General features: G+C 42.4%; 3 protein-coding genes across 6 annotated transcripts; all 3 read right to left on the bottom strand.

The window, feature by feature from the left end:
• Positions 1-28,934: 28,934 nt before the first annotated feature.
• Positions 28,935-70,670, bottom strand: NSG2 (neuronal vesicle trafficking associated 2). 3 transcript variants are annotated; one of them, XM_029998017.1, is made up of 5 exons: positions 70,390-70,670; positions 69,653-69,803; positions 52,336-52,455; positions 32,491-32,601; positions 28,935-30,910 (listed from the first exon to the last, which is right to left on the bottom strand). In XM_029998017.1, the coding sequence occupies exons 2-5, from the start codon at positions 69,779-69,781 to the stop codon at positions 30,719-30,721; spliced, it is 552 nt and encodes a 183-aa protein (XP_029853877.1). In that variant the 5' UTR covers positions 69,782-69,803; positions 70,390-70,670; the 3' UTR covers positions 28,935-30,718. The 3 variants fall into 3 exon arrangements, with proteins under 3 accessions (XP_029853877.1, XP_029853878.1, XP_029853880.1); XM_029998018.1 differs by lacking the exon at positions 70,390-70,670 and adding an exon at positions 69,897-70,124; XM_029998020.1 differs by lacking the exon at positions 70,390-70,670 and adding an exon at positions 70,010-70,120.
• An 11,510-nt stretch (positions 70,671-82,180) lies between these two features.
• On the bottom strand, positions 82,181-89,453 carry C22H5orf47 (chromosome 22 C5orf47 homolog). The gene is made up of 5 exons (XM_041119415.1): positions 89,408-89,453; positions 86,813-86,901; positions 85,240-85,342; positions 82,647-82,696; positions 82,181-82,260 (listed from the first exon to the last, which is right to left on the bottom strand). The coding sequence occupies exons 1-5, from the start codon at positions 89,451-89,453 to the stop codon at positions 82,234-82,236; spliced, it is 315 nt and encodes a 104-aa protein (XP_040975349.1). The 3' UTR covers positions 82,181-82,233.
• A 7,618-nt stretch (positions 89,454-97,071) lies between these two features.
• CPEB4 (cytoplasmic polyadenylation element binding protein 4) lies at positions 97,072-141,768 on the bottom strand. 2 transcript variants are annotated; one of them, XM_029997638.2, is made up of 9 exons: positions 139,379-141,768; positions 129,190-129,271; positions 111,664-111,687; positions 109,470-109,643; positions 107,088-107,177; positions 106,337-106,455; positions 105,300-105,414; positions 104,908-105,089; positions 97,072-101,512 (listed from the first exon to the last, which is right to left on the bottom strand). In XM_029997638.2, exons 1-9 carry the CDS (start codon positions 140,498-140,500, stop codon positions 101,285-101,287), a joined length of 2,136 nt encoding a protein of 711 aa, XP_029853498.1. In that variant the 5' UTR covers positions 140,501-141,768; the 3' UTR covers positions 97,072-101,284. The 2 variants fall into 2 exon arrangements, with proteins under 2 accessions (XP_029853498.1, XP_029853499.1); XM_029997639.2 differs by lacking the exon at positions 111,664-111,687 and having other exon boundaries at positions 139,379-141,764.
• Positions 141,769-144,179: the final 2,411 nt, after the last annotated feature.

The raw sequence follows: 144,179 nt of genomic DNA, 5'->3' as shown, positions 1-144,179 counted from the left end.
GAAAGTGTCATCTTTCTGTCAGACCTGGAATAACTCAATTTCTGTGGGATACACATCGAACTTCCCAGCCTGCCAACCACTGCCAGGAGGCTCAGCCATGCCGCAGGCAGGATACGGCCCCTCGTTACCGAAGTTCACCCCAGGCACATCGCAGTGGTCTGAGCCTGGACTCCCCAAGGGACCCTGCTGCAGGGGGCTCAGCTCAGCAAGGACACAGCCCGCAGGGACCTACAGTCAGCAGGCACCCACAGCACCCACAGCACCCACGTCGGCACTGCCCAACCCTAAACCTGAGCAACTATCGGAATAGAGCATATCAGCTCATCTCATCTTGATTTAAAGCCAGGATTTCTGGACTCTCTTGATCACTTGTTCCAATGGTAAAGTGCCCTTGCTGTTAAAAAAATACATTTTAATCATTTTATTTCTAATTTAATCTTTGCTGAATTCAACTTCCAGCAATTTAATGCCTTTGTCTGTTAGAATAAAGAACCCTCTTGTATCAAATGTTCTCCCTATGTAGGTACTCACAAACTGTGATTAAATTGTCTCTTAATCTTCTTTCAATAAGCTTAATTGAACATCATAATATCAGTTGAATCTCCCAAAAAGGGCCACCTCTTGATAACTGATTTTCCAAAGAATCTTAAAGCCACAGGAACAAACAAAGTGTCCCAGTTCCTCCCTCCTCTTTTTTATTCCTGGCCTCTATTAAATAAAAACAAAATCTGTGGCAAGGAATCTGTCTTCTGCCTGCTTATTTGAAGCTCATTTCCAAGGCAGGTTGATGATACAACAAATCAAAATATTAAAAGTCTTCCATGGTGCCAAGGTGCTCGTGGCACCGAATTCAAAATGAATCTGAATAGTGAAAGAAATGGAATAAATTCTGAGATATGTGGATAGGAGATATCCTCCAAGATATCTTGGTAGAGCTATTAAATGGTAACTGGTTATCTATTATCACTTTCACAAATTATAATTGCTTTTCCCTCTTTATGGCTGTTTTAAGAGATTGCTATTTCTCTTCCCTGGCGGCAGGCGAGCTCCCTGCCGGGCGCTCCCTCTCCTCGCTGCCAGCCGATGCTGCTCGTGGGCCAGCAGAGAGGAGGGAGCATCTTCCCTGGGGACTGGAGCTCCCCCAAAACCCAAAGGGGAATCCACTGGAGACGTTCCCACACTGCCCGTCTCCCCTGGCCACTTGCCCCGTCCCCCCCAGCACGTCCCCACCTCTGCCTGGGATTCCCCGCGCCAGGGACCGTTCACCCGCCTGCGTTGTCAGAGAGGGGTCGGCACTCTCCAGCAAATGCAGGGGCCAGGAGTGAGCTGGAATGACTGTGTAACTCTGAGCTTTGCGATGTGACGGGAGGTAATGACTTGGTATTTTATGTTCCGTTTCCTCATATGGAGTCAAGGACTAGGAGGTGCTTTTTCTTCTTTACCCCTGTGAGGTCTTTGCAAAACTCTCTTTTTTTTCTGTTCGCACTGCAAGCAACACCAAGCCATCAAACGTTTGGTGTTCCTGCCTCTGTGTAATCCTAGGTTAAATGCACGACAGGATCTAAGGGTATGTAAACAGCTGTCCCTCCCAGGGCAGCAAGAGAGCTTCTATTCCCAAGGCAGCTAACAAAGCTCAGCATACTACAGTTTCCAAAATCATCTAAAACTTGTCAGACGTTTTATTGACACCTTAGAAACAGGGGAGTCTACCCAGCAGCCTGCTGACCTGTTCCACTGACAATCAATCCCACATCGCGCTGCTTAAAACACTCGCAAGAATCAACACTACAGGAAAGTCCCCAGCCCAGCTGGAGGGCTGTGAGCTCGCTGTGCATGAATATGGCTGGTGCAGATGTCTTCCTCTCCCTTTAGAAGACTTTTTAATTTTTTTTCTTTAAATTTTAAATTTTAAAAACTATAATCTGAGCCCAGTGCAATACAATAGACGTTTCAATCAAGAAATTGGGGATGTCCCTCCACAGTTGCCTTAGGCAATTGTTGGCAATGGTGTGAAACAGTACCAGGGACAAACAAATGAGAAACATAGAAAACAAGCAATGGTGAGCTAAAGCTTGGATGTCAACTTTGCTTTGCCGTTTCTTCCGCTGCCTTTGTCAGTCATTTTGCCAAGGTGTCAAAAGCTACAGCGTTAGTGTATATGTGGAGTTGCACCCCCCCCTTATGCATGTGTGTCTGATTTGAACACGTTCACTGAGAATCTGCTTCCCTGCGAATCCCTGTACATACATCCTCCTGCTTCAGCCATGGGTAGGATTGGAAATAGTATCTGTATGACAGCTTTGAACAGATGGAAAATACTAGTGTCGATGTCTCAATTATTAAGCTTCGGTGTATTCCCAGTGATTGCTGCCATGCTCTAAAGAGCTAAATACATGCACTAAGCCTTTCGCCTAAACTTCCAGGTGTTGCTGGGTTTTGAGTTCTTAGTTCTGCAGAGCATTACTTATAGTAGTCGATCCATTGTAGTTATTGGTATTTTCTCTTTGACATCTTAACTCCTTCCTAAATCTCGAACATAAATACATCGCCAAACAAATGTCTCTTGCTCTTCCACTACCGTTTTTATGTACTGCCAGAGGGCATGCTGCGGGCCATCACCAAAATAAAACATTAACTGCAAGTAGATGTTTTCAATGCAAAAGCCTTGATGGGAAAAAAGGTACTTTGGTTGCCAGTGGGAGTCCATGGAACTGCAAGTCTCCAGGTTTTACATCCGTGTAGCCCCAGGTAGCTTTGAGGGGAGACTTCACAGTTGTGCACATACACACACAGAGCACAGAACATAATCCTATAATCTGGTTATATCTGGTGCTTAGTTGCCAAGGAATTGTCCACATTACAGCAGTTGCCAGGTCAGTGAAACTCTATAGTCTTTAGTGCATACACACTAGAAACCCAGAGGATGTCAGTGAAACTCCTCGAGTTTGATGTTAGGCATGTGCTTAACTGGGCCTTACATAGAAAAACATCTGTAAACATTCAAAAAGTCAAAGATGTATTGCTCTGAATAGCTTAAGATTATTTAGAATAAATTTCAGGAGCATATGGTCACTGCACATTGGTTTCTTTTTTCCTTGCTAATATGTTTCTGGTTGCCCATTCATCTTATAATTAACAAATCCAGTGGGATAAATCATTGTTTCAAGCAGCTTAGTGTATAGTCCTTGGGACAATGGCCTGGAAACTCAGTACAGTACTGTTTAGCAGCTATTTCTCATACGCTGGCAGCCAAATAAAGATCCCTGGAAAGTGTTGCTGTTGGTGTCCAATAAAATTGTTGCCTACATCTTGGGGTGCTATAAATTCTGAATTACTCAGGCTGTGCCTCACTAGGCTGTTGGACCTGGCAGGAGGCTGTTACGGCACGGCTACTCAGCCTCATCTATGGGGATATTGATTATTTATACCCCAGCTGCCTTAAAACTAAAGCAGTTGAGAAAGCGAGAGAGAAAAGCAGCATTCCCAAGAAAATGGCTGAAGTGGGTCCAGCTGTGGTTCCTTCACACTGTGAGTCTCTTTCAAGAAATGAGTATTTGAAACTGTTATTCTTAAGGGAAGCACTTAATCACAAGCTTAACTCTGAACAAGCTTAAATGGTTTGCTGGATTTTCTGACTGAGGGGAAAAAGAAGGTGGGAGGAAAGAAAACAGCATAGAGGAGTTCAAAAGAATAAAAGAGAAAGCAAAAAAAGTAAAGCAAGACACACAGAAGAAATACAGAGCTGCAAGGAGGAATAAAAAGTTAGGTATTAAATTGGGAGGGGGAAGGGAGAATTCAGATCTAGTTGAAGGAAAATAAGAGCAGCACAGCCCAAAAAAACCAACATCCCCCCCACCCTGCCAAGTTTAGAAATAAAAATCAAAGACAATATACCCCTGTCTTAAACTTGAGTTAATATTCTAGTGAGTCAGAATAAATTATTTGTACTCTATAGCCCACTTCATGTTCTCCTGATACGCAACTGGAATGCTTATTATTATGAGGAGTAGTTGGTTTCTGGGGGAGTACTAACAAACCAGATCTATTCTTTCCATTTCTCCTTCATGCTCTGCTTCTGCAAGATGAATGTGAATGAAACCAGAGCTCCGACCCCAGCAGTCACACCCACAGCATCACGAGGCTGCGAGATGTCGAGTACCCCAGGTATTTGCAGCTGTGGCAGGCGAGGTACCAATGCTTTGGTGCCTTTCCGATGCTGCAGTCAGCGAGAGCTGAGCAGCCTCTCTGCTGCTCCTGCCTGTGCCGCACTTGCTCAGCTAACTCAGGATGGATGTTAAAAATTCCGTCTGAGAGGAGGATGTGCTGCAATACGCTGCTATATTCTGTGCTAGAGCTTACGCCATGCTGCAGAGCAGCAGCGTACGTCATCATATGTGCAAACCCAAAGTGCATGAACAATAAATATAGTAACAGAGTTCTTATGCCTTATGTTCAAATACATTTCCAGGGTAGTACGTGCTGTGGGGTAGTGGAGGTTGCGCGGATGGGATATTCGGGGCTGTAGCAAGCAAGGAGCGGAGAAGCAGACACCCATCACTTGTGAGGGACAGTAGTCCTTGCTCTTAGTGGGACCCCAAATTGCCTTAGCAGCAGTGTCTTACCTCAGCAAGATGCACTTCTGGTAATACACTCAAGAGTATGGAGAGAAGAGCTGCTTTTGGCCCTGCTGACTGCAGAAGTGGGGGGCAGGAGGAGGAGGAGAAGTTTATCCTGGGACAACAAAGTGCCTTATTATGGTCTTAAATGCTCTTTCACACACCTTGCTGCTCAGCAATCCTTTACTACAGGAAACTGCTGAGCTTTAGGACTCAAATGCTCATCCACAGCAAGTGCACCTGCTATTGATGCTTATTACTGTGAGTCTGTGATGCCAGAAAGAGTTACTGAAGTTAGAAGGAAAGTAAGTTTTCAATTCTTTTGCAGTTCCCTGCCCTGCTGGTTCTCCTCAGTACATTTGGTCTTCCTAGGCTGGCTTCGCACTGGGGTTTGTCTCCTCAGGTCAACATGAAAACTCGAAAGGCAGCAGCTTTTGTTGCAAGGGGTTCAGCCCAGGCTGATTTAGCAGATCTCCCCCGTCACCCCAGAGGAGAAGGCAGTTTCTGCAAACTGCAGGTAGAAGCAAAACAGGCTGCGTGACCTGCTGAGAACAAACTGAACACGGCGAGGGGATGTGCAGACTCCAGGCGGTGGAAAGCAGAGCTTGTTTTGGGAGCTTAGAAACTGAGCAAGCCTCAAGCAAGCAGAGGCATGGGCATTGAGTAGAGGCAGTTCCCTGTAGTCAGAGGGTTATATATGATCCTCCAGTTGCTAGGCTGAAGGCTGGGGAATACAGGTGGTGAAACAGCGAGGGAGCTGAGTATATTCAGTTATTAGTCAAGGACCCCTGCAGCTCTGCAGGCTGCAGTGCCGCAGGCAGTGAGCTGCCCGCAGAAGGGAGGAAAAGGGGGAGCAGGGACATCACGAGGAGTCCAGGAACAGGCGGCGTGGTACAGAGCCAGGGACCTTCATTTCTGCATGAACCTTAACTTTCTGGTGCCGTGCGTGGTCTAAACACTGAAACACAACTGGGAAAGCAGCAAAGACATAGAATGAGGAGCTGTCCCCCAAAAGCCCTAGATCTGCCCAGAGCAGCCTCCACTCTCCTGTCTCAGAGCACCAGTCAAGGCAGACAAACTCCCATGCAGGCTCTTTGCCTGGGGGAAGGAGCAGAGAAGGACAAAGGAAAGTGTTGCTCTAAACTTTGCACATGCACGGCCAAGAATTTAATTACATGCCATCTTTTGAGTCTGTCCCATACCTTGCTCCCTCAGGGGCTTGCTGATTTCTTTCCTCACTGAAACTAATTCCAATCACCTCGTTTGGATGGTTTCACTCCTTGGCTGGCCCAGATGCCTTATTGCTGCTGCCAAGACAGTGTTTCATTCTAAAATTCATGTTTCATGACAGAAGAGTCCTGATGATACAGATGATTTTGCTCAATGAACAAGAGCAATTGGGAAATAAGGAGGACCTACCAACAGAAAAAAGAATTGTCAGATAGCTTGCAAAGCTAGAGGATTGCCTGTCACTGGATGTCTGTTTTCTCAGAGAACCTACACTGTGAAGATGAAGTTCTCTAGGTAAAACAGAAAGTCGTGTCCTGGGGCGCCTCCCTTCCATTCCTGGGGTTTTGGAGTCATCCTTCCACAGCTGCTAGGAAATAGCATATTGTGAGCATCGGCCAACAGTGACAATCTGCCCATCGCTGCACGAGGAGGTGGGTGTGTAATGTCAGGGATACAGGTAAAGATGCACAGCTAATCTTTGACATGAGAGCAGATCTGGGAGATCCCTGGCGGTATCTCATGGGCTAGCATTTGGAGCTGTCCCCAATGGAAGGAGGTTGGATTCCAGCTGCTTTGCTGCTGTTTGTTTGAACGCAGGTCATCCAGTGTGGCTCAGAGACACTCATTCCTCACAGGGGCATTGCTTTGGTTTTCATCATTGTGCAGTTTATGTCCAGCAATCCTCATCACAAACTCTGCATGACAGCAAATTTGTCCTTGTTTTGGGTTAAAAAGTAGAAACTTCAGATCTGACTAAAGAAAGGAGCTACTTGGAGAATTTTTCTTTGGGATCCATTAGTGAGCTCTTTCCAAGTGATGTTTAGTTCCAAGGGTTGTTTAGTTCTCAGCCTACACAGAGTCTAGTGTACCAGCTAGTGTACAGTGTGAAACTGGCTTTCTCTTGCACTCCCAGTTTGATCCTGGCTGTCTCTACATTCATCCTCTACTCAGCCAATGCAGAGTCTTCATTACCATTCTGACTAGGGCTTCAGGTTTTGCTGGAACATGGGCCAGGAAACATATATGACCTTTGCATTTGTCACAGCCACTTAGAGAAGAGGGTGCTGTTTGCTTCGTAACCGTTGCAATATCCTTCACAGGTGGTTAATGCTTTCTGCCAGCACATGAAACAATAATTGGATAGCCACTTTTTTAAGCTGTATGTAACCAACCATATCAAGTTTATCACTAAATGTCACAGTTTATCATAATCTAATCACCAGAGAGCAAGAAAAATGAGCATACTTGTCTCCATCAATAAATGAGTGATTATTCAGACAATAACTAGGTTTATTTTCTTTATTTCCATAAATGTTTAAAGTCTTATGAAGATGCTCCAGAGAAAGGATTATTTATGTTGGCATCCAGACAGTATAGTGACAGGAGGTTTAGAAAAGCTGAAGAAAGATGTTCATTTAGAAATGATACTAGAAGTCTTAATCATTTCCATTCTGCAGAAGGAATTTGGGACATCAGATTATTTATCAGATTAAAAATGCACTGCCTGTTCCACCTCGTAGCATGCAAGCCTGATGCACAATAGCATCGCTGGAAAACCAGTAACAAGGAAAGAGCCAAAATTTCTACTTTAGTTTTTATTTTTAAGGTAACATGGCTGTTCTCCTGTCAATTGGCCTTTCTTCCACATCCTATTTTTGGAAGTTGTGTAGTATCAGATGCTGACCTTACCGAAGAAAACCACTCCACTGACAACAGTAAAAAACAATTTTGATCAGCATCAGAAAAAAAAATAAATGCATAAAATATGGCCCCAAGTCTCCAGTATGTTCTAACATGAAGAAAGTTATAGCTCGTCCCCAGGGGGGTGACAAACTGCATCTCTGATGGCTGAGCAAATCTAACGCCATGTGACACCTGCGCTCCCACGCATGCCAGGAGACAGGTGTGTGCTGTAGTATTTCATACAAACAGATGTCCTCAGCCAATGCACCAAGTTGCCTGAGCCTCTTACGAGAAAATAGAGATGTCAGGAAAGGAAAACAATTTTCTCCATGATCCATTTGCCCTTGCAGCTATTCCTCACGCCTCCAGACTTAAGAGTGAACATCCGATGGGCATTCAGGCAGCAGCAGCGGCTCTGGGGTTGCGAGGAGGAAATGTATGAGGAAGAGCTGGAAAATATTTTTGTGACAAAAATAGCAATACAACAGCCTGAGTGAATGATAAGAGATAAGGACTCTTTTTCCTCGCTCAAGTGGAAATACTAGCGACGGCACTCTGGGGAAGCTTTGCCAAGTTTGGCCACCAGAGTCCGACGGGTGCTTGCAGGGCAGTCCTAGTTCGTGAATTCTTGCTTTAGCTGGAGAGAGCTACCAGTCTGAGAGCATTTCCCCTCAATTTCTTTGGAAACACAGGGGAGATCCCATGAGACAGGAACTTCTCTGTGAGTTCCTCACCCATCTCGAGTGCGTATACCGGGTGACAGACTGAAATTCATGAGCAGGGACCCAGGAGATCTGGCTTCAATTCTTCCTTCTCTCTTCACAGCTTCTCTCTCTCCTGCCCTAACCTTTGAAGCCACCACATCTCTCTAGACGCAAGTTCCCAGCCTTATTGATGGGGAATAGCCAAAATGCCTTTTCTTTGTCCCTGCTCTGTTTTATCATATTACACATGCATGAAGTACCTAGCAACAAAAAAATCTGGATCTTTTCAGTGCTGCTGTAACATAACAAGAAGACAGCTCCATGTATTTCCTCCTAAGGTTTTCTGTAACTTCCTGTGACTGGTTTTCCTGGAGGCACTGAGCAAGAACTTGTGCTGGAAAACAAGCAGAGCCATGAGTCCCTAAAAAAGGGTTAAATGAGAACTAAGGCAAATTGAAATCTGGATCTTCAGCAGGATTGCCACTTCATGACTTGGGTCTATAGCTGCTGGAGATCTCCTTTGAAAATGTCCTTTAACCCCTTGAAAACATTCATTGTAAAGCTTCTGTTAGCTGACATTTCTGTAACACGTCACTGCAAAATATCTTCTTAACAGCTGCTGGCAGTTCATGGCATCTTGGTGACCTAAATGCTGCTTTTGTGCAACAGTGGCCTGCAAACAGCAAATGCTCTGGATGATTTTGCATTTCCTACAGCCCCGCTGTTGGGAAGAGGGAAGGGGAAAATAGCAACAGCAGGAGGCACCAAACTGGGGGACGGGAGGTAGGGGATGGGAGGCAGGGGACAAGCAGGAGAAGATGGATGGGAGGCAGGAGGCACCGTTTCTGCAAAGGGAGAGTTCAGTCCCAGACTTAATTGGAACTGGGTGGCAAATGGACCCAAGCAGTCCTCTCGTGTCTGCTGTCAGAAACCGTGCCAGGGACAGATGAGTGCCCTTGCTGCCTATCGCTCCTGGCAGCACCTGGTGTTGCCCGTGCTGCAGAGGACATCACCCCCCCCGGCTGCTCAGGGCACCCCAACATCCCCCCAGTGCCAGGGGCAGACCACTACTTTCTGTTCTGCCATGGTTCTTCTCCAGGCTGAGATCTCAGCCAGATAGTTTTCTGTTTATTTGACTGAAATCATGCTGATTAGACCAAGAAGGCCAATGAGAGCTCCTTCTTGCTCAGCCCTCTCCGAACCGGTAACAAGAAGCAGAGCCTGCATCGCGGGCCATCTTACCTGGACAGGCAGGACAAAGATCAAGAAGATTTTTTTCCTCCTCCGAACTCCTTCATGCAAAATGAGCTGAATAGACATTTGCTCTTCCTAGTGAACAATGCTTTTTAAAAAGGCAGACAATGCTTTCTTCTTACCTTTTTTCAATTACTGTTTACAACTATTTTCTACCACAATTACTAACTGCTTCAAAACCTTTCTTGGAAGTCATACACCCCAGACTCGTTTGGATGTAGTACAAACCAAGCAATCAAAAAAGGGGGGGGGGTGAAAAAAATTAAAAAACCAAATCACTTGCAGGTTAATAAGATTTCAGATGGTAGAAAAAAGCAATAGCTTAGAGCTGCTGTGTGAGAAACTCTAAACCTATTTATTTCTGTTCTCTCACTACTTATTTTAATGCATCACAGTTGAATTAGCCTTGGCAGAATTCACAGCCCTTTTGGTCTGTCGGGTAAGCTGAGTCTTTAATGTCCCAAGTGGTCCTATGATCTGTTAATTACCTTATTGCATGCAAAGCTCTATAGGGCTATTTCTCTACAAGAATTCTTTGTCAGGATCAAATTAGTTCTGGGGACCCCTTTCCGTGTGATGTCGAGCGTCCTCAGCTCCGCACGGGGAGTGTAAGATCCTCAACTCGTCGCAGGATGCATTCAGTCCTTTGCAGGATGAGACAGTGTGTGAAGTAAATGATCAAAGTGGCCCATTAGATAAATCCATGCTCTCATCCTTAACCATCCTGAAACTTGCAGGAGAATGGTTTACATTTTTCATTTTGTATTCCAAGCACCGTGCTTAATTTTGACATTGCCTCTCTTTGTAAGGACAGTTCTGGTGCTTGGCTCTGGAGGGCTGAACAGCAGGTAACAGCTGAACTGAGGTGGTAGAACATCATCCTGTTTCTTCCTAACCCAGAGGAATTGTCATGAGCAAGGGGAGGTTTTGAATGAATGGTGTTTCTGTAATGGATGCCCCCATTCAAAGGCGATAGGTGAAAAGGCATTGCAACAAACAGTTCAGAGACATTTGAGTTTTCCCCATTTATACAATATCTTTCATCCCTGCCTGGCAGAAATACCAGCTGATTAGAGGCACACCCTTTCCCATCCCCTAAACCCCATGCTAGTGTTTGCTTTTCTTCAGCCAAAACTATTGCCCACCTACCTTCTAAAATGGCAAATTTCTACTTCCGCGAGTAGCAAGGATCCCCAGGTTAATGGTCCCCATGGCAGCAATGTCTACGGGGCGCTCCTTATGTCCTTACAAAGCTCAGTAACCGCAGGGTCTCCGTTAATAACATCACTGCAGTATTGTTTCAGCTTTCTTTTCTGGCTGTTCTCATCTGCACAGGGGAAATACATAAAGCTTCTCCTCCTGAGGACCACCCCTTAGGGGACGTTGTCACTGTATCCTCCACCCTGAGCATCTTTCTTCCCAGGCCCTGCCAAAGCAAAGCAAGCTGGACTCTTTCTGGTGCCTGTCAGAGGCAGAGGCAAGCAGCCGGCTCCCCTCCAGCCCCGGCAGCGGCCGTGCGGTTCTTCACTGCTGGTCCCGCTCGGCTCGCCGGACCGCAGGGCAGTGCCCTGACTTCATCTGCCGGGTGGCCCTCCACGAAGCACGGCGCAGGGCAGCGGCACGGGGCTTTGCTCTGGGTCTAAAGCTCCGTAAGCCTTTCGATAAGCTCCCCAGGGTAGCTGTTGTGGTGGCCTGTGCTTACCGCTGCTTCTCCACTCTCCTGCAGCTGGGAGACAGTCCCCACACCTCTCAGTCTTAACACTATTTTGTGCAACTACAATATCTCTCCTCTGAGGATCTCAGAGCTGTTTGTGGTCTGCAGGGACTGGGTCCCCACAGGATCCCTGCTGAGGGAGGAGAACATAGGAATCCATCCATCAGACACTGCCTGAGGGTGTATTTTCTAGAGCATGAGGAGAAACTTTGGTTTCTGCAGTCCAGCCCACCGTGCCGCATCCAGCTTCCCCCTCGATCCTCGGCTCCCTCCAGCCCAGCTAGCAGCTGCATCAGCCCCATCTCCTCCTCTGGATTAGGAATCTGATTCAGCACCAGATGAAATACATGTTCAGTTAAGGCACAGGGGTAAGAATGCACTGTAGGGTTTTGCTGAGCCTGAAAGAGGATGCTTTTAAAAAGTCACTGTATTTAGGCCACGGAGGAGGGGGGGAAGCCTACAATTCAGAGAAAAAAGGGGATTATAAATAGGAATCAAACTAAGCTATCATTTTGTCATATGTCTTATTCCTTCAGAAAGCCATCCCTGATATCTCCCTGGCTAACTGCTTGGGCTGGGCTGTTCATTTTGGCTGCATTTTTACATTTTCTTCTTTTTTGGGTTTCTGATACAACTTCTGGAAGTGGGAGGATAGGGACATTACAAAGACACGGAAGGAGCAGGGCCAGTTTTCTGCACCGCTAAGTGCACACCACTTTCAATACTACAGCAGTACCTAAAAGTGCCCTTGATAAGCAGAACTTGCCAATACTGTCCCCGGTGAGCAGCAGTCGTTACCAATCACAATTATTAGGCTAACTCGGTTTCCAGAGAGACATCCAACTAAAGAGATCAGCTTCTTAAAGCTGTGCAAATTTGTTATCACTACCTGCAGATGGGGAAATCCGATGCCCGCTTTGCTTCTTACTGCTTTTCCCAAGGTGGCTGCTGTCGGTCAGCGGTTGGGTCGAACCGACCTGCTCTGACGGGGCGGCTCTTTTCACACCTTCTCGGGCAGAAACAACCACGTTCGTGGGGCAAAGGGCTACGTTGCAGCTCCGGGGGAGAAAAGGGACGAGGACCTCAGCCTCCTGACACCCTGTCCCTTGTTAGAGCCGCTATGCTGGTGCCGTGACCATACATTTTCTTCTCTATGTTGGCTCCTTGCCGCAGCACATCATGCCTGGTGCCATTACCATAGTGATGGGCTTTTGCCAGATGGGAGTTAAATTATACCAGGAATAGAAATGGATAGGATTTTTCTTGACTTCCCTTGAGGGAAATAACAACTGCAGCAGCATTCATAATAACAATATTTGTACAAAGTTAAATACTGGATTCAGTGCCTGTATATACAAAGAAGGACTATTTAATTCCTAAAAAAGAGAGGCCAAAAGCATTTCTTTTAGTAGTGAATCCGGAATTACAGAGCTGATATGAGTTTTATGGCTAAAACTGCAGACATTTTCTTTTTTTTTTTTTTTCTTCTGAATATATAGGAAGAACATCGAGGTCAAACAGATGTAGGTACAAATAAGCCCTTCACAAATGTGGTGGCAGACCATTTAACAGGATATTAGGAGACACTGAGAGAGTGGACTTCTATAATCATTTAGAAGCTCCTCAGAAGGAAAAAACTGTTAAGTAAAACAAAATTAAGCCTTAATTAGCTAAACTCATAAGTTTAACATACACAGTCTAGAAGCATATATATGATATTCAGGTGCAAGAGTAAACTGGACAGGGTAAACAGAAGGATTAGGAAGAAATTGACAATCTATAACATCAATCACAGTTGTGAAGTTATATGAAGATAAGTTTTATGCTGACAGAAAGCTCAGAGGAAAAGATGTGTGGGTGCCGCAGAATCAGAGCATATAATGATAGTGAACTATCAGAGACAGACAATAGACTAACTGGTTCTCTAAGTACCAAAACTAAATGAAGACTACGTTGTAAATGAGACACAGTCATTAGACAGGCAATGGCAAGAAATACACAATTAAAGAACGGGAAAAAAAAAAAACCAAGGTGGAGATGGTTTTCTCTGAAAAGACCATGTTAAAAAATAACGTGGCAAATGAGAGTCTTGTCAAAGCTGGATTAAAAGAAGAAACTACAAGTATAGTCATGTCTGCAGCAATATGCAAAAGAAAAGATAAAAGGTGGAAAGATGTAATCCTGACTATGCAGACATGCTCCAGGGTGTATTAGTTGTATTATAGGAGGATGTGCAAAGATAGAGGTATGTATGAAGAACAACATGACAAATGTGGCAGGACTGAGTACTGGACACTCTGCCAGTACGAGCTATGTATTACACTATGAGCCTGACAAAATGATAGAGAAATAAGAAGATAAGAATAAGGGAATTTCTCATTCATTGCTTTTCTTAAAATAGTTCCTAAAGGCCCTGGCAAGGTTAGCATAAACATAAGGTACAATAGTGCTTTACTGTCGGCTTTGCCACTCAGTTAGTGTGTTTTGCTGGAAACAGGGGGGAAAAAAAAGTATATATGCAGCTATGAATGTAACTTGGTAAGGGTTGTAAAAAAAGATGAGAAGTGTAAAAATTGTATCACTTATTTGTACACATCTGGGATCTCATGAAAGAGGTATCACACCATACAACTGAGAAACTGGATCTACCAAGCCCTTCTGAGAGCTATATTGATGGCAGTGTCTGAAACTTGGAGGAATACTTTTGATAGGATTCCTTGGCTCACCTTGGCCTGTGTTTGTGCCCCCATAACAGTCAGTGACTGATGATGACTGTCTCCTTATGGTTATGTCATGGTAGTGACACAAACTGGAAACAGGGAAAGACAGGAATAGCATCACTGGAGGATCTTGCACTCCCAGCCATATTACCGCACTGCACATTTATAGCCATTCCCTTTTCTCCTAGCTTAGCAATCAGGCTCGCTGCTTCAGTATCTTGAAATGCCCTGCTCAGCAATTCATGTTTTGCTGGCTGGTACAATTTACTCCAGCCTTATTCTGAAAGCCACATTTAGTAGCCTATGCAAGGTGCACAAATGTCTGATTTGTAAACAAAAGCGCAGCGACTGTATATCCTTTGTTTGGATTATAAATATCAGCCAAGTGCTTTGAGGGTCAAGGCTTCCCACCGTGCGCTCCTTTTTGAAAGTGACTCTGTTAAATTATATATGTGCTTGTATAAAAATGGCAGGCTTTTGCTGCAAACTGGGTTAATAAATAGGTATATTGTACAGCTGCCTCGTTCACTGTAAAGGGTAAGTCACCTTGTTGTTCAGAGTCACCAAAAGCCAAAGCCAGGACCGTGGGGGTCAGCTTGGGCGTGATTCTTCCTGGGGATGGAGTTTCCCCGTGGACTTTCTGCTCAGCTTTGGGTACACGGTGTTTGCAGTGACATTCCTGGGACTGTGATTCAGGGGTGGGATTTTTATTCGCTCCCCCCTCTCCTATACAATGATGCTTTTCATAGCCATGTCCAGGCTATTTGCCTTTGCCAGACTTCCTTCACTCTTGTCTCTCAAGTGGGCAGAGGTCCTCCCACCCTCCACCCACTCTGCGTGCAGGTCCAGGAGCTGCAACGCAAAGAGTGATCGTGGCTATTGTTTGCTTTTTCTGCCTTCCTGATGTTTCCACAACTACACGTGACGGAGGCACTTGGTCCCCTTTAACAACCCTCTGCATTTGACTCACGCCGTTTGAAGGATTAAAGGCAAGTTATGGCACAGTTCCCTTTCCCTCCTCCCAGACCAAGCGCAGTATCACCACAGCCCAATATCCAACCCCCCCCCCCCCCACTATTGACTTTTTGACGGGTGATTCCATCACATATTGATGGGCTGCAATACAACCTCCACAGACAAGGCCACGTCCAGCCTCAAAGGGATAAGCAAAGTAAGGCAGGAACCTTCTCGCTGTCTTTGGCAAGCCATCAAGGTGCCCGAGGGGGTTCATACCACACAACTGCCTCCTCCAATTCTCCCTCGCGCCCTGGTCAGAGCCCAGGCTGTGCCGCGGCCGCCAGTCCCCGTCGACAGCCTGCACTGGGGCTGGCGCGCGCCTGGAGCCGCCGCTGAGTCTAATTGGGAGACACAGCAGTGTGAGGGTATTTGGAGCCTCCCCTGGTTAGGAGAAGCACAAGTGCTTTTTAATATCCTGTATCTCATTCTGAGTAACAGCTGGGGGACACTAAGGCTGACACAGTCTCTGCGTGGCAGAACACGCTGGAACAAAGGCAACAACAAAAAAAAACTTTCTCTTACTCCTAACCCCTCTGCCGGGGGTGGGTGGAAGTGCTAAACTTTCCGGTACTTGGAAAAAGGGAAATGATGCTATGAAAAGAGAGAGTGTCAAAGAAACATCCTCCATTTCCAACTCCTCCTCCGACATTGTACTCCCCTTCACCGCCTCCTCCCCGCACGCATGCTCTTCAGCATAATCTTTACGACCTTTCAGACTTAAAAAACAAGCTGTTCTTCAGAAAGAAGTAGTGGGGTTTTTCCCCCACTATTATGGCACCATGCGCAAAGGCTGGGTCTGCCCACTGGGGTTTGCCATGGTAGCAGGGTTGGGGAAGAGAAGGCTCCGCAGGCTGGGAATTCTCCTCCAGGGAACAAAACTGATGAAGCTCAGTTTGAGACTCCCATGGCTGCAGCAAACAGACCAAGGTCAGAGGAAATGTGTCATGCTCCAGGCTCATCAGCGATCCTTTGAATACACTTTCTCTCTGGAATGCCAGAGATTTAATCTTGAACATTAATGCAATTAATATGGGATAAAAGTGTTCACTCCGGTACCTTGTGTTGATATTTTGACAAAATGTAGGTTCTGAGAGCAGAGAATAAAATACTTTGATGAACAGGAGAAATAGTTGCTCTTTATTCTACACCTCCCTAAATTAAATAATTTCCTTTCAGTTTGCTTAGCTCCTGAGTAGGAAAATTGCTGAAAATGGACAAGACTATTAAAGAGAGTTATAGCTGGCATAAACAGACCTTCAAGGAGAGAAATGATAGGAGTGTATTAGAAAAATAGATCTTAGTGCAGCCCAACGAAGCAACAGTTTGGATTTACATTGTAATTTGCAAAACCTGCAGGTGATTGCAGGAATACAGACAGGGAAAAAAAATCAATAGTGTGAATTATTAAAACATAGAGGGCCAGAACCACGATTAATATGAACTGGCTTGGTCCTTAGCATCACTAGGATATATAGAGAACTACAAGCGAGTTTAGCAAAGCAATTTTGAAGGGCGATACAAGAATGAGACGAAAACCTGTCTCATTATAATTTGGGAGGAGTGTAGCATTTGTTAGTGGTGAAGCTGGGAGTAAATCATTCTGACTATTACAACAAGCTGAAAATTCCCCTCAGGCACTCTACTCTGTCATATATATTGTGTGTGGTAAATGTGTTACCAAAAACAGTTTGAAAAATGTTTTAGAAGGCTAAAAATACATCCTTGGTGCTATTTACTACTAAACCCTAAAGCAAGGTTTCTTGGCATCATACAGGATTCAGAGAAAACCATTTGAAACACCTGAAATTACCTTAAAATAGTCATTCTACATCTGAAAGTTACCTAAGAAGAAATCTAGGGGTTTTCAGTCAACGGAAGATTTTCTGCTGATCTCAACACATCCAAGAACCTGCCCTAAGGTAACATTCGCCACTGTGGGCACCTGACACGGTGGCAGGTGAACGGTAACTGCTCAGGAAGCTGAGACTTTCCGCTTCCCACTGGGATGGAGCTACAGGGATGTTCTTTCCAAAGAGTTCAGTTCCCCTGTGGCATCAGGCCTAAATGTGCTTGTTCAGGTTTTCTGAAAATCTGGACACCCACTTCAGAACCAAGGACGGCTGTGGAATGATTGCCTGGAAATAGAGCGGGGTTTCTTGGAGAAAATTCACTGTTTCCCTGGTGAAGGTCTGATTCTTCCCCACCTGAGTTATCATTGCAGAAAAACTACCCCAGATGATGCCATCTGCAGAAGCGGGCATGCACATCTCCCCCGGCCAGCCGCAGGAATGCAGAGGGTTGGGACTGATCGCTGTTTCCCCATAAAGCACACGGCAGCGAGCTGCTGCTGTCAGCGGGCTTCGCCTTCAAACATAGGAAAAGAAATTCCCCAGGAGCTGCCAGACTGAATTCAAATTAGAAAGCAGCACTGAGCCAGCTGATGGAGTGTGTAAGGACCGTCACCAAAAATCCCTGAGCACCAACACTCCTCTCCTTTCTACAAGCCTCAGCAGTCACCACCCACCCATTTGCTATCATAACAATTTGGAGGTAGAATTAGTTTGGGACACATTTGATAGCCTTGGCACGCTCTATATCCAGGGGGATCAGACAGTAACATCCTCTTATTTCTCCATAGAGCCATTTGTCAGCAGGTGCTCACAGTCATTCTGGGTTATATAGTACCTGGTCTTTTTTATAGTACAGACTCATTACATTGATAATTAATCCGATAATGCCTATATGTCTGCCGTTATCTCCGAGGAACATGCAGTCTGAGCGGTGAGCCATTAACACACCTCACCACTCATTGTCTTACAGCAACAAAGCAAGCTTCCCTAAACTTCACTCACTCTCCTTCCAGCCAGACTTTACAGTCAACATGAGCTAATACCCAGGTGGGGGTTTTTTAAATGTGATTTTTCAATTAGGGAGCCAAGCCTTGTTCTTGCAGCTGGTGGTGGCATTCCCAGTCCAAGTGGATGAGATCATGGGCTGAAAGACAAGTGAGAGATCCTGCTCTTTTGGCTTCTTGCTGTAAGCAGAGAGTGTTGCAGCTCCAGCCCTCGCCGACTCTCTGAACTAAAGCAACGCATCGGGCAGCCTGCCTGGGCAGGGGACATGTGGTTATAAATGGCAATCTACGTGGGTCTTAAACTGCAGCCTTGCAGACTTATTTCATGTCTTACAAATACTAAAAAATTAAGTCCTTAAAATTAAGAAAATCTAGCCTCAGGTGAGATCCTTCAGCAGAGCACCCCTGATCTTCACCAGGGAAAAAACGGTATGCCTGTACCTGGCTTTAGGAAAACCCCTGAGCAGGGTGTCCAGCCCCTCTCCAGGTCAGTTAACCCCGCAGGAAAGAGGTTTTGTATCAGCCACAGATTTTGAGTTTGTGTTTTCTCATTTCCACATGTCTGAAGGAATCGGTGACCAGGAGGCCTTCTGTTTTGGTCTGAAAGATGCTATTTGCCTTGTGTTCCTTGTGCCATTATAAAGTCCCGTTACAGGGAAAGGAAACAAAGAACAGGCTTTAGAAACAAGGGGAGGGCAGCACGGAAGTGATTTCTGCCGAAGGAAATGGAGCTATGCTGTAGCTAGGGAGGAAAATAAATTGAAAAAGGAAAGAAAGCAAAAAAAACCAGTAGGAGCATTTCATCTCAATTACAGTGCTCTTCTTTCCAGTGGAAGCTGAATAGAGTGGTCTTGAAACAGTCCAGAGAAATAGAAATCAAACTGGAATATTATATCCCCCGCTTGCACCCTGATGAGCCCACTGCTGTGGTGGGAGGGGGCTGAGACCGCCGTGCCGCTCACACCGATCGTTGCAAAGGGGTCTTACAGCCCCTGAGAGCGAGAAACAACAATCCCTCGTGGCATCATGAGCCTCTACCTTTCCCTTTAACCTCGAGGTGTTGTTTCTCAATCAGCCAAGAAAGAATGTGGCATCAGGCTGTTTTCCTAAAATGGCTGTGATGGTTTTTATTTCTCACAGCAGGCAGCTGCCCGACACAAAATGCATCGCAGGCGGAGGTAATCAGGGATCCCAGACCAGCAGCCTAACCACACCAACTAACTTTCTCTCATCTTTCTACCCAATTACATGCTGTAAAATGCTCTCTCTGAAAGTAATTAGATTGTCTTGTTTAGTCCCTGCACAAGTGATTACAGAGAGATTCTCGCTCCTGTGAGTGGTGGAATTACTCACAGCAGATACATCCCAGATAAAAGTACCCTTGCTACGGCCTTAGTGCGCTTCAAGAGCTTATTTGTGCTGTTTGATTTTAAATATGCACCAAAGCTTAAGCTCATGTTGCTTCAATGCATTGCAGTGCCCACGCTGCAGGAACACCTCTCTGCCTCAGCAGCTCTCAATAAGCAGAAGAGGACAACTGCCATTCGGTAATAAAAAAGGGAAAAAAATACCAAAAAATAACACACTATCATTTAAGTGTCTGTATTCTCACGGGAGCCAGCAAATCTGACTTAAAGAGCCATATAGCCAAAGGCTGTCGGATTACCAGCGTTCCTGGCGATGCTCAGGCATCTGCTCCCTGGCTCGCAGATGGCACAAACTGAGTTTTGGTTCCCATCTCTAATATGTATCTCAGGACTTAGGAACTCATGCCAGGTGAATGCAGAGGGAGAACCCCTTTCTAAAGGCAGAATCCAGGCAAGGGGGAGAGAGGGCTGAGTCCAGACCTGCCATTAAATGCAAACACGATGGATCCAAACGGGCAACTGGGTCCGTGCAGTGCCCTGAGCCTAAGGACGTGTCTTCTGCTGCTGGCCAGTTGGGCTGTGCCGCCGGGCACGTGTGCTCCTGGCCCCGCAGTGACTCAGGGCAGTGCGAGTCTCTTTGCTGGATAAAACTGCAGAGGGACTCGCATGGGCTGTGCTACAGGGTGCCTAGGCATTGCATCTCAGGTTCCCACCATGCAACTGGGTCTCCCAGTTTAAGTTCTCAGACATCACAGTTGAGCCTAGAGGACATGGAAAGCAGAGCCCAAACAGCACCCAAATAAAGGCAAGTGGTTGGGTAAGACACGATTTCTTGTCTGTTTTGTGACTTCTTTAATAATTGTTAGATTTCTTCCTGACTGGGGATGGCCTAATCCTCCTCCCCCTTCAAGAGCACTGGAGTTCTGGGCACGGGGGCTTTGCTGACAGCAACCGCTTCCAGACTTCATCTCAGTGCAGGGCTGTGCATGCTCTGCTCTGTAATCGTTGCTAAGACTGTACTGACCAACGTATATACTGCTGAAATGTAAAGCTTTAAATGTCGTCCTGGTTGTCCTCCAGTCACTCTCCTTCTCTTTCTATCCCATAAACTTCCCCCTTACCACCACTCTCCTGCATTTCGCTGTCTTATGTCAATTTTAAATGGTTCCCCAAGGAACAATTTTATTATCCGTGGCAGAATAGAAGCAGATTTAAATAGACTCAGTCGAAGCTGTCGCTCGCATTCTCAGAACAGCCTTTCTTCCGCCATGGGGCTGTGGGTGTTGTTTACGTGGCCCTCCCTGAGGGCCTGAATGCAGGGAGCCAGCGGTGGGATTTGAGATGGGATTAGATAACACAGGACTCTGCTGTTTGAGCATTATATGGTGCCTTTTTCATAGACATGCAGATTTTAAAGGGAGGGAGGGGAAACTCTATTTAATCAGCCAGATCATGTATGGCTGTGCAATACAGCACTGTGGTTCAGCCCTGGGTGCTGATGCAGGAGCGAGTGCCCAGTCCCACTCACATTTCCACGCAGGTCCTGGGATCCCGTGGGACTTGCAGCACGTCCAGACCCGCTCCGCACCGCGGCAGCGAAGCTTTGCAAATGCTGCGTGCGCTGCGCTGTAGCTGGTGGCAACCCATCTCATACAGACTTCTTTTTTTCACTTAGTCTTGGACAGAAAGGATGAAATAACCGGAGGAGCAAACGGGAAGGCAATAGGTACTGGAAGTGCAGAGGAGCTGCCGAGTACCTCCTGAGTTCCAGTCGGGAGATGAAAAGCTGCCGTTCTCCTCCAGAAGCGTCTGACATTATTTGAAGACCTGTTCTCTGCACAGGCAGAGTGTGACGGACGGGGCACGGCTCCTCCCGCTGCTGCTCTTTCGGGTAACACGCGTGGCCTCGCGGCGTGCCGGTTTGGCTGCCCACACCCTGCAATCCGTGCCGTCCCTGCGGAGGAGCTCCGGGTGCCCCAGGCTGCCCTGCAGGTTGTTGCCCCCTTGGTCTCGTCTCTGCCCGGCTGGTGCTCTGCTGAAAAGAGCCCACATGCTGGTGCGGGGATAAACCAATCTGGAGGTAGGTGAACCTACTTGAAAGTGAAAACGTCACGCTGAACACATTTACTATTCAAAAGAAGCCAGTTTTAGGGAAATATATTAGCTATTCTACCCTGTGTTTGTGCAAAGACTTAGGAAAAAAAGTGTTTGATCTTAGCCTTTGGAGGGCTTTGCTGTTTCTGTATCGGTTATGTGGAGCTTCCTATAAACCTGTGATTTCTTAATCCCCTGTTACTTCACACAGGCATTCACTGACATGTCACAAAGCCCACAACAGTGTCCGCTAGTGTTTCAGCCCTCTACATACGTACTGTTTACTAACATGAACTAATCCCCTTTCTGCAGCCCAATGTGGTTCATCAGTTTCCCTCACGTGGGGAAACTGAGGCAGCCATGTGCACCGTGCCGCGGTCTGGGACTGTCACCATCACAGCCAGGACTGCAAGGTGGGTGTGCGGCTGCTCACCTGGGTCAGAAACATGATCATATCGCTTTCCCTTCCCCCCCCCAAAAAAATGGTGAGGGATAAACAAATTCTTCATTCCTCCATTTAGCATCTCCCCCCCTCTCTCTCTCTTCAACCTGGCAGGAGGATGAAGAAATATTTTTTTTTTCAACCTATGTTTTTAATACGCAGTCCTTTTTTAACTTACATTGCACAGATGTCATCATATTGGGGATGGACTGTGGGCTGAATTACCTGTATTCTTGATGCTTAAAATGTGTTGTCAGGCTGTAACCTGCTACAAAAATTCACTGCAACTCCAAACAAATTAGCGGGTGGCTCTGTCTCATCTGGTGCCATTCATTTATTAATTTTAATAAACAAGAGAAAATTGTTACAGATGACTGTGTTCTCTGCATTTTAATCAGATGCAGTATTAGCCGTGCTGGCAGGGTGATGACCAAGGAAAATAGTCCTGGATATCCTTTGCTTTCTGAGCTGACATTTCCATTCAGTGCTTGCCCAGAGACACAACATGAGCTCGGGTACATGGGGCTTATTGTTCCTGCAGAGTTTATTTTCTCCTTATAGTATTTGACTACCACAGTGACTGCCATTTGCTGGAGAAAAGGACTGAAATAAAAAAACCCTTGCTGAGACTCCCTGGATAAACCGGGAAGCATGGGCACACGGTGCACTTGCTGCACACCTCCCCTGGGGCATCGAGCAGGGGTGTCCTTCGTACAGCTGCAAATCCTCTGGGTAATCACTTTAAAACCTGTTCACCTCCAACAGGACTTTTCACTGCCCACTGACCGGTTCAGGCTGTGGGTTTGTTTTCTCCCAGCCCCACCGTATTCAGGAATCGCTCAGCCCTTGGGCAAGTTATTTCACCTCCTTGCAGGTACCGCTCCTGCCTCCTTCGGCTGCCCGCTTGCTCTCTTCAGTCACATTTTTCTGAGGTGCTCTCTTTTTGCAGTGTGTTTGCAGAGGCTGCAGCACAGGGAAACCCTGAGTTCACTTAGGACCTTCATGTTTTCTTCTATGCAGCAATAAAGCATATATGAGGCCCACAAAAAGCAGTATAAGGCCCATTTCTTTAATAGCAGTAAATCCCCATTGAATCAGAATTAGTTCTAGCAGGTGGATTATGGCAGTATGTCCCTTAAAGTAATAATAACAGTAATGGGAGGAGGTGTTTTCTTGAAAACATAGAGTTTACCAGTTGCCTCTTCTTGTTTGTATGTGGTTTTTTTGTGGGGAGCACTTGAGAGCATACTGCTACCAGAGGCAGCTAGATGTATGCGTGCCACGCACACCCACGCGTGCACATCGGCAGCGGTGCCAGTTAACAGCCTGGCTGTGCCTTTCTGTGTTCTCTCTGACTCTGATGGTGCACCCAAACCCTTGCAGTCCTGCTGCGGTTTTAATGGGCCTCGTAATAACTTTCCACAGAAGCAACCACCAATACCTACAAAATATCAGCTGTTGTAGGGACCCGAGTGTTTTCTTTCTCGCGCTCCCTCCATCAGGCAGGTTGTTAATATGTGTCTGTGCAAAAATCAACAGCCTCTCTGTCATGTACATGCCAAAATATACTGGAAATGAAAGGGCCGAAGAGATGGCCAGGCATCCCTTTTTTATAGGCGGTCATCACTGTGCCGCACAGATTGAACGCAGCAGGGAAAAGAAACAAAACCCTGCTGCTGAATAGATTTTTCTCCCCTTCTTTGTTTATATAGTTTGAGGAGGTTAAAGTGGCGTGTCTTGGTTTTTTTTTTTTTTTTTTAAAAAAAGCTTCATTGTCATTTTTTAAAGCAAGCTCAGGACACAGAAGTAAAAAGATAATGGGGTACATTGCAAGGCAGGGTGACAGCATGAATGTGGAGCGTGCAGAGATTAATGTAATTTGTATGAGCCAAAGACTTTATCATCTTAATTACTCATCTTAAGGTCTCAGTGATTATGCCAATTGATCAAAAACATCAGAAAAATGCCTTCTCAAGGGATAATGCGGAGCAAGGAGGGAATGCTACATCTTTAAAGGTTAAGTGACTGCAACACCTCTGTGAACCAGAGCCTGAGTCAGCTCACGCTGAACAGCAACGCCGGAGCCCGCGGGAGCCCACTTCTGCTGACACTGCCTCTTCCTCAGCAAAAATCATAAACCCACATCTCTTCCTCTGTTATTCTCTTCTAGACCTTCAGCCTGAGGATCAGATTGAGAAAAATGGTTCCTCTGAAATACCCATTATTTGCAGCATCAAACCAAAACTCTACTCAAATGAGCTTGTGCAACCTGCAACCTACTCGTAGGCATTATCAACCGACAGCTAATGAGGTCGCATTTGAAATGCTGGTCCTGCTTAAATGCATGGAGCAGTCCATGTCTCCAAGCCATTGCCATGTGTGTTTGCCCGCATCCTCCTTACAGAGTTCCCAGGGATCCTCTCCTGTTGTAAGAATACAAAATGACCATGACTCCTCTACAATAACAGCTGAGACTCTGCAAAACAAAATGGCACCTCCAATAAGCTGTGTGTTGGGGGGGTGACGACCCATAAACTGGCGTGATGTGGACCCATCTACACCCCTGCGCGTGTGAGGTAGCTGGAGTTTGCTCAAGGTACTTGTATTGGAAAGGTTGGTGGGTCAAATGTTTTTGGGAAAAGACAGGTTCAGCTTCCCCTTCATTTATGAATTTAAGAAAACATATCTGAAAAAAAATGGTGGGTTTTTTCACTGTTTAGGTACTTTCATTCCTACCACTATCATTTCAAAATTCTCTTCACCTTTATTTTTGTTTTTTTCTTTAACATTTATACTTGTAAATTCCCAAAGATGCTCCAGCTGTACTACAAAAATTCTATTTTTTGCAGAAGAAATTGTCTTATTCCACCACCACCCCCAGCAATTCCTTTTTTTTCTTGATGGCAGGGGGAAGTTCTTTTTCCAGTGAGCCAAAACTCCATAATTCACACAGTAATTCTACTGGCTGCTATAAAAATAGCCACATCTTCCCAGTGGATTAAGCTGTCTTGCACACCAGACTAGCCAGTCCGGACCACTGCCAAATGCTATATTTACATTTCCAAACTAGAATCTGTTTCTAATACATTTTTATGGGGAGTTTTGACCCTTTATATTTATTGTTAATGAGCTTTCATCTCTATAATAGCCTTTCATCCCAAAGGATCCTGAAGAGTAATTGTAATAACCTGGCATTCAAAATATACACAGAAATCAATTTACCCACCATTGAAATGTAGCCACGACTGGAGGGGTTGAGAATAAGCGACTGTTTAACAGAAACCTGTGCAATGCTGCAGTGGTGTTTCCATTTGAGCGAGAGGGCGAGCTGGTTACCTGCGCTGGCTGTTGTCCAGACGAGCAGGGTTCACCCACAGGCCTGCAAAGCAACTTGCGGAGAAGATATTTAGTGACTGCGAGGGCTTGGGAGCTTGGGTTTTCGGGTTGTGCGAAGGCCGTGGGTAGCTGCGCACCTACCCAGCAGGGAGATGGTACCGGTGGAGCCCCCAGCACCAGCCCCTGCAGACACCTGGTGCCACCATCGTGTTCCAGCCGTGGCTGGAAAGCTGCTGGCACGAGCTGGCATTGCTGCTGGGCGTCGCTCCTCCTGCTGCAGCAGGCAGTATCTCCCTCGGATTTGCACTGTGTTGCTGCTTAATGCAACCCGCTGGCATGGACCTATGGACTCTAAAGGAGAGCTGGGCTTGCTGTGACTTTGCAGCCCCATGTAGCATGAGCTTGGCTCTTTTTAACCCCTGGGACTGTGAAGGGCTAGCCTCTCCTTGGCCATTTGCAGCTGGCAAACACTGGCCTTCAATCAGCCGTGCCGACGGAGGAGGGCAGGGGAGCAGTAAGTAATAATGTCACCATCAATCACCGATTGCCATGGGAAAGCCTCCGCATGCGATTCATCTAAAACACCGCTGCCCGAGTGGTGTAAATATTTTATTAATGGCTGCCTCAGTTTGCAGCGTTTTCATTATTGCTCACACCAGTAGTGCTCATGCTTTGTATCACCAAGGGAAGCCACGGGGCGTCTTGTTTCCGACCTCCTGCCCCTGCGCTAATGGGGACTGCCGGCAGCCGCAGCAGCCCCTCCGCGCAGGCGGGAGCCCTTGGCGGAGGGAGCGATGCACATCCCCAGCAGACGGGTCCTGCCATGGCAGTGGGCAAAGGCTCAGGCAATCCCATCAGGTCAGAGCAGGGCAGGGCACTGGCCATGCCAGGATGAACTCCGTAACCTGCCGTTAAGAGGCTTTTCCATTTCCTCTTGCTCTGCTTTTACCATTCACAGTCTGCCTACTGCAGGACAAAAGCCTCTTCAGCAGTAATCCTGCCGTTTTTCCCAGTGACGAGCGGTTCAGGCATAATGCCACTGTGTTTATCACCTTCCTGTACTTCAACTTGCCATGGATTATTTTCCATGACAGAGCAACCCACAACCCATCAAATGACTGGTCATCCACCCTCCCAAGTAAAGTTACATTCCCAATCAAACGGATTTTACCTTTTTTGCCCCTCAAAGGGCACCAGTCCAGCTGAGAAGGGGAGCTGAGTACCAGAGACCCCTGACTTTGCTGGGCAGTCATCCAGTGCTCTCAGTGGAATCCCTGTAACGCCCCTGCTACTTCTGGCATTTTAAAAAAGCAAAGGCCAAAGAGACAGAAGGAAAGAGCCTTCCCTTCCCCTGTCCCCTCCTGTAAGTAATTTTCTCTGGCCTATTTTACAGGAACTGAAAAATCTATTAGAGGAATAGCTTAATCCGGTTTGACTGTAATAATTAGGGTGCTTAAAAAAAACCCTGACTAATCGTATAAAATGTGATTGTAGACAGTTCAGTGCATGACCCTTACACTTATCACTTGAGGTATTATTACAAACCAGAAACAGCTGGCAAGCACGGAGGAGGACAAAGCTGGGGAAAAAATAATCACATGCAAAGGGACTGTTCCTTTTCTGATCTCATAACAGAGGCACTGGCAGCACCTCGAGCTGTCTTTCTAATGCAGATCCAAAGCATGAAGTCACCTCTAAGACCCTGGACAGACACCTGTGTTTTCGCCAACAGTGTGCCAGCGGGGTCCTGCCGTCGGCACCTTCTTTTCTCACACTGTTTTTGCAGGCAGTCCAAGAGGATTTGAATCAGCGGTGGAGCGATTCCCCTCAGGGCGCGCTGCAGTCAGCAGATGTTTGTAGCGACAATGGGCAGCTCTTCCAAAACAAGACAGTCTGTATTAGTCAAGCAGGATATAGTGCTTTAGGGTCATTGGGTTATGACAGAAAAGCAGTGCTTGCTTCCATGTCTTGGCTGGTAGCAATCTCTTTTTCTTTTGCTCTAGATCTTTCTCGGGCTCCAACAGCCACAATTTCTTCCTTCTCTTCCCAAGCCTAGGCTGGGGGCAGCTGACTTCCCATCATGGCATCACCATACCTTTAGTAAAGCTATTTTTTTTTTCCCACGTGTTCTGCCAGTCATTCCACAGAATTGCTGCCTGTTCAGAATGCCCTTGTCCTCGCAAGATGAGCTCATTCATGTGCTGACACTTCTTGTTCAGTCCCTTCCTACCACTCCAGCTAGGACAAACAAACACTCCAGGCACCCACCTCCTGCATGACTGTCTCAGAAGAGAAATCAGCTCTTCCAGTCTCAGTGATCCACAAGCATATTTTGGTGGAGAATTCAAAATCTGAGCCCACTGCAGCAATCTAGTGTAACGGAGATCACCCAAAGGCATTCATGCTTTAGCAGGATCAGTTAGAGATGAAGAGGTTGGAGCTGACTGGACTTGGCCATCACGTAAATGTTGGGAGAAGCAGAGGGAAGGCTCTTGTGCATCAGTACCATTCAGAGCAGAGACTGAGCCCTTGCCCAGGCACTAGCTCACAAAAACACTACTCTGTAGAGCCAGTCAGAAGCTTTAGACTTCACAGAGAGATGACAGCCAGGATGAGACTGTACTATCACCAATATGCTACTTTAATCAGCATTGAAAACATATGATCAACTTGGAAGAAGGTTTTTAAAGACTGAAATAAGAAGATGTACTACCATTTCAATTTACTCTCTCTGTTACTGTGATTAAAATACGTGCTTGATCTTGGAAGCTCTACTGCAGCTTGTACAAAAACGGTAATAACAACATTCACAGTAATGGAAATTGCAGCTGGATTTGGGTGGTTTGGTTTCTTTTGCTCTCCCATGAGTCTTCCTTGGGTCTTTTTTTCCATTCTGTTCCATACAGATTTTGATCTTTTATTAAATAGGAATGGTTATCCCCACTGACTCACTTATCTAATAATAGCTAGAACCTTTTAATTCAAATTATTTGATTCCTGGGTTTTTTAGATTACAGTAAACATACAGTTACAGTATTACTGGGAAAGTGGCAATAGAAATACCATGATCAAATTATCTTGTGACTCAATTCTGCAAAGCATGCTGAATCCTTTTTAATACATTTCACAAGTACTTGGTGGTGACCTCTAACACCAGAGTGGTTTCTCTCCTACGGTAGCTCCATTTCACAACTCTGAATACGCTTTTTTTGGAAGGAAAGCCATCCAAAGGTTTTTATAAAACATTCTTTAGCCTTTGGGAATGAGCCAATTTAATGCCAGGGTATCATTCCATTTCTAAGAGTTGAAGGATTTGAGGAAATACAATCTGCTTTCTGAACAATGTGAGATGAATATAGTTGTGGTTTTGTTAGAAACCAAGCTGCAGGGTTTGGATACACAGCTCAACTTTTTCAAAGTTCAGCTGTGGCTCTTGGTTTGTCAGCTGTATTTCTCTGCAGCGCTACTTTTTGTAACAGCCCTTCTTACGGAGCCTGCTCTAGCACACATGAATGCCTGCATCGGGAGTAGATGGCAAAAGAGACATTGCTGCCAGCTGATTTTTCTATTATTGGTTGGCCTTAAAATGGGAAGGGAGGGGAGGTCCCTCTGTAAAGTCAAGCATCACCAACAGAAGATCAGCTTGGTCTTAATTACTATTTTTCTATTTGCACTTGAAAAATGGGCAGGAACATAGGGAATAATCCCCCTGCCATTAAAGGGGAAAATTGCAAGCTCTGAAAATGCCTCCTGAAAGCCAGAGTCACTTTGAGTCCCGTGCAAAGGTGCAGTCTCTGCTGCAGCCACACTCGGCAGCACCTGGCACACACATATTGCCACCCACCACCTCCCAGCCCATGGCACGAGTCGCCAAAAAAAAAACCTGCCGGAGCCACACAGATGCTCAGTCACATCTAGCTTTATTTTAATCCCGTCAGAAAAGTTCAAGAATTACACCAAAAAATACTTCAGTCTCTGCTACCTACTGACAAAAAATACACCACAAAATTATAAACTGTTCAGTGGTTTGCTGGAGTTTTGATTGTTGGTGGAGGGGTTGGTTTGTACATTTTCAGTGAGAAATGAATTTACAGGTGGAAGGGGAACGAAGGGTAGGAAATCAGACAATGGCATTTGGCACTACATTTTTAGCTACACTATACAGTTATTTATCATGATGCCTGTTAGGACTGAGGAGTTCTGCCCTCATTTACACCCTCTAGTGTCTATGTATGCGAAATGGAGGACAAAACTGCCCAATGCAGGGGAAGAAGGGGCCAGTTCCTAATTTCCATCCCAGTCTAGCCACAAATCTGAAAAAGCAGCCTTAGTTAAATGTGAACCTTGCCCTCCCTGTGCACGCTGCTTCTCCTGCTCAGTCTCACCTTGCCTGCGCTACCAAGGAGCAGAGCTGCTTTGCAGCAACAGCTTGCAGCCCTGAAAAAAGAGAATTGTTGTTTTTTTTTTAAATCCCACCAATCTGCACTAATTGCACATGCCATTTGTGGGGAGAGGATGTTTTCCATTGGCCATGACTGGATTAAGCTTGGGGCCTGGTCTGTGTCTGCAAGCAGAGACTTGATGGGACCCTTGTACTCTGAGAACATCCTACAGCCATCCCTCTCTAATTACCTAGAATGACATTAAATACTGAAGTATCTGAAGCTGAAGAAGGGAAGTAGGATCATCCCATTTCATGGGCAAGGGAAAATTAGGGGCTGAAAAGTTAGAGGCTCAATACTGTTCTATACTATCACCACTCTCGAGAGGCACCTCAATTCATAATGGCATTTCTGTGTCTCTTGGTGACCCTCAGGAGAGGTCCCAAAGGATGAAGCCTCATGTAAATTGCCAAAGGTCATGCAGGAAATCCGTGCCAGAAGCAGAAATAAAGCCCTGATCTCCTGACTCCTAGTCCTGTGCTCAGAAGTATATTCATTATTTCACTATAGCAGCCTCTGTCTGCTTCCATCCTGCTCCATATCCAAATAGCAACCAGGGTTTCAGCCTCAGAGCCCAGCCAAGGTCACCAGCACAGTGGCGGCTCATTACGAATGCCTAGATCTTTCTGGATTTACCTAGGCCACTGCGCAGGGGTGTGTGTGCATGTGTGTTTGCACGTGTGTATGTTTGAGGGAGGAGGGAATGCTTGTATTTCTCTGTCAGCAAATGAACACTGATGCTAGATTCAATTTGACAGCAAAATATCCCCCCTTTGGCAAGCTAAACAGCAGCACAATGTCTTTGTACCAAGTTCTTTCTACCCTCTCTCTCGGAAGGATTTCAGCTGTTCCTTCACTGCATGTTAAGCTTCTGTCACAGCTTTCCAGCAATGGTAAAACTTTGCGGGATTCTCTTTGCTGCTTTTATTCTCTCTGGCTGTTTATCTAATTGCTTTTTTTGTTTTTTAATTTCTTTTTCTAACAAATAGTTAAGCAATGATTTAAAAATATTTTTACATTGTAAGGTACAGTCAACATCAAACATGCCTTTGTACAAGAGCTCGACTCGGTTACAAATCAACGAGAACAATGCACGAAAAGAAATATCCATTAAGATGACTCCTGCACTTGGGTTTTATTTATTCCTGTCGTGCTGTTAGCACAACACCCTCAGCTAGAGCAATGCAGTATAGACATGGTGTTGTCCCCCCACCCTCCAACTTCGCCTGTCACCACTCGTTAACTTTAATGACCTTCTGTCTTGGCAGCCTTGGCTTCGTGGTTTACCGATCCTGAAGACAGCCAGGGCGATACGGCCCGGGAGCTGGTCTGCTTGGCCATGCTGTAGTGGCTGATGACGGTGTAGAACCTGCCCCGGGAGTTGGAATCCTGTGCAGAGTAGTATGCGTCCAGCGAGGCCGGGATGCACCGCTTGTGCTGGAAGCGGGGAGAAAGCAAGAGAGGTAAACAGTGGTCCCATCAGCCTCAGGCTCTCACTTTAAAAATCTCATGGTTAGCTGTTCGCACGGATGACATTTGACTCAGACTTGCTGCAGCGAGAGCGTCTGCTGCGCAGCCCCGACTGCCTTTCAGCGCTGTGGGAATGCACAAAGTTTAGAGTCGGGCATCAGCCTTCAAAACCTGTTGCTATTGGCAACCCTGACTGCAGGCTGATTTCATCCGTGGATGGGAAATGGGGACTGTAAAATGAAGGTCTGACTGGTTTGGTACGGTGCTGGCATGCACAGAGACGGAGGCCCCTTGCTGGAGTCCTAGCAGGGCTGGCTGAGCAGCTCTTACCACGAGCTGGACTGAAAGCTCTGTAGAGCAAAGTCCAGAATCAATCCTCAGACAAGTAGAGGACAGGCAGAGGCAGAGTAAGCTGCTTAGGTGCTGCTCTGTTACAGTGTGTTATCTCTGACCTGTAGGATGACCACCTTGGTTGGGGATGGTAGGAAGCACAGCCCAACCGGCCAGCCCTTGTCAGAGCTTCTTGTCTGTGCAGACACTGCCCATGCATCTCCGCTGCGCTAGTGCCCACACTTGTGTGCTAAGAACTGCACAGATAAAACAATTCGCTTTGCAACAGCTGTAAAAGAGCAATCAAATGGTAACAAATGTCGGACTGGTTGGTATTCACCGGAGTCGAAGTAGCGCCAAGGACACAAAGAGCCCCAGGTACAATTGTTATTAAATTATGAGATACCCCAACTCCCAGTTCAGTGTGACTAACTGAAATCTGAGTCCAAAACCTTCAATCTTTTCAGAAGTTCTGGTTTGGATCTGATTCTGAAATTCATGACTCTGTCCGAACTTCATTTTTATATAACCTAAAAGAATAACTCACAATGACTAATACACCAACATCCTTACTCTATTTTCCAGCCCACAGACTATCCCCAGTGTGGTCAAGACTCCTGTGAGTTTACGACTTTATTCACAGTAAGGAGTCAGTGAACTATTTTGCAAACGTTTGTGGTTGGTTTTTTTAATTTCAACAGAAGAGGCAAATAGTTCTCTGTGAATATTCAACATAAAATCCCTGGGCAGCGGGGTTTTAGCAATTAAGTTACACGATTTTTTTCTTGCTAGAGGCTCAAAAGCACCTAAAAATGAACTACACAGGCAAATTCGGATTTCTTTTACAAAGGACACATGTGCCAGCACTCTGGGAGTTTTCTTTGCATTAAAATGTATGCCAATAAAATTCAGTCTCTTGAACGTGTGGGAAGCAAACGCGGGATTCCAGCTGCAATAAATCCATTCACGAATATGAGGAATTGTTCCTGAACATCTGTCTGTAGTGTTCACCAAATGCTAATCCCAACAATTACAGTGTAACAGTAGCTGATGGAGGCAGATGCAAGTCCACATTTCCCATAACACTTTTCCCATTTCAACACATTCTTGCCAAATGTTCTGTTTGGCCTGGTCAGAAAAGCAGACTAGACTGTAACCATGTAGTCAATTAGAGTCTATCGTTATCTCAGGCAATCCATCCGTCTGAAGTTTCTTACCTTATAAACAAATCCATCTGGGCAACTGTGGTCGTAAGTAAAGGCTTTGTATACCACAAGAAACACTATGCAGGCAAGGAATGCAAGAGCCAGACTTATGAGAATAGTGACCTACAAAAGAGGGATAACGTTACTCTACATATGTTAAAATGGCATATGAGCAACCTCATAATTAAATGACTTATAGTAGCAGCCATCCTAACAGACTGCAGTCTTCACTCCACTGTGCAGTACTTAACTAAGCATGGTAATTGAATGAATGCTAGATCCAATAGCCCTGAATTCTCACATAATTTCCATCCCCCCTGCAGACCTTCAGGAGTGCACATTCCTGTATTTAACCCCTTGCAAATGCATGGATTTTGCTGAGGCATTTGGTGTTCTCAGCTTTGTGTTCCCATGCTCTCAGCTGTTCAACCAGCAGCATCAGCTGCTGGCCCAGCAGGATCCACTGGCAGCCAGAGTCCACATTCGGGGTCTAAACTGTGCAGATAAGCTGCCTTATAACCATGGCAAGATCCTGCTTTTCTGATAGCAGAAGTAGGTGAGCAGGTAGGAAGAATGAAGCCTTTGTAGCACACATCCCTTTGTGCCTTCTGGGCGATGCAACAAGGATAAGTTTTGCCTCAAGTACCTTGCAGAAGGGAGGGCGGGAGAAAGGGAATCCTTCTCTGTTTATCAAAGCTGTAAAAGGACAATACCCCGACCACTGACAAAGCCCAGCATGTAAATCCCGCAGCATTTCCAAGAGCAGATGCTGGTGTTGGAGGTACCAGACACAATACCCTCTTTGGGGCTCAAACATTCCCCCTCTCCTCGTTCCCAGCAAGTTACTTTGCTGCACCATTCTGTTTCTTTGCTGTAGCTCCCTTCTCTCCAGCCCTTCCAGGTCCTAAATAATTCACTCAACAGCAGGTTTCCTGGCCCCATTCAGATATCTGGACTGAGGCCCCGATCCTTGATTTTAGCTGAGCTGTGTCCTCCCCAAGGACTGAGCAAGGGTCCCAAATGCACTCTCGTTCTCCCCTTCCCCAAAGCTTTCTTGGTCCCAGCTGGTAATTCCGCAACTGCAGCATAGCTGGCTCTGGCCTTCTACTGCCTAAGTTACAGCAACACATCCTGTCGAGACTGCTGTCTCACACTGATCTGGATTGGCATGAAAAAAATATCATAATCCCTGGGGCTCCAGTGTTACCATGCAAACTAGAGTTGCTAATCAAATGAACTCACTTACAGAGGTGATGGGGCTGGGAACAGCAATAGGGGAATCATTTAAAGCTGTTGCATGGCCAGCAGCATGGGGAGGGAGCTGCGGCAGCTCCCCAGCTTGGTCTGGCTCACTGGGACTGTGACCAGCAGCACGCATTTTGCAGGATATTTGCCTGCATGAGGAAGCGGCTGCAATGTTCCTGTGCTCGGTGAGCCTGTGAGAGCTCACGCTGAGGAATTTCTTACAGAAAAAGTTTGAGGTCAGGCATGGGCTTACAGAAGGGATAGCGATCAATGGGCTTTTTCCTACTCACAACCTCAATCTGTCAGCTTCAGAATCCCACCTTCTCGTCATGGCACTAGAAGCTGAGCCCAGGGTTGCAAATTTTCCCTGGTCACATCAAAAGCCATCCACTGAGACAACTGCAGTGGTCGGATGTGGCAGGGACTGTGTGCCTGACCCCGGCTAATGCCCCTGTCTGCAGGCATGCTACCACCATACCATGCATGTGCTTATCCTCAAAAACATGCCCCCATCCCAATATCAGGGCTGCACCTACCTGTACTAAAGGCAATCATTATAATTTACTGCCCTAGCAAGGAAAAGCCACAAATTTTTCAGGTCCATCTAGTCATTCAGGGTTCATCCACTCTTCTGTTGTTACAGTTATGTCACAATCCTCTTTATTTTCTTGTATGGGTGTTCAAGGAAATTGAACAGTAGGCATAGGCAGAGGTTGTTCCTTAAGTAATGTATAGGAGACTGCTGATAGCAGAAAGTGGGGAAATAGAGGGATAATTCCTACAGTATAGTGGACAGGTTTGTTAGGAACAGCAACTAATAAAGAGCAAGGTGGCCATATCTCAGAATTCATCACTATAATATTATTAATATAACAATAACATTATGTAATATTAGTAATACTTTATGAGTAAAGATATACTAATTGCTTAATACTGGTTCACACTGAATTTTGCTCTAATTCTCTCCTTCAGTCATCGCAGCAGCTGTAGTTCTGAGAACCTGTATGATATGCAATCCCTGCACGAACTTAAAGGGGCCACTGTAATTGCTTGCAGTGCAGGAAAAGACCTCCCACCTTCACCAATCCTGCAGAAAGATGCCCTGCCTGGTGAGGTGTATTCCTACTTTGCACACAGCACATTGGGACTATTACTCAGAGAAGCTGAAGCAGCCCTGGCAATGCCACCTGCAATGCTGGAAGATCCAGGGCTACAATTTTGGTGGCTGTTTTAAGACAAAAAGAAAGAGTGAAGGTAAATCTGCATGCCTGGCCTTAAATCTGACCCAACACATCCAGTTCAAAACTCAGGAAAGAGAGAGGTATGGAGACTATATCTAGAAGGAGAGATTCATAAGGTCATTGTTAAGTCAGAATATTTTAGAATAAAGTGTAAAAAGGTAAGAAGATTGGGGCTAACAGGCTTTTCCAATGATGAACAGGTCACTGAAGCCCCAACCCGCCTTTTAGAATAACTGCTCATATTAACCTCCTCTTTGGGGCCTAATCTGCTGCAAAATGGGTCAATTAAGGAAAAGGCAGCTGCAGAGGTAGAGGCACTTACTGCTGGATCTCATAAGAGAACAAGTGTTAAGAGAGTCCTGGTGTGCTGAAAAGGTAGCTGGTAGAAAAGGCGTACAGTTGTATGAATTGCACTAGTCTGACCATGAAAATATGGGCTCCCCCTCCTCCCCATCAAAGCACACTTGCCTGCAAGTTTGAATAGAAATATTTCAGACCAGCTTTATGGTAGGCCATGGGTTCCCAACCTGGGGGAGCCATATGCCTTTTCATAGTGCTGAAAAGGAAGAAGTCTCAGTTGGATTCAAGGGAGATGAAAATGGAATTTACCATCATTTCTGCCCCCAAAAGAAGTTATATTACACCTGAAAAAATGAAAAAAGTCACTTTGAAAAAGTATAGTCAAAAGGAGAGACTTCCTGGATTAAGTATGCCAACACTCTCTACTTTTTCCAACAGGAGTCCGAGGAAAAAAGTCCCTTCTCTATAAAGACCCATCACAATTCAGGTCTGGCAGGCCAGGTCTGCCTGGAAGAGCATTTCCCCCTGTAGAATACATGTTCATCAACTCTTCCCCATTTAAAAGGGAAGCATGTTAGGCCTGGTACTTCCTCCAATAACAATTTATGTAGTAATACAAAGATGACAATGACACAAGTCTCCTTTGAGGTCAGTTTGAAGGCACTAAAGCAATACATACATCTTGCTCTACGAAAGCCAATGCTTAGACAGCAGCCCTGGCTAGAAATTCAGAAAATAAGGAATTATCAGCTCTCCAGTTTGGTTGCTCTGCCCTAAATACAATGTACAATGAAAAAAGAAATCTTGCTTGGGTTAAGCTGAAGGAACAAACCTGTGCTGAGGGCAAAGGAAGAGACAAAGGGCAATGAAATTACACCAAATGCCACCTGGGAATGCATAGAGCGTAACTCAGTGAGAAAGTACCTCTTGTTCCTAAGAAATAAGCAGCTGCTCATCCTCTAGCTTTCTTTGGTAAATACAACCTTCACCATCAGGGCTAGCAAGAGCTGCATACCAGCAGGATGCATACACCCCGTGCTATGATTCCTCCTGCCCTAATGTTTACTTGGTTCCTTTCTCTCCCTCTGCATCACTGCTTCCTCCATCCCAGAGGGATCCACCAAGGCTGACTGCACCCAGAGAAGAGGCTGCGGAAAGGGAATATCCCTGAACTGTCAGAGGTCTCCCTCACCTGGAATGACTCTGTGTCTGCCTTCCCCAAGAGTTGCCACCAAAGTTGCTTTGAAGGCTTCTCACTCTGAGCCAGTTAAAATGGCCAAGTTCTTCCTTCAGCCTTCAGAAAAAGAAAGAACTGAGCTGTCTGGAGCGAGAATGAATGTCCCTTCTTTTGTTAAATCCCACATATATGCACAGCCTATGGAAATGACCATTAGTAATGCGATTTGACTGGTTCCTTTCCTCTTGTCTGCCCACTGAGCCCCTAAAAATAATAAATTCCCCTCTGCTCTGTCACTCTGCTCTGGCAGAGTGCTGACACCCAATTCATTACCTCCCAGGAGCAGGTCCCTCTGCTGAGCAATCCCCTCCCTCCAGGGTGTAATTGAGCCCATTTTCACCTCCCTCCTGCCGTTTCATGTACTGGCAAAATTACAGCATGACACAATATTACACATGATGATACATAGTGTAAAATTGTTCTGGGATTAAATGTCATGTAAAATGTTAAAACCCAGAGGAACGGTAACAAAAATCCACCCCTGGATATTTTGCCATGCCAGAGCTAAGATCCACCTCTCTAGCTATTCCAGAGCATACAAAGCTTCGTTAACATTCAAACACCAAAGAATCACAGAGCTGCAATACCTAATAAACCTCCACTTTTTTTTATGATTAACATGAACCTTGGCAGTCTCTAAGCAATATAAACACTCACAGAGGGGAAATAAAATTTAGTGAGTAGATAAAACCTAGAAGTGCTGCAGGCATGAATCTGTCATGTGTGACTGCTCGAGTGGGTAAAAGAAGGGGGCGATTGTCTACCCTTTCCCCAAAGTCTTATATGATTCCCAAAGGTTCCCTTAGGATGGGAGGGTCTGCTGGAATGGAGAAGAGAGAACATCGTTACCACACCAAAAAACTCCCCATCCTCCACAAAACATAGAAAGAGGCCCTTAAAATCCATGAAAGATGATGTCAACCTCCCATCAACAACAGCACACTTGGCTTGGTTCCTCCCGACCTTTCCCATAGATGAAGTACATCGTGCACTTTCACAACAGCACGGATAGAAAAAAAAAAAGATATATCCTCATCAGGCAACAGGACATAAATTGCCACTAGGTTTTGCTCCAGTGAGATGATATCTAATTGCAATTGTGTTCCAGTTAACCTGGCTTTCATGCTGTCCATTGAAGTATCCTTCCTACTCTGTTTGATTTCAACAGCTGCCCATGTTTTTTATTGTCATCAAAAATTCCCTTTTTCCCTCTCTAGCTACAATGAAAAGCCTTTTTTAAAAGCAAACCAGAGAACAATGCCACATCCAAACAGCAGGGCATTCTTTTAATAGCCTTTTCCATTGCAAGGTTTCTACATTTTTATTCCTTATTGTTTTCCTTGGAAAAAATTTTCTGGTTTATGCCCTTAGTTTTCAGAGAGGGTGCGCACGCTTCACTCCCCATGGAAGTCAACGAGAGCGGGGAGCTGCTGGTCCCTCCAAAAATCGAGCCTTAGGGGCTTTGACAGCAATACTGATAACCTGCAGAGCTGCAGAGCCTGCAGGTAGCTACACACCAGCATTGGGCTGGTACTGTCACACAAACCAGTGAGGTATTTCGGTGCCTTAGAGTCCTTGGAAACCTGAACTCTCTGGAAATACCTGGGGGGAAAAAGAAGCAGAGAAAGGCAGATCCTGAACAGAGGTTGATGAGAATACTATTGCACAGAGCAGATATTCATAAGGAATGATTTTCAGGCAGTGTAGGTGGGGGAAGGGTCTGTCAGCAGATGGCAGTTCCCTTAAATTTATGCACTGTTTGAACTGAGTTGACAAATATTTTTTTCCCAGTGGGGACTGGATGCAGACGGCTCCCTATTAGTATTCAGCATCCAACCCATGCTGGTGAGTTGTGGGGGGTGTGGTTTTGTTCCCACTTAAGCCACATATTACTTGTGTTAGCAGCTGGAGGAACATAACTTATAATCACGGCCCTGGCGTCAGGGCTTGTCATTCCACCTTTATGTTTTTTTCACAGGCTCCACTGATGCTGTCGCACCCTGTGAGGACTCAGCATAAAAATGGTTAAAAAAAAAAATTGGGTAGGGAGAGAAAACAACATGAGCATTCAAATGCAAGCCACCTCACAGTGAAACACAGAAGACAACGTCCTACAAAACTGTGAAGCAACACCTTTTGAAGAAGTAAAGGGTTGTTTTTTCTAACCCAAACCACAATTAATCTATGAAACTAAACACAATCTAACAGATTTACTCTATACAATATGGTCAGCAGAAGGAGGTCAGTAAGATTCCAAAAAGACGAGACATTCGTATGGAGAGCCTCCACATGGCTTGAAGTAGGGCTTAATAAAACAAAAGGCACAGCCCCCTCTTTCCTCACTGAGTTCTCGTATTTGATGGCATGAACCAGTCATTTAGAGCCAGATCCACAAAGGCAGTCAGGTGTCTAAATCTCCTTTAGTTTCCTACAGGACACTAGAATCAGTAGGCACCTTCTGTAGGCTCAGGTGTCTTAAGAGGGGTAAGAAATTGGCCATTTTGGATTTTCACGCATTGTTCTGATGTATCTGCCTCTGGGTCACTAAAATGGGTTTCCAAATGAGATGGTCAGCAAGTCTGGTACAGCACTGCAATCCTTGTGCTCCACTACTAAAACTCAAACCCATCACTGCTCATACTCAGGCAGCAATCTTATCATCTGCTGTCTAAAATTCATTTGGAAAACCACTGTGCTGCCCTTTCTTTGGGGGGAAAACAGCTGCATTCAGTCCAGCTTTGGAGGAACTTGGCAAGTACCGCCTGCTGTTTGTGGATCAGGCACAAACCCCAGGTGCCCAGGCATTTGAAACCACCTTCCATTTACCACCTAAGTGGAGCAATTCTAAGGATGCAAACAGATGATGTGATCTCTATCAATCTATCTGAAGAAAACAGCACAGAATATCTTCTCCGTGCTCATGCAACTCTTATGAGATGCTAGCAAGCAGGGGTTTTCATCAGCGTGGGTGGTACTTCTTAGATATCAAGCATGATTTTTTTTCTAAACCTGGCAAATAAATGTTTGACTCTGGACACCTTTCCCACTGCTCAGAGCATGCAATATATATGCTTATATATGCTCAAATTAGCAGTACAGCCAAGAAGATGCCACAACCAGGAAAAGCATTGCTGTCTACAGGAAAACCAGCCAGACAAGCAGCACGCAGAGAAGAGTTAATGCTCTCAGAGTGTAGAGTTGTGTGTTACCATGAAGGACACCAGTTTAATTCCCAGGTAAAGATCATCTACCATGGAAAAATCCCTACAAAATTCTGCACAGTCTTCCTAGTCTTAGCAGCTGTAATGTGAATAAGGGACCTCAGAAGCCAGATGCCTCTGTCCGTTCCTGCACCGCAGTCTCACCCTCTTCACATTCAAGTTTGCAGGAAAGGATGTCACCACCAATGCCACGTCCGGTTCTCCAAGATACCTTCATGTTGCTGGCTATTGGGAAATTTTGTGGCCTTTAATAGGCAATTCAGCTGAAGAAATTGTCTTGGGTTTAATTTCCTCTTTGTAGAAGAAGACAGACTCTGAATGAGGCAAAATCTGTTATAAATGAAATTGGCAGAAATTCCGTCAAGTTTATTTTCACAGAAAGGCATAAGAGCTATGCTTGGATAGGCAACAAGGCTCTTTCCATAGCTTATGGCAATGCCATTACACCTGAAAACCTATCAATCCATTGACAACCTAGTTAACTTGCAAGAAAAAAAAAAAAATATCACAAAATCATCAACCCATTTGTCACAGGGCCAGTCCCAGAAGTCCTGCTGCTCAGTAGAAAAGTTTTAGCTGTAAGGGCATCTCAGTATATGTTCATACATTCATGATCTCACTACAAGGATTTCTGCTTGACAGTGAAAAATTCAGGAGCATAATTTTTTCCCCTTCATCCCCTAACTTCTTCCAGCTGATAATTAGATGTAAGATTGACAACTTTAGATCTCAACATGAAAGCTACAGCTAAAGTGAAAGACTCAGGAGCACTTCTCAGCTCCCGGATCCAGCTGCCTATCCTGGCTGCCTCCCATCTGTATGCCAGGATGAAATCCAAGTGTGAATCACCCCATCATTTGAATCCAGGTTGCTATTGTAAGAAAACTCAGGCATGTAGGCAGGGAGGGAGCCACAGGCTGACAGGACACTCGGACGGATTGACCAGGTGGATAAGGAGTCTGAAAGACACTCCAAGAAGAGATGCTCCACTGTTTAGACTCAGCCAAAGAAATGGTGTGGTGCATTGCCCAGCACCCTGTTATACAGCCTGATCCGTTCTGCAGGTAAAAATGATTTGACTGCACTTCAAAAGTGGCATTTCACTCCTGATGGTTAAAAATCTGTTTGTAATAAGTTGCTGATTTTGTTGATTTTATGGCAACAACTTAGCCTCTGAAATTTTGAAAGGCTAACTGAAAAAAAGTGACACAATTGGGTCTTCATATTTGCTTGGTACTGTTCAAGAAGATGTAGGATTTGTCCTTTATTATTACAGCACAGCTTTATTCCAGATGGTTTCCGGATTCTTAAATAGTATCTCTTAGGAGATGCTTTCTAAGAGGGAAATGTCCTTAGTCATGTATCTAGATCGTCAGAGCTATGGGAAAACACTCCTTAGTGCTGCATGGCTTCTTACATGAAGCTTGGGGGGGGGGGGGGGGTTGGTCCTTTATCTTAGAATTCATAACCATAAACCAATTTGGCTCCAATTCTCCTAAGAACACTGAACACCATCCATGAGGATGGTATAATCTTGGGGTCCAAAAACATCTCACATCTGCTCCACTATTTCATGGGTTCCTTTCAGCCCACACAGCCCAGCAATCAAAGACCAAAAGACTCACAGAGTAGAGAAAAGAGAGGGTCATTTCTCCAACTACCCTAAAGCCTCAAAGGTATCTACTTGAAACAGCATTAGCTGTCTCTGAGCCAGTTTGCTATCCCAGCCACGTCCCTGTTGGCTCTACCCATCTCTGCATACACCACCCCACCACGACTACACCAGTGAACCTCTCGCAAGTTTGCAAATCTTAAAAAGAAATGTCTGTCTTCTGAGATGACTATGAACCCACCAGCAATTCCTCTGCTCTGAACCTTGTAATACTGAGTGCAGCACGACTGTGGAACAAGAACACCGTGTTTCTAAGCAATTTGTCAAATAATTAAATTATGTACACAACAACTAGCTGGCTCAATTATATTAGCCAGTCTCCATCATGTAATATAATTTCTAGTGGCTGTTTAGGCACTAATAGCCTCAGATCTTTTTAACTGTGTCTGGTGCCAGCTGTGGTCTGCATGACATCTTTCTGTGCCAAGTCAAACCCCTTGAATGGAAAATTCATGGCTCGGTTTCCAAGCCCCTGTTCCTTAATGAAGTTCTAAAATGGTATTTTCAACAAGGATGCTTCCACCATTGAATATTTGTGAATTTCCACTTAGGTAAATAAAAATCTCTGGTTTGCTTTTTCTTTTCTGACATTTAATGCCATAAAAAAAATCCTTCATCAGAATAGGCTGGTATATTGAGATGCTATAATATTGTTTCTAGGAACACCAAATAAATACACAGCCTTTTTGGCAGACCATAGAGGTGTTTAAAGGTCTTTTTCCCCTCCTCCTACAAGAATATTTTCTTCCTTTTTCAACTATCATAAGCTTTCCCTTCTTATTTCTGTGACACTGCTACCTTCAAGAGAAAAGAAGCAAAATCCCCAAATTAAACAAGCGTGGTGACTCAGGAACACTTCTTATAAAGGTGCTTTTCTTCCCAAACCCATGGTCCTAATAACACCTGACATACCATTTCATGAGCTGAGCAATGCTGGAAGAGGCTTCCTTCCAGATCACTAATTTGAGATGGTTTTTCAATTAGTGGGATTGCAGCAGACAGATACATCATCTCCACAGCTAACTCTTCACCAGTGACATGCTGCAATTTCCCATTGCATTGTGCAAAGTCTTGGCTGTGACAATTCCTCTGGTCACTTCACGTGGGACATGACAATGGATGCCTCAGCTCATCAAGGGCCCTTTTAAAATGCATTAACAGGAATACAAGATAAATCAAGTCATCAATAAAATGCCTCCTTGCCTACCCTTTGCCTGCCAAGACTCTACCTCTGAAGAGTCTCATACATGCAAAATCATCCCCTCTCCTCGCTTCCCTCATGTTGGATTTGGTGCAGGGAAAGCATTAAGAGCCCCGAGTCCTGGGTCCAGGCATTAGCACATGGCAACAGACTTGGGAAATGCAGGTTGAGTTCCTTGCTCTGCTGCTGGCTTTTTTTGACACCTGACACACACTCAGGTCCAGCTCCACAGCTTGCTCCCCACTGGTACTCACAGACACTCCTGCAAAACCCATCCAAAGCTGCAAGCACCTAAGTCCCCAAAAGCTTGGCTTTTTCTGGGCCTGTGTGTGCAAAACCACCCAAGCACCAACACCATCCCACAGCCAAGGATCAAGCTGGTTCTAGGGAAAAGCTGAGGTCTGTTTGCTGTATGAAATTACCTTCTTCCACAGGCTTAATTTTCAAGGCAAACCTTTCAGACTTGAGTATCGATGTACTGGGCTAAGGCACAAAATGGTATTCCTCCAGGCATGTTATCTTGTGTATTTGCTTCTCCCATCACTTTCTTATATTTTGATTTCACATGTGACACTTACCATTTTCCTCATCAGCCATCAACAACAGAAGACTGGATTTAAAAATGCCCCGAATAATTTAAGCGATTTATATGCCAGGGCACAAGATAACTTGCCCCTACCACTCCCTAGCCCCATGGACTTCTTAGATAAAACAAAATCGAAGATCAAGCTTGCACAAATTAAAATACCTTTGTTCAGTGCACTATTGTGGTTAAAAAAAAAAAAATCAATTGGAAGTTCATTCCTTCAAGAAGGTCAACATATTCACATGCATTTCAGCATCTATGTCTACCATCACATGTCAGGAAATAAAGCTAATAATATGGCAGCATTCATGGTCCAGTACACTCATTTCTCTTAAAAAACTTGTTCTTCTTATGTGGGTGCTTCATACAAAGACAAAGTGAGGACATGGCGAGCAAAGTGTCCCTTGGGTAACTTAAGAATTAAAAGCCTTTCCATTTTAAATTAGCAATGCGAAGCTTTATTGCTGCAAATGACTTACAAAAGCTACTCTTTTAAAAACAAACAACAAAAATGAATAATCCAGCTGATTATGATGCCTTCAAAGGCATGAGGCCAGTTCCATTAGCTGTGGATCTGACCCAACAGGCTTAATACATCTGCAAGTACTAACAAGAGGGAGCTCAGGTCTGTTTAACATTCAATCAGCAGCCTGTGCTGCTTTATAAATAGAGAGAATGAAACATTACATGGAAAAAAAATGTATGAGTGAAGCATTTCACTTCCCTGATTTTTTTTTTTTTTTTTTTTTTTAGCATTCTGTGGTTTGGCTACAAGACTCAAAATGCACTTAATGACAGTCAATAAACTTTGCCTTGGCTTCAGTCAGCTGAAAACTCTTTCCTCCTCTGTCCCATTCGGTCTCTTTTGCTACATTAGCATTAAGCATATTTCATTCCACCTCAAATGCTGACAAGAAAATTACCCAACAAATAGGGTTTACTGTTGGGTGGCAGAGGTACCAGAACAAAACATGGCATTGTGTTGCTGAAGACAAAGATGCAGTGTAAGAAATCATGCAGACTAAATGGAAACTGCAATTACATTTTGTAATTAGCAGAATGGGTATCTCAATGCAGTCACATATGAAAATTTTTTTCAGTCATTTTGTTCCAAAGCAAAGGGTCAGCTGAGGTTTCTGCTCTGTAACTCTTTTCTTCCTCCAGTATATCATGGTTTGGAGAATTTAGATTCAGCAGGTCTACCCCACAAACCCTTAGTCATGTGAATATTCTCTGTGACTTCCATTTTTAGACATTTTCTGCATAGCAATTAACTTTCTTCTTCTCTCCAAAAATCAATTAAAGGAAAAAATAACCCTGAACAAATCTTTTCAGCTGATTACTCTGTCAGTGCTTGCAGATGGCAAAAATAAAATATATTTGAGGTGGCTTTTCTGACTTTGCAAAAGAGTACATGTGTGTGTTTCTGTAAAAAAGAATATAAAACAAGAATACACTTTAAGGAATGATCCATTTCATATAAAAGCCATGTCTTTTTTTTTTGCTTTGCTTTGCTAGGAGATCCCTAAGGCAGTCATATAGAGCATTCTAGTTAAATCAAAATACGCTTTTCTCATGTGTGTTTTAGACATGAAAATTCTTCCTGCCTTTACCTTCTTGGGATGTAGCCTGTACCAGAAAGCCAGGTATTAGCTGGGAACTCTTAAAAAACCACAGACTTTTACCCAAACAGGAAACCTTGCAGGGTTTATAGTACCATACCTGGGGATGTGATCAGAAATATCTGTTTTCTGGCAGCTGAGCCACAAATCCACATTCGGTTCATCCTCACAGCTCCGAATTGTCACTGATGATCACAAATGGCTCCATCAATCTATCTCTATGCAAGCTGTGAGACCAACTAGGACAGATATGACCTATCCTCTTCTCTTCCCATTACAGCCAGAGGAGGAGAAGAATGATTTCTGAGCTCAGGCAGAAAGATGATGAGCAACATTTCTCACTTCCTTTCATACACACCACAAGTGAGAGTCTGAATCCATGCAGGTGCTAGTTTGCATCAGATGTAAGTAGGTGCAAGACCAGGCAGGGCTGGGCAGTGGGGTTTTGAGAAAGGAGAAACTGCGACCCTCTGCATTGCAGTGGAAAATATTCAACCTCCAAAGACAAGGCAAAGCTTGGGCTCCAGAAACAAGTCACTCCATCACTCTCTGGAGAAGGCTTAGGTGTAGTGAGCGCTGCCTGACAGCCCTGCAAGAAGAACATGCCCGCTGCATCTGAGCCCACTGGGAAAGGAGATTGCCTGATGATAGTTGAGAACTCCCAAAGGGAGTGAATAAGCCTCCAAATCAGTCCCTGAAGACTGAAATCAACCCCTTCATATTGACACCTCTCCAAGCCCCTGTTTGAATGCAAGCCTCAACAGGAAACCACTATACCATCCCCGATGTTGATGCCAGTGCAACAAGATACCTGAATGCTATTGCCACTGCTCCCCTGTACCTGCCACCTTTCTGATTTTCCTCCACTTTGTCCCTTGTTCTCCTGGATCACATAGCTCATCTGAGTGCTCTGCAGCCTGGAAACATCTCAGCCACATTAGCAATTACCACCAAAGTGAGAAAAATCTCTGTGTATTAGCGCATGTTCCCTCCCTCGAGCACCACTCATATTAGTCAATGTAATGGGATCTTTCAGCAGCCACTCTGCATCTTCCAGATAACCAATGTGATGTGGCAGTTGCCATAGTAACATTGTTATTGTTAGTATTAAAAAGCAGTAACGAAAATTGTCCTGCTCACACTCAGAGGAGTCCTTTGTCTATGAGTTACTCCTGCCCTGTGGTAACTTAACAATTAAAGGAATCTTTAAATTTATTTAGCTATTGAATGGGCACAACGAAAAACCCCATGCCATTTTTCTGGGATTCAGTCCTTTGCAGGTTAGAGGAAGAACTGTCAGCATAAAGAAATAGCCTACAGGTGAATGCAGAACATCCTATGGAGAAGTTTGCAGGAACCGTGGCATGGAAGGGAAGTTTGGGAAGGGGGAGCGGGGGAGCAGAAAGAGACAAATGCCACATTTGGGGCTGGGTGTGTGTGCAGCAGAGCAAGGGAGAGTTGCCACCTACACAGCTGCAATGGTGATGTGTCCTTTAAAAACAAGGGCAGGGTGGGCAGGTAGGTAAATGTATGCATTCAAGGAAATGAGGCATTTCTCAAAGCTGTGTTCATGGTGCAGTCATTTGGCAGTTCAGAGCCCACACAGCAATTCTCTGCACCACACTGTACAAGACACTTTGTGCTCACATGTCAGTGGATCTTACCTACAGAAAGAGAGTGATCAAGACCTGCCCCCCACCTTCCTCCACAAGCATAAAATCCTGGGACTTTCCTTTCCTCTGAATTGCAATGCCCATCACATGAGGATGCTTCCACTACAAGATCTAGCTGAATACCCTGGGGATGTGATGGGTCAGATTCTAGCGGTGCAAGCAGGGAAAGCAGCTTCCATTTCAGCAAAGCTGCTACCAACAGGAAATCAAGCTCTGGCCCTGGCCCAGAAAAATCTTTCTTAATTAGGAACCAAGCGTTTCAGACACTGGCTTGTTTTTGATAATGAACAATTATTGTGTCAATGTCTGTTTTGTAGGGTGTGGCTGGAAACAAACCAATTTTGTTCTAAGTCTTTCACATTAGGTCAGAGGAAAATAATTGTTTCAGTATGAGCATTTCAATAACAGAAACATTTGAATGGGTTCCACTATATTTTAAGAACCTGATGAAAAGCGTGGTGAATAATTACATCCGCTGGTTATGGATCTGCATGTATCAGAGCAGTTTCAGGGTGGAGGGAGGAGAGGGTTGATCTAATGATAAGAAATATTTTGTCATTGCATACCCAACAAGAATGGATTACAGAGCCAGTGACTCTGAAGACAGATCTTGCCAACTTGTAGCAAAAAGAGTGAAGTTCCCAGTCTTCTTCAGTGAAGTAATTATCAATACTTGCAGATGATTTTTCCAGGTAGATAAATTGCTCGTAAGAAAACATCTTAGAGATCTCAATTTCTCCCCCGTACACCCACTCCCAACTTGTTCTGTTAAAGACAAGTACATAGTTTAATTATTCCAACGCTGAAAGACTGATAACTTCAACTTTCTTAAAATGATCCATGAAAAGGAAAGAACTGTGGAAGTCAGATAACTATGGTAGGTAGCTATCACCCAGCTAATAGTCATTAAATCATTGTCTCCCTGAAAAGGCAGTAATGAATAGCTCCATGGCATTTTGTGATAACAGAGGTCAAACTGGTTGCACGTGAACTTACTTGCATAATAAAGAGAGCAATTTGTGCAAAACCAGTAACCAACAGGCAGTTATATGTGTCAACCTGACACTCCGTGTTGTAAGCCTACACTGAAAGAACACTCCAGTACCTTTTCTGGTGATATTTGGAGCTAGAAAAATCTGGGCAAACTCAGGGCTACCACAGGTCTACCTACACTCACTGGGTCTGACTGGATCAAGCACAAAAACCATCAGCAACTATTCTCTAGCTTGCTTCTTCTTAAGCAGGGTGCTAATGTCTTGAACACAAGCTTCAGCTAAGTGACAGTCAAGAAAGTGGGTAGAAACCCACTCCACCTTATAAATTCTGGTTGATTTCTGTGTTAATCTGGACAGGTTGGAAGCCAAAAGTTGTCACTGGAAACCCTGTCCTCCAGAAGTAACAAGACTTCATTCAATGGATGATCTGCTTGAAAAGAAAAAGAGCATTTGATCTCATTTCATTACTGATAGAAAGAAATAAGCACAGAAACGCATGGGAATGATGATGCTTGCATATGAGAGATTATTCTTAACAGCTGTAACATAGGGTATCACTGGCAAAAAGGAGCAGTAAGCCCTACCTCACATGCAAAGTGTTAGATCTGTTGTCCTACAAAGGAACATGGTAGAGTCATCACATTTGCAGACCTTTTCTAATGCACCTCGGTGTCATCACTGCATGGCAAAGCATGGTAACGTGAGCTACCTTCAAAGCATGCAAAATGGAAGGCAAACACCGGACACCATTCCCCTCCAGACGAAGCAGCCTTGGTATACATCGCTACTGCAAAATAAGATCTTTGCAGTTCAAAAACTTCCTAGAGGGACACACTCCAAAGGCATAAACAGTCTGGAGGAGGCAAGGTCTATAAATCACTGCCAGTCAGCTTAGAAAAAATGTTGTCATTGCTTCTCTGTGGAGGAGTAAAATGATAAAAGAAATTTCTTTTATGTATGGATGGCTCAACCATAATGCTATTTTAACATCATTTTCTTGTAACCCATCTACACACAGCTATTTAAACATTTGTTATAAAGTATGTATGGGGTGACTCATCCAGCTGAAGAATAAGCCTAATTGGTCAAACTTCCAGGACACTGTGTGCTGAGCTACAGAGAATCATAATCTCATCTATTAGGAGATGTGACAAGTTGCAGAAGCTATCTAAAATTCCTGGAAGAGGTAGTGTGAAATAAGAACCATTGCCTAGGGACAGTCTCTTCTTTACGATAATTAAAGAGCTCAGATCTGTGCTATTCTGGATGGATGAAAAATATGCATACATAAGCTTAAATTCTGTCTTTGGCTTGCTCATGCGAGAAGGTTGTCTAATAATTCATTAGCCTCTTCAATAAAAGATACCCAAAAGGCAGAATAAAGGGCATCTGTGGATTTGACTGCCATGTTCATATGGTCACAAAATTTCCCCCAGAGATCCTGCTCTTCCGTATAATACAGCTACATGACTCAGAAAAAAACCAAGAACTTGGGAAGAGTTTCCTTCTTCCCTGAGAACATTCCCATACCAAGTGACCAGAAGTAGAGAGGAAAGAAAAGCACTTCACAGACTGAAACAGAAATGTTAAAACCTCCTCCAGAGAGGTTATTAGTGGGTGGGGAGCACAGTCATAAATATGGAGTCCAGCAGCATTTTTCCACACACACTCATTAATGATATTCACTTTGCCATATTTGTTTGAATTGATGATAATTCTACCATTTGGGTGAAAAATAAAATATCAGACATCTCACTTTGTATTCTCCAGGATGCCAAAGTAGTGCAGTAGCAGATAGGAGAGGACCTCTTGGCTATTTCTTTGCATTCTCTTACTGTCCTGTCTTTTTCCCCAACGTACAGGTACCACATGCTGAGACGTACTGCTCCTCATACACAGATTAGCAGAGCTGTAGTAGCAAAATGGGTCCCTACAGAAACCCTTGAATTCAAGCATTGCTGTGGACTCACACCAGTTGTACATGCATTTCCCATACAGCTCTCATCTATTTGGATATTATTGGCTCTAAACCAATGGACCATCTACACTTGGATGGACCATTGGCCTTTCCCTCCATCATTTCCCTTGCAGAAATCAATGGATGATTTACTTGCTTCTGTCAGTGTATAGCTACCAACAGCCCGGCTCAAGTATAGATGAATACTTTAATTTTAATCAGCATGTTAGCAAGAAGTTGTGGATGGTATTTCCAACGCACCACATACTGGAAGGCTATACAAAGCAACCAGCCAGCAAAAGAAAATATGATGATCTCATTTATATTACCTTTTTTTAAGCTTTTAAAAGTGTAGCCAAACTGAGATAATAAAAGTTATTTACTATGATTTCCTCTTACAAAAAACAAATGTAAAGTGATTTCATCAGTACTAGATAATAGGCCTGCTTATAACCAGAGGGCAGTATTTTTAATAACTTCACTAAAAATATGCACTGGTACAAAAATGTGGTGCAATAAGAAAAAAGTACAAAAGGTAATGAAATATTACCTATTATCTCAGCTCATTTTTGTCAGGAAATAATACTACAAACTTAATACGATACATGGAAGCCTTATGAAAAGCAGGCAGGGAGAGGCTTATAGTCTTATCCAGTATTAGACGAGAGGCTGAGTGATTAATAAGTTGACATTGAAGAGCAGAGAATGGAAATCATATGGACTTTAGGGAAAGGAAATAGCTTAAAAATGAAACTGTCATGCTGCCAGGCTGCATAGGAAGAGGCACAGCTCCCACAGCCGTCCCCACTGCGCAGCATAATGGGAAGGCAGCTTAAACCTCTGTCAGTGCTGTGCACGCCGCTGGAGCCTCCGGCTCCCCCGCGCCTGCTGCTGCGCCTTCCTCAGGCACACATGGGTGAGAGCAATGGGAGAACCACACTGAAAATAGGAAGGGGAGAGGAAAAAAATACATCAAAAGGAGAGGTTTGAATGCAACCGCAACTTGGGGGTTGAAGAATGGGAAAAATAAGATACTCTATAGCAGGAGTAGATTAAATGAGATTTATCCATAGCAGTGGATGAGCTACATATCTAACTTATGGGCCTCCAGCATGCACAGTGTGTAAGGATGAGATGTTCTTGATTGCTTTTTTAAGTAACAGGGCCAGATCTTTTGATGGGATTAAAACTTGGGCCTTACACTGACCTTAACACTGTTCAGGGCTGCAGGATTAAGTTTTAAATACCCAGTGAAGCACCATTACTTACAATATCAACAATAATGCCATTTATTGCAGGTCACAAGCCAACTTCCAGGAGACTACATTTACTGTTGTTTCTCAGGCACATTGTGTCTGGTTCTGATTTGTACATTGCTCACACTGGAAAACATCTGCTGCAGTTTCCAAGACTGGGGATTTAACTGTGGCTAATTCGCTGTTTACTTTACTAGTGGTACCAACAGAGAGTCACTATTGGTGGCAAATAGGTACTACGCATGCAATAAGATCAGTGAAGAACTCGGTCAAAATCAACAGCATGTAAACCCCTGGTAAGTAATTCAGATCAAAACATGCGGTGTCCACTGAAAAAAAAAAACCAAAAAGCTATAAACATTTATTCACAGACCTCTTAAGAATAAATTATGGCTTTAAATATCCTGGATGAAAGCAACAGAATTGCCCTTGTGAAATATATGTTAGTGAATTTCTGGAAAAAACAGAAACAGTGCCATTCTGTAGTGCTTTAGAAGAGAGTAGCTAAACATTTCTCCTTTCAGTAAGTTGAACAAGCCTTATCTGGAAGTTTATCAAGGAAGAATAGTAACAATTTTTCCTGGATTGCATTCCAATTTTAAAAGTGATAGTTTTCTTCTAAATTACTAGAAAATAATTATAATAAACTTTTTTATTTCTTGCAAAACTAAGAACAACTGGGCCAAATGAAAGACTATTCACTTCCTTGAGTCAATTGCTGTTAATTGTTGATGATGATACCCTTTCACAAAAATTTATAAACCCAATCCTAGCTTTTCAAGGAGCAGGACTATAGCTAAGCACTGCCTAGTCTCTCTGTTTTCTACTCAAATCGTTGATATTTCCTCTGACTTTGGAAATGTGAAACTAGATCTCACATTTTTATCACTCCCATGCTCTCTGGTTTAGGAAAAGCACCATATCTTCTCAATGAAAAGGGAGAAAATACTAGCAGCTACATGCTTGGAGTCTAATTTTAGGAGGAACTGAGCCATTCTAATATGCTGCAGTCAACAGGAACTGAGGGCACTCAATAATTCATGAGTTTCTTTCCATGTTTGAGTAGAACCTGTTGAAAATCTCTCAAGGAAACATTTTTCATCAGAAAATTCCAATTCCAGTGAACCAAAACTGCTTACAGGACAGAATATGCTGCTTGGATACTTGTCTAACATCTCTTTTTTAATCCAGTTTGAAATGGCTTTTAATCTATAATAATATAATTCTATAATAATAAAATATTTTAAATATGAAAAGCATTGTTTGACAACAAGACAAAAGAATTTTTAAAAGGTGAAACAAATTGTTTCAATCAATCTTCACTGTGATTTTTTTATTCTTTTTAAACACAAATGTTTGAGAAGAAAAAAGATTCAAACTTGTTTTACTTTAAATTTGGGCTGGAAAATATTTTCACAACTTTTCCTTGAAAAGGAAAACATTTCTTACTTTAGATCTAGTTATGAAGGTATTTTCATGCCTGTCCTAAAAAAAAAAAAAAAAAAGCTTTATACTCATGCAGATAAACCTCTCTTTGACCCTAGTGCTGAGTGGAGTGTTAAACTTGTTATGTCTTTACTGTCACTTTGATTCAGTTATTTTAAAATGTGTGGCATTTGCATCAGAAGGCAGCAGAATAACCATTTCTTACCTTTAGTCTTTCTGTTACACCATCAGTGAAACTGACTGTGAATTCAGCAATTTTGGGCACTCTGAGTTTTCCTTTGTTCTTCTGGTCAGGCTGATATTCTGTTCTTGTTTTCACAATTACCTGGAATACATCAACACTTCTAAGGTTTCTGCAGACAGCATACATATTTTTTGTTATCTAAGCTTTTCTGTATAAACCATCCCCTGGACATACAAAAGTATCTTAGAACCATAAATTAACACAAACTTATCATAACCTCAGGAACTAAGAGATACAGACAAATAGTCAAGCAGATACACAGACCTAGGACAGTGAGCTTATCACACTGAGTCTTAAATTAGCTGACAGCAAAATGTTTGACACCTACTTTTGTTTAGGACTAGGCATATAATTTTTAGATCGTATTCAACAGGCAGAACACGCAGAATAACAGCCCATCCTAAAGAAGACCCTCACTTATTAAAAGCCCCATCCTAACAAGTTCCACTGAAGCCTATTTAAATTTAAGCCATTTGGTGTCTCATTTATTCAGGCTCCAGATTATCAATATTAATCTCATACTATCACCTTGGGTTTTCCCCAGAAGATCTCAGTGTCATTTGCTGACTAATCCAGGTCCTACTAATCTTATAAAAATGAGGTGTCTTATGCCAATGGAGAAGCCGTAAGTGGCTTTTAAAAGGGTATGGTCAAATTACCAAAATTGCATTGTCAATCTACATTGAATTTATTTGTAATCTAGAATGACAGTAAATATTTTGGGTAAAACGCATCCACTGCAAACACAGAAAAGGTAGCACGTAATGCCAGCTGCTCCCAGAGGCGACAAGCATCAGGGCTGTACAATGAAACTAACAGCCCTTCAGAGGAGTGAGCGTATCCATCCCATTATACACGAGAATCTTAAAAGACTACCCATCCATGAGCCTATACAGCTAAATAGCATCGTACCAGCATGCCAGCATAGCCACACTGTCTTAGTCTAGCTGGAAAATGCAAGAGAAGATAAAATGGCCCTGTCTTCAGCACTGGCCAAGAGCTGGAGCTCATCCCACACGCTACCACGGCACTTCTGCACAGGATTCCCAACCCCGGGACAAGGTCCACAAAGCATACAATGGTTTGGTGTGGTTTGCAAGGTCTGGATAGGTTAAACGCAAAAGGATAGAAAGAACATTGAAACTCTTGATCCCAGGGCCAACACTTCCACTTTTTGGCCTCCCATTCTGAATTGCAGGACTACGCAGCCATCAGCCTTGCCAAGGTGAAAATTAAATACCCCAGAAGTGGTGACTGGTTCATTTGAGAGTGACAAGAGTGATCCTAAAGTTCTTTGTTAGAAACAAAAAGTCTTGAAGGATTGAAAAAGATTAAGTGATGCACAAGGTTGAGTTACCAGCTAATGATGAACTTATTTCCAAATGAAGACAGCAAAGTCTGGTTTGGACCAGAGAAAACCCCAGGTATTTAATCCTCCCGCATTTAATGCCATGTGAAAATCAGAGTGAAAGAAAATCAGAGTGAGAGAAAATCAGTGTAAGCCAATTTTCTGGATTCAAATGCAAATCATTAAAGACTGATGAATATTTACATCCTTCAGTGAATCTCTCTTCATAATATTTATTAAGTAGCATTTGCAACATTAAGACTTGGGAAGAAGAGGGGACAAAAAGCCACCCAAATATATTTATATTAGCATTTTGGAACTCAGGATTTCTGATGACACAACATAGATGATGGGAAATGACATATGGACAAGCTTGATTTGGCGGGTTTGGGATGAACCCTAACCCTACTCTGAACCTACTATTGAATCAAATCCCACTATGCTCTGAAATGCAGTCCAGCACACTGTGGGCCAAATAAAGCAAAGCTCCCTCTCCAGCCAAGACAAACTGGCCCAGGTTAGCTCTGAGTTATGAACAAGCAATAAGCTCATTTTCTCACTCAAAAGGAGGCAAGTGCACTCAGGACTCCATGCAGCTGGCCCCCAGCTTTCCAGTCTCCTTGCTGGCCTTTTGTAAACCCGGTAGAGTAAATTACAGAATGTCACCCATCAACACCTGCCAACCAGTGTTCAGAAATTGCACTTATTCTGTTTTCAAACCTACCAGTCACAATATCCAATTCTCCCAAATTCATGCTTCCTGCTTGATCTAAAATTTAGCTGCAGACAAAATTTTAAAATATACGAGGGCTTTCCCACAAACTCTAACATTAGGTCTTAATGAAGGACCATGAAGCCAGAATACAAGAAAAAAAATAAATTAAAAGCCTTACTTGTTTCTAGATATAATTTAATTTTCTTCCACTCTTTGTCATTAACACCAGTTTTCTTACAGGTATTTTTTAACTGTTGTTATGTTCAACCAATATCCTATAAACAGGAAAGTTTGGATTATGCTGTCTAGAGGGATACAGCATGAGACTGAAAATAAACCCACACAGCCCTTCACAAGGCATCAGATTCAAGTCGAGTAGCAATGTCTATCACGTCTGTGAATAAATAAGTAACCTCAGTCCCCAGCCAGATCAGAAGCTACTTGAAACCCAATTTGCTGACTGTGCCAGCAGTGAAATGTGTGTGTGTGCACAGAGCCATAGTCATCCTGCTGGTCAGTGTTTTGCAGAGAAATTTGCAGAGCTATCAAAAAACTTTAGTAGAGGAGGTAAGAAGGACCTTTGCTAAATGCCTTTTGGCGTTGCGAAAGCTAAAGTATCTTTGTCAGACACCTGGTGGAATTACTCAGCAGAAGAAAGACAGGGCAGTCAGTAAGGTCTCCTCTTTAAAGGAGAACACAGAAATAAAATCATAAAATCATAGAATCATTTAGGTTGGAAAAGACTCTTAAGATCATTGAGTCCAACCGTTAACATAGCACTGCCAAGTCCACCACTAAACCATGTTCCTAAGTGCCACATCTACACCTCTTTCAAATACCTCTGGAGATGGTGACTCAACCACTTCCCTGGGCAGCCTGTTCCAATGCTTGATAACCTTTTCAGTGAAGAAATATTTCTTAGTATCAAATCTAAACCTCCCCTGGCACAACTTGAGGCCATTTTCTCTCATCCTATCACTTGTTACTTGGGAGAAGAGACCAACACCCACCTCGCTACGACCTCCTTTCAGGTAGTTGTTTGTAGAGAGCAATAAGGTCTCCCCTCAGCCTCCTTTTCTCCAGGCTAAACAACCCCAGTTCCCTCAGCCGCTCCTCATAAGACTTGTGCTCTAGACCCTTCACCAGCTTGGTTGCTCTTCTTTGGGCACGCTCCAGCACCTCAATGTCTGTCTTGAAGTGAGGGGCTGAAAACTGAACACAGGACTCGAGGTGCAGCCTCACCAGTGCCCAGTACAGGGGGACAATCACTTCCCTAGTTCTGCTGGTCACTCTATTTTTGACACAAGCCAGGATGCCGTTGGCCTTCTTGGCCACCTGGGCACACTGCCGGCTCATATTCAGCCGGCTGTCGACCAACACCCCCAGGTCCTTTTCCTCTGGGCAGCTTTCCAGCCACTCTTCCCCAAGCCTGTAGTGTTGCATGGGGTTGTTGTGACCCAAGTGCAGGACCTGGCACTTGGCCTTGTGAACCTCATACAATTGGCCTCAGCCCATTGATCCAGCCTGTCCAGATCCCTCTGTAGAGCCTTCCTACCCTCGAGCAGACCAACCCTCCCGCCCAACTTGGTGTTGTCTGCAAACTTACTGAGGGTGCACTTGATCCCCTCGTCCAGATCATCAATAAAGATACTAAACAGAACTGGCCCCAATACGGAGCCCTGGGGAACACCACTTGTGACCAGCCACCAACTGGATTTAACTCCATTCACCACAATTGTTTGGGCCTGGCCATCCAGACAGTTTTTTACCCAGTGAAGAGTACAGCCATCCAAGCCATGAGCAGCCAGTTTCTCCAGGAGAACTCTGTGGGAAACGGTGTCAAAGGCTTTACTATAATCCAGGTAAACAACATCCACAGCCTTTCCCTCATCCACTGAGTGGGTCACCTTGTCATAGGAGACCAGGTTAGTCAAGCAGGACCTGCCTTTCATAAACCCATGCAGTCTGGGCCTGATCGCCTGGTTGTCCTGTATGTGCCATGTGATGGCACGCAAGACAATCTGCCCCGTAACCTTCCCTGGCACCGAGGTCAGACTGACAGGCCTGCAGTTCCCCAGATCCTTCCAGCCCTTCTTGTAGTGTGACAAGATGACAAAGGACAAACAGAAAACTGAAAACCCAAAGTGTGGGGGTAGCATTCAATATTTTGGCAGTAACGATAAAAATGCAATTTTGCTGAGGGCATGGGGTGCACATTTAGAAGAAAAGAGCTAGCTCTTGTTCGGTCCGCTACAGTCTAAATAAATAAGACTGAGCATAGATCCCACTTTTGCAGCAACCTTCACCCCCTCTCCATCCAACAAGCTGCCATCAGGACACCCACGCAAAGACTTCTGGAAACTGACTTGTGTTCATCATGCTCCTTGAGCCTCCTGCATGAGTGAGACCACCCCAGTCAGGGCTACCTTAGCAGTATCCAGAGACAGGAGTGAACACTGTTGGATGATAATACACAGATACACACACCCCACAAACACAGAGTTTTTAACAGAGCATTTGCTACACTGACAGCCTCCCATGCATGTGTCAGTTGTGAGCGTCTCCAAAACAAGTTTAAATGAGACCTGGTCAAAACCCAAAATAACCTTTCTAAAGCACAAAATATCAATTTAAGTGCAAGTCTAGAAAAGGAATAATTAATCTTACAAGGAAATTTTTCTGTATTTTTAGCATTATTGGGTTTTTGCTATTTTGGTTGTTTGTTCTGTTTTCATTTTCCAGTTTTCTGATTTGGGTTGGGCGGGAAAGAAGATTTGCCTTTCCCCTGTTCCCTGCCATCACTACTTTTTCACCTTTTCTTTCCATTTTGTCACTGAGAAAAAATTCCTGGCAGTAAAGTCTTCCAGAAATTCTAACCAAATTGCTGTTGGATGTACAGTAATAAAAACCCCACTGACTCCACAGTCAGTGCCATAATCAGCATTCATTTATTACCGGCTGCCCCAGAGCAGTTCCATCAGAGCCCAGGATCCCACTGTTTCAATGCAAACAAGGTACATTCATCGCACACCACGACAGGTTTCCTGGGAGAGCTACTGGCGTTTATTACAAACCACAGCAAACAGAATGATCCCCATTCCCTCTTCTTGTCCATTTTGCAGCTTTGCTGACTTCAGTAGAGTTATTCTTGACTGAAACCTGCAAAAGGGAGTATAAAATTGGGGTCCTGTGTAAGCTGCAATTCAAAGCAAACTGAAGTGAAAGAAACGCCCATCTCCTCTTTCCCTTCTCTGCAATGCTGTTATGGTGGAAATGAACTGCTGTAAGGGGGTAACTTCCAGAGCTGGCAGCAATGCTTGGCTGTGCTCTGGCCTCTTGAATGCGGACGATAAATGCAAACAATGGAACTGGTTCTTAAATGGACAAGTAGTTTCTTGAATACTCCCAAAAAAGACAATTAGCCCCCTCTCCACCCCCACTGCAGAAACACCATTCTGCCCATTTTCTGCACTTGCTTCCATGAGCTCTCACCTCCTCCTGCATGCTTCCTAAGGCTTGTCTTAACTCATGCTCCTCATGGTGAGAAGGGTCTGGCTGTTTTAGGTTGGCATCCCTAACCGTGAGCTTACTGGGTCAGAGAATTATTGTTATTATTATTTTTATTCATCTCATGAGGCAACCTGCGCACCTGCAAATGAATACTAAAAAGCAGAAACAGTCCCATCAGCTTTTTGGATTGCCTGAGCCTTTGTGATTGCTGCATAAATACCCTTTGAACTTTTTTGGATGCTTGTCAGTCTTTGTGTTTCATTATCTAGGCCCTGATCCAGCACCAGCTTATGCTTGTGCCCCACTTTGTGTGTTGTGAACATCCACCAGAGATCAGCCTCCCTGCCAGCTTAGTCCAGCCCAACTGTAGTCCTTTAATGTCTGTACTGTGGATGAAGCCTAGAAGAATACTAGCTCGGGGGACCTCCCTGCAAATTATGTTGCTGCCGAGACCTGTTCTTAAAGTTTTCACACTATTTCCCAGAGACTCTACACCTTTAAATTGCAGAGAGACAGTGCTGTTTATGGCAGATGCAATAAAGGGAACACAAATAAATTACCTGAGACTTTCTTCATTTTACATCCGAAATAAAACTGTTCTTTGAAAGTTGCTTCCTAGATGAAGTTTGCAGACCAATTGTAAGAATACAGGAAGAAAGAAAAGGACTTCCATGGACCAGCAAAAAAGACACATCTAATTACAGGGATCCACACTGTAGTCCTTGCAGCTTCTTCCATAACCAAGCTTATCTAGCTTCTGAACTCATTAACTTCCAATTCAGCAAAGCACTTAAGCATGCAAGTCGTCCTATTAACATCAGCAGGATTAGTCAGATATTTAAAGTTAAGTGTGCATTTAAGTGCTTTGGCCAGATCAGAGCTTAAGCTGGCTTCAGTCACCTTCCCACAGCCAGTTATAATACTGATGCTTAGGGCTCCTGTGGCATTCTTCGGCAAGAGGGCTCAAAGCGCTCTACATAGCGGCATGACCCCACTATCCCCATATTACTGATAGAGGAGTAGGAAAAAAAAAGATTAAAAAAAAAAAAAAAAGATGCATGCCAGCAAAGAGGAAATCAGGCAAAAATGCCAGGAGGCCTGCATGGATGAACAAGGAGCTCCTGGACAAACTCAAACACAAAAAGGAAGCCTGCAGAGGGTGGAAGCAAGGACAGGTAGCCTGGGAGGAATACAGAGAAATTGTCCGAGCAGCCAGGGAACAGGTCAGGAAAGCTAAAGCCCTGACAGAATTAAATCTGGCCAGGGATGTCAAGGGCAACAAGAAAAGCTTCTATAGGTACGTCGGTGATAAAAGGAAGACTGGGGAAAATGTGGGCCCTCACCATAAGGAAACAGGAGACTCGGTTACCCAGGACATGGAGAAGGCTGAGGTACTCAATGACATTTTTGCCTCAGTCTTCACTGGCAAGTGCTCCAGCCACACCACCCAAGACACAGAAGGCAAAGGCAGGGACTGGGAGAATGAAGAACCACCCACAGTAGGAGAAGATCAGGTTCAAGACCATCTAAGGAACCTGAAGGTGCACAAGTCCATGGGCCCTGATGAGATGCATCCACAGGTCCAGAGGGAACTGGCAGATGAAGTGTCTAAGCCACTCTCCATCGTATTTGAGAAGTCATGGCAGTCTGGGGAAGTTCCCACTGACTGGAAGAGGGGAAACATAACCCCCATTTTTAAAAAGGGAAAAAAGAAGACCTGGGGAACTACAGGCCAGTCAGTCTCACCTCTGTGCTTGCAAGATCATGGAGCGGATCCCCCTGGAAGCTACGCTAAGGCACATGGAAAATAAGGAGGTGACTGGTGACAGCCAACATGGCTTCACTAATGGTGAATTGTACCTGACAAATTTGGTGGCCTTTACAATGGGGTTACAGCGTTGGTGGATAAGGGAAGAGCAACCGGTGTTATCTACCTCGACTTGTGCATAGTATTTGACACTGTCCCACACAACATCCTTGTCTCTAAATTGGAGAGACACGGATTTGACAGGTGGACCACTTGGTGGATAAGGGATTGGCTGGATGGTCGCGCTCAAAGAGTTGCGGTCAACGGCTCAATGTCCGAGTGGAGATCAGTGATGAGCGGCATTCCTCAGGGGTCAGTATTGGGACCAGCACTGTTTAACATCTTTGTTGGCAACACGGAGAGTGGGACTGAGTGCACCCTCAGCAAGTTTGCCAACGACACCAAGCTGTGTGGTGCGGTCGACACGCTGGAGGGATGGGATGCCATCCAGAGGGACCTTGTCAGGCTTGAGAGGTGGGCCCCTGTGAACCTCATGAAGTTCAACAAGGCCAAGTCAAGGTCCCACACACGGGTCAGTGCAATCCTAAGCACAGGCTGGGCAACGAGTGGATTGAGAGCAGCCCTGCGGAGAAGGACTTGGGGTGGTTGACAAGAAGCTCAATATGGCCCTGCAATGTGCGCTTGCAGCCCAGAAAGCCAACCGTATCCTGTGCTGCAACAAAAGAAGTGTAACCCGCAGGTCAAGGGAGGGCGATTCTCCCCCTCTGCTCTGCTCTTGTGAGACCCCACCTGGAGTACTGCATTCAGCTCTGCGGCCCCCAACATAAGGACATGGACCTGTTGGAGTGAGTCCAGAGGCGGGCCACAAAGATAATCGGGGGCTGGAGCACCTCTCCTATGAAGACAGGCTAAGAGAGTTGGGATTGTTTAGCCTGGAGGAGAGAAGGCTTTGGGGAGACCTTAGAGCAGCCTGCCAGTACCTAAAGGGGGCCTAGGAAAGATGGGGAATGACTCTTTATCAGGGAGCGTAGTGAGAGGATGAGGGGTAATGGTTTTAAACTGAAAGAAGGTAGATTTAGATTAGATGTAAGGAAGAAATTCTTTACTGTGAAGGTGGTGAGGCACTGGAACAGGTTGTCCAGAGAGGCTGCGGATGCCCCATCCCTGGCAGTGTTGCAGGCCAGGTCGGATGGGGCTTTGAGCAACCTGGTCTGGTGGAAGGTGTCCCTGCCCATGGCAGGGGGGTTGGAACTAGATGAGCTTTAAGGTCCCCTCCGACCCAAACCATTCTATAATTCTGTGATTCTGTGAAGCTTAGTCACGTGCTGAGTCACACCAGCAATTGGTGGTTGAGTCAGGAAGACAGACCACGGCTTGCTGCTACTTACAGTGCACCGTGTTTTCTCACGTTTTCATTAACTGAGTGATAATAGTAGCTCCAGCACATTCTGCATATAAATATAACATTCTTGGGATTAGGGGCTAGCAAGATACGGCTCGGGTGGGTAGGAAGTCAGACACTCCATGGAAGATGGCAGCTCTCTGCAGAATTGTTGTCCTCAATCATCCTAGGTTAGCAGATGTAATAACACTCTCCATGTCTTGAAAGGTTTTTACTTTGTATTCTCTTTCTTGCATCTTCCGGTTCCTCATTCCAATCCTTCAAACACTTTTCTGCAAGAGCTCAGTAGCAGTCTATAAACAATAGCCTGTAAAAGTTATAAAACCCCAAACATGACAGGACAACAAGCCATATCTATCATGCTGCTCCACACAAGCAAGTTTTTTCTAATGATGCTGTTTGCCAATACATTTATCGAGTCTTATACCTAAATGCACTTATTATTCTAGGCTTAACGCTAGTGACACCACTGGAATCAATAGGAAACCTTTCCTCGGCTTTAATGAATGCAAGACCAGGCACCTTCTCTGTAGCGATGCTTTGGAAAATTATAGGTGTGCTGAGGTGAGAAACAACAGCTGAGAGTCTGCGTACACCAGCAGGAAATCCATCATCAACAACCTTGAGAAAGTAAACAGTAGGAGAGTTCTGGGAAATCTAGAGATTTAGGATGCTGAAAGAAAAAAGAAAGCGAGAGCTTCTAACCAAGTGGACTATATTAAAAGCATTTGCTTTGAGGAGGAAGGAGCAGAGCAGACGTGAAATGTGACAAATGGAAAAATATCACATTAAGCATGGAACCTTAAAAAGGATTTTCCCGCAATGGGATGAAGTAAGTGTTTCAGAAAATGAACTGATATGAATTCTGAGTCTTGTCTCAGACTGGCTAAATATAACATCATTTATTGCCACTTTATATTTGCGTTTGAGCTCTATGGTTTTCCCTGAAGAAATGAGTAATAATATTTAACATAACTAGCATTGTGAAAACTTTAAATTATTCATTTGGAAAAAGACAAGCAGCCCTGCTGTAATTCCCACTTCACTGCCACGGTGCATGTAATATATTGTGGTTCAGGTGCTGCAAAGTGCAAACCATAAAAATTTAAAATACTACTTCCTGGGATTATTAATAATGAAGAGTCTCTCACTCAGAGTGGCTTTCACATTAACAGAAGAGATAAACAAAATGTGTTTCTCCTACCAAGGGGAAAGGTTTCTTCCAAGTTCAAAGCTGGACTTTGTAGTCCCGCAAAATGGTTGTAACACCCTCATCAGTTTCCATGTAGATTAGTTATGCTCACTTTTAAACGAAAATGAGACTCTTGGCTTCATTCCTTTCCATGCCTTTCTTCATTCCTTGCAGAGAGAGAACAGAAAATATAAACTTATGACTGGCACTGACATCGTGGTTTCCTTTGCCTTCATTACCCAACTGAGCATCAATAGCTGAGAAAGACCTTAGACCAAGTCCCAGTTGTAGCATGCTGTCCAGGTTACTGATGATAGCAAAATGGTGACTCCCAGTCTTGATACTAAATCTGCTGCAACTGAGCTGGTTTCTATGTTTATGTGCTACCAGCCAAGGGATGGCTAAAATTCACCACCTGCTCGCACACAAAATTCTCCAGTGACCTACAAGCACTAATCCTCACACACAGCCAGCTTCAAAGAGCAAATGTGATGTGCACATTGCCAACAGTAGCTGAAGTTAAAATACTTAGCACTAAAAGGGTATAGGAAAAGAGATGCAAAAATCATGTTTCAGGGCTTAAAACAATCTCTTTCTTTGCAGGCTTAGGATGAAACATTGATAGACATGAGCAGTTCCATGCCTACTGCAGCATCTCCTGTACCTCCCGTGGACTCTTGCACTGGCTCCTGCTAGAAACAGGACACATTGGACTGGGTGGACTAGTAATCTCAGACTACCTAGCAATCACCATGCTGAAAACTCCCACATTTTTAGACAATTAGGTCTTTAAAAACTTTCCCAAATAATTATGACCATCCCACGGGAGAGGCAGCTGTGCTTCCAAAACTACAGGATGAACACAGCAGGCAGACTTCCCAGAGATTAGTATTAAAATTGGCATTTGGGATGTATGTAATGGTAGTCCCCATGGCATCCTAGTCACTATTTGAATACATAAAATGCCTGGAATACCAAGCAGCAAAAAGAAAAAAAAAAAGGAAAATTTAAGAAAAGGATGCCCTGGAATCAAATCCATAGTCAATGGAGAAAGTCACAGTCAGTAGAAACACTCTGCTTTTTTTCCTTGTATCAGCTCATCTAATGGGTGTTGTGCTGGAAATTAGTTTCACAGAGGGTGGTAGAAAAAAGTGGTCTCCTGAATCAGTGCCAGGAGGATATTCCAGGCATAAGGAACATCACAAAAGGACAAAGACAGCAAACGTAATCAGCCCTGGCATCACCGATGAAAGGCAGGACAGAATGCAAAGGCTGCTTTTGGAGCTGAAAGCAGCTGAGAAGCGAAAGGCATAGCTCGCAAACATAAAGGGAGCTTGGAAATTATTCAGCTAAGTCTCCCTACAAATCCCTGTGTGACCATAACCATCAGGAACCCACAGGAGGCTGCGAAGGGGTGACAAAAATTGATTTCAGTAGGTTCAGCCAGGAGAGGGTATAGCAAGGCAGACAAAAGAATCAATCACTCAGCTGTAGTGATGGTAAATTGGCCAGGGTAAATTAGCCGAGCTCCATTGATTTCATCTAAACTACACTGATTTACACTAGTCAAGAATCCTGCCCAGTCTTACTTTCCAGACCAGTAAGTAACTGGTATATGGGGTTCACTTCACGATCTTGCTGAAATAACTTCCACCTGCAGCAATGGGCTTTCATGTTAGAAAAAAGAATAGATTGCAACAGGCTTAGCCAAACATCCATACCCTGACACACTTTTCCTGTGTCCATTTCTGCTGTTTCTGCAGAATGCAGCTCTAGGAGTTGCAGTGCAGACATAACTGGGTTTAAGAGTGGCAACGGAGCTTCCAAAAACAGGCACAAGCTAGCTTTAAACCACCTAATTCAATCACTGATAGCAACGCAGTTAAGGAGAGAAATTTCTGCACAGGCTACACAAATCCTGAGTTTTTCTATAGTGAAGATCTGCAGTAGCAACATGTTATCTGTATGCAGGTGAGGCAGTTGAATGCTACCCCAGGTGTCTGCAAAGGCTGCGAGCACATGCTTGGATTGCAGTGCAGTCCTGCCATGAGTGGATCGCCCGCAAGCAGAGGTGTTCAGTGTGCTAGGGGAGGCTAGCCCGACAGCAGCTGCATCCAAAGAAGACGAGCGTGAAATGCCAAGAACCTCAGGTAAGGCTGTCCAACACATGCAAACAAAATCAAAATGGTTACCCCAGAAACCCTGCGCTGCCAGAGTGTGTGTTGCTGCAAATATTTATTACAGCTTAATGAGCAGAGGCGGTGTTTACATTCAAATACACATTTAGAGGACAAATGGATTTGCACAGTGCAGAAGGGGGACAAATGTCACAGGAGAGGAAGGCTCCGACTCTGGTATTTGTGGGGATTAGGCAGAATATCCCAAGCAGAGAAAGGAAAGGATGGGGAAAGGCAAGACAGCCTGCCCATTCCTTCATATTTGTAATGCTCTCTTTTTATTCCTTTCCTTTCTTTTATCGATGCTTTCTTTCCCTTTCCATCCTCCTCCTCCCTTTTACTCTTCCTTCCTTCAACTGCCACAATTACTGGCCCTGCCCCATCTCTCCTTTTGCCATTTGCTCCATCCCACCAAACTCACCAGCAGCGTGAGCAGGAGCACAGGCACCTGCCCCCGGCTGCACCAGGAGCCCCCCCCAGACAGCAGCAGGGATGTCTGAGCTGCTTCTGGCCCCACCACATGTAGCAGCACCCCAAAACCAGCTCCATGCTGCCCTGACAGTGTATGCCTTCAGGCTGGCTAGGGCCACCGTGCACAGCTAGGCTTCGCAGAGGGCAGACTGACATCAGTATTTCAGGACAGAGCTGCAAGTAGTCCCCTAGGTACAAAAGCACTCATCCAGCATACTATTAATTATGCCTGCTCAGCTGGCCAGGACAAAACATTATTTTCTGTTAAACCAATAGGGACAGGCTGTGAACACAAGGGACCCTCCAGATTTTCAGGAACTCTTGATTACTGTGTGTAAATGCATGGTCTCAGCCACACAGAGAGGGGTGCGGCCAGGGAGGGCAAGAGGCAGGAGCATGGGATAGGAAAAGCGTTTGAAGAGAGCAGTTACATCTATTTTTTTTCTTTCATGGGTTGGATGGCAGGAATTTGTCACCAGAGAAATTATTTCTCAAGCCTCCAGATGCATTCAAAATAAAGAACAATGGACCACATGATAAGCCTTCTGCAGCCTTCACCACAAAAGAGATGCCGGATGTTTTTTTCAGCGCTGACAATAGCTTTCATGCACTTTTGTGTTATGTAAAATTAGGATTTTTACTGCCAGAACAGAGGCATTTCCTGCTGGATTATACTGAAGTGAGCCTATGAGACCAAGGGATCCCCAGTTGTTGGTCTCATTTAAAATTTCAGTGAAACAGTATGGTCCCTGAAAAGCTGCATATCTTTTAGCATTATCATTGCAGAGATGCGTAACAATCACAGCTGAAGCGCTTTGTCTACGCTTAGGAAAACAAGTGAACAGCTAGCCTTTTCCCCTTTGGTCCTAAAAGAAAAAAAGACTTCTTTTTTTTGCTTTTTGAATAAAAAGAAATTAAATTCAGAGACATAAAAAGCCAGGTCAAGGGCTTGTCACTGGTGATGGCTATTATTCCTGTTACATGGACGGATTTCAGCAAAAAGGCCAGACAAAAATGATTTAAGAGCATCTGTCTCTGCCTTCAAATGCCACCCCAGCAAGAGAACAGGGAACAAGGCAAATGCTTGAAGACAGTAAATAAATATAAATACACAGCAGGCTTAGCACCCTAGGGGAGAAATTACTGTCCCAGGTACATTTCTCCCCTCGCAGCCATACAACTGCTGACAAACCGACAAGAATGCTGATGGTACAGGAGGAATAGCACGAGCCTTGGGAGAAGACATCCTCATTTGGTGGAAAAAGAAATAGTCCAGTGGCCAATAATTTTAAAAAAAGGTTGCCAAATTCAAGCCTCCTGAATTCCTGCCTGGATTTTTCCAACTGCATCAAGGTGGAAGTCAGAGCTGCTAAGCTCACAGCGCTTCAAAAAACAAGCCTGCTAGGAAAGCATCCCCAAAAGAACAGCCAGTAAGTTTAAGCACACCTCTAAGAAAGTGTTTTCCCCATCACCCCCCACATGATTTCTTATAATCAAGGAACTATCTGAAAAGAGATGGGCCTCAGGGATTACTTCACAAGAGCAAAAGCCCCATTTTTATATTCTTTCTCTGTATCCTTTCTCTGAAAGGGGAGCCAGACACAAAAAACCACTTTGAAAGAGAAGCAGCTGTGGTGAAACACCTACAGAGGTTAATGCTGAGAGTCACTCTGAGTGACTCGCAGGTGATCCAGTTACAAAAATATCCTTAAAAAGAAGAAGAATCAGGTATTTAAAACCCTTAAAACAAATTTTCACTCTGTAGATTCCATAGGCTTTAGGGGGTGCTTTTAAGGATCTGCAAAGGTAAGTATACTGACAAACAACAGGTTTGTTTTTCTTCACCTTGCATGCAAGTGTCTAAGACTCAACTGGAAAAAGCCTATAAATTAACAGAGCATGCAAACCTTTGCTATGCAATATACATACACCAGGTGAAGGCATTATTGCACACTGGTAGTAACAGCAGTTAGGTCACCCAGCACAGACCTAGTATACTCTTGGATTGCTAGCCAAAGCTGGTACTACTCCTCCTTTATCAGACAGACTGAAGCTAGAGCAAGTACACAGCCCCAAGCTGCCGTCAAACCTCCTCGCTCTGGTTTTGATGCACCCTGGATAGCCCTGGACCCAAGGTCAGATCCAGGTTGAGAGCTCTCAACTTTTTAAATGAAGATATGGCGAAGAGAAGCCCAGAAAGAGGAGTATTTAGCAGGTTTTTTTCCTTTTTTTTTTTTTTTTTATTCCCCCAGATTTCACTTACAGGAAAATGCCAGGGCACGCCAGCTCTTTGTTGCAGTGGCAAAGGCGATGTGATTCGCAGCAGCTGGCGGGCAGGCAGCGAGCAGGGCCGGGAGCGTTGCCTCCTTGTGGTTAAAAGTGAACAGCAGTGGGTCTGCATTTAAGAAAACGAGCGAGCAAGCCCTTCTGAGCTGTTGCGCGCAGACCCCAACACCAAAGCTGTTTTGGCTCTGGTCATTTATGCAGCATCCCATGCAAAAAGCACAGAATGTGCCTTGGCTTATGTCCTCATTCTCCCACACTAAAAATCAACTGCTGGCAGGTTTTAGGAATAGGTGGAAAAAAACTCAAATCGATTTCAGGGGTTTTTTTTAACCCTGCCTCCTGACTGCAAGGCAAGTCCAAACAAGGATACACTCTGAAAGACTTGAAATCCATGTCTACTCTTCCTCGGGCTCACAGGCTGACTGAATTCAGTAGCAGCTTTGCTTTCCTAAGTACAAAGCTGAAATTTCCCCCTATCACTTAACCTTTGCCCAAGCTTTTCACCTGAGGCTCGACTCCTTATTAGCAGGTCTTTAAACAGACTCTCTGCCCTAGGGTGAACTCACCCCAACAGAATCTGTTCTACAACGAGCAAAGGAAACAGATTGTGAATTATTTTGCTTTTATCATAAATAACCTTTCCTTCTTGTGAACGGATCTCCAGTCGCCGTTAACTCGAGGCCTACTGCACACAGGAGCTGAACCACAGCCTGAAGAAATCAATACCATTGACTCTAATGAGTTCTGAATCATGCTTAGCACTCCTGGAGATACATCCCACTCTTCCAGCAAAGAAAAATACGGATGTCAGTAGATGCACTGACAGTAATGTATGCTAATGAAGGTAATATAACCTAACAACATGTGAATTATTGATGTAGGCATGTTTAAACAGAAAAATCAGCAAGGAATCACACCAGACCAATACACTCCAGTGTTTGTTCACCAACAGGCAATTGGAACGTGGTGGTCGTGAGAACACTCATTACCACTTTATTACCTTGAAAGGATTTTTGTTAGGTTATCCATGTCTCACCTGATACATGAGTCATTTAAATTTCACATTGTGTGACACTGCGATCTCAATGAGCCATTTGTACTAGCATCAAATGAGCTACTTTTACACATCTATAGTTTCCTCTGAGCTTTTCAGATATTTATGATAAATCATACTGCTTTGCCCAAATTATTTGGCTTAATCTTATTTGTCGGAGTCATAGATAAGGGCTGGTTTAGCCTCTCATTCACAACAATTCATGGAAGCGTAACCCTCCTGAATACAGCGAAGTCGCTCCTGATTGCCATGAGGCACAGGGAGGATGAAGCTAGCGCCTTTGTCTGGCACAGCTCTGGTTCCCAGGATGTCAAGGCAGTTGACTCAGCTCTATCATAAAATAAACATAGTTTGTCTATCTAGACAGTTTTATCACATCCATTATCATGTTCTCCTAATGTATTTAGAAGAAATTCATTTTGTACCACAGTGAAAACAGGATATATGTTCAATAACCATCAGTGTTAATTTTACTATTATTCCATTATCCTGTGAGATCTAATCATTCTGTCTGTACTTTCGGGTGAGTTGGCTCCATCTCTGTGGTATCTGGGAACTACATTGCAGACAGGCTTTGTTTTTGTGAGGACTGTTGGGGCATACAGATTTTTATGGTCTCATCGTGTCCTCACCAGGTTATACTGACATGCATCATCGCTGCATCAATATAGACAAAAGATTTCCTAGTACATACTGCATCTAAAAAATTCCAACCACCAAACCGCAGCCAATCGCCGATGCACGTTTCTGGACATTTTAGTGCTGCATTCAGTTCTGAGAGTGTTGAGTGGGCAGGGGAGAAAGCTGTCCCCTGGCTGGAGCCAATCGGGGAAACGAATCCCTGGATTGCTCCATCACCACCCCGCGCATGGGGGAACTCAGCCGCTCTCTTCAGAGAAATCAGCATCGTCAATGCCCAAATAAGCTTTGCAAAGCCACAGAGAAGAAAACAAAGCTTAACTGAGATGATAATTAAAATAGCTGCTTATTTCAGAAGAGTTATCACGTTACTCTCAATGCAGGCTATTAATCTTACTGATAATAACGCACTGCAAACTGCTCCTTAGTTTCTCCAGGGCTTGCAAGAGAAACATACTAAGCTTTTTCCAGTTGTACTTGTGAAGGAATATTTGGGGGTTTTGGGGGGAGGAAAGGAGTTGGGGGACAGTTGCGTGCTTACTTGCCATGTTAAAACAGATAAACACACTATGAAAGGCAACCCCTTTTTATTTATTGAATAAACACTACACCACAGTTCACATCGCCAGAGACCAGTAAGTCACCAAGGCAGTGAACACCAAGGGGCACGTATGTGTGCCTAATCATGCAGGAGCGCCATTCCATTTTTGTTTTACCTTTTCCGGAGCCGGGAACTGCAGGTGATTTACTTCCAAAGGTGTGATCAAAGGAACTGTCTGAAAACCATCTTCGTTGGATGGTTGTTTGCTGTTCTTGTCGTTCAAATTACTCCCCAGCTTCACCATTCTTGGACCTTGCTTTCCAGACCTAAAACCGGCAAGACGATCAATGTCACAAGGGTAGCGGGAAGAGGCGGATTTCTGCCTCACCCTGCCCGGTTTGACTTGGCGTATGGGTTACCTGGGCTTTTACACCTGGGTTTCTAGACGCGCGGCACACCCCGCCACCGCTTGCCTTCACACACGCGTTTTGCCGTACCCTACCCAGACACCCCACAAATACCCCTTACGAACCCCAAGCGCGGCTGCTCCCAACGCGCCGCCACCGCAAACGCCGTTACCGACTGCGAGTGCCGCCAGCACCGAAGCAACCGCAAACGTGCGTGGGGATGGGGCGCACCTCCTTTTTGACCCCCCTCCCCTGTGGGGTTTTTTGGTTTGGGTTTTTTGGGTTTTGTTTTTTTTTGTAGCCCCCCTGAGGGTACAGAAAACCTCCCTTGCAAACCCCACACCCTGGGTGACTTGGGGGGTCCCTTCCTCCCAGCTCCCCCCGGGGGGCGGCGGGGCCGGGGGTCGCGCCGCAGGGGGGGGGATACTGGGGAAGGGGGGGGGGGGCTGCGGACCCCCCCCCCCCCCCTCCGCGCCCCTCCCGCCGCCCCCGAGCCCCTACTTACTGCAAACCACGCGGTCACTGGCGGCGGCTCGGCCCGGGCGCTGCGGCGAGGGGTGGGGAGGGGGAAAGGGGGGGGGCGGGGGAAGGCGGAGGCGAGGAAGGGAAGGGGGGGGGCGGCGGGTGGTGCGGAAAGCTTTCCGTTAATTTTTCTTTGCGGTAATGAGGCGCGCGGGGGGGAGCGGTGCTGAAGGGACAGCGCTGCGCCCTGCGCTCGGCTGCGGCTCCGCAAGCGCGACTGAGGGCGGGCGCAGGCGGCAGCTCCCCCCCCCCTCCGCCTTCCCGCCTTCTCCCCTCAGCTCCCCCCCCCCTTCCCCCCCCGCGCCGCCGCCCGCCCGCCCCGCGCCCCCGCGCGCCGCCGCCGCGCGGCCTCGGGCACCCCCTGGCGTTCCCGCCGCGCACGGCCGCGCGCCCCGGCGGGGGGGGAGTTGGCGCCCCCTGCAGGCCGAGGGCGGGGCCGGCGGGCGGGGCGGCCGCGGAGCTGCGGCAAAAGGCGTTGCGGGGACACGGCTGGGGCCGCTGCGCCGGGCGGCGGGGCCGGGGGGGGGGGGCACCGGCTGGAAGGGGGGGGCCCCGCGGCAGGACGGTGTCGTGCATGCCCAAATGCCGTCGCGCAAAGGCCGGAGAGGGCCGCACGCAAGCTGCGCGGGCGCAAGGGCGATCACTGAGAGGGTCCCGGGGCGGCTGCGGTGCTGCAAGGAGACGGGACCGGTGACCGTACCGGGTCGAGCGGGCACACGCCGTTGCCCCGCTTCGGCCCACGCTGCCACTGACCGCTGTGTCCCTCACCGGGTCAGTCACCGCTCTCTGGTGCCCACTCAAACGCCGGAATGGCAGGACAGGAACAAGCCACCGGCCCTGCTCGGCTTCTGTTTCCAGAAGCCGGACTGGTAACGGGTCACCACCACCGCCACCGCTGCCTCGAAGCGCCAGGCTGGCCTGCCAGCGAACGCGCTGCCACCCACCAGCGTCACCGAGATCACCAGCCCCTGCGCGATGAAGCACTTTGCTTGGAGACAGAGGATACTTTGGGATGACTTTAGCCCGATTTGTTTATGCATATAGAATTTGCCTCCAGAGCTTGCAACTTGGCACCTTTTACAAGACCTAAATATACTCCTGAAGGCGTGAACTGTTTCCATAATAAAGCCTTTTAGAACTCACTTGTGAAAAATTCATTTAAAGCCATACTTTGGCAGAGCAAGTGAAAGCGCTGAATGCATTGGTATGAGCTTGCTCACAGTACAGCGGTTCGACGTCTAGAGCGAGAAGTGCTGAGAGGCAGTCAGCAGAGGTGGGGCAGCTAAAACTACCTGCTGCTAACATCACCTGACACGGTCCGTTAAAGAGCCTGTTTCCGATAGCTTTGCCAGTTTTTAATGCTTGGGTTGGAATTCTCTGTATCACATTTCTGCATAAGGCCAAACATCTACGGTGAATTTCATCCAAGTGAGTTTTTCTGGTTTTAAGACTAAGGTTCTGCCACATATAAAACTTAGCTTTGAATAACTTTTGCTTAGAGCGCTAAAAATTGTTGGCAGATAGCTTTTCGAGGTCCTTGGAATCATCTGCAAAAAAAAAAAAAAAATCAATGGCGTCATAAGGTTTTGTGAGTTCATATTCAGGAAATTCAGAAAAGATTTCTTAAGCTCAGTAGCAGAGATCCCCTCAGATCCCATCCATCAGAGGCATGTTCAGCTCAAGACTCAACAAGATTTTTCACTGTAACTACAACTTCAGGTTGCTGCAGACTGGACCAGGAATAGATACCTACAAAGAAAGCTGGCAGGCTGCATCCCACAGATAAGGGAAAGTGTAGGACTTATGCTCTATAGGTCTGAAGAAGCACATAAAAACACTCACTAAAGATTGATTAAATTACTACAACGTAATGTTTTAATACTGTAGTAATACAGGGAATCAACCATCAATGCCCATCTGGGCTAGGATCTGTGCAAATACATAGCAAGTTATAAACCCTGCAAAGTCCTTTTCTCATGCTCTGCACAGAGATGAATGTCACTGTGATAGTTTGTCTCAGGATGATAATTAGGCCCTTCAAAATGTGGAGGCTGTAAGAAAATCCAAAAGCACATACTTTGCAAATGATGACAGAAGCCCAGTCTCGTCCCAGACATTGCCCGCTCTCCAGATCCTGAGCCAAAGCCCTCTGGTCCTAGAGGGGCACTGGACGAGGCTCCTATCAGAGTATTTCGTATCATTCATGTACAGCATCACTGAGGCTGGCAGGAACCTCTGGAGACCACCCACTGCAAACCCCCCGCTTAAAGCAGGGACAGCAAGAGCAGGTTGCTCAGGGCCATTTCCAGTTGGGTTCTGAATATCTCCAAGGATGGAGACACCACAAATGCTCTGGGAAACCTGTTCCAGTGTTCAGCCACCCTCATAGTAAAATAGTTTTTCTTACATTTAAATGAAATTTCCTGTGTTTCAGTTTGGGCCCATTGTCCCTTGTCCTATCGCTGGGCACAACTGGGCTCTGAGCCCCCTGAGCCTTCTCAAGCCTGAACAATCCCAACTCTGTCAGCATCTCCCCGTGTGGCAGATGCTCCAAGCAAGAAAGTGCAATTGCAGCAACTCTTTCCTCAACTTTCAATATATTACAGATTATATCATCTGAATTGATTTGACCATCCAAAGAGATTCACAGACTCTATAGTTATCTTCCACTGAATGCATACGTTTGAACTACTCTAGCTCCTCTGTCAGCAAAATGGCTATTTTCAACTGAGGGACTAGGAAATATTATTAAAAAATGCAAAGGGAACATTGCGTTGTAACTCCATAGAAACGGCGCTGTGGTTTTCCGCCTTTATCTGGTAATTACCAAGGGACATGAGAGTGCTTTGTTGAAAAGCAAAGTGATGTTTTTCATAGCTTACAAATGCATTTTGTGATCTGAAAACCAAATCATTTTCATGCACATCAACATTGGTAATGAATATCCTGCTAGCCAAAATACTACCTTAGCAACACCTAGGCAGATCCTCTGACTTAAGAGATGTCTTAAGCAACACTTCACAAACACACTGATGTTAAATCTCCAGAATTGCTTGTGCAAACCCATGGCAAGTGTGGTTACACAATGAAAAATAAGGTTGCAAATAAGGTTATCTCCTTGCTCAGCATGTCTACTCACTTGAACACACCGATATGCTCGCAGAGTTTAATATATTAACTTTGGTTGGTTATACTTGACTAGTCTTCAGAGTAACATAGCTAATGGGCAAGGAGGTGAATCCCATTCCTTCTTGTGCATTACTACCACTGTAAAATACCTTTCATGTAGCTGCAAATCTATTGATAACTAAACAGAACCAAACTCTGCTGGAGATACTCCATATAACCCAGAGAATGCAGCTCAACATTGCCAGCACTTGGGCACTGGCAGTTAGAGCCACTCTTTCACTAGAAGACTTTTAGTTGTGAGTACTAGCAGCAAGAACCTGCGATAAGTGAGCAGATGCTGCTTTTACCTTTTGACTTTTCAGGGTAGAAGCACATTTTAAGCAACGTCTTTCAGTGGCACCATCTGAGAATTTTGGCAGTGTAGTGGAGGGAGATGTGCACAGAGATACTGAGTCTCTCAAAGCCCTCCTTGCCATTACATCCAGTAACTTCCATTTCCTCCATGAGGCTGAACTAGCCCTGTAACTACTTAGGATCAGGATGCCTCATTTCAGTTTGAAAATACCTCTTTGCAAAATGCCTTTTTCACAAACAGTCAAATTACCAGGAGTAAATTTACATAACAGAATGCTTTGTGGAAAAAATAACATACAGATTTTCTTACAGAGCGAATCCAGAGTCTGACATTTCCACCCAGACAGAGCAGCTCAGTGACAGGCAATAAGACAAAGCAGCAATATGAGCAACATGAGACTCCAGAGGAATAAACAATATATGTCTTCTGTCAACAAAAATATATGTCTCTTTTTAGTCTTTTAATAAGTCTTCCACGATATATTAATGTATGGGGTTTGCGTGGCAAGGTTTTGGTTGGAGGGGGGGCGTGCTACAGGGGTGGCTTCTGTGAGAAGCTGCTAGAAGCTTCTCCTATGTCTGACAGAGCCAACACCAGCCGGCTCCAAGACGGACCTGCCGCTGGCCAAGGCCGAGCCCATCAGCAACAGTGGTAGTGCCTCTGGGATAACAGATTTAAGAAGGGGAAAAAAACTAATGGCGCAGCAGGGGTCAGAAGAGAGAGGAGTGAGAATACATGAGAGCAACAACCCTGCAGACCCCAGGTCAGTGCAGAAGGAGGGGGAGGAGGTGCTCCAGGCGCCGGAGCAGAGATTCCCCTGCAGCCCGTGGGGAAGACCATGGTGAGGCAGGCTGTCCCCCTGCAGCCCACGGAGGTCCACGGTGGAGCAGATCTCCACCTGCAGCCCGGGGAGGACCCCACGCCAGAGCAGGTGGGTACCTGAAGGAGGCTGTGACCCCGTGGGAAGCCCACGCTGGAGCAGGCTCCTGGCAGGACCTGCAGACCTGTGAAGACAGAAGCCAATGCTGGAGCAGGTTTTCTGGCAGGACTTGTGACCCCGCAGGGACCCACGCTGGAGCAGTCTGTGCCTGAAGGACTGCAGCCCGTGGAAGGGACCCACGCTGGAGCAGTTCATGAAGAACTGCAGCCCATGGGAAGGACCCACGTTGGAGAAGTTCATGGAGGACTGTCTCCTATGGGAGGGACCCCACGCTGGAGCAGGGGAAGAGTGTGAGGAGTCCTGCCCTGAGGAGGAAGGAGCAGCAGAGACAACGTGTGATGAACTGACCGTAACACCCATTCCCCATCCCCCTGTGCTGCTGTGCAGGAGGAGGTAGAGGATTCAGGAGTGAAGCTGTGCCCGGGAAGAAGGGAGGGATGGGGAGGAAGGTATTTTTTAAGATTTGGGTTTATTTCTCATTATCGTACTCTGATTTGATTGGTAATAAATCAAACCAATTTCCCCAAGTCGAGTCTGTTTTGCCCATGGCGGTAACTGGTGAGTGATCTCTCCCTGTCCTTATCTCAACCCACGAGCCTTTCGTTATATTTTCTCTCCCCTGTCCAGCTGAGTAGGGGAGTGATAGAGTGGCTTTGGTGGGCACCTGGTGTCCAGCCAGGGTCAACCCACCACAATTATTTTCTATTTCCAGTCAAACAAATCAGAGCAGAATTACTGTTTTCATTATCAGTTTACACTGAAGATCATTGGCTGTCATTAAGAGGCATAATATTTGTAATAGGGCTTAGGTATAACATTTGACTGTATTGTAAATTGTGCAACTTGTAAACAAAATGTCAGTCACAGAGTAGTTCAGCCTCTACCCACTTCAAGCCCAAACATATAAATCAACTTCTCTTCAATGTTAACGAATATTATTTTACTTACTTGGTCCTTGATCTATGAAATTCTTAAGCTCATTGTCTCTCTTCATAAAATACATTTCCTGCACACCACGCTTTTTTCCCTACAGTGTTCTTGCTCCTTATTATAATTGAAAAACTGGGATCAGGCTTTGAATGAAAGTATCTGAAAACATGCGAACAGGCAGTAGGAATTACTAAGAAGAGAAACTATAAAACTTGAAGGCACAACGTGAGTACAAAGTCTCAGGAAGTCAGACCAGTCACGGTAGTTGAGGTAGAGCAGTCCTAGGAGTAACATCATCCACATCAGACTCTTCTACCAAAAGATCATGTTTGTTTCTCAAACATTCACATTAATTAATTTCAAAATTAGTCTAACACAACAATGAAAACAAGTACAGAAGTTCAGGAGACAGTTTAAGCCAAACCCAGCCCTGAGCCGAGTCCTGTGAGTTAACAAATATATACAGTCAGAATTCAGATCTGTGTTTTCCTGGGGTAGACACCACATTGTGGATGAAAAGTAACATTTAGACATAGCACATCAACATGGGAAGGAATCTCACCACAACCTCAACCTAAACCCAAAATATGGGACTATTGCCACTAAAACGCTTGCCTGAGGGAACTGCAGACCTGTAGAGGTTCCCTGCCCATGCTCCAAACTCCTTATCCCTCGTTGTTTTGCTAAGTCTAGGACAACAGAGTCAAGCAAGGAGGGCATTTATGTTCTTTTCCTTGGGAGATCACTCCACAGACAAATTAGCACCATAGTCAACAATCTTTACTCTCTATGTAGTTGAAGGAATTTAAAATACCAAGGGGTGTAAAAAGTGATCATGTACATTTTAAGCTGGGGTTAACTACTTGTAGTCATTGCTGTGGAGGACCTCATCCATTATACAGAATTACATTGGCGCCACTGACTTCCTGTCACACACACATTACGAACAAGAAAATAAGCATACAGCAGAACAGGAAAAAAAAGTCATGTTAATTTATTATTCTTTTCAGAATACAAAAGATTACAAACATTCTGGAAGAGAAGGAGCATTTGTCAGTGCCTTAGCGAATCTTCCTGCACAGCTCCTTTAATCTGCCTCCATTCCTTGTCTATGCAGGAATAACAGGCGTGCAATAAATTTCACACATTCACAGCATGAATATATTCTTGTCATGATCTCTGGGAGACTACACAAATCAGACATGTCCGCAAGCAGCCCAGCAACATCCGCAGTTCAGCTGAACCACTCAGATGAGACACACATGTGGGTTCGCAATTTAGGGAAGCAAGAGATCCTCTCATTAATCTGCTCCATACATACAGCACAGAAGATGCAACACAGCCCATTCTAAGACGTGCCACAGTCGATGTGAGGTGAAAGTACGCAGCATCTTCCAGGAGGTGTTCAACCTCTCTCTGTGTCAAGGCATACTCCCTTTTTCCTTAGGGGCCTCCATATCTTTTGCTTCTAGGAGAATGAAGCTGCAGCCACACACACTGATTTTCACTAGCTACAAGGCAGGCAGAAACTTTCAAACGTGAATTTTTCTGCATCAGATCAGATGGCCGCTATGCTGTCAGTAACAAGTGAGCAACTTCCTGTGAATATTTATTAAAAATTCACTGTGGCCTTAATATACTTCAATAAATTTTGCTCTTTTCCTCATAAAGTAAGCTTCCACTTAAGCAATAGGTTCCCCTGCTACTTCAATTTGCTGGAAAGCCTATAATGTTAAACTCATCGAAGTATGGCTGCTTTGTTTACTATGCAGATTCCTATCATCATAGTTATATAAGTGCTTATGCAATGAAAATGTACATAATACACAAACCTGCCCATGTCACTGAGAATTATTTACAGGAGCTATAAATCAAAGCTGCATCCTGTTTTGGTTTATATTTAAGGACCTACTGCACACATAAAATGTCACATATGCCCAAAATTTGCTTTCAGTCACTTCCCCCCCTCAAAAAAACCCAGAACTGAACTGCCTGCTGAAGGCTATTCTTTAGTCAGAGTCCATGCAAAATTGTATTAGAAGCTTTGAAGTTAAAACATGAACATTGACTACCAGAGAGGGCCCTAAAGACAAAGACATTTACTGGATGTAAATATTCAGTGAAGACAAAGGTCACCTTATACTTTCCCAAAAATCTGACCATGTTAGAAACTCCACATCCTGCTCTCAAGTTTTGCTTAAGAGTTGAAATCTTTTCATGGAAGGAATCAGCAATGAAATATTATTAACCATGGTGATTGATTACGTTGTAGTGGCCAAGTTATGATAACCTCACAGGCCATGGGACTGCAGAACCTCTGCTGTTAGGGCAGAGGAACCTGATTGATCACACCACCAGAGCAGATGGGGCACGAGCAGAAGAGCTGCCTGGCAAGCCAAGCCTCCAGTTTGCAGGAAATGAGGTTTTATCGGAATTGGTGGCTTCGGTCCAAATCAAACAGGAAACAAACCCTTTTGAAAATGCCCACAAACTGGAAATTCCCAGAAAGGTCACTTCAGAAACATCAAAACATTTCCAAAACACAATTCCCAAGTTCCCAAGTCTGTGGCTGACCAGTGACACAGTCTCCGGCAATAGCAGCAGCGTCTGCGAATGCCAGTTCCACACAGTAGCTGTGGGAGCTCCCAAGACCCTCTGGCCCCAGTGGAGCCGTGATGCTGAGGAGTACCCCAGGAAGCCTGCCCAAAGTCACAGCTCCACGTCAGGGAGTGCAGGACCTCCAGCAGTCCCGCTCCGGCCAAGCCTCTTAGCGCTTCCAGACATGGAAATTAAAGTGGAGTTCAAGCTCCCAGGATTTTCTTGCTTTTATCTTTACAGCAGGTTGGAAGAGGTAGCCCAAGACCACCAGCTGGAGTTTCAAGCCCCCAAGCCCTGGGCAGTCCTTGGTGCCGTTGGGAGGCTACTCCAAGACAGAGGAGGCTGCATGGCCTGGGCTGACCTGCCAAGAAGTGCTCCAGGAACCAGGGGAGCTCGACTGGGCAAGAACTCACCAAATGGGATACCTTCAATCAAAACATTTCAAGCCCAGCAGATGTGCTATTTCCAGCTAAACTTTGTTTTACCAATAAATCTCTAACTAGCATGGAATAGCAATATAAAAACCAAAGGCCTTACTCTCCATTGCTTACCTTCACATAGAGTCATTTGTATTTATGAAACGCCATACAAAAGAACACTTATTCAGACCAACTTTAAAATCTTGAGACAAGTGGCTGACACTATTATTTATGGATAACAAGAATTCAGCAGCAATGCCTTTAGCTACACCGTGTGCCCTGGTTACTGCCTCCCACCTCTATACCACAAGGTACCTCCTCAGATCTCTTGGCAACTGTTCACAGGGTTGAGATGAAAAATTTTCGAACTTTTAGAACAAGCTAGGGTTTTTGTTCTGTGTAGAGAGGTAAATTATGTACTGAGAACAAGGCAAAGCAAAGACAAAGCGTGACCTCTATATTTGCACATCTGCTTCGGTTCACACTCCAAGTGAGATTTGTTATTAAAAACTTCAGGTAACTGATACGCATTTTGAAGAACGTGAAAGAACAACACTACTTCCCAGGAACCACAGCAGGCCAGTATGACACTTGCTTTTGGTTCTGCAGCAATGATTAAGGAGTTCAGAGGAGAATCAGTTGTTTTCTGAATGTCAAGTATATGTTCTAGTGCCCTGAGGTTCTTTTATTTATTTCTGACTCCTTTTAACAAAGAGGGTTGAAATAAAGTTTTTCCTGTCTAAACCAACCCTTTTTTTACCCTTGTTGAACGTGTTACTTATTTGGATCATATAAGCATATTTTAATGCAACACTACAATTACTTTCTCTTCTGCAGTTTACACTGAAATGGTCATATGAATTAAAAGAAAGAATGCATTACTACAGGGGTCTGAGCAGATGGTGATAGTGTATGTGTTCTGCTGCTCTGGTTTGTATATCTTGAGCTAGATTCTTCTCCAGACTCTTTTTTCAGCAGTTTAACTGCTCTGACTACCCTTGTTCACAACAGTACCTTTGAAATCTGGTCACTACAGTATAAAGGTAGACTTCATCACCCAAAGAGTTAGAAACTGAACCTGAATCAGCATATATCTGGGTGCCTAACTGCATTAGCTGTTTTGGCCCAAAATGATTTGAAATGTAAGTCCCCTTTCAAAGTACTCCCAACTAAAAGTTCTTTTCTATTAGTAGATCCCAACCAATTAATTATATCATCACCACCACAGGGTTTCTGGGGAAGGGGCTGCTGGCTCTTACTTGTGGTTTTATACACGTTGCAGGCTGAGAAAGCAATGCTGCTCACCAGCCTCCGCTCTGGACACAAACTGCATTCTGGAGTGAGCTGAAGTGAGGTGAAAGAAGAACAGAGGCACGTTGGACAAGGGCTAAGACAAGTAGGCAAGAAGATAGATTTGCTGGGGCTAGTAAGGAAGGCAGTAGTTACTTCTTTCTCTTGATTAGCAGGATGTTAACAAGTATGAAACCGTACGGCAAGGTTGATGCTGCATAGGCCCTCCCTTCAAACCCCACCTGGATGAAAACAGAGCAGCACAGCACGTAAGTCCAGGCTACTCTGAATCCCCACAAAATCTAGCAAAGCCACTGAAACTAGGCAATGCTGGGCTAGACTATCGTACCTCAATGGTCCCTGAACACACAAGGGGAAGCTGGCACTCCTCCATTCCCACATGTGTGCCGATAATAGATCAAATCTGGTTTATAGGGTCTGAGTCTTCCCTTGCATCTTCTGGTCATTTACACATATGAAAGTGGCTGCAGCAAGCAGGTGAAACACTATCAGATAGCCCTGGCAGCTACTGACAACCAACCTGTACAGGCTTCTCAGATTGTAAGAGGTATATGCGTAAGGATGATTTAGGGCCATATTTATCTTTTATAATTTCTTCCTTTTAAAATGATTTAGCATAGTCCCACAGACGAAGGTCTATATGTATCCAAAGAATCTTAATGAGTTGGCTGAATTTCATTCAGAGATTTAGGTTAACGCATCTCATCTATTCTGTAAAAGTAGCAATTATGCATCTGAAAGGAAAGCTTCATTTCCAGGGCCCCTTACGTCTGTGCCAGTAAAGGTACCAACTGCAGCTGTAGTTTACAAGAAAAGAAACTAGAGCAACAACTCCACAATTTGCAATCCAGGATTATAAACTAAATACTCCCTATGCAAACATTTCATTGATACAACTGGGAGAACAGGGAGATCATCTCTTTTAGTACAAAAAAAAATAAAAATACGTGTGACTCCAAACATGTATTTTGAAAATACCAAAGAACTATGACATTTTTGCTCTGCCAGAAAAATGATCACATCTTGGTTGAATACTTTGCTTTCTCACTTCCTTTTCCAAGCTGAAATGTCAACTATTTTAAGTAAAATCAGAATATTACTCAACCACAAATCAGAAAAGAATGTCGATGCCAGAGCTGTCATCAAAAAGGCACATTCCAGTTACATACTTGCAGTTTTACTACTAAGAAAACAGAGATTAAACTCTTCCAAATGCTTTGCTGCTTAATGACACAATCACTAGCATGTTATTAAAGCTCAACACTCTGACATTTCAGTCATTATATCTGCAAACAATAAGACATTATGCAATGAGAAAACATTCCTTTTATTGAAACCAAGGACGCCTGATTGTGACAGGTGAATGTTTTATCTACAGAGATGAAATCCATATACATACTATTTTTATGCAGTCTTCATGTTCCATTTACACAATTTGCTAGTTTAAAAGGGTTTAACAGTCAATCAAGAGTTCAAGTATGAAACTCCATAACAGAAGAAAATTATATCATGTTACTGAAGTCAGCTAGATAAACAATACCTTCTGATTGTGATGATATCATTATGTGCTTCACTATGAACAGTAAGACAGAAAACATTCACCTGGTTTCATATTCAGAATACTTACTGAGATTCATGTATAAATGGATGAATGAACAGAAGGGTAATTGTGTATTATTTTAATATAATAAAGTCAAATTTATTCAAAACAGTAAGGAAAAAAGTGTTTCTTTGTATCTTGTTTGCAGTTCTGCCTTACTGAATTTGTGTTTGTTTATGATTCTGACAAGCTACAAAAAAAAAATAGATATAAATACAGAGTCAACACTCAATGTGTATCTCTATTCTTTTGCAAGCAAACTGTCACAATATTATGCTCATTAAAAAGCTTTCGAAAACTAATAGCTAAGTGAAACACTAGACTTAATGACTTGAAATAAATATGTTGCAACAGAGCTGTTTAAGCTACTGTAAAAACAAACCTCTTAAACAGCAGAAGCACATACGACAAACAAACAACAGAGAACCTGTGTTCACTGAAATCACTTGCAGTCTTGCCACCGACTTCAGTAAGAACTAGATCAAAATAAAAACTTTCACTACTTTTATATTTCCTTTTGGATTGAATCTGCCTTTATTGTCTTGCTATACCCAGCCAAAGATGGACTTCTCCTAGAGAAAAAAGATGACAAAAGTGAAGTGGTACATTCCCTTTAATATAAAAAAGTCAGATATAAAGTGTGACAAATAAAGACTCTACTCAGATTCTTCAGATTTTACTTTAAACCACCACAGAAGGATTTATCTCAATAAAAAGGCAAAATCCACCTCCCAGCCTTGGCAATGCACACAGCCCTTCCTGCTGAGGACAGAGCTATTCTGCTTCCCAAACATGACTGAAATCTTGAAAAACATTTGAGGCCAATGTCAGTAATACTGAAGCATACAATCAGTACTTATTAATAACATTAAACAATATCAGTGCATCTTTTTAATATGATTATTTTGTTTATTTTAGCATCTAAGCTTCCTTGGCAATTAATTGACTAGGTACATACCCTGTGCAGGTAGGATGCCTCATTCTGTGAACTTTGGTTCATACCATTGCCTGTGGGAGAACGTTATGTGGAGGCACATCATCATTTTCAGTCACACCAAATCTAATCTTAATTGCAACATTCCAAGGAATAAATAGGTAACATTAGAATTCAAGTAGATTTTTGTTCTCTCAAGAAAACTATTTGTAGAGGCAATAAACTGCAGCATTAATTTTCTAGCTTTATTAATCTAGTAAAAAAAAGATAAAAATGAACCCAGTTTGTTCAGATTTGTTGATCCATATCTAAATGTCTGCTAGAATTATTCCATTTGCTTCTTGTTTAATAAAAATTCAGATCAATAGGAGACTTATCTCCTTAATTTGATGTTGTGCAAAATCTGCTAATTAGAGAGAAGGTATTAGTTGATGGTTTTCACCTAAATAGAGCTTAATAGTAGATTCTCAATTAAAGCTCCTGAAAAATGAGGCACAATTACAATTAAGGATAGAGTAAGTGTTGGGGCAGAGGGGTTGGTTGGTTAGGTTGGGGTTTTCTTTAAGTCACTAGAAATTATATATAAAGATAATGCTCTCCCTCCAGATGACAAAAAGAAATTAATATCTGAAAAGGGAATGGGCCCTGTCCATACATACAAGCTTGACAAAGCAGCCCATTGCATATCCGTAACAAACAGAAAAGCAGATTAGCAGCCATTACGTTAAGATGATAAATCCACCTAGGAGATCGTATACCAGCAGAATTTGGGGTTTTTTTTACAATTACTTGAAATTTTGGAGACAATCACCTATTTAAGATTTCTACTTCTTTTTCCTTGTCTCTTGTTCTCCTTTTTCTTGGAAGCAAGCAAACAAAAATCCTGGAAGACCTTTTTCTTTTTTTCTTCAGCGTCCTACATACACATAGGTGTGTACGTCCTACATATATGTCCAACATATACATTAATAGCTGTGCACAAAAACTTCTGCAATGATCTAAGAGAAAATATGTGGAAGCTGTTAGGTCAAAACCTTTAGGATCAGGTGGAGAAGCACAGTGTTCCAACGGCTTCTGCAACAGGTGTTATAGTAGCAGAAGTCCTAAGACACTACTGATCCGAAAGACACACACCCCTCCACCAAACCCTTCCTGGGTAGCAGGAACAGACGAGTTCAGGGGGAAGGGTACCCATGCCCAACCCTGTGGAATCCTTATATATCACAGGTACTCGCTTATACAAGCATGAGTTAGATATAGCGTTACGTTTGCAAATAATTGCTCTCTCTCATTACTGCAAACAAATGAGCAATAATATGGATGAACGATGCACCATATAGAGAAGCGGATAGCATTTTAGTTGATGGCAAAGATAAGAGAGTAAGGATTATCAGAGCCAGGAAACAGTTTCCATATGAGGAGAGATTTAGTAGACTGGAACTTCTCAGCACAGAAATATGACAGAGGCCAATAGAATCTTGATTGGTATAAAGACTATGAATAGCACATAATTAATACCCAGCATCTCATAATACCAGAATTAATCAGGAACTGGTTTTAAAGCAAACAGAAGAAGTGCTTTTCCACATAATGCAGAATAATTGCAGAGTATATTGTTGCAGCCTATTGTGGAATTTCTTCTACTATTGCAATAACATCCACTTAGGTCGCAGGGGACATTCATTGGGGCAGACAGATTTCTGTTTTGAACCAGAACTGCACTGCTTTTGTCCTTGTGAAGAAAATTTTTTAGAGAGTATTTTCTTGTCGCGTATGTAGAAATCTAATCAGTATGCAACATACAACTTTTTACAAAAATAAGATACTGGCAACAATGGGCATACGTTTTGGTATATACCCTATCAACACAAATGTATAGCTAAGCAGAAGTGCTGTGGGTGAATATGCCATTTTTTAACTTGCCTAATAACTCTTCATGGATTAGTGTGTTCTTCTTCCTAAAAACTCATCAGACTGTGAGGCCAGAAATTCCAATTACATTTGTAAACATACACTGTATTATCTTAAATTGTGCAGCAACTACAATGTCTCTAATTGAAGTTGGCTCAACATAGAGCACCAGTTTTAATTCCTGAGTCATTTTCCAGTAATGAAATAGCTGTATTCAGGGCACAGTGTGAGAACATGTTTGATGGTTATGTTAAATTGTGTTACAGCTACCTTTGGGGAGCATCTAATTTATTTATTGTCTGCATGAAACCAACCACTATTTTCCTATGTGAAAAAATAAATTACTATTCATACAAGTACTGCCTTAGACAGATCTGTGAATAATAGTTTAATTACATATTTCACCTGTTCAGAAAAACTTCCAGATATTTTATGTTCATGTCTTTAATGTTAGACTGCAGCAAACACTTCTGTCATCCTTCCTCCAAACTAATATATATAAGACCCTCGATAAAACAGAAGGGTTTTTCAAATATGGCTAAAAGTGTCTAAAGTATGCAATGAATTCCATAATTTGTGAGTTGTAAAATCTACTACCCAAAACAAACAGCTGAATCGACCTTAAACCTAGGGATGTTAAGTTAAAGCACTTGCATTAATAATTTGTTTTCTCAGTAAAATAAAACATTATCAGTTCATTGCCTACCTTCTCCATTAAACTGACTGCAAGTCACAAGTCGACTTCTGAACTTTTCATTTTCTTCAAGCATTTTTGAAATTACTTTCCAGACCTTAAGCCAGACTTTGGACTGAAAGATAAAATTGAACTTTCTCAGTGAAGCATACAAAAAGTTTGCATTAAAATATCTGTAGGGCAGAACTTTTTGAATTCTCTAGCATGACTATGAAGTCCAACTGGTTTTTGTTGAGGATTGGGAAGGGGGAGATGTGGGGGAGGGATATATATATATGGGATGTACTGGAAGAATCACCTCTATTTAAAAGTCAAAAACCTTAAGTTACTCCATGATTTTTCCACATAAGATATCCTCCTCCTTTCTTGCCTAGAACTCTTGTTTATCCAGGGCTTGCAAAGTGCCCTTCTAGATAAGACGACCTTATGAAAATGTGTGTAGAGCCATTAAACTCTCTTCAAAGTCATCCAAAATGGGGGGGGAAAGAAGATTGCTTGTTCTTCCAGGAGCATAAACTTTCCTGCGTAATCCCTCAACAGCAGCATAATTCAGACCCCATGCTCAGATTCCAGAATAGCAACAGCCTTGCCTGTTTCATATCAAATCCATATTAATCTGTTTTATAGATGTTGATGACCTTTATTTTAGAGGCATAAAGCTCCATCTATAGTGGGCACATCTGAAACGTGTGCATTGAAAATATTAAATTGGAACTGTTGACAAAGGCATTCAGACAGAGAGGCAGCCTAACAAATAGAAATGGCTGTTAACATGCTAACGTTATGACTTTTGCTGGACCCCATCCGTGAAACTAGTTTAAATTTCAAGATAATTCCTTTCTCATGGACATTTATTGCTAAAACATAATACATATTCCTCATTCTTTTGAAGACTATTTAATGTACTAGAAGAGCGATATTGTAGTATGTTATTAGCTGTTCCTCTGAAGTCAGTAGTATTTTGCTGGGTTTAAATCAAGTATCTGTGACATTACTATTTCATAGTCGAGCTGATTACTTGTACTTCACACATTACAAAATCTCATAATGAGTTACTGTTTTAATAAATGTGCCTTTTAAAATTTCAAGCATTTGTTGAACTACTGAACAGGAACAGAAATACATTTGTGAAACAGAAAGTAATTTCATATTGCTACTAATATGGTGTTAATACCTCTGATTCTTGCCTTCGCTTATTTGTAACCTGTGGGGTTTCTTTGCTTAAAACATTAAGAGGAAGAGGAGCTGCAGAGCTTTTCCCTGCTGGGTTTCACCCAGCAAGGTGTGCAGCACCCTGGCCCCAATCCAGCAAAGCATTTCAGTACAGGCTTTAAGTCAACAGCATACTCTCATTTTTCAAGGTAAGCACACACTTAAGTGCTTTATTGAATGAGAGCCAGAATTTTAAAGCCTCCAGAGAGGGAAAATAATACCATTTTTCTTTTCTGTGAGTAAGGTTTTCAGTAACAGACAACCAATTCAATCTTTTAATCTCCCTCATGCTCTCACATAGACATACACAGAACAAGCGGGAAGCAATTTTCTCAAATGCAAAGGCAGCTAATTCAGCTCCCACATTTTATACCTTCTGCTTCTTTCGTTTAATTACTTTATCGACATTTCTTGAAGGGAAGGGAAAGTCAAAGGTGTCAGCCTTGGCTTTTCGAAGGTCACCTAGGAAGAGAGTTTAGAAAGCATATTCCAGGTGTTTACAACATATTCTTGAGGAAGCAGTAGATCTTCCAGAGGGATACTTATTTCTGGTCCCAGCAGGTTACAGAATATCAGACCTTACATCGTGCTGACAAGTGCCTTACTTATTTTCTCCATTATAACCAACGGGCAAGTGAGTGTCCCTCAAACTCCACAAAACAGATTTCAAAACTGTACGGCACCAAAAATTAAGTCAGCAGGCTTCTGGGCAATACAAACTAGCTTTTCGTTCCCTCTTTTTCCCCTTGCTATGGCAGCTACCAAAATTCTGCCTGAGCGCAAAGAGGAGGTGAGTAGACTGAGGCAAGAAACCAGACAAATCACCTCTGCTAGCAGTGAAAAACAGAAGCAAGAAGGGCAGGTTGATCTTGTAGACTCAAGACACACATAGCCGCAAGGAGGATGGACTCGGTTGAGTTCCCAGCGGGGTGAGGATCGCGGCTTTCCGAGGAGCTGCTGGACAGGCAGGGCACAGCGTGAGCTGAGCAAAAGGGTGACCCATGTGGGGATGCTGAACGTGGTCAAGGCCGCGGGCTCATCCCTTGCCGCAGCAGGGCTTCAGGCAAACCGGCATCCTCCAGGCCACCACCACAGCCCCACCACCAGATACCCAAGGCAGCCACATCATGATTCAATGATTCTATTATCGTGGGAACAAGGCTTTGAGTTACTGATAGTCACGGGCTGCCTCTGAGCCACAGGTTGGCATCACTTTAGATAATAACCCAGCAAAACCGGTGCTTTTAATTACAGACTAATGTAACATTTCACTTTGTCATCTTTGGAAAAATGGCTTTTAGGAGGAGGGAAAAAAAGCCAAGAAAATGAAAACAACTCAAGTAAGCAACAAGTTAGTAAAATTCAGGACCACCCTATCTGTGTCACCCATCATTTCCAGCTCACACCCCAGCTTCTTCTCCAGAAGCCAGGTCACGTTCTCCATTTTCACTCCATTTCATCCTATGCAGCAGAGCTATGTTTCGCAACAGATCACAACCAGTGGAAAACTGCCCAATCTTTTTTGTTTGCTATTATAAAAAAAGGCACCAACGCCCATGCCCATCCCAACTTTCTTTGGTCCCAGCCACAAAGAAAGAAAATTAAGAAACATCTACAAGCTGTCGCAGCAACGGAGGAGCCAGCAGCACAGTGGCTCTCTGGTTAGGCAGAACCTCCCGAGAAGGGGCGGGAAGGACCCAGAAGGTCAGCGGGTAACAGAGCAGCCCTGTTGGACGCAGCTTATTTTTGGCCTTATCACTATCACGGGGAAGGACGGGGAACGCTGCACTGCAGGCAGCCACCTCACCTTGCAGGATGGAGACGCCGTGGCTCAACGGCGAAAGAGTTTGGGGCAAAAAGTATTAAATTTTTCACCCGTGTAAGTTTAACACTATGTTCCACCTCCTGCCTAAATACCCAGCCCGACTGTACCGGGCACGCTAAAGAAACCAGTTGTGCCACCTTCACCCCTCAGCGTGCGCAGTCTGGTCGAGAGGGAAGACCCTAACGGCACACACGCCGCAGGGAGACAGTTTCCCGCCCGCAGCGGGGGACACGGCGGGGGCTCGGCCCCGTGCTCTCCCGCGCCCAGGGGCACAGAGGTCCCCGGCCTCGGCCACGCGTACCTCGATGGCGCCCGACGGGCTTCGCCACGCCACAGCTCCCCACCGCTCGCGCCCGGCCACCGGCGGCGGGCGGCCCGGGGTCGGCCTCGGCCCTCTGCCTCCCGGCCTCCCCCGCGGGGCTCGGCTGGGAAAGCGGGGGCCCAGCCGGGCCCACCTCGGCCTGTCGGCGGCCCCCGCCATAGCGGATGACGGAGCCGCAGCGGTGGGAGCCGAAGCTGTTGACGTAAACGAGAGGCACGCGCGGCCTCCCCCGGCTGGGGCCGGGCTCCATCTGCGGTGGGGCAGGATGCGGCCAGGCCCCCCGCCGAGGCAGGGCGCTGAGGAGAGACGGGGGGGTCCGGGGCCGGGCGTCCTGGGGCGCACAGCGCCCGTGGGCCCTTCCCCTGGGCAGGCACGGCGTGGGGGGACCTGCAGAGCACCCCTCCCGCCTCGTCCTCCCTGATCGCCGTCGTCCCGTTTCGGTGTCCCAGCTGGAGGGTGGGAAAGGGAGAAATAACTGTTTTCTGAGCGGGAAAGAACAATGAGCGTGGTGCAGAATGGGAGCAGGCCTTGTACCATCCCAGTCTCTCTCTCAGTAGTAACCTGCCCCACAAGGTTGCTTTTGGCCAGCATTAGCTAGGGTTTAGCACGAAGTATGCTGCCTGAACTCATGTATTGATACATTTCATGCGAGTTATTGATAAAGTGATATAGGGGACTCCAGGCTGAAGGCCGTGAGGTATTGTTTGTCTCTGCTGTGATTTACAGGAGAGGAACAAGCGGCATCTCTTTCATGTGGGTGCTTCTGCAGTTCCTGCATCGATATAATGAATTTTCGCCCCAGTGGACTCCAAACAGCTTACCTGCTAGTGCACGGGTGGGTGGCTCCAGCCACCTGCTGAACGACATTTATGAAATATTAAATACCTGTTGTCATTTTGTCCTTCAAGCAACAGCAGGCGTACGTGCGCATCGTGTGACACCGAGAGGGTGCCCATCGCAGCCGGGAGTCCTTCCCACGAAGGTGCTCCAAGGAGACGTGCCCCGCTGCAGCAGCGGGTTTATGAGATACGGCCAGAGACAAGTGGGATTTCTCAAACCACTTAAGAGCACAAGTCCCATTGATTTTTGCTTTGGCACTGAAATACTGCTCCGTATTATTTCCCAGAGTTTCAGCACACTTGGCTGCTCAGAGGAGGGAAAGCATTATGAATCAGAAAGAATAAATTCTATGAAAAGACCTTCTTCTAATTGTTTTCGCAGCACCAGCAATATGAATGGCGCTGACAACTCGCCGCTCTCGCGAATGGATCCGGAAAGACCACGAAGCAAAGCGGAGCCTTTCCCCAGCCTTTGAGGAGGCTGAGCGTCCCCGAGGTCTCTCCAGGGCTGCTGCCACCCTGTCCCCTCGGCAGGGCAGGGTGCTGTGCAGACGGACCCCACGAGGTGGCAGCCTTATCTACCGAACAAGCCGCTGTCCCCGCTCCTGCAACGACCTGACGGGAAGACGGGGAGCTCAGGACAGGGAAAAAAAAACCACCGCACTCTTCTGCGAGGTATCCCAGGATTGCCAGGTATTTGATACACTGTCAGAAAAAGGCATTTTGTGTACGCAGTTGAAAAAGAGGAGAACAACTTCCAGAGGCACAGCCTGACAGTTTGCCGGAGCAATTTGTTATTTCCCAATGATAAAAGGGCATCTGCTGCAGGCTCCAGAGTGTACGGACTAAAAAGGAGGTCACAGACATGATACAACCACCGAGTCAGTAGCCTGAGATCAATGGTGATCCCCCCCCAAAAAAACCCAGACACCAAAGACTCCCTCCTCCTCTGCAAAGATCTGAGCTAACAAATTGGCCTAGTGAGGTAGCAGCCAGTGAGTTCATTTGGGGGTATTAAGCCCAGAGAGAGGCAACCAAATAGCTTCATTAAAAACTTATCCTGGAGTGCAAACTTCATCACATCCATTAATCACAAAGTGTTGCTAAAGAAAGCACTCCTTTTGCTGACACACATGAGTTTCAGTCCACACCACAAAAAACCACTGAACACATGCACATAAACCTAAACAGCACCGTTCTCATTCCATGACTCTCTTCGCACTGCGTGTGAACACTTGCTGCTGTACCTTCCTGACCAGGAGCTCCCTTTGCCAACTGGCAGGCTGCATCCTTCCTATGGCCCCATCAGGGCCTCAGGGCTGCCAAATCAGTGGTTTTCTCAGCATCCGCATTTATGGAATAGGCTTCAACCCAACTAATACAAATACACATGCCTTGTGTGGCACATTTTGTCCACTTTACCCAACAGCACATTGCCAGGACTTTGACTTCAAATGCCAGTTCAGCTCAGATCCCTTTTAGAATCTATTGATACTGACAAAAATCAATGCCACCTAAAATCTATAAGCGATCTGCAGAACTGGAAAATTCAGCTATTTTAGCTGCATACTGTTCATCATCCTCCTTTTCACATGTGTGAACTGATGACCAGCTAGCCACTATCTCTGTATTTATCACTTCAAACAAACATCTCAGCTTTTCACCACATCTTCAACTGTCTAGTTAAAAATAGACCAGATTCTAGCTTTCAGTATGCATCTCATCATGCCATTTGTTTTGTATTCAAATGTCAGCTTCTCCAGCTCAGAACTTGCATTGTTTCCTGAATTCTATTGTTTTCAGTTTTACTTTGGCCAAGCATGCATCAGCATCTATTAAACTTGACTATCATTTTAAAATAAGGTAGGTTTTGGTGGTAGCAAGCCTACAGCTTATGCCAAGCAGAAGGAAGGAAGGAGCCAACAGGACACTGCTGCATGCACATTTAGCAATTCCCTGATTCCCTAGTGATTCCCTGCAAAAAGGAAACTCCTCCTGCTGTTAGAGATTTGTTTTTCTATGAGGATTCTTTGCAATGGAGTTAAACAAAGTACTCACATGATTCAGCATAATTCAGGCAAGGCAGATTGTTTATTAAGTATTACATTATCTCGATCAACTGCAAATTGTGACTACATCTGAAATACGAATCTTAACACTGTTACCAGGGATTTTTACGTGGAAAGTATGCTAATTCTGACAACAGCTACAGTCAAACCTTGTTAATTATACCCTCAGCAGTAGCACAAACAATTACTGTATCTCCTTTGTTTTCAGAGAAGATTTAATAAGAGTCACTGGAGTGAGGTATTTTATTAGAATGTGGTTACTTTACAGAATACACTGGGGACCATTTATTAGTATAACTAGGAATCATTATAAAAACAAAACTCACCACTTCTGGTAAATAGAAGCAATGCATTATGCCTTCAGCTTTTGCTTACTTGTGAAATTTCATAATTTACAATGGATCTCACAGTTAATTATGTAAGCAATAACACAGTGCAGCAGAAAGATAAAATGGCCAGCTGCCATTTTAACACACCTGCATTTCATAATAATGAACCTGCATATCTCAGATTGCTTTACAAACCATACGTGTGGGAACCACTTCATCCACACCAGTCATAAGGAGAGGCATATTTTCCCATTTCTCCATGCTGCGCATAAAAATATTCAGCAGACTATAAACTAAGTTTGTTACATAAAAGCCTGAGCCTCCCCTTGAGAGATTTTCAAATCACCGAGAAGATCCATAGACTTTATAATCAAAACCCAAGTCAATGAGACTGGCTTAGAAGAATTCTGTGTTACAGCACTTAAATAGAGAGTCCCAATCTGAAATAAAACTACAGGGGGAAACTCAAAAAGGCAAAATGAGCACTGAAGGTAACACCAGAATTGAACAGACGTATTTCCAGGAAAGACTTGTAGTCAAGTGGATACAGCAAAAGGCAGGCAAGGACTTCAGTTTCTCTGATGGCATTTTTTCCACACAAATGCACCAGTTATTGGTATTTAATGATGACATCCTTTGTTTCCAAATCAGAGATAGTAAAACTTAACCAAATTTTAGGCTGCAGGGACTATATTGTATGTTACTACCACCATTCTGGGGAATGTGCAGTTAGACCCTATGTGAACACAGATACAAGGAAGTTTATTCCTACCTATGATAAACCTCCAGATACTGTTCCCTCACATCCTGGAAGAATACTGATTCAGTACAGGATATAAAAAGCAAAAATCACTAAATCATCCTCAGATTCAGCAGTAATGTAGCTCTTCCAAGACCACCTGCCCAAGCACAAAAAGCTCACGTTTTCTTAGCCTCTCTTCTGAAATCTAACATGATCTCAGGCCAAAGTGTGCCTGCAGGCTAACGTAATCACCAATACATCTGTCTGCATATATGACACTCCTATTTAACTACAGTATAAATACCACTGAACATACTCATTCCTCAGCAGCGAGTCCACTTTGTAGTGGTACTAGGGTCTCTGCAGAACTGTTCCAGATACTGAACATTCACTCCCTCCCTACCCCCAGAGACATAAGGATGCTGCCAGGAAAGGAACAGAGCAGGGCTTCTGTCTCCAAGGATTGCTAGGTCTGCAGAGAAAATTGAAGCAGTCACTGCTTTGTTCTGCCATCACATTCCTCCAAAGACATCCCCCTGTAAAAGCAATGCTTGAGCAAATTTTCTCGCCACTGACTGAAGAGCCGAGTTGATTCTGTCAGTGTGTACAGAGCAACATCTGCCTGTGAACAGCTGGCCTGCTGAAGCAAAGCTGGGGGCTACTGCCTGCTGCTTACAATGAGAATGTTCCTCAAAACCCTAAGAAACCGCATTTAACTCACTGAAAGAAAATTCAGAAACACTTGGCATGAATGTACTCCATACACAAACCAATACTAGGCATGTGCTTAAAGTGAGAAGCACTGTCTTGAAAAATGACACTTTGCTAAATTGACAACTTAATGCTTTCACATACATAGCAAGGCATAAACAATCACTAAGCAAACTGATCCTGGTTCATGAGTCAGCAGCAGTGTGAGATGGTGATTTAGATTGAGCAAACATTTTCTCAAAAGTTGGGTTGCAGAAGGTTGGCGGAGACTTCTTTTTTTTAAATGAATTGCTCTATGTGTGAATTGCTAGCCTTCCACAGACTACAAAACTGTGTTAAGAGTTACTAAGGCACACAGCGTGTGTCAACTGCATCTATACTATCAGTCTGTCATTTAAGTAAAATCAATGCTCTTCATTCACACGAAAAGCACAGCAACTCACCCTACCATACAGTTTTGGAATAAAAAAATGCCACATAGCTGAGAGTGATAAAACCAAGTCCATTTTAAACTGTAAGATTAATGCAAAACCAAAGAAGCGTTCTCACAGTTACCCTGTACCTGCATTGTGTTCAGAGGATTTCATCTCAGCTTTCATGACTCCCCAAAATTAAATTTCAGAAAGAAAAACACAATCAAACACAAACCTTATATATTTCCATATTTTATATATACAGGGAGGACTGAGAACTTTGACTAGCAAATTTTGTAAAGGAACCTTAACAGAATAGTACCACGCTACGGTCTCCCATGCTCCATAAACAAGGTGACTGAGAGAGCTTCCCTTAGTGATAGATACATTCAAATAAATTAACATGTAGTATCAAACTACGAGCCTTACAAAAAGTCAGCAAATTATAGTTCATGAGTCATGAAAACAGGCAATATCTGATAGCATTAATCAGAGCATCAAGTTTCAGAGAGACTTTCTCCCCATCTTAAATGCGTAGTTCAGTAATGTATTTAGAGCACCGATTTACCCCCGCCCCCTTCAATTTCTATGACTGCAAAGACAGCTGCAAGTATATTCTTATCCCAGAGGCTGTTTTTCATACTGACAGACTGAATCAGCTTATTTTACACAGAGGAAGAGATGTCAGTGTTTTTTCCTCATCTGTCCTTTCTGAGGCTATTATTTGTCTTAGATTTCCTGTAGGCAAGCAATGTGCATTTTGGACTGTAGCTGAGCAGGCTTTCATAGCACTGAATAAACAGCAGCTGGAGAATCGGGACAGACAGTAGAAACTGTCCAACAATGACTTGACAGCTAAGAGACTCTCTTTAAAATATACTTTAGCCTTTAAATATGTACTAGATGGATTATATCCATCTCCACCCAAACGGAGTTTCTTCACTGATGTGGAATGTAGCAGTTCATTTAGTGGAAGTAGCACCCAAGAGAAAGCTGGTGGCTGACTGCTCGACGAGCAGTTTGTGCTGAAAGAGAATAGTTGAGATTCATGTACTGTGGAAATTCTGAAATTCCGCCCAGCAGGCATACCTCCGTCTTCTGGAGTCTGCCTGTAGCATTTATTTATAGTTTCAGGACAAACTGAAACCCAAAAGGGATTTGTTATATCATCTTTCCTAGAAAGTTACTTCTCAGCAATTCAGAATCAGCCAAGGCCATCACTACCAAGAGTGATTAATTTTAGTTTTGAACGCTCCAGACTTTTGACATTTCACCTTATTGACTCGAACTTTTTAGCCTCTGCCTATGTAATAAAATTCCATTTATTAAACAGTCAACATTTTTCAAACTTCATATAGGAAATTTTAGAATGAATATACATATCCCCAACTGTAAATCAGATGCTACATCCTGATAAACACGTCTAAGTTTATAGCATTTTTAACTGAAATCATTCAGGGAGTGCCTTGTTTCTGAAGGGCATCACTAATTCCACCACCATGGCATCAAAAGACTTAAATCCCCCATATTCCAGGACCAAATTTCAAGTCTATCGTATTTGTTAAAAAACATTATCAGATAAACCACTGATAAGCACATGCTTTCTAAAAGACCATTTGCACTTGAAAACAATGTCAAGAACTTCTTATCACACTGGGAGAGGCTGAACTATGACTATTTCCTAACAATACCAATGCAGAGAACAGAGAGATAACGCTTCCGTTACCAGCCAAGTCACACACTAAAAACTGGTCAATACTGTCTGGTGCTGTTTGGCAGGCACAGAACGCAGCACTGAGGAATTCATTATTCACTGGGCAGACAACACATCTCCAACCTCTGTGGTTTTGACCCAAAGCACACCAGCATTTTCTGTTTATTTTTAAATAGCCATCTTAAGGGATTGGAAGTATCTGCAGAGTCACCAGCGAACTTTTCATCCTTGTTAAAAACTAGTTTCTAAAGGCATTAGCTTCTAAGTTTGCATCATCTGAAGCCAGTGGGAGTTGAAGTGATTAGCATCTTGCAGAACTAATCCCATTATAGCTCAATTCTGCCAGATCTGCATCTCCTGAAGCACCCACAGAAAAGAACGATACTCAACATCTATTTAACATTTACAACACCATTCCTTAGATGATGGCACAAGAGACTAGCAGCTCAGACACCAACAGCAAAGTGCTGGTCAGTGCAGTGGGGACAGTTTGATTCCTACTGCAGTACTGTATTTTGGGCAGCAGTTTTTCCTCACAAGGCACATGTGCATACTCCAACTCACGTTTCCACTTAGCAGAGCTACCTCCAGACCAATCAGAATTATACTTCACTGAAGCTTAGCTCTTCGCAACAAAGTAAGAAAACCAAGAAAGTTTGGGGTATTCCTACCTACTGAGGATGCAAAACTTTTGAATCCTTTATGCATAGTTCCCGTTGAATAGTCCTTGAAGGGCAGATACATAAGGTTGTAACACTTCACACAACTTTTTAGACATTTCAAGTTTAGATATTTTAGATTAAAGGCTGACACTAGCAAGCTCTTTAAAATGCCACACTTTTTCCTTCTGTTAGTATCAGATCACAACCATGAGACAATTAAAAAAGAATCCTTGTCTGTCCATGCCTTGCTTGGCTGTACTCTGGTCCTAGTCTAGTTTCTTTTTGTCCCAGCTGCACAGCGGTTTCTGACTTACATGATGCATCACTTGTGCCTCAGTGGTATTCTTCTCATTGAACATTTCATCTGCCCAGTTAGCTTGATTTCACAGCTGTGTATTGGTTTTCATCTTTGTCCCTATGAATTCGCTGCAGAGAGCACCAAGTAGAAACAAGTGATCCAACTGCAGTTCTTTGGTTAGGTTGATATGCTTACAGCTATGCAAAAACCAGAAACGGCAGTGCTGAAGCTGCTGAAAGGCTTTTCCAAAGCTACGCACGATTTCTAACGAATACTCAACAAGCACCAAATTCACAAAATTAAGTAGTTAGCATTCAACATTCCCTAAAGACAACACCTGGACCTAAGCAGTAAAAAGGGTTCTTCTTACAGCCTGATTCAACAGACAGCAGTTCTACAGTCCTCTTGACATCACCCTTTCCATTTCTGCAGCATTGCACACTGATTTTGTACCAATTTAATGCAGTGTTCAGGGTACTCAGCATCCCTCAAGTGGTTATACCCTCCCTCACAGACCCCCTGCAAGACTGTGCTCCACGTTTTGGCCAGAACGGGACTGCAGAACTTAGCCTGAAGCACTTTACACATCATATAGCCAGACATGTGCTGTACACTTCATCAAAATCACTTCCCCAAGCCCCATGAGCTTCAGCCACAAAGTAACATGTTTCTACAGGAAGCTTAAAATGAAAAGGTTAAGAAGAAACATTGAGTTAAAAGTTTTATTCATTCAACATCTCACATTACAAATATTTAAAAATTATATGCATACTGGTATAAATAGTCATTTGCAAACTATTTAATAACATTAATTTTCACTAGCACTTCAACAAATGAACTCTTTAAAAAAAGTAACTTGTGTTATATAACTTAGAGTAGAACATACAAAAATATGAACTTAAACGTGAAAATGACTTTAATAAAAAATGAATTACCCTTATTTAAAATGCTATAATAAATACTACAACCTCCCCATACACAGTAAAAACTATATGGAAATTCAGCCAAGTAGTACAATTAACTGACATACTTAAATAACTTTTCCTTCTGATAATATGAGCAATACATTGGGGGAAAAACATATTAGGGATTAGTAAAAACTAGACACCCACTTGCTAAAAGTTTCACTTCCAAAAAATATAACAAAAAAATCTGATGAAAATTATAAAAACTAATTATACTTTAAAATTTAAAAATATAAAAAATAAAACAGTTGAATACAATATTGTCCCAATTCTTACAATGCTATCACAGTAGCTTTAAAATAAGATAATAAAATAAAGCAAATGACCAAAACCTTTTATTCCATTTTTTTAAAAATAATCTCAAATTTACATTAGTAGAAAGATTGATTTCTGATTCTTTTCTTTAGAAACACCAGCAAGAAAGAGGATTTACTAGAACAGTAGAAAATGACATTTTTAAATGTCTGCAATTAAAAACAAAGAATTACACTGCAAAGATCTTCCAGAAGTCTGAAATAGGTATTGCACATAACTTGAAGTTAACTTGCCACAATTCATCACATTCAAGTTTTAAATCACCTTTTAACAGAAGGTTTTAACTCTTCAAAAAGAAAAGGGGTGAATTATCAAGTCTTTCCAACAGCATCCTTATAAAACGCTAAATTGATTCACTGCAAGTTTTAAATTTGCATTCTGCAGAGGTCTGTGTATGGAGAAGTATATACTATACCAAAAAGCACGGGGCAGTGGGGTTCCTTTACATATAAAATAATCAGAAACACTTTATTTTACATTGCAAAAATAACCATGTAATTACTCTGTAACTACATTGTAAATACATGGCCAGTGCCATGCTAGTGTGATAAAACTACATGCTTATTAACCCCTTTGCAAATTGAAGTGATACCCTAAGACTGGTAACCCAATTACATGTTAATTATGTTTGGAGCTACACGGTAACCCCAACTACAAATCCCATGTAATCAGAAGGACATGTAATCACTATTTAAGTACAGAGTAATGTATATAATTGTTTATGCCCTGTAAATCGAAGTGTAACCAAATAATCTGTAAACACGCTTGTCACACAATCACAAGTGAATATTAGTAGAATAACAATTTCTTACATTAGTCATGCATACTAACATTACATGCCTGCCACCTAGCAGGCTCTCTTTTATTCTTTAAATATAATTTAAAAGAGCAGACACATTTCTGCATCAAACACCTAACATCAATTTTTTATTAATATTAAAAATGGCTAAACATTCACCAAAAACGTCTGCATTTGTGTATAATTTTTTAAAAACTTAGTAAGAAGCGGTAGACAATTTTGATGTTTCTTTACTTTTAAATTTCTACACTATATTTATGCATTTAAATTTCATGGGTCTAAAGACTGTGTCATTTGTCACTTTCATGCTTTTCTTCTTTAATTCTCAACTTTACATATACTATTTCTTAAATTATATGTACACCAAATACCTGGTGCTGGGCTAAGATGTTTAAGCAACATGCTTTCTTTTCTCTGCAGATTCTAAAATAGCATTGCCAGTGCACAACATCCATAATTCAAAATGTATGCAGAGCACTGAAATGTATAAAAAGCAGAATATAAGAAAATAAAATTTATTAAAATTATTTATATTAAAAAATGAAGTATATGAAGATCTCTCAGTAATAAAAGTACAAAAAGCTACTCTTTGCAATATGAAAAATTGAGGTATTGCATAAAGAGATATCCCGTCAGTGAAAAGTGTGCCTAAAAATGCTCACTGTTGGAAAAACAAGATATACAAAAGTAGTGCATAACAAATATACATTATGTGCATGACAAAATAAGTTAGCTACAAAAACACTGTACCGAAATTCAGCAGGTCATGTACAAAGGGAAAATTATTATTCAAAGCTAGTTCTCAAACAGTGTTATTTCTTGTAATGGTAACCCATCTCACCTGTTTACTGGGTAGGATCGGCACAATAGCACACCCCAAGCCACCTACAAGCATTAAAAAAATTAAAGGAACATTCCAACTATAATTATGTACTTCAGAGAAAAAAAAGTCCCTGACAATCTACACAAGAGCACTCTGCATTTGCATTACTGTTGTCAATATTTTCAGGGATTTCATTAAAAGCAGCTCCCTTTCTATACTTGACTAGTAGACAGCAAATGTCTCCATTTTGACCTTTGGAACTTGGTAAGGTATAGTTCATTAAAGCCTGTATTGAAAATAAAAACTGCTTCTCATAAAGATAATCTGGGCTAGGGGAACGGGATGAGGGGGGCCGACAAAGGCTTTTAATGGAGCAGATGTTTTCCAAGCAGTGCTGAGGCAAGTCTTTGGTTTGAGAGAATCTAAGATGGTACCACGCCACTCGGGCAGTTCAGAAGATTGCCACTACATGTGTTTGTTTGCACACTGCTAAATATAATTTGAGAAGTTGGCCAGGGCATTAGTTCAATAGTAATAAAAATAATTTTCAGAACTACTCCTTCATTCAACTATTTCAAACTAAACCCCTGCACCCACTCTTTATCATTCAATTAACATGTACTGTGTTAATGCTTCTCAAGGTAGAACTTATTTATAATAAAGCAGGCATTAACTTAGCAATGTTGGCACTTCAAATACCTGTGTTTCTTTATTTCCCCATATTAAGTTCTGAAGAGGTGGAATCTTAGTTGGGATTCTTTCTACAGGAAGAGTAAGAAAGGCATATGCACACTTGCACCATTTCATGCACAAATTCAGAAAATAGTGCAAAACAAGACTTGGAAACTACTTAGGTTCATGCCTTCTGTTACAACTAAGTTAGAGTGTATTTAAAACTAACTTTACATCCAAGATGGGAAACGAATAAGCAGTCAATTTTAGTTTGTGTGACACAACGGAATATCAAAACTTCAGTAAAAATCAGTGATATCCTTGAGGTATCTTTAGGTTTTCTACTTTTTCACGTCAAAATGGAGAGCAAAGGCTGGCCCCTGATGAATGTTAGTATATTAGGATATAGAGTTATATATAGCCATCAAAAATAAAATCTATATATTTATCCTTCAGGAGAGGAAATGCCAGTTAACTAGTTGTCATTACTCTAGCTTTGGTAGGATTTCTAGGGCTGTAACCAGACAATTGAGTTCTCTTAAAGAAAAAAAAAAAGGTGCACTCCCCCCTCAGTAGTAACTTTACTCAATTTTTACATTCAGGAATTCTTAAAATGTAATCATTTTGATGAAAATATAGTAAGCTCTGCCTATCTCATTAGTAATTTGGATGTGGGTGGTAGTCAGAGGCACGGTCAGATACATACCGAGCTAAAATTCAGCCTCAAAACCCTTAACAGATTTTTAAAAAAAGATCATTATTATAATGCTGCTTCAACTTTGCTCATGCATTTTTGTTGCTTTAAACATGCTCTTTCCTGTTGGTAGGTAAATGCTAACTTCATCTGTTGCTGGAAAAATCCGAAGTCGAAACAAAAAGAGAGGCAAAAACAGGCTTCCCTGGGGGAAAAGTGTCAGAACAGACTGATAGTGTTATTGTTACACGGTTATTTTAATAAAAGTATTCTTATGTTCTTTATTAACAATAATTTAATTAAAAAACCAAAATACTCTATTGTTTCAATTCTCTTTTCTTAATATTTTTCTCTCCTCTAAGAAAATGTTGCATGAAATTAAGTGTTCTCTCGGTAGTAAAGACAAGAGAATGCAACTCACTTGCAACGTTATCAATACGAAAAGGAGTTCCCAATACAGTTTTCAATGACAAGATTCTACAAAATACCCATATTATAGGTCATTCTTTCATTATACTATTGTTAAATTACAGACTACTACAAAAGGACATGCTATCTTGAATAAGAGAAAGGGTAGGGTGGGGTAGGGACAATCAGGATAACAGAAGAGTGCACTTAATTTGAGGCCTGCATATGAGCACTGCAGTGAGCATTTAGTTCCAGCGGAATGAAATATGTCTTGGGCGATCTCCTCCCTCCTTCACCAGGGGCTTGTGGAATTCCCTGCCAGCGCGTGAATGGATAGCAGCCCAGCAATATTCACAGTAATACTGCAGACAGGTAACATTAGCACAGAAAAATGGAGCAAATTTTCCACCGCAACGGGCCCCCTGACATTCATCACAAAGCTGATCATCCAAGACATATGGCTTAACTTCCACCTGTATTCAGAAAATGAGAAGAAAGTTTACAATTCTTAATAACAATATAGATAATGACAATTCCACACTATTTACTATCTGTATTCTAGCAGGATTGTGATCCCAGTTCTGTGGTAGGGAACACTACACTCAAGGATTTTCCCCCTCATTACACTTGATCATAGCCATTAAACACCCGAAACTATGGGCACTTGAGAACAATCTGCTCCCACTGTCCTCCTTGATCCTTAAAAAAACCCCAGAAACCAATGCTGATCATCAGTATCACACATGCTGTCACTGATTTACAGAAAGGACCAATCAACCCATCGCTGCAGAACTGATACACAGATTCACATCGAAACCATGGAGAACTCTGGGTGTTTATTTTTAAGTATGGTGATGCACAATTAAGCTCCTACCCTTTCAGGTAGGAATGTAAACTGTTTACACAACATTGTAACTGCAGATTAAATATGCACATGGTCTGCAAATTTCAATGTCTGAATTTCCAGCTCTAAAAAAATTTCATTTATTATCTTCAATAAACAGCATATTTCTGTTTTCTTTTTCTGTGGCTTAGTCCTCTCAGCAAAAGGAAACCCACCTGCTGTTGTTGAGATCAAATGAGAAGCTGAAAATGGGACTGATAGCCACCTACGCTGTTGGCATTAAGGGCCAGATGATGAGCAGTAATTCAGTACAGCAGACAAGAAAGGAGAAGAAAAATTTCTTCAAGTTCTTAACTGATAATGACTCACAGGAACTTACCAGCTGGTGCTCCAAGGATACATCTACACTGCAACATCTGCAGGCTACTAGCTTTTAATCTAGGCATTTGCATACCAAAACCAAGCCTGCTGTACTGTGGGCTACAAAACCCTGCTCACAGCACTCGAGTGCTTTCTCTGTGACAGCAAGGCAAAGCTTGCTGCTCGCAGTATCCAAGCTGGCTACAGCACAGCTCGTTTAGACATGCCTATGTGTTTAAATCACAACTGCAGCACTGCTATCCCCTAAAGGCTCAGATTCACCTCAAAACCAGTAATCACCTCCATTCCTTAGCTCCACAGAACTGTGAAAGGTCCATGTGGCATACCAGAAGCGCAACACAGAACTTCACGTTAAAAAAGCGTAAGTACAAGTTCCTGGTCTAGAAGTGTTTGTGAGCCTTCTCTGAAGCTCATTTAATTAATGTTTTCACAAACATTTCCAAATATCCAGACTGCGACTGGTGTCTCTACTGTTGACCTGTTATCTCTGCATCTGGCTTAGGGATGCTCCTTTCTGCATCTCACAAGCCTCAGAGGTATACCAGCTCATTCAAATAAGGACATTCAGAAGTTCCTGTGTTTTTAAACTTACCCAATTTTATCACTGTCCAGACAGAGCACTGCAGTAGTTTGATGTCATCTGTGCTTACAGTACATATAAACTACTTGGAGACAGTACAGCAGCCTTTTTTTTTTTTTTTTGACCTCAGTTTTTCTCCTCTTCCACCGCTAGAGTTGTGTTTCTCAAACACCCCTCCATGCCAACTCAGAAGAATGAATTTGTAAAAGACCAGAGGCAGACAAACATTCCTAACACCACATTCTCCCTTCATCACCGAGTTTGCTATGTATTTTGGGGTTGGGTATTCATTGATGAGTGTTGTCTTCTACAAGTGCTAAGAGGAGAGCCTACAAATATGCTATGCAGGCCTTAACGTGGCAATTCTGCTGCTCTATTATGTCTACTCAGACATACTCAGAGGCCAAGCTACAGCACAGGTAATTATACCTCTGCTTGCTTTAGCCTGTTACTGCAGCACTGGTTTTTGTGCAAATTTGCAACCCATAGATATTAGTCAGAGTCCTCAGCGCATTTATTCATTGTGTGCTGAAGTGCGTGTGCCAAATATGACCTGCAACTGTTACTTGGGCTAGGTATAGCGAGATTTCCCAGCTACAGAGAAAAAGCATAAATTACAGCAACTTCATCAGGCACACTTAGGGTGGCAGCACTCAGAAGCTCTGCAGTGGTGGGCGCTGCAGGCCACTGAGCATTTAATTCGCATTATCTCTTTGAAGGACACACCCTTTAGTAGAACCTCCTTGCCTAATTTTACAGGAAATCCCTTCTTGTTACTAGTTTTATTTTTACAGAAAAACTTTATTAGAAAAACTATTAATAAGTAGTACCTTATTAATAAAAAGTAGTATTGCCACTGTTGTACTTTTGTATCTCTCATGAACCCAATCCCTCCTATAATGAATCCGCTGAGCCCTTATCTCCCCACATTTCTTCTGAACTGCACACAAAATGGGGAAATAAGGAGGAGTGGGAGGAAAGAAGGAAGGGGAAATAGATTGCAAAATCTTTGCTAGAGTTCACAAGTACTTACTTAAATTTGTAGTCCCGCCAGCTTCAATGGACCTATTCACCCAAGTGTCTGCTTATGCAAGCAGAAGTTGCACAAGGGCGGCCCAAATTATTTGTTCAAAGCTGTACAGAACTTATTTCAGAGCCAAGATTAGAACAAAGACATTCCAATTCGCAGGCCCACAGTCAAATTGTTGTTACAATTCTTCTACCCAAGCTTTATAGCTAAAGCAGAAGTGAAATCATCAGCTAATCAGCCAAGTTTGGGGTTTTTCCTCTGTAGTAATTATAAAATTAAGATCAATATTGACAGTCACGTAAGAAAAATCCAGAGACAAAGCATGAAATAGACAGTAATGGTAGATGTAAGGATCTGAGTTTCTCAAAATTGTGGCCCGAAGATCACTGTAACTGGCAAAGACACATTTTATATAGATGAAGAAGGCAGAAGCAAGCAAACTGCAGATACGTTTGGCATATTCCTTTAATTTATAATAACAAAGGAATAAAATAACCAGACACAGCCTTTATGTAAGGTGTGGAAGATGACTGTGAGGCTACAATGCACACTAACGAATTTACAATGCATTACTATGATGCTCTTTAGGAACACCCAGCACACAATGTGTAACACTAGGCCCAGATTCTGCCCACTCTCTCAAAAGATGCAGAACAGGAGTAAGAACTGCTCCATCCTTGGCAGATACCTTACTCCCTGACATTATACAAACACTACAAGTGCAAATACTTGCAGTGGGAGTATACGATGAGTGCAATATTCTTATAAAAGGGCAAGGCAGCTGACATGCTTCCCATTATGCTAAGCAATTTGAGAAAGTCTGCTTCACAGTTGCCTCCCACGTTCCAGAAGCAACAGCTCTGTACCACTCCTTCATTTTTATTCTGTGTTGTATCTAAGTGGCACAATCTAGCCCTGAATATGCAATTAATCTGATATAACATTTACAGTCTTCACAATGACACACATTTACATGGAAAAGCGTTTCTAGAGAAAGCACTGAACAAAAATAGAATATGCTTGAAGACCTTACCCGTTTATCTATCTCTCCATGCTGCAGCTGAACAAAGCGAGCACTGATAGCAGCTATGTAACTCTGTTGATTAGAAAATGCAACCCGCCCAGCTCCTTTTGGGTACTTCAGCTCAGGGTCTGTGTCAATTCCAGCATAGCACACCCCTCCATACAGCCGATCCATTATCATTGCAAGTTCCACTAAACCAGAAAGGAAAATGAAACAGTGGTGTAGACTTGGTAATTTTTTCTAAAAGCATCAAATGAAACAGTCCATTTGTATTCATGTCCCCCGCTACAAGTGTCAAGAACGCTTAATACTTCCCTTGCTGAAATAACTTGTTTCCCCCATTGCTCCCCAAATCAGGCTGCATATTCAACATGCCCAGTGCTGCGGAACACGCAGTGTACCTGCTCGTAAAGGCCGAGGAACACCACCAACAAAAATGGTTTTTCGTGGGTCAAGAGGCTGTGAACCATCCATAACAAAATCACTATCACTAAGGTTCCAAGGCCGGATCTGAACCTACGGACAAAAAGCCTTTTTTTTTTAACCATTCACAATTCAAAGTATCTCAGTAATATAAATTAAAACAGTATCCTACAAAGAAGAAAACCTCTTAAACGGCTGTACTTTCTAAACTCGTTTTCTACTCGTTCAGCAATCATTTCTCAAAATGAAATGGTAATAAGCTCTGTTAAGACAGACCACTTGATCATGCTAAATTTCACCACTTCCTTGTTACCCAAATTTCTGGGAAAAAACTCACCCTCTACTTACACATTTACTTAATCGTGACTGAACTGCGCTGTATGAACCACAATGGTGCGTATGTATCTACACTATTCGTGCTGTTCTAGCCAAGTGTAAGCACTAGACTAGCGTTATCTCAATGCAACAGGCTCCAGTGCGCAAAGTTGCGTGTTTATTTACTATGCAAAACTAGCTGCTTTGTATTTGCCTACAGCTGGCCAAATTTGAAGTACAGGAATATAGCAGAAGTCTCTCCAACTATTAACAGACTCGCATCAGCCCCAAAACCATTTGTACTCGTAATTTACAGTTCAATGCCACATTACATTTTTTTGGATTTAATTTGTCTCTGTCAGAACATGTTACATGCAACACTCAGACAATATAAAGTCTACATTTTAATCAATAATAAGCATAAAATACCTGTCTGGAAAGACATTTATTACATCAGCAATGGTGAAATTTAGCAAACCTTTTTCTAACCAAAATATGAATTGTAATTAGACTAAAAAATTTCATAATGTCTAGTTTAAAAATAAGTAAGTTGGTCTTCTCTTTGAGAACTTAATTTGACACCTTAAAGAAATTTAAAAATTAGCACTCTGGAGACAGAAATAAGGAAAAAAAGGCATCTGAAGAGAACAATTTCTGGTTATCATACAGGAATTGTGCAGGCCCTGACAATTCTACCTACCGGTTTGTCTTTGATAGTGGGGCTGGAAACACAAAGATAGAGCTTTCCATCTTCTTCAATACATGCATCAATCAGTGCCTGTACAGAGCTTTCATCTTGGAATAGCAAAAATGCATATCCTACAAAAGGGAAAACAAACACATAACTACTTTTGTCTATCTGCCTATAGGATAATAACTTAATCCAGAATTATCCTTGGCACCATGTCATCATGCTACCATACAGTAAGGGATAAACTTTTAAGATGCTTTCACACATTTCCAACCCAGCCTCCTGCAAGTCCTCTGCAGAGACACGAAGGAAAGCAGGGAGCTTGCTGATCAGCACGCTCTTTCCCCATTTCCTTTGAAAAGGATAAGCCAGCAGTATGAACTGAACAAAAGCCACAGCTGTAGAGGCAAACCTGCCAGGATGGTTGTTAATATAAGGTACAAATCCTTCCCAGCTTCTGTGGAGGGCATTTAGTCCCTTTAAAGAGGACTAGTCTCGACTATTATTACAAAAATGAAGAACAAGAGGGGTAGAAAAGGAAAATGGAATAAAGTAAAAACAGGAAGTTAAGTAAGAATTCTTTTAGTGCAGAATAATTGCAAAGCCACATTCTAAATTCCACTAGTTTATAACAATCCCAGGGATTCAACTTTTTTCCCCCTAAACATAGGGTCATTGTCACAAAAATCTTGTCTAAAATGGAGTCTCATCAAGAAAAATGATTCTAAAATGCTCATGTCATTGGTTATCAGGTATTTACCTTTAGGAGGAAAATAAGATTTACTTTCTGCCTTGTGTGGCCAGTCTACAATCAAAGGTCCAAAGCGACGAAAACTAGCAGTGATCTCATCTGTAGAGAGAGAAAGGAAAAGGCATGAATTGAAATTAAAATAAATTGAATGGAAGACATCTGAAGAACACTGATTGCAGGCAGCTTCGTCCTATACATAAACATTCTGTGACCCTAAAGGTTCAGCAGCTCATAGCAATGCTTAGTAGCTGACGGGGAATCTTTATGACAAGTCAGAACACACATTAGAAAACAAGACAGGTCAAAGACCAAGCTTTTCTTTCTACTGATGATTATCAATAAAAGCTCATAATCCACTAATTCGCAGAAATGGAGTCACTGCATCTATACAACTATCATAACCCAGCTCCAACTATTCTCTCACAAAGAGTTTAGAGACAATTTGCTGATTTGCTAATAAGCAATCAACTCTGCCAATATGCTTTCTAATTGCAGAAAGACTGGGAAAAAACGAAGGGACTATCACAAGACCCAGCCATGCCTGTTCATATCACATGCCAGTGCCACATGTGCAAACACTATCTGAGCTCGACCTCAAACTAACAGAGTAAACTTGCAGGACATAGTTATGTAATTTTATAGGAGAGATGGCAAGAATATATTACTGTATCAAGAAGCAATTCTCGCATACATTTCAATTCTGCCTTTGACCTCAAATTACTGGTATAAATTTGCATATGCTAGTCCCATAGAAGTCTTGCAGTTGCAATTCTATTCTTGAAATTGAGTGATTATTCCCTTTTCCTTCTCCACAAACACACTTGAACCACTGCTAGTTAAAGTTTCTCTGGACAAGAATTTTTCATTAAAAAAACTGAAACAAAAAGAACAAACTTCACATTGCTGGAGCATCATCTAAATTGGCACAATGCTCAGCTGTATTCTGTTTGTGGTATTACAGGGCTTTCCATACTAGCATGCTGTTGGGGGTTCCTAATACACAATTTAGAGGATTTTCCCCACCCTCAAATTTGGTTAAAAATCTGAAAAGGTGTTACTAATTATGTGTTTTTCAGTTTGTTTACACTCTTTGATGACACAGCTAATGAAGTAGCAACTTAACACAAATTTAATGTTAAAGCACATATATAAAATGCTTTCTAGAAACAGGATCAGAAAAACCTCAAAAATTCAGCTCTCATGTAGATTTTAAATCATATACTCCTTATTCTAATTCACACTTGTGCATTTAACAGAAAGAGAGCTGAAAGAAGCAACTGAAAAATTCAAGCTACCCTCCTAGCACAGGTTTAGAAAAGGTCCTATTCTTCAGTAACTAGGGTCCACAGAGACCAAACTATTCATGTTATCATCTGCTTTTAAAACCACAAAGGTGACAAAGTTAAAAAACAAACAAAACCCCAACAACAACAAAGAAGGAGAGACTATAAGATCATTTTTCCACTTGTAAACATCATGTTGTATTTGACCTTTTAATAATAAAGTAGCTCTTACGTTTGACATGAAGTCAGGTTGTCACATCACAGTAGTACACACTGCAGTGCATTACAATCACTCTCCCTGACATAAAAAGTGGGTATTAAAATGATTCTGTGATTAAGAAAAAGCAACTTCTCAGATTTACAGTTGCTGTAGTTCTTTTAACCACTATCCCAGCACACTCATACACACAGAATACAGAACTCTGGTGAAATGAAGCTTCACTAGATTTGTGCATGTTATATACATATTTTTACTGTTTTTAAAATAACAACTGCAGTGTTCTGTCACCTTTGTCTGTATGGTGGACCCACCACAGATTCCTGATTCCTCACTGTATGCAACTGCCTCTGCACAGATTCATTCCTGTCTGAGTCCTCACCACGCACACGTTAGAAGCTACCACAGGACATAATCGTTGCTGAAAACAACCTCTGAGAACTACACATAAGCATCCAAATAAATACTTATGACTTACTATGCTATACAAACTTTATAAAACTACCAGCCGTACTCTTCCTACTACTGGCTTCTGGCACCTATAAAATTATTGCAATGTATTTATGAGTTCCAACAGGTGATATTTACTTGTTTATTTTTGCACCGCTATGCCTTTTTTATAATTTTTATACCGTAGAAGTCAGTTAAATGTGTTGTTAACATATGATTTTGTTCTTCAACAGCAGAACAATGCTACAGCCTAAACTAGTTTGAATTATCTCAGGTCTGCCATGGACTGAAAGTGGTAATATGCAAAGACACATTTACATATCACAGCCTTTCCGTAGAGTTTGGAAAACAATCATTCATTAGCTAACAGACAAAAGGTTTCACACCAGTTTTGTCATTAAGCCAGAAGGAGATTTTCTGGATAAGATTTTCTGGGTGTACCTTCATCAATATCTGGTGGCAGTCCGCCGACAAAGACTTTACGGGAATACCGTTCCACTCTTTCTCCATTCTGATGGGAGAAGCAGTGAGGTGATCCTAAACCACTGTGAAGAGTCTGATCCCCACGTCCATCATCCAAGAACCCGTCTTCCATTGGAAACAGTGAAGACTGACCTGAAGAGGGGGTTAAAAAAAAAGAAGGGAAAAAACCATACTAACAGAACAAAGCACACATTGTTTAAGTAATTTTAAAAAATGCACTAGTTTTTGCATTAGCAGTAGAACTGTTTGCAATCTTCCCTTTTAATGAGCAGTTACGTTCTCAATTTCATATGACCCTTACAGTTTTCAAAACCATTCAGTACACTCAAATGCATTCTTTCAGAGAAAAGGTTGCTACCTTCTTCATAACTGCACTACAACTAATGAAAATCTGAAACAAAACAGTACTTCTAATGGATGCTCAAGTTGACTATTTTCCATAATAATTCGTGTTTCCAATTAGATTTCTTTTAAAAAGGTGTTAAAAAAGAAGAGAATATAAGCCAAATTTCTTTCTGGGACTCTCTCAATAGCAGACATCACTAAAACCTACGCCATATATATCATTTTTCAGTGAACAGGTTCTTACAATGAGTAGATACAATTTCATGGTGCAGATGGGAAAACAAGAATTCTACCAGCTAAATATATTACACATTTAAATTACCTGATACCAAAACATATCATAAACCACCCACTTGTAAATAACAAAAATATCCTGATAAAAACATAAAGACCCACTGTAATTTACTGCAAATGAAGACTGAAAACTAGGCAATACTGTGTCATTCCTAGAAGCAAGTTTACTTAGATGTTACAACAGAGTTTCGTTAATGGACTCACTCTAACAGAAAATGTTGTAAGCATGCTTCCCTTCACAGCCCAATATTCTTCTATGATAACCCTTATCATAGATTTCCTTAATAATATTTATTCCTTTTAAATAAGATTCTTTTATTTATAAATGCAACTGTATAATATCATAAATAGAGCACACAAGCTGATCTCTCCCATGAATTCACCCTTTAGTTATGGTATTCAATATCTAGACAACAAACTGAATAGACTTCTACTCATTTAAGGAACATTTTAGGAATAAATAAATATATATAGGGACAGTAAGCAAATAAATGAAGTTTGCTGCAAGTTTTAGGATACACTTCCTTTTGCCTATGATGTGATATACAATGTCTGCTTTTTCAGAATTCATTACAATCTACCACAGCAATGTATTGGTAAGGTTAATTTATCCTGCTCTGGCTTCCCTCCTTTGAAATAAATTGATTTTAAAAAAGAAAACATCTTGAAAACAGAAAATTTGACCAGTTCCAATACCCAGACATTTTCCATGCAAAAATCAAAGAGTTAACAAGTTGAAAGAAAAAAATACAATAAAATCCACAGTCCATAGAGTTTATACAAATAAAAAAAAAAAATGGAAGGCTTGGTCATCTTTCTTTATTTGAAATTTCTAGAATCTTTGTACACCTTTAATTAAAATAAAAGTCAACTATAATCAGGCCTATTTCTGTAGCTAGGCAAACCTGGTTCCTACGAGGATAAAAATATTGTAATATAGACTTAAATGTTATTTTGTTTTCCCCTAATGAACTGATGCACGTGCCATTTGTTTCATCTCTTTAAGACCCCAATCCTGCAGGTATTGTTGGAAGGGAGGAACTCTCCATACCTAAACAACCTTTTCAGGTTCATCAGCATTACTACTGTTAGATAATTCAACATGCATGCTTGCAGGATCTGGTTCTTTAACCTAGCAGGCCAGGACATATATTCACTATAGTCTATGCTGCATCGAGAAAACCATCAGCACCCAAAAGAACCAAAATAAACTTCTCCAGCATTGGCATTCATAACATACATACAAACACAGCAGCGTAGCCCTCCAGTGTAACAAATCATACAGATGATGTCCACTGTAAGGATTGTGATCATTTCAGCCTCAATAGTTCTACTGTGGAGTACTACCTAATTCAGTTAAAAGGTTTATTTATGGCATGCAGACTATGTAAACTTATGTGAAACTGATCCTTTATAATCTTAAATTTTGGACTTTGCCCTCTAGTAACAACTTAATGTTATTTCTCCCATGAGACATTGTCAACATTAGAAAATTAAATAGGAATATTGTTACCTCGCCTTCTCCCATATGTCCTTGCTGCATGTTAAATGAGAAAGAAAACAGCCTTTCAATCATTGTTATAAGGACCAAAAGACCTTGTTTTATCGCCTTTATGCTAACTCAGTGATTCTCAAGCCTTTTCATACTCCGGGTCATTTAAAATGGTGTTCACAAGCTGACCTCCCCCACCGCCCACAATACCATGCCTTCCTTGCACCATCTCTGTTACTTATCGATAAAACTTGTTGATATGAGGCTTACAAAGTATATGTGTATACTCAGAGAGACTTTGAAAACAACTTTAGTTCTTAATTTGCACATTTATTTTCAAATCTATTTCTTAATCCTCTGCTGGGTGTATGCCTGTAAGTAAATAGATCTTTTCTCATGCACCAGGTCTCCTGACACATTCTGCAATGCACCATGCTCTCTACCTTGTTCAAGCGTATGCTAACACTGATCTTCATCTGAACTGTAGGAAAAGCCCTGACACGAGGAAAGTAGAGGACTACTGTGTTAATTTCTGTTTTGAAATTAGGTTGCTATAAAAGCTTTGCACAACCCACAAAATCCTTGGTTAAATTATTACTGGCAGATAACCAGCTGAAAAACTTAAAGTCAAGGAGAAAACATCTGGGCCACTAAAACTGCCTTTCAGACCTCCTGCAGTCTGTGTAAAACAGTATAGATTCTCTCATACTAACTTAGAACACTTTGCTGTAATTATTCGACAGTTACCCACTGCTTCCTAGTTTTCATGTTCCAAAACAAATAAATTCTACCACATTTTCTGTGCTGGCTTCCATTGTCAGAATATGGCCAAATTTTCTAATCAAACTTGCACATTCTTTTTCTTTTAATCTCATTAAAGTCTGTATCTGAAAGCAGGCCAACTGTTTCCAAAACTTGGATTCTCCTGGCAAGTACTATGAGAAACTCTGACCACACCATGCATTTTCTTTTGCTTCCTTATTCAGAATTGAGCTGACAATTAGTTTAAGCATTTAAATATTTGTAAACCACAACAAAACAGGAGTCGTTTCCTCTTTCAAAATAAAAATCATATCAATCCAATTTACTTCATGATTATTTAACATCTGTAAGATCATTTTACTTCTCTGATCTTTTGCTGATAGAGATACTCACAATTAACACCAAGAATACAAAATAACGAAGCCCTAGTCTTCAGACTGGAGCATATTCTCAGGTGTTCACATGGGTACTGGCTTTATGGGAGAATCTTAAAGGCTGAGGGCCTTTAAAAGTATAATTTTTCCATGGTAATTTTGAATTTAGAAATGCAATATGATCATATAGTCCTCAAAGTAGAAAGTTTTAAGGAACTTTTCTTTCATGGAAAGCAATCAGCAGTCTCACTGCATTTCTGACAAAGCTCAGAAGCCTTTGCACATTTTAGAAAACATCAAGCACTTTCAAAAACAGCTCTGCCTATAAAGCCATAAAAATCTTGCTTGTGGTTTCTAAATTACTAACAAAACCACACAAACCCCTTCACTTGGTACACCCATTCTTGGCAACAAAGCATGCAGCACAGATACGATTCCCACTGCGGATCTGTGACCACAATTTAGGTCAGCAGACTCCTCACTGCTTTACCACCTGTGTCACTCAAGGCAACACCATTTTTCTCCTTTACCAGTTATGGAAAACAACAAAAAAGCTCAGCCACCAGCTAGGAAGTACTTCCAGTGCCAAATACCACTAAAGAGGTTTTGAGAATGAAATACTAAGGTTTTTTTTTTTCCTTCTTAATTTGCTTCTTATTTTCTGCATTTGCTTCATCTAACCCACAAAATACAAACATTTGACAGTTCAAAACATTTCTCAGGAGCCACAGTTTATAACTAACCCAGTACAGCACAGATACAAACTTTCTCCACTCATTGAATTCAGAGCTCATCACACGCCATTAATTTCACACAATGTAATACACAACATTGAAACTAAAGAATGCTCTTTTGGCAGGCTAGGAAGACAGCTAACTGTGATTTACCAATTCTGTCTCTGGCTTTCATAATTTCATATTAAGAGAAATCTTTGCTATGAGAGAACCCTAGCTAAGCTGCAACATAAATGAAGCCTTAAGGTAGCTGTTACCAACCAGAGAAAAAGATTTAACTCTGAAGATCAGGATGCTTGCCTATCCCCTGCTAAGAAATGAGACAACTACAACATTGGTTTGGATTCCTCAAATCTATTTATCCTTTCCCCATTTCCTCAACATTTCAGGTAATTGCATAAAGGGCCTAGGACAGATTTACTAATCTCACAAGAAATTTGAGCAAGAAATATGTTACAAAACCTAAAAAATATGAAGTGTTTATGCAACCAGTTCAACTGTTTATTAGTAACCTATGGAGACATATTTTTCCAATAAAATCAGTCTGAAATTTAAAATGCTATTAGCAGCTGCTTTGATTATTTTGTCACCTCAGTCCTCCCTGCAACACTCCTTTCTATGTAAGAAGTAAAGCCATAGAGAAAGCCAATGATCTTTTGCAAAAATCTGCTGCTTTTACCGTCTTTCATTTTAAGGAACTTAATGAATAAGCAACCCAGTCAAATTTTTGTGTCTTCACCTAACTTGAGACACTTAATGGGCTCCTGGCCACCTCCCTCTCTCTTTTTTTAATTACATCTTTTGTGTCTAACGTACCTCCAATTAAATGTGTGGAGCTTTCTTCTCTCTATAGGAAGCACCAAAAAGACTGTCAGCATGTTGTGCATAATCACATATGCAATTCTGTATAAAGTACACAGTTCCCAATGACAAGATATTCTGCTGAAGAAGCATGAAAAATGCATGCAGGAATCCTAAATCACTCAAACCCCAAACTTACTACAAGCTTGCCCTGCAAAAAGCATGCCCAGGCTGAGCACCTGGTGCTCTTTAATGGTTCTTGCTGCCTTCCAATCTGCAGGATGGTAGCAATTTCAGGTGTATTTTGTGCCATTAATTGTGGAAGATTTACATAAAAGGGTCAGCTCAAGAGCAAACTGTTTAAAGCAAAGGGACCAGCAAGCAAGAAGATCTGTATCTCCTGTGAATGCCATCCCAACTTTCTAAGGCCACGTTACAACTAGGAGAATTATACGAGCATCCATAGTTAGTATTAATATAAACATCATAAAACCCTGGAATGGACAGAGCAACTGAATGCTCGAAGTGAAATTACGGTTGTACCTTCCTATAGTAGTTTTAAGGCATGCAAAGTCTAGGTTGATGTAATACCTGTCCAGTTCCGTACCTAATTCATATCTTTAGTCCAGGAGCTCCTCAAGGCAGGGATTCTGTTCTTTACCTTGGCACAGAGGCCAATATAGTAACACACTGCAATCTTTTACATCAGTCATTGATATGCTCTCATTTCCTTCCTCTCAAAGATCAAAACCAGACTAGCTTCATTAGTGAGTTCCAAGGAATTTCAGGTTTCTGTGCACATTAATCACTGAAGTTACCAGAATAATATTTTTTAATTTTGAAAGGGACAGATATTCATGTTGACTTTTTACATAACCTGACTGTGAGAACAAGTAAGACCCAATCACACCCTTCCACCAGGCATTAGCTCTACCACTGAGACAGCTTTCCACCATCCAGCTCCAGGCAAGCTAGGAAACTTCTGTCAATTTGCATACACTCTTTCATATTCTACATCAATTATACAGGCTTTAGGAAAAATATTCAAGCTGAGTAAGATTTTGCTGAAGTGATCCCAATTTCATAAGCTTTCATGAATGAAGTAATGATTTTAACCGCTGATTTTTAGGGAGAAAAAATGACAAGAACCTGCGGTACAAACGAGGGAACTACTACAGGGGCAACAGGCTACAACTCTTGCAAACGAAAGCAGTAAAAGAGTAGAAGGGAAAACAAAGCCTCTATACCATCATCAGCTATTTGTTAAATATTATAGAAACGGAGAAAAGTGTAAGAGTCCGGATTTTTTAAAAAAGGGGGATAATAAGGTTTTCTCTAAGGCTATACTGAAACCTTTCCCTATTATTTAAAAAACTTTTACCTGTAGATGGTCATAGGTGGCCAGTTTCTTATGCTGGAAGGCAAATATGATGAACACACAAACACAGAGTTTCAAGCTGTCACTGAAATGGCTTACTCTGCTAGTCATTTTCTTCCCCTAAACAGAAGGCAGGGACGTAATTTGCTGCTGGCCTGTCTTCTGTTTCACTTAGGACTTAACTTTTAGAGAAACAGAAGTATCAAAATTTCATGGGATTATTTCTAAATGTGAGCTAGATATCCTTGAATCTATTATAGAAAATATTTATGCTTTCATGAGGTTTATTTTTAAATTACAGAAAAATAACTGAAGTACAATCTGGTTTTGCCATTCCAATAGCAAATTCTTATTTCAAAATTACACTAAACTGTATTTTGTCATTGTAGCAAGACTGACAATGCTGTGCACAGGGCCATTAAAATATGAACTATAGTATTTTATTACCATTTTTCCCCTACTGCTCCCTGAGGGCAGGTAGGGTTGATTATAACTCAGAGTTAGATTTTATCATCACTTCATGTTTCACAATGCATTTCATACGTAATGCACGGACCACATGTTTCTACCACAGGTATCAACAGTACATTTCACAAGAAGTTCTGTAAGGTCATCTCAAGCCCTACTTCACTAGTGAAGAATCTAATCATATCCTTAACCAAACCAAAAGCAGAAAAATGAAAATTATAAAGAACATCTGTATTTAACCTACCTTTGCTTAAATTATCTCTGTATATGAAGAAGTAATTCAGAGACCAAGGCAGGTATTTTCAGAGGTATACATGTACTTTCTCAAATTAGAACATAAAAAGCGTATCTACCTATATGTACTATACACAAAGGTATTTCTTCCTTACAACTTAAGTCTCAGATGACATTTCCAATAGGAAAGCAGATAGTGTCATAAAGTGTTGCATGGCAGGCAAAAAAGTACTGGGTTTTATGCATTCCTTGATTTTCGTTCTAAAATATTAAGGACAAAAGGATTAGGCTACAGTTCCATGATTGTTAACATAAAACATGTGCATGTGTGCAAAAAATTTTGCCCAATTCAAGCACATAATCTCATTTCTGTCAAATTATCCTGAGCACATGATCTGTTGACTGTGGAACAACAGCCAATGAATGGTAGAGTGGCACAGGCATGTGATACCTGACCCAGGATAAATTCTGTCAATACAGAATAAATTCATCAAAATTTTAACAAATCTACACCAACAGTAAACATACTCCATGTCAGAACTTTGCATCTTATAGTCACAGCCATCTTTATGATAACGTCAGAGATGCCTGTTTTAGAAGTTGTTTTCAAAAATAAGCTACTAAAAAGGAGTATGAGAGATTCCCTATTTTGTGGATTTCAAACACTACCGAACATCAAAGAAAGAAAAACATTCAAATAGCATTTTCTTAATCTAAGACAATCTTACAAAAATTAAACACCTCTATATATACATCTGGAAAATGTATATTTGTCACACTTTTAGCAATGTCAAAGTCAGCACAAAACTAGAAAAGTAGACTACATTTGGCTGCACAGTAAAATCAAGGATTAACACCTTTGGAAGTACTGATTCCGCAAAATTAAGTGGCAGAGATGCCAAAACCTGCATTTTTTCCTCCTAATTTATTTTTAAAGCAGCACAATGTAAAACAAAAAAGCACGTGATGAGAAATACAGTGCTAGTTTCTGTCCAAAATGTCCAAACAAATGCTGAAAAACAAGAGTACTACTGTAGATACAAGTATTATGCTTTTCAAGTAAAGCTAGATGCCTGAAGACAATATTTATCCATTCCTTCTGTCGAGAACACTAACAAAACAAAGTTTCTGGTACTCCGTAGCATTCGCATACAGGTCTGACTAGAATCTTTCATTTTAAATTCTGGGTCACTGTCACAAAACACAACCGACATACAAAAAGCAAACAGGTTTCTTTTCTTCTAAAAGCCCAAAGAGAATCTACCTATAAAAGCCTTTTAGCTGTGGCTCTTCTGATGGTAACACTATTTTACCTGTGATTATGTTGAATTATTTGGGTTCACATGGTAAAAAGGTAGAATCTGACCGTATGGCACAAAGCAGATCATCAGCATAGTAACTTCTAACAGTTTGATTGTTGACAACTTTATACATCAAATAACCGGGGGGGTGGAGGGGGAGAGAAGCTGAGAAACAGTGAAAGTGAAAGCTACTGTTTCCAGGGCTTGTGCAATGAGCTCCAAGTTTTTAGGACTTTAATCTGCCTAAAGCAAAACTGCCTCACTGAAGAGATTGTGCAGTTATATTCAGAAAAGAATAATCTTTGTGGAAAAAAAACCCAACAACTAATGGCTCTCATTCGCATGCACAGCACAAACCCAGCTGTAGTGGTACCCAGAGACACTGCCACTGCAAGACCCAGGGCAGAAAGGCACGTGTGCTTCCAACTCAGCCAGCCCAGCCCAGCATTGGTTTAAATCCACCTTTGTGAGAAGCTCAAGCTAACTCCCAGATTGGGCAACTGAGACAAAAAGTCCTGGACACGCTTCCAGCATGCTATTCAAGAATAAGTCGGGGGGGGAGGAGGGGGGCGGGGGGGGGGGGGGGGGGGGGACACAGGCAGGAAAGGGTACCTAGGATACCTATGAAAACAGTGCAGTTCGGTTTGTGAGAGAGCTTTAAAAACTACCACCGTTATTATTGCTTTACTGCTGATGCTCTCAGGTAGTCTGCCAGACTAACACAGTGCCACATGCACTGAACCTCAAGAGATACCTTTCATACATTTCAACAACCACTTAACTACTCATGAAAGGTGGCAAACCAAATCCAGTCTCGCTCCTCGCAAAAATACAGAAGCTGCAAAGCTAACTTTGAAGTTTTCTTCACTATCAAACAGAAGAATACAGAGAAATCTTCTCCTTAACAAACCTGCTATAAATCCTAAACATAGCTACAGCTTTTTCTACAAGGTATCAGTATCTTTTTCCATAATTCCACTTACTTTATACTGGGTTACTGCAAATCAATTTAAGTGGAACCCTTAAATATCACACACATTTGAATATAACTCTCCCCTCTCCTCCAGGAACCCCCACGGCGTCAGAGATAAGAAACCAAAAGCAGAAAAGCAAATCATGGAGCACAACCCTCTGCTGGAGACTGGATGTTAGTTGGAATTACACGTGTATTTCAGAAAAGTAGGCACCCTACTGCTGGCGGCACTGAGCTTTATTTCGTATTAATGTATGACTTCTGGAGAATAGACAAGAAGTTACAAAAACATCCAGTCTTTTCCCTCAATACATCTACCAGTTTATGATATGGAATAATTGGCTGCATTCATCTTCTGAACACTTAAACTATTACTATATTCACTTTAAAAATAAAAAATGAAAGGCAGAGTTTGCAACTGGGAGAAGGACAAGCATTACACAGCTTTGGCGGCAAGGAGCAAATCAGGTTCTCAGCCACAGAACTACTTCAAAATGTGTAACTTCAGTAAATTCCAAAATACATACTAACGATGGACTTTCTGACAGGAGGAAAGGAAAGAATGGAATGTCATATGCTAAAAATTGCTAGACAGAATTTATTTTGTAAGTGACAAGAACAATTTATTGAACCTATTACAGAATTTACTGAACAACTTATGAAAACATATGGAAAAGGTGCAAAAACTTCACAAACCCCCCATTTGCAGTCATAGTTCATATGCACTGTGTTCCTGGACTCTTTATACGCAGCATTTCGCCTCAAGAGATGCTGGTATCTGCCTATACCATCATAGCTATACCATGAATTCTGCCCATATTTTAATGAATAACCTGAAATGCAGTTCCTGCATGTGACTTGCAAGAGCTGGATTTACACTGGCATATACTTACATGCTGCAAGATTTAAAACCAGAGTTCCTTAAGTACAATAATAGGTTCAAAGCAATTTATTTTTGTCTGTGGAAGGAATGATCACAAGACAGCCTGGAATACAACATGAGGGCTTTGTTCCTTTTTTAAGCATCCTCTTACCTCACTCCCAAACAATAAGGAAATAGTAACACAAGCAAGTCAACATCAAGCACACTCAAGTCTCTGCAGCATAACATTTCCCTATTTTTCATTTTTACAGTAAACAGCATAAGACACTAATTTTTCCAGTAATATACGTGAAAAAACTGTACGATACACCTCCCCACACCCAATCCAAATGGGAAGAGAAACAGAAAACTGTATTTTAAAAGAATCAGCGCTTCATTTCCTCTGCCTAGATTCAAAACGGTACCCAGGACCAGACACCAACACTATTTATTATAACAATTTAAAATGACCCATGAACAATCAGGACATTCTTTAGAATGCCTTCAGAAAGCTACCCCATCTCCCTCATCATTTGTGCACTAACACTAATGATAATATGAAGATTTGTATGTAACATTACTATAAATTACTGTGAATTTATTAATGTATTATTAATTGGTTTATATATTTGATTTCATCTATCACAAGTATCCCCACGTTCCATAGACAAACTTTATCCTTTACTCATACCTATCCAATCTGACTGCTGAGCTGGGATTCTTGTTAATAGGATTTCTAAGTAAAGCTGAAAGAATACCACTCCCCGCATCTCTGAATTCCACACTTGACATTAGCGTATCTAGAGACAGCATGTGACTGCTCCACTCACCTGAAAGTCCAACTATCAACATACAGTGCAAAAAAAAAAAAAAAAACCCACCAAAACCAAAAAACAACAAACCAGCATCACAGCTGACCAATCTGCATTCCAACAAACAATACATTAAGCCACGTATGGATAAATCTACTGTAAGATTTATTTTCGGATTCACCTCATCAATAGTTCTCATCATTCTACCTAATGCTGAATTAAAATAAGTAGACACTGAATACACAAATTCTATACGCATCACAATTCTTTCTCAAAATACCTTAAGTAACTGATGCAAAGATCAGGTTTCAGGCTGCCACATAGTCACTCTTGGGTATATGCAAGGACTGCCCACTATTAAAAAGTGTTTCTGTGTGACATTCCTAGGAGCTTGTTCCCCTTTACACTTACACCTCATCTGTCACCTCTTCTCAAAACTCATCCCCATTCTCATTATACCTCCCACTTCTTCTTTATCTCCAGGTTTAAGAAAAGCACTTCAGGCTTTTCTTTCTGCTCCTTTCATGGCATTTCTAGCCTGATAAACATGATGGTAGAGAGTATGCAAAACGTGGCTAACAAAAGACTCAAAGAGCTAACAATTCAACATCAAGGAAAAAAGTGAACAAAGCGAAAAGACGAAAAGACGAAAGACAGGTAAGTTTCAGCAGTTTGGGAAGGGAGGCGGGCGAGCTCTGTCTTCTAAAACAAGGAACAGACACTACTCATAGAATACAGCTCCAAATTAAAGGCTGCTTTGAAGATGATCCAGAATGGTCAGAGATTATCAAAGCAAGAATTCAGAAAAGAAAAAAGAAAAAAAACCAACAAAACACTTGGTGGACAGTGATATTAAACAAGGCATAAGATTAAACACACTTCTAAAAAAAGAGATGGAATTAATTTAACAAAGACAAAAATATAAAAAAGAAAGCAAGAGAATCTTAGAAAGGTTTTAATCAGATTAGCAAGGCTGCTGTCATGGAATTCAGCATAACTTTGTTGGCTGTAACACTTTTGAAGATCAAATCACCGATTTAGACATGAAAATTTTTAGCAGTATTTCAGTGTTTTGGTGTGTTTTAAAAATCTCTAACTGCCACATCATTTGCAGCACATGCATTCCTAGGAAATATCTTGTCTAAGGAGCATGAAAGGCATTTAATTTTCCATACAGACTCTGGAGATGGGATTGCATGGCAAGGGGCCTATGTGAAATGTTTCAAGATTTGACAAAAAAAAAGGTAGGTCTCATACTCCAATGAAGTTAACAAGAATCCTAACACTGATTTCAAAGTTGGACCAGGATCAGAAAACCCTGGGATATTTGTACTGCTCTGTGGTGGCAGGGGAAGGAATTTCCTGGCCTCAAAGGGTGATTACATTAATACCCTCTAGCTTATTGCTCAGTGGCTCCATTTTAGACAGATAGCATAAATCAAGGTGTTGCTCTTCCTCAGCTGAATTAATACCCTACCTCAAAATCTTGCAGTAGTCAAGTATAAACATCTAGTTGTTTGTCATCTGCATTATCAAGACCTGTATTTCTATAAAAAAGCAGGTATTATCAGAAAGTTTAAACTACTCAGTAATTCTTGTGTAAAATTAGTACCAGCATAGGTAACCAACAGTATCTGTTTTCTTACCTTATTTTCTTCCAGTACTATATTTAACATTAGTCAAACTCAAGTTCTGAATGCAGTTCCAAAGGCACATAAATGTCAACATTTTGAAAAATTCCCCAAACTCTGATTAGCACCATAACCTACAAACTACTTACCACACACTTAAAATTAAGAATATCAATAAATCCAAGGGAATTAATTTACTGTCAACAGTAATTCACCTCTTCCAACTGATGTTTTCCACCACTGCAAACAAATACTAAACTACTACATTTCAGTACATAATTTGGATTGTGCTATAATTTCCCAAATTATTCCAGATGATTGCAAAATGTTTACTATACCATCTTAAATGGTGCATCCCTGTCCTGGGATTTTTGCAGTTTTCATCATAATAAGAGAATTTGCAGCAAACAGTAAAACGAACAGCAGTAACTTAACTACTACTTTATGTTTTAAACCACATGCGTCAGTGTACATGGATACAAATGGTTTATGTTATTTATTAGATAACGCACAATGTTTTCTGAGATAGTATAAATGGGTCTTGGCTTTTTGCAGTTGATAACAGAAAATTAAGGTGCCAAAGTCAAGGAATAACCAGGGGAAAAAAAAAAAAAATCTCAGAAGTTTTAACCTAAATTACACTCTGCCTTTGCCTCAGGGCAACCTGTGTTCCAGTCCAAAGAACGGGCAAATTCTCGTTCCATTTACATCTGCCTACACGCTGCCAATTCCAGACTGCTATAAATTAAAAACCTTTTTTTAAATTGACCGCATTTTCTTATGGCATACAGTGCCACAAAACCAGTCAATCATTCGATAACTTAGCAACCACTCTAGTTTCAAGGCTTTAACCGTCAAAAATACCCTGTATACACCCATGTTCTTCCTCTTGCTACACAAATAACCCACGCCCTGCGCACCCGCACCGCTGGCGGGCCTGTGGGTTGTGCAGGTGGGGGATCAGAAGCCTCGGTTATGGGGGTGGGCGGGGGGGAGAGAGGGCCTGCTTATGACTTTAAGAATACAGCCATATTAAAAGTCTCCATTGTTGCTGAATACCGGTATCACACAAACCGAAAGGAGCACGCAGGCTTCGAACTGCCTTCAGGAAGAACAACACAAACGGTGACCTTTAAACCAGAGCTCACAGAAGAGCACGCTCCAAAGTAAGTTACTGGAACCTGCCACTGAAGGTAACGCTCCACAATATTCCCCCCCCACACCACCACCACCAACTGCACCAGAAGTCTTGTCAACTTGCACCAGCTTGAAAATACAGCAAAGGTCCGGCTACGATTCCGAAGCGGTGCGCGCGGTCGCCTATCGCCGAGCACAGCCCTGCCCCGAGCAACGATACCTCGCGGCGCGGGCTCCTCCTCCGCCGGCGCAGACTGCCGGGGACAGCCGCTCCGCACGGCGGCGGCGGCCCAACCGCAGCCCCAGGGGCACCGAGGCGGCGCTCGGCAGAGTCCACCCAGGCAACAACCGCAGGGGGGTCGCTACGCCCCCTCCTCTCGGAGGGCCCCCTCTAAACCAGAGCTCGGCCGTGCGGAGGGGGCTGGCTTTTAAACGCCAGTGTTTTTATCCATGTTTCAGAGGGCTGTCTCTTTAAAAATAAATAAAAAAAATTCTCTTCGCCCCTGCCTGAAATGAAAAAGGCGCTCACCTCCACGTCGGAGTATTTGGTAGTGCCAGGTGAGAGTGCCGAGTGCGGCTCCGGGCGCACGGAAGGCCCGGCAGTAAAACTCACGGAAGAGTTGCGGGGGGGTATTTTGATGTCTCGCCGGGTATCAGCCGTGTTCAACTCCTCATACCTTTGGCAAGCTTGAGGCGTGATTTTTTTTTTCTTCCAAAACAGGTTTTGCCTTCCTAAGCCTCATCAAATTAAGCATCTCTTACAAAGAAGCGTTTCGTTCAAGCCACGAAACCAAATGTCAATTTAAATGAGAAAGCTGGAAGTTTATTAGATAATGTCCAATGAATGTAAAATCATATATTATGTATGGTTGGGATTACTTCTATGTAAGGTTAGAATCCAATCTATGGTCTCATGTCAGTATTCATTAACAGAAGATTTCTGTTCCTTACTGTTGCCCAGGTGATGTCATTTTCTTACTAGATTGTTGGCTGTTTCTAAACAAAGGCTCTGATAAACCCCAAATATTGGAAAGGTAGGGATAAATAAACAAACACTTCAATTGCCATGAGAGGAACTGGGGGAAAAAAGCATACCAAAAGACTAAAAAATTAAAATATTGAATATTAGCTGTGTTTGGAAAGAAAGCATGCCCTTACTTGTTAATAGCGGTCACAGTGTTTCTACTCTGACCGACTGAAAATAGTGGCTTGCAACAGGAATGGGAGCTGCTGATTTAAAATACAATGCACACAGACTGCGTTTCCCCCATCACAGCTCCATCAGCATGGGTTGTAGTTTATTGCTGTTAGACCCAGTTCAGCAGTATTTTGAGAGAGTAAAACAATTGGTTTTCCTCTTAATTAATATGCACTCAAGTCTGCAAATCCCATTAGCCTTTCCTGGTTACTGCATAGGAGGTAAAAATCAAGAAGATCCTGAGTAGGAAACAGTCAACAGAGTAATTCATCAACAGTTTCCAAAGACAATTACGGCAAGCCTTAATTGTCTACAAAAAAACTGTCTACAGCCCAGTGCAGTAGAAGCAAAAGGTTTTGTGCATTTTCTCCTAAATTGGATACATTAAAAAGTTGCAAATGAGTAATCCTTAGATAGGATTGTTCTGAGAGGAGGCACACAGAAGAGATCGATCACTGATGCTGCTCTCGGGAGTCAGAGGTACGACCACCACGGTTCCCCTGTGAAAGCTCGCTCACGTTCAAGAAGCAGCAGAGGCACGAAGAATTCAATAACTAGATCATGTAACTCTTCGCACAGACCAAGAGTCGGGAAGGAAGGTTGATCTTAGCCACCAACCTCAACCATTCCTCATTGCTATGAAAACAAAGATGGTTTTAAAATTTAAGCAAAACCTCAAAATCTATTATTTTACATTTTTAAATAGCTCAGATTTTGACCTGTGCATATATAAAGGACCACTTCCCTAAAAAGAATCGTAGCCTTTGTTATTCAGGCCTTGGCAAAAGTTGGGACTGATTCTCACCAGATTCTCATTAATTTTCTGGATCATATGGGAAACCAAATGGCCCATTCTACTCAATTAATATCAACATGTTGCATAATCCATACAGCTAGAAATGAAACAACTAGTTCAGTTTCTTATCGGATATTCAGAAAATGCTGTGAAAACTATTTTGATCCCTTTCATCCAAGAACACTTCATAAGGTTTACCTACTTTCTTCACATCTGAAATAGTTTTTCAGATCAATATTAAGGGGCTGATGATTGCTTTAAAAATACAGATAGGTATATCCACTTGCTTGGAGAAATCCTGAATGGTGCCAGTTCTCATCATTCTGGCTTTCGATCTCTAAAGTTTAGAGCTGCCATTCGACTCTCTCTCCCAGTATCTGTACGTATACTCTAACCTTACGCTACTTCTAAAAACTTTCCTTTTTGTGCATGTTTAGTCTTTAGAGACTATTTCACACTCATAGCATTCATGCAGATACTGAGCTATTCACACCCAAATTTTACAGGAATGCTTTGCAGTGCTAGAAGCAGATGTACTGGCCTGCTTCTTTAATCCATTTCACCTTGCATAATTTCCAGGCAATAACCTTATATTCTGAACTGAACCATGGGATATTTCAGTAATAAAACTGTCTGTGGTTATAAAGTATTTAAAGACATTTCAGTGTCACTTAACAAGGAAATATTTAGTCAATCTACTACTATTACAGTAATGCTTAAATTGCCATCTGGAAGACCCAGATTCAAAAATCAGTCTCTGGATCCCAGGCTCAGCTCACGAAGGCCGAATACATGGTAAAGAAGATGCAATTAGTCTCCAGGGAAAGGCTTCTGCAGGCTGTCATTGGCTATGCAGCATGCAGCACACTCACTCGTGTGGATAAAAATAACATATTGAAATGGCAGCTGCTCAGCAAAGGAAGAGGATTTGAGCAGGGATAAAAATACACCTTTAAAAAGAAGGAAAATATGGTAAAATGCCTATCAAAAGCGTGGAAAGGTAATATTGAATGTGCTGAATCAATGATACTTAAGATTCACCTTTGAACCTCAAGCAGGAAACACTATTTCATATAGTAAGACAACCCAAGAACATAATTATTACTGTCCTAAACAAATCTGAGGCTAGCACAGCCTAACCACCTCGGTCATGAAGTACACACTGTGAATGGATTTTGTTAAATTTTGAAGAATTCCTAGTTACAATTTTATTACAGGATCCAAAACCTGCTGCTCTAAACATACCATTTAAAGACAGAAATTATTTCCAAGAGGCAGCAGGTTCCAAACTGTGACTGGTATCAATTATCATGTCCATACTCTTTAAGTTGTTTTGAAAGTATATTTTAACATAAGTACCTCCTTCTCTTGAAGTCCATTACAATATGAAAGGGGGTGGTGTGAGTGTTACATACTGAACTCATTGAGTCAATATTAAAGTCTCTCAAAGACTCACAAGATAGCAGTGAGACCTATTAGATCATCTAAATTATTTCCATGCCGTTCTGAGATTGCTCTCTACAGTATGTTTTATTAGTGTCTTGCCCAGGCTATTTTTAAAGTCTCAAACCCAGAAGCTTTTCCTTTCTGAGAGTATCCAACTTTAGTTTAAAAGCACTGTATGCACTGATTAACCCGTTTAAAATGCAAGATGAAAAACTTCTTATGGATCTGCTTATTTAACTGCAGGTGTTTGAAATGGCAAGGAAGATTTGAACTGACAAACATAATTTGTCAAATTTTAAGATTTCTAGATCCAAAGTTTTTAAAGATTCCTTTCAATCAGTTTAAATAAAGATAAGGCAAGAAGAGAAAAGTGAAAACAGGAGACAGACTCTGTGTTAAGAAATAATCATACACCAACTGATACAGATGGCAAAAAAACCACAAAAGGCTTGTAATCACGAGCCCTTCTTCAGACTTCACTTGAAATACGTTTTGTACCAGCAAGTTACAATTTTTTTCCAGCTGTATCAGTTGGTTTAACTAAAGGTATTTCCTCTCCTCACAAATCCCGCCCTACTTACAGACTATCACTGCAGCTTTACCACAACATGGTAGACGATAGTTTGAATAAAGATCCATTCCTAAGTATATTACAGCAACTAAGTTACTGTATGCTACACCAGACAAGCAGCAGTCAAATTCAGTGTGATGCATATTTCACTATAAGCAAACAATGTTTTTGCTGAGGAAATCCTTGAAAAATGAGACTTCATAATGAAGTATTTCACATAGGATCACTTAAATTTTTCATCTCAGTTTTGAGGCTTTTTGTTTACAGTTTTATAACTATTAACCATGAAACAGACAATTTATAAAAAACTTAAGAAGTAATTCCCAGAACAATACTTGATTGATATTACTGTGTTTTGATCAGTATGATACAACACACACAAAAATTTTAGACAAACCATAGATGACTCTGCAGAGAGGGGATTAACACTCAAGCTCAAGCAGGAATTAACGTGTATCAGAACTATACATATTCTTTGCTGACACACTTATTCTTAAAACATGCTAAGCACTCAAAAAAAAAAAACCCAAAAGCATTTCAATCACAAAGAATCTTTTCAAAGCATTTAAACTAAAAATCATACCACTGTTACAGAAGTACCCTTGTTTAGTTGCTGAATATAAATACATATGAACCTGAATTTATTAAATTCAAATATAAAAGGAAATTTTATTTGTTCTACAGCCATGTCACCTTGGGTTGTTATCTTGCCAGATTTCACCAGCTAAAACCTGGGTTAGGCCTGCCTGACAGTTGAATAGAAGGTCTCAGGGCAAATCCCTGGTGCTGCAGTCAAGGAAGGACACCTGATTCTTGGTTCAGGACACAATGCTGGGGGCATAGGATGTTGCCAGACAGCATATAAAACAAACAAATGAAGCTATTACTACTTGTCATTAATAAAAGCCTGGCCTCCACTACATAAGGGGGGAATGCATTTTGGGTTTTAATTCATTTGTTATTACTTTTATCTACATCAAGCTCCCTTGTAATTTCAATAGGAAAGTGTATTTCTTGGTGTTTCTCACCACCCTGAATTGCTGCACAGTACTGGGGATGTGAAACGCAAGCTGCATTTCAGACCACAGTGAATGCAACAAATTCAAGTTATTGCCAGTTTATCAAAGGTTGGTCTTCTGAGCAAGAATCACTATGAAAACAAGCCAAATTTCATTAACACCACAAGCCTTGATATCGAAATAAATTTACTTTCAGAAACCACAAATGCAGGTTTGGTTTTTTTAGTGGTCTCATGACTGGTAACAAAACTGAATGCTTAGATAATGAGCATAAGTAAAAGTTGGACTACTTATACAAGTAACCATCGAACTGAAATAAGATTACTCATTATATAGAACAAGAAAGAATAAGAAACTAGACTTCTGAATTGTATACCATAAGCAGTTTCTATTCAGGTTTAGATCAAATATGTAGACAATGCTTTGGATATTTTGTAAGTTGAGGTGTTTTCAAAGAAAGATTACCTTTGGAAAAAAAAAAAAAAGAAAAGGATAAATCCTAACTGCAAGTCAGTCCAACCCCCTTTTCCTTTCCTAGTGGTACAAAGAATTCTGCAATTCAAGGCAGCAACAAAAAGAGAGGTAGAGAACTAAAAAGAATTATGATGAAATACTCCGTGTTCTTCTCAAAATGACACAGTTAAACCTCATTCTTCCCCAAGACAGAAAGAACTGTGACTTCAGCAGGAAAACAGTATTAAGCAAAAAGTTAGGTCTCACTGAGCTCCACAAAATTCCTGAAGTTGATCATTTTTACAGGCTGCACACATTGTATCTATTAAAAACAACACTGGCAACTTACACAAAAGATCAGCTTATGTTTGTGTTTCACATTGTTTTGTATAAAGATGAAACACACTCAAGTGCTCATGTGTTCCAATAGCTTCATCTAGAGACAACTGAAAAAAAGGAGGCCTTCGCGAGCTGACCGACATGCATTAGGTGCACAATGTAACTTTACTTTTCCTAACCCAAACTGAAGTTTCTTATTCTAAGTAAGCATGTCTTCCCAATTATTTACTGCAGGAAATAGTCTCTTTCTAAATTTACCTTTCAGTGAATCATTTTCAGCTCTCATTATGTCAATTAGCGAGTTCTCCAGTGAATGCATGTCAAAAGTCCTTGTGCGATCCTGCAAGCAAATACAAACAAAGCCCGTTTAGGCAACACACAGTGTTAAACAAGACCATCTGAAACATAAAAACTTCAGTTTTGTTCTACATTACTACAGCAGAATTAAGCAAAAACACATACACCACTAAAGTCAGTCTGATATGGGAATATTAAAAACCAGAATATTCTTAAATATGAATCTGATCTATAGTTATCATAACCAATCATTTAAGAACCCCAATTCAATATTTAGTTTGTATTCCACACTATACAGTTAAACTTCGTTAAAAATAATTTCACAGTTAGGAAGTAAAGACCATATCCTGGGAGACAGAATTGCAAGAAGAAATCATAAAATAGGTATTTCAGCCTGAATTTAAGACAATCTAATTCCAGAAACATATAGAATTTCCTTCATCTTAACTACTACCCCAACAACTTATATAATCTAATTCTGCACAGTCAGTTCAAATTCTGCATAACTATAAAGTATTCCATATAAGTGGTAGTGTTCCAAATAGTCTGGTTTACTAGGTGACAACCTAGCTCTGATTTTTAATTCTGACTTCTCAAGATTGGTAGTGCAGGCATTACTAGAATTGAAGGAGGACTCAATAAATGGGAGGCAAGATGTCTCGTGTACCTTACTGTTTCATTATCTCAAGCCATTTGAAGTATACTTACCAAATATTTCTCCTTCGTATTAACCAAAGCCATAATTTAAAATGCGTATGGTTCAGACTTTCCCAACTAAAACAATAAATTCCACGTCATACAAATCTGATGCCTCATTAGCATAAGACAACATAAAATATCCTGGCACTGCATTACTTTAATTAGCAAATTCAGAATAGCTGAAATTATATGTAAACTTTGAAATCTTTACCGTATCATAAAAGGTCACTAATGGAGGCAAAAAAATCACTCTTATTCCCAAAACTATTCACCTATCCATGCTACCTATGTATTTATACATTTTGACATTTCTAGAAACACCTCGATAGAATTTTATACAATTATATTAATCCACCTTGAATTTAATTTTTCTGTGTTCAAAAAGAACTTTAACATCAGTTCTAAAGATTTTATTTCATTCATGTTCTAAGAGATTCACCTCTGAACTCACATCAAGCACGGAAAGCATCTGTTCAAATAAGAAAGCAAAATGTGAGCAATTCAAGACAGACATTTGTTCTAAACTGCTTCTCTACAACTATTGTTATTATAGCAGTGAATATATATTTTTTGTCCCTAACTCTAGCTGTGAAGCTGAAATTTCTCCAAAGCACACAGATCTAGCTTTGATAAGTTTTGAAACCAGTGGTGAAGTAAAAAACAGTATTGCACAAAGACTGTTGTGTATCAAGTTATAATGTCCTTTACTTCCAGTGAAGTGCTAAAGCAGTATTCATTGCAGTGTTGCAAGAGGCATTCTTTGTATTAGACAATGATCAGTCATCTTGGACTTTAAAACACCTAATGCTGTTTTAAGAGCAGGAATCCACTAGCTCCTAGAATCCTGATCCATTTCCAAGTTTATAAGTTACATTCTGACCACTACAAAATACTATTTTTCAATGAAATATTCTGGTATTTTTCCTCTCCTCAGAACAGTTTATTACTGACACAGAGCAGGTGAAGTATTTCTACCCGGATGTGCTGCATTTCAAATGGCATTAGAAAGATCAGAGTTTGGAACCATTTGCTTTATTAGTATAGTCCAATATCAAATTTGCTATAAAAAGCATGACGCTGCCCTGTCTCTCCACAGTATTTATTTTCTTGGTTATTTATATTACAAGGTTATTGAGGCACCTCAGAGAAACTATCACGAGCATTTAAATTCTTAAATTCTTTGTCTTCCTTTCACACACTTCTTACTGGTTTCTTCCTTTCTTAGTAGTATTTAGTTTATTGTTTTGGTTTCTACATTACTAATTCATAACTATTTCAAACTAGTTAAACTAAAATACCTTAGCAGGATTGACTAAAAGTCCTTGGGTCTGCATCGTGGACCCATTAGGATCCAACAGCTGTGTAACTCAGGAAGGGATGCCAGAAGACAATCTACATTTTCAGCAGTCCTCATGTGACAAAAACAGCCTAAAATACAGGTGGAGCATTTTCTGAAAACCTGACAACCCTCAGTAGCTACTCCTTCTTTCATTCTGGCTTTCATAGTGTATTGTGTTTCTCTGCGTGGAATTAACCTCAAGTCCAATCAATGAACAGCTACAAAATTCTTACTTCACAAAGTGCAGAACCTCAGTAGTTCCAAGTCTTTGTTGAATTTGTGGCACTTAAGCTTTCAGTTGTCTGGGTGACATGAAGGAAGAAACCCAGGCTGAGTAATTTCTAGTTTATTGTGCTGTGTATGAGCTGGAGTATGTGAGCCCAAAGATAGCCTCTTGCCTCTCAAATGTCTGTGTTACGTTGGGTTGAGCTATAGTAACGAACAGAGGGGTTTGCTGCAATGCTAAGTTTTTAATGTTGAGAACAGACAGTTTAAACATTTGAGAAAAAAAATGGAATTGAACTGGTTAGCTGAGGGGGACACCACCTTCTCCAATAGAAGCTTTTTGTGGTGAGGAGTTTATAGTTTTCCCCTTCTGAGTGAACCAGCTAGCTGTCACTTTTGTAGTATAAGGTCCATAAACTTCTAATCATACTGCAAACACTTTAAAACACAACCCTGCGCACCGATACAAAAGACTAACTGGTCATATTCCTACCCGCAGCTATTAGCAATCGCATAAAAAGGAAGACTGGCTAAAATGTGGCCCACATTCATACTCACGCTCTCCAGTGGTCCCAGTAACTTGTCATAGCAATGGAGAAGACTGCCATAGGCTACAGCACCCTCAAAATGCGGATATGTTACTATCTATTTCTTGCCTATCTTTCCAACAAAAGGTCTCTGTGCTTACAGGCTATCTAATCATCATTGCCAATTTATGGTGCTGAATTGCCCCAGCCTCAACACCCTTGGGAAGATCAGTCTTATTTGTGGGTTGTTTGAAACAGTTTGCTCCTCCATATCTCTGCTTATCAATTAGAAGATAACAAACCATGTTAAGCACAACACTAAGAGCCACTACTATTGTTACATTGAATTTGGATATATTCCTGAAATTAATGCAGCTGTCCACCTCTCTGGAAATGCAGAATAATTCAAGAACTTGCCATTTAAGTAAACCTGTATACATCTATCCAGTGAAAAGATGTCAGTCATGTATGTCCTAAATGAAGACCAGCCAAAATGCCACGCTCAACTGGTTCAGAGGTTTGCACAGTGCTTATTATAAAAGAACTCCACTAATTTAGTTGACTACTTGTCCTGATACTGAAAGGGTCAACACTACTACAGAAAGTCACCACTGGTAGTTTTTTAGAATTTTTATACAATTTAAAGGCCTTTTATAGTGAGACTGCTTTGAAAACAGTAGCACAAATTTTGCCAGTCTTAACTTCCAAGATGGCCAGCACATTTTATCAGAAACACATATTATACCTGAAATACATATATGTATTATATACCTAAAATAAAAATAAAGACTGATGACAGGTTAGTGGTAGTGGCCATATCGCTGAAGAAATATGTAACTATACATTTAATTCTGTAACACCGAAAAAGCTGTAACAGTCAAGATATTGATGATTAACTGGTAACTAAGGGTGAGCTATTCTCAGATACATGTTAGTTATGAGTTATAAAGCACATAAGCCACACCATACTTAGGAAAAAAGTGATGTTTTCTTCAAAAGACTTCATGTAGAGTGAATTAATAACAATGCGGTGTTTTTAATGGATCAATTCACAGAGTCACAGTGCCTTCCATGGAGCTGCATTGCTTACTGTATACATTTTTATTTATTTATTTATAAAGAAAAAATACAGGGGTAATGACTACCCTGGAATAAAGCAGAGTACGTACACTTCAGTAACAAAATAAGTTAACTACAGCCTGATACTATTTACCCAGGTTGATCACAAGAACTTGGCTTTACACAAGTTTGTTTAGGGCATCTAAAATTTTGCTTTATCAGAGGGCTCAAAGGGCACACACATATTTATCCTTAGGAAACAGAACTGAGGCAGAAAGACATCAGGTCGACCACAAGGCCATTAAAAAAAAAAAAAAAAAAAAAAAAAAAAATCAACCTGCAGTCTTAATACCTCATTATGTTTAAAATGTCAGCCAACATTTCAAAAGACATTCATTAAATATAATTTTGAATAAGCAGTATTGTTTTCACAATACTGTACAAGAGGTGACAGCTAGCAGATATGGTTAAGAGAGAGCTATCAAGACTGTAAATAGTCTACAATAGCAAACACAACAGTTTTGAACTATACACTGGCCAGCTCTGTCTACAGAAAAATAAAATTATTCTGATTCTTGTACTATTTAGAAATCATTTGTAAGTATGTAGAGTGCTCATAATAATGTAATCTCATTGTTAAAGCATAGACAGTAGAACTCAGGACTTCACATCACAACTTTGTCATTGGATTCATACAGCATGGGCAAACCACTTCACCTCTGTGACTACAGTGGTTTCCCCACTAGCACCCAGTTTACTTTATGTTTAGAGGTCTTGTAAAAAATGGAGCCACTTGTAAACAGGAAATCACTAAATTCTAATTCCTATTCCAATTTTATTTTTCAAAGCCCAAAGACATTTCATTCCAAAAGGAAAGTCACTTGGTACTAAGCATGTATGATATATACTAGGACATCCTCCTATGCAAAAGAAATTAAACATGAATTTTTCATGCACAGGTTTATACTTTACACTTAAAAATCCCATACCTAAATTCTCTTGCACATCAGAAAAATGTACACCTAACTGAACTATTAAAGTGTAGATTCATTATATTTAATCACAGCATTATCATCACCTGAAAAATTAAGATTCCAGAACCTGACAGTTTCTATTCAGTGCTTCCCACGATGGGCCTCTCAATGCTAAAAATCCAAACTGTACAAAAAGTAAAGCCTGGCAAAGTACAAGCACTTTCTGGTAGCTAAGGCTGTGCCTAATCTTATAAAATACAATTCTGAAGACCGAGGCATTAATAATAATGCAAAGTATGCCATTGGGTTAAGAATTTATTGGAGGTGATTAAGCAGTATTTATGGAGTAGGTGTAGTTGTAAAACTGGGGCTTATTTTACATATTTAAATCTTTGTCAAACCAGAATACTTGTGAAAATTAGAAAACTCAAAATTACATTTGCTACCCTCATTATAGCACAGGAAACCTGAAACTTTCTGAAAGCTTGTACATATTTCCCACAATCCAAAGGCCTTATGTCTCAGGCAAAGTAAGTGTGTAGGGAGAGGTAGTATTGTAGGTACTAAAACTTCCACATTTTTCTTTTAATTGCAAAGCATATTTGGACTTGATTATGCTTCTGGGTAAGCTTCTCCTCCTTCCCACCACCCTGCAAATGCTGTATTCCAGTTCCCAGTCCAGAATTCAGTGAATTAAAGGCTTTGAATAAACAGGTTTTTCCTGAAAGGATGTTGCTGTGTGCTGCCCTGATCATCTTTTATAGCTTCACCAGGGAACAATAAGAAAAGGCTGGAAAAGTTAAGTGACGCATAACATAGGAGTTTTTTTGGGAGGGAGCACTTCTGGCTTAGTCAAACTTTTTTTTTTTTTTTTTTTTTTTTTTTAAGTGTTAGAAATTACAGACCTTTATAAAAATTTCCAGTAACTTGTCTGATTCTATTTTAGCTACATATTAAGGTTTTTTATGTATCTTCCAGAAATTATTTTCCACAATATCTTGTGTTCTCAGTCTTTATGCTGGGCTGCTAAGTATGCAATTTTCAAAGCAAAATGCTTAATAAGAGTACTCCTTTTAATCTTAGGAAAATACAAACATAATTCAAATAGCTTCTAACAAAAGCTCTCTTTAAAAAGAAACCCTGAGGTCAAAAACGCACAGGAGGGCCAAAGCCGAAGTATTAACGTCAGTAGTAAGTTTATAAAACAAGAACAGTGTTAACTTCCACAGTACTTAACTTGTGCATGTCATACCACATTAGAGTGCTTCTAATTCCACAGATCAGTAGCTGTGGGGAACTGCATACAAAACACTAATTACTACACAGCTGATGTAGTTATAGAAAAATGGGTGAACAGACATTTAAAAATCCAACTTCAAGTATTTATTCTATTTTAAAATGATAGCTTGAAATTTCTTGGAATAATTGCTGTTGCTAGAATAAAAATAAAATTCTGCAAAACAAGTAGCCTCATTTTATGCAACCAGCCATCATGATTTATGAAAAGGTTCCTCAAAAACAAAGGACAAATGTTAAAATAAAGAGGCATGGTAAAGAAATTTATTTGCAAAATTCCTTCAAGAGGAAAGATTGGCATATGCATTCAAGAGGTTGTTTTTTTTAATTCCAGTTCTCCATGAATTTGTTTAACGCACGTATTAAATCAACACATTTCTATGAGCAAACAAATCATGACGTATAGCTCAGAATTAAAACACATTCTGTAATCACGTATGTGTTTTCTCAAACATTCCATATCTTCCCGGGGGAAGAGAAAGTCTCTCTGGCACAGACCCTCAATGGATTTGGAAGGGGTTATATACCTGGAAACTAGCCACTGTAGAAGAAAGGAAAAAACATTTTGAACAAGTGGATATAATGAACTGCTCTCATGTACAAAATTCTTTGAAATGGGCAGTTATTTTCAAGCCTGATTCCAGGAAGAAACACAAATTATTTTTAAGCATTTTTACAGAAAGCTGAACACTATTGCTTAACTTGCTTGTGTCTTCAAAGACCGATTTAAAAAACATCATCATACATTTGAAGATGAGCTCTGGAAACCTGGAAATGCCTATCAAAGCAAGATTTATGCATTGCATAACAGGCAGGATGTTCCACTCTCATGAGGAAGTGCAAGTACATAGCAAAAGGAAAGCCAAAACAATCTTGAAGGCAATGCTGCAATAAAATGCAATTACTGAAAAATTAGTATGTCAGTGCTGCTGGGAGAGAAGTAGAAAGAATTATTTTTAAAAAATCAGTAACTTTGTAAGATGCAGTAGTCACAGTCAAAGCATTTTCGTTTATTAATTCTCAGGGAAAGCTGTTATATCCAAAAGACTCAATTTTTTTTTATTTTTTTTTCAAATTCAGGAACCATTTTTTCATTTGGAGACCATTTCCTTTTCAAATGAACGCACAAAGAACAATGGCTTTTCTCTTTTCAAAAGATCTTTGAAGGGGGAAGCCTGCCCAGTGGCTAAAGCACAATATCAGAACTTAATTTCATTAACAGATCTGGTAACAGTCTTCTCCGACCTTGCTTCCAGTTCCATCTCTGCAACAAAAGGTTCCTACAGACATGCTACTTCTGAAATGTTATGAGACAGAATTCCAAATCAAAACCACTTAGAACAAAAAGCACAATGTTTGCATGCAGCTCTCAATACCAAGCAAGCAATCATCAAATTGCAAGATTATCAGACAGATCACAGCAGTATTTTCCTTTCATCTGCAGCATTTGGAATGCCCACTTCATCGCAAGCATCTAAGGGCCATGGGCTGAAATATTTGAAGTCAGCAGTAGCTCGCATTAGTGGCTTATAGGGACATTATGCAATGTTGTCCTCTCCGAAGAGGAAACGAGCACTTACACTTGGTTACCCTAAGATTTCCATCAAAACACAGACTTCTGTGTTTCACCAAGCTTTGGAGTAGAGACAACCTTTGAGAAAAAAGAAAGTGACCTCCAAATATTTGCAACTGCTGGTTTACATCTTGCCTTCTAAAGAAACTAATTTTCACTAGATTGCAGCAACACTTCTTAATGATTTAAGCAGCAAAACATAAATATTAAATGAAAGGGATAGTTGTATCAAATTACTCCATTATGTTGCTGCAGCAAAGACAGCTTTCAATTATTTCCTAAACAGGAATCTAAGAAGATTCCAGTAACAAAATAGCCTTGTTCAGTACACGATTGCATCATCAAGCATACTTCATATATATATGCATGAACACAAATATACAATAAGCAAAACTCCTTATTTCTGCTTTGTCAGGCATACAATCAGCATAATCAAGAAAAAATAAAAAGACATCAAAGGTCAAATTTTACATCATTTGTTTCCAGCCATTCGAAAATTCAGTATGCTTTCAACACACAAATGACGAAGTGGCCAAAGGAGCTAACGATTTTATACAAAAAAAAGTTACAAAAAGCAGTTGTCCAAGATGGCTTCAAAATTAATCAGCATCTTTCTAGGTCTGCAGTGCTGAAGTCCTGTTTTGCTGCCCTGCCCTTTTCTTCACAGAAGTGATAGTAACACACTGGAAAGCACTTCACTCCAACACTTTCCTTTTCTTGGCATGAAGGAGTGTCAGACTTGGTCTTGACATGTACAGCTTCACCTTAGTGTTTATGTAAACAGATACCAACATGCTACACAAAAATTATTTCTTTACCATGATCAGAATACGTGTGTCTGATTATTTAATGTTTGGAACACAACCCAGAAGTCAAGGTTGACTTTGCCAATTTCCTAAAATTTCCTTGATGTCAAACCAAGCACATTTCTATCACTGTGTATATATTTGGGCCTTATACACAGCAGCAAGGACACACTTGATCTCATTCTGTCACTCTGAACATCAGCTATGTGTCATGGTACAGAATGAATTAAACTGTGAGCCAAGTCTCGCTGCAGTGAGGCTGAAAAAAGACCGACTCCAGCTGTGTCCCTTTTTCTAATGGTTTCAGTGTATAAATTTGGTATGCGGGACACAGGTTCATTATATTAATTACAAATCCTGACATTAAATTCAATTACTACTATGCATTCTAAATTTACAAGGGCTCTACCTGATATTGAACCAGCTAGTAGCTCTGCAGTAGAAAAAAGGTCTCTAATGGAAAGTTATTGCCAGCAGCTGCTCTGTTGTCAGAAGGCTACATAGGCAGGCCCTGCAAACCAAACAGAAACTGAACAGTTTACGAAGAACTGAACTGTTCCTGTGTCTGAATCCACAAAGTCATTATTAAATATATTTCTGTTTCTTTAGGGTGGTTTATAACATGAGACATATAGCACAGTTTTTATCTACAGATCTTTCAAATTATTTTAAAGTAGGTCACCCTGGCTCCTACAGCAGGGCTAGAAATACTGCAATCATTTTGAAATTTTTACTTTTGCCCTCATTTGAACATCCTGAAAAACAACTCTTTACATGTAAAAGAACTCTTGGGTTTTTGGATTCACCCTAAAGGAGTTTACAAAAGGCACACACACATAAAAGCTAGATTTAACTAGTGGTCAGATGAAGAGTACTTCTCTTTCAATTTTTACTGCAAATTACATCCAACATTATACAGTTCTTTTCAAATCCATAAAAAGTCAGCCTAGAAGGAGAGGTTGAACTGCCAGACAACCTGCCTCCTGCCAGGATACGGCGATAATAAAATATAGGAGACCACCAACTGACACTCGTCCAGATCTATTTTTGGTGATGATTTAAGGGCCTGTAACCAAAATTTGCTGTCATTACTGAGGAAAGCAAACTGCATTGATTACCATCATGTGGAAAAAAAAAAAAAAAAAAAAATCAAAGTTTCCAAAAAAAAAGCTACAATTATGTTGCACTACAAGTCTGTATGATACTGTAGAACAAAATACAATCACTTAATACTTTTTTCTCAGATGTGGTACATTCTTGAACACTTTAGAAGGCCTCAGGTCTTTCATACTTCATCAGGTAGCACTTTTTTCCTTACTCCTTTTTGTAGATATACTTGCTACTAGTAACTAAATTTGTTCATCAGCTATTTCTGAATGTGTGTAAGTATTAAGCTGAAGGAAACTGGCCAGTACAGATGTCTGATGGGCAACAGATATTCATATGGCCACCACTATTAAAAAAAAAAAACACCAAAACATGATTCACAGGTCGGAGTGTAATTCACACTGTGACATTTCAAGTCAGCCATATATATATTTTTTTTTTAGTTGCAAGCACAGAAGTCTCACAATCAGACTGTACTGTTTGAACACCCGACCCTTTCTAGAGCATTTGCTATTTTTCTTATGTATATAACAGAGTATGCTCACCTGGAAAGGAAAAATGTTGTCAGCTCTATTCAAACTGTCTTCCATCCACGACTTTGGAGCAAAGGCTGAGCTGGGTCGAGCATATTTCTGCAACTGGATATGATTACTTGCAAAATTCTTCTTTAAGGGCGAGATGGAGTTCAAGGGTGTTATCCCTCCGTTCAGTCCCCTGCGGTGGTCTCGACCTTGGGACCCACCCCACCCACCATATCCACCGCCACCAGGGCTCCATGAAGATGGTGTAGGCGATGGACTTTGGTAGCTGCTCCATGGAGAAGGTGGCTTGTTAAGATTATTAGCCAAATGAGGCAATTGATTAAAAGCAGCATTTCTATGTGTGAATGGAGGTGGATGAGGACTTGCAGGAGACCTCCTCTGTTGCTGATGCTGATTGTGATGATGCTGAAAATGGGGGTGATGAGGGTGGTGTTGAGAGAGGGGTCCAATTTGGGGGGAAAAGCTACCACCAAAGCCAGGGCTGACGTGATGTGGAAAATTCTGAAACAGCAGAGCACCATTATTAGCTGAAGCAGTAGGAACCCCTCCCTGGTGAAAAAAACTTGCATCTTCATTGATTATTGTAGAAGAAGAAGGAGCTATAGCTGCAGACCAGTTACTAAAACCAGTCAGAGAAGATGCAGTGGATGTCAAGGGCTGCGTCGAAGTACCTAGCCCCGAAGCCTCTTGATAATCAAATCCTGTTAACACCGGCGATTCTATTCTTATTTTCTCCTTTCCATTGCCGTTCTCTGAAGAATTATCACCCTGATTTTCTTCAGTTTTAGCTTTCTCGGGTTCAGAGAGCATGCCTGCTTCCTGACTTTGACCAGGGGAAAGCTGCTGTTTTTCTAGGGACTCTTGCTTTTCCTGTTGCTGAGTTTTAGATTTTTCTGACCCCAGAATCTCATCCTGAATATTATGGGCAGCTGGAGCAGGAAAGAGCCAAGCTGACCCAGCACTACTGCCATTGGCAGCTGTGTTATTATTTATAAAAGCAGCAGGGCTAGGGGTTGCATTTTGATGATGGTGTGGAGGCTGCAGATGTGGATGAAATCTGACTGGAAAAGCTGACTTATTTCCAGTGTTGTTTTGCACTAACACTCCAAACCCGTAATCCCCCATTTATTATATTTAGGGTTTGAATCCTCCCTGTAAGAACAAGTTGATGTTTAGTGTTTACCTCGTCCTCTTCTGAGGCAAGATTAGTAAGTATCCTGGTTTTAGCTAGATATTCCAGTTTCTCCCTCCACACTATTTATTTCAGATTTGGATAAAGACGTTTGTTTTTTTGCAAAAGATAGATCTCTTCAACTCTTTAAACGTGTCAATTTGTGTCTGCTTCCTTCCTTTGGCCAGGAGGAAAGGAAAAATAAATCTTTGGTTCACAAAATAAGGTTTCCTTTTTCTAAAGGAAATGCACAGCAATGAGAGAAAAAGCTTCTGGGGAATAAGGATAAAGAGATTCTAACTATCCTGTTTTTTTCCTCCTCGGCAGCCTTGACTCGCCCATAAATGAGTTAGGAGGGAAGAAAAAAAAAAATACAATGACGTCTGGTCCCCCGACCCCTTGGCAGCAAAAAATAGATTTAAATCTGGAATAATTTAATACATCTCTATAATCTAATATATATTTGTGTCCTGTTCAAAAAGAGTCTTTGCTGTGGGTAAGGGAAAAATTTACCTCAGGATCTCAGCATTCAGAAGGGTGAAAAGGGGGAGTGAGTTGCAGAAGAGGCTTTTTCCCGTGCTGCTGGATTTAACCTATTATCTTTAGTAATAATATACACTCTGTGCGTGCGTGTGTGTATGCGTGTGTGTGGTTGTTTAAAGGGGTAAGATCTTATCTCAGGAAATTAGTATTCTATGTGTGTTGGGTGGGGAGTGAGTTGTGCAGGAGAAGGGTGGATTCTCGATGCTGCTCCTTTTGGGCTGGGTTTCTGAGCTCGCCAGACTCGCTTCTTATTTACGATCCAATATTTGCGTGTCCTTCACACGAGTCCCGGCTGTCCGAAGAGGAAGATTTTCATCTCAGGAATCAGCATTCAGCGTTCGGGAAAAGGGAAGGGAGGGGACAGCGAGTTGTGCAGGAGGAAGGGGAAGGAGATTTTCTTGCTCTCACTGCTGCTGGGAGGGTGCTTTCTGATGCGGGGCTCGCCTCCTTCCACCCAGATACGCGGGTTCCCTGCAGCCGAGCGAGCCCCTGGCTGGAAGGCCGCCTCTGGATGTGCCCGTACGTGGTTTTCCTCCTCAGGGACTCGGCATCCAGCGGGGCAGGGGCGGGCGGCGCAGGCAGGCTCGGCTCGCCAGGCCCCGGGTCTCTGTGGGGTGCCCCCCGCGGTGTCCCCCCCCTCCCTCGCAGGACTCCTGGTGTCGGGGAAGGCAGGAGGGATTTTTTTTTTTTTTTTTTTTTTTTTTACCTCAGGAGAGGAGCTGCCTCCGGCAGGGAGGGGAAGGTGCAGGCGGCGGGGGGCCGGGCTCCTCTCTCCCCCATGGAAGGTGTTTAACCGGTTCTCCCAAATCGCCCGGAGATTACGGGACAGGGTCTCGGCCGCTGGGCGCAGCGGAGGGGGGGGCCCGGCGGACTAACCGGGGCGCGGGGTCCGGCGGCGGCGGCGGCTCCTCGGAGCAGTCCTTCCCCTGCTGCGCGTCTTCTCGGCTCCAGGCGGGCTTCCTTCCCCCTCATGTAAACCGGCCGGGCACCGGGAGGGTCGCCGCGGGGGACGCTGCTGCCGGGAGGTGGAAGGGGGCGGGGGAGGCTCCGCGGGCGAGAGCGAGACGGGGAGGGGGGGCTGCCGCGACACCGGCTCCGCGGAGTCGGGAGGCGCTTCGGTAGCCGGCGAGCCTGGCCGCGACGAGTCCTCCGCGCGGAGCCGCCTCCTCCTCCTCCGCTACTGCTGCTGCTGCTGCTGCTGCTGCCGCCTTGTTTTGCTTCTTTTTCCTTTTTTTTTTTTCCTGTCTCCTTCCCCTCCCCCCACCCCCCCAGCGGCCGCCGCTTCCTGCCTCGGTGCCGCAGCCGGTGCCTCCCTCCTCCCCACCCGGCCGCTGCCGAGCCCCGTCTCCTCAGGACCGAGCTGCCGCACGAAATGACAACCAGCTGGAGGAGGCAGCGCGGCACTTCCGGTTCGGCGCCGGGCGCGCCCCCGCCCCGCCCCCGGGCCCGGCTCCCCGGGCGGAGGCCCCGCCCCGCCCCGCCCGCCGCCGGCCGCTTGGCGCCGCCATGTTTGGTAAGGGCAGGGGAACACCCTGGCTGTGGCGGCCACCTTTGGTTTGGGCACGTCGCCCGCAGCTTGGCAGCCATCCTAAGTATGGGCAAAAGGTCAGACGGATGCCGGCGGGGCGGCCATCTTGGACTGAGGAGCGCCGGTTCCCGCCGCGAGCGGCCATCTTTGTGGAGGGCAGGTTGTCGTCCTCGGCGTAGGGCCGGACCCTGACGGGCCGGGCTGGGTGCGGGCAGCCCAAGCCGGTGTCCATCGGCAGGCGTTCCCGGCTGTAGCGTCAGGGCTAATATCTAAACATCAAATCCCACCCGGAACGCTGCCTGTTTGTAACGCCCTCTGGCACCCAGGGCCGAGGCCCCTCGAGCGAACCTTGCCCTCCCTAAACGGCCCAGGCCTGTGGAGCCGTCTCGCTCATGAAATGGAAAAGTCAGCAAAATAACGCAACAAAATGTTCGGAGGGGAACTTATGTGGAGAGAATACCACAATAACTGACTTCTAGCCTATTAGCTCTTGAAACATGGAACCCGGATACAATGACAGAGAGTCGTATTAAAAATCTGTGAAAAACTTCAGGAGTTTTCCGAGATTGTCTATCCGAAAGTCTTTTCAAACTCCAACTCACCTAGGTATTTTAAAGGCTTTCCCAAATAACTTGGGTTACATTGGTTTTTAAAAAAGGCAAAAAACTAATAAGTGAAAGATACAAACAGTTAGAAGCAAATAAATGGGCAGTAAATTTGGAGTTATTCAGGGATGGTTTCTACAGCCAGGTCCTCCCCATCCAGTGTGAGGGGAACTGCTACCTATCACATAGGCCGAAGGGGGATTTTTCTGATTTTCAGCTGTATTTGTCAATGAAGGGACAGGAGGTTTGAGCTGTGACAGCCAGCAAGTCTCGTCTTTTGGGATGATGAATGAGGCCATTACAACATTTTAAGCGCTATAAATAGAGGTGTTTACGGGGAGGGGGATTACAGAGATGCGTTCGCACTGAAGTGCAGCTCTCAGGGCTGGAGTGGTGGTGGCAAGAGAGGACCTTTGCTGCATTATTCTGATATCTTGAGCTTTCTTGTGGCTCATGTAGTGCCTCCTGGACCACCATACCTTCACCTCAGCCTGGTGTAAAACTGGCTGGAGCGCATCATACCTTAGGACAGGATTGCCCCAGCGAGAAATTCTGTCACAGTAACCAACACAAAGACCCTAGTTTCTAGTATACTTTAGGAAGTTCTGGATTAAAAGCGAATGCATATTACAGCAAGTTGTACAACATAAAATATTAATTCAGCATGTATTTTATATAGCTCTGTTATTTATTAAACATTTAGTGATTACTACTTCATCACGCATAGCAAATCTGTATAAAAGCAATGGGCTTGGTTGTCCCCAGCTGCCAGGCATACAAAGTGAAATTCCAGTTTTACTTCGACTGCGGTTACCAGATGGATAACGCCATACATTGCACATCTGATTGGCTTTTTGTATATACAGTTATGTGGCCTGTGGGCACAACCATGGGTCCAAAACTGATGTGCACTTTAAAATTTATTCTTGCACAGGAATGTGGATTGTTCAAGGGCAA

This window comes from Aquila chrysaetos, chromosome 22 (assembly GCF_900496995.4).
Source record: "Aquila chrysaetos chrysaetos chromosome 22, bAquChr1.4, whole genome shotgun sequence".
NCBI classification, from domain to species: Eukaryota; Metazoa; Chordata; class Aves; order Accipitriformes; family Accipitridae; genus Aquila; species Aquila chrysaetos.
The sequence above is the reverse complement of the archived record's forward strand: the minus strand, read 5'-3'. Positions and strand labels throughout refer to the sequence as shown.

What these genes read in the sequence shown, in the direction of transcription:
- CPEB4 (XM_029997638.2), bottom strand. Translation starts at nt 140,500, where the DNA reads ATGGGGGATTACGGGTTTGGAGTGTTAGTGCAAAACAACACTGGAAAT. An exon ending in GACATATGGGAGAAGGCGAG is followed by an intron (nt 109,644 to 111,663) that starts GTAACAATATTC and finishes CCCCCTCTTCAG; the next exon opens with GTCAGTCTTCACTGTTTCCA. An exon ending in GCCACCAGATATTGATGAAG is followed by an intron (nt 107,178 to 109,469) that starts GTACACCCAGAA and finishes CTCTCTCTACAG; the next exon opens with ATGAGATCACTGCTAGTTTT.
- NSG2 (XM_029998017.1), bottom strand. Translation starts at nt 69,781, where the DNA reads ATGGTGAAGCTGGGGAGTAATTTGAACGACAAGAACAGCAAACAACCA. An exon ending in AGTTCCCGGCTCCGGAAAAG is followed by an intron (nt 52,456 to 69,652) that starts GTAAAACAAAAA and finishes GATGTATTCCAG; the next exon opens with GTAATTGTGAAAACAAGAAC. An exon ending in CAGATGGATTTGTTTATAAG is followed by an intron (nt 30,911 to 32,490) that starts GTAAGAAACTTC and finishes CCCCGCTTCCAG; the next exon opens with CACAAGCGGTGCATCCCGGC.
- C22H5orf47 (XM_041119415.1), bottom strand. Translation starts at nt 89,453, where the DNA reads ATGTCGTTCAGCAGGTGGCTGGAGCCACCCACCCGTGCACTAGCAG. An exon ending in TTAAACGAAAGAAGCAGAAG is followed by an intron (nt 85,343 to 86,812) that starts GTATAAAATGTG and finishes TTTATCTTTCAG; the next exon opens with TCCAAAGTCTGGCTTAAGGT. An exon ending in AGGCATCCTACCTGCACAGG is followed by an intron (nt 82,261 to 82,646) that starts GTATGTACCTAG and finishes TTTTTTCTCTAG; the next exon opens with GAGAAGTCCATCTTTGGCTG.